Raw genomic sequence first — 144,179 nt, 5'->3', positions numbered from 1 at the left:
CCACCACCACTTGCCCCCTCCACCACCACTTTCCCCCTCCACCACCACTTGACCCCTCCTCCACCACCACTTGCCCCCTCTCCACCACCACTTGCCCCCCTCCATCACCACTTGACCCCCCTCCACCACCACGCAAGGGGGGAGAAAGTGGTGGTGGAGAGGGTGCAAGTGGTGGTGGAGGGGGGCAAGTGGTGGTGGGGGGGCAAGTGGTGGTGGGGGTGGCAAGTGGTGGTGGAAGGGGGCAAGTGGTGGTTGAGGGGGGGCAAGTGGTGGTGGAGGGAGGGGCAAGTGGTGGTGGAGGGGGGCAAGTGGTGGTGGAGGGGGGGCAAATGATGGTGGTGGAGGGGTGGCAAGTGGTGGTGGGGGGGGCAAGGGGTGGTGGAGGGGGCAAGTGGTGGTGGTGGGGGGGCAAGTGGTGGTGGAGGAGGGGGGGCAAGTGGTGGTGGAGGGGGGCAAGTGGTGGTGGGGGCAAGTGGTGGTGGTGGGGGGGCAAGTGGTGGTGGAGGGGGGCAAGTGGTGGTGGAGGGGGCAAGTGGCAGGGGGCAAGTGGTGGTGGGGGGCAAGTGGTGGTGGGGGGGCAAGTGGTGGTGGAGGGGGGGGCAAGTGGTGGTGGAGGGGGCAAGTGGCAGGGGGCAAGTGGTGGTGGGGGGCAAGTGGTGGTGGGGGGGCAAGTGGTGGTGGAGGGGGGCAAGTGACGGTGGGGGGGCAAGTGGTGGTGGAGGGTGGGACAAGTGATGGTGGTGGGGGGGCAATTGGAGGTGGGGGGCAAGTAGTGGTGGAGGGGGGGCAAGTGGTGGTGGGGGGGAATTGATGGTGGGGGGCAAGTGGTGGTGTGGGGGGGGCAAGTGGTGGTGGAGGGGGGGCAAATGGTGGTGGGGGCAGGGTGGTGGAGGGGAGCAAGTGGTGGTGGGGGGGCGTGGTGGTGGAGGGGGGCAAGTGGTGGTGGAGGAGGGGGGCAAGTGGCGGTGGAGGGGGCAAGTGGTGTAGGAGGAGGTAAGTGGTGGTGGAGGGGGGGCAAGTGGTGGCGGAGGGGGGCAAGTGGTGGTGGAGGGGGGAAAGTGGTGGTGGAGGGGGGGCAAGTGGTGGTGGAGGGGGGGCAAGTGGTGGTGGAGGGGGGGCAAGTGGTGGTGGAGGGGGGGGCAAGTGGTGGTGGAGGGGGCAAGTGGTGGTGGAGGGGTGGCAAGTGGTGGTGGAGGGAGGGGCAAGTGGTGGTGGAGGGGGGCACGTTGTGGTGGAAGGGGGGCAAATGGTGGTAGGGGGCATGCTGGTGGAGGGGGGGCAAGTGGTGGTGGAGGGGGGCAAGTGGTGGTGGGGGGTCGTGGTGGTGGAGGAGGGGGCAAGTGGTGGTGGAGGGGGGCAAGTGGTGGTGGAGGGGGCAAGTGGTGATGGAGGGGGGCAAGTGGTGGTGGAGGGGGCCAAGTGGTGGTGGAGGGGGGGCAAGTGGTGGTGGAGGGGGGCAAGTGGTGGTGGAGGGGGGCAAGTGGTGGTGGAGGGGGGCAAGTGGTGGTGGAGGGGGGGCAAGTGGTGGTGGAGGGGGGGCAAGTGGTGGTGGAGGGGGGCAAGTGGTGGTGGAGGGGGGCAAGTGGTGGTGGAGGGGGGGCAAGTGGTGGTGGAGGGGGGGCAAGTGGTGGTGGAGGGGGGGGCAAGTGGTTGTGGAGGGGGCAAGTGGTGGTGGAGGAGGGGGCAAGTGGTGGTGGAGGGGGGTCAAGTGGTGATGGAGGGGCGGTCAAGTGGTGGTGGAGGGGGGGCCAAGTGGTGGTGGAGGGGGGGCAAGTGGTGGTGGAGGGGGGCAAGTGGTGGTGGAGGGGGGCAAGTGGTGGTGGAGGGGGGCAAGTGGTGGTGGAGGGGGGGCAAGTGGTGGTGGAGGGGTGGGCAAGTGATGGTGGAGGGGGCAAGTGGTGGTGGAGGAGGGGGCAAGTGGTGGTGGAGGGGGGTCAAGTGGTGATGGAGGGGCGGTCAAGTGGTGGTGGAGGGGGGGAAACTTTTGATTAGAGATGCTTATGTGGCTGGGATGCAGACTGCCGCTATCCGCCAGCGGATGCTGGAAAAAGACGACCTCAGCCAACTGAGGCACGGACTCTCTCCACCTCCCTGGATGTCGCCGACTTAAACGCCCGCGCCTATGTCCCCAGCCGCGCTGCAGCACCCTGGGCCTCCTGGCACGCTTCCCCACCGCCATCCGCCGCTCCTGACCCCCCTCAGGCCTGCGCCGCGGGACACCCTGACAAGTCTACGGGGCCCCGCTGCTATTTCTGTGGGTTCGCAAAACACCCTCGCCCGCGCTGCCCGGCCCGCTCCGCCCTCTGTAAGAGCTGCGGGAAGAAGGGCCATTTTTCGTCGGTCTGCCAGGCCAAATCGGTCGCTGCTGTGCCGCGCAGCGACCGGGGATTCCCCCCTCCGGGCCTTTCCGGGCCCTTCCAGCGCACCGCGCCAATCTCTTCCCCCCCCCCCCGCCCCTGCGCCCGGCCTGCGCGCCTCTCTGCCCCCGCTCTCAGCCGCTCCAATCGGCCCGCAGGCACCGCTAACCCCGTCCCCAGCAGCCACGAGGGTCCCACGGGCGCCGCCATCTTGGGCCCTGGACGCCATGTGCGGGTCCTGGGCTCCGCCATCTTGGGGCGCCGACTCCACGTGCGGGTCCTGGGCTCCGCCGTCTTGGGGCCCCAACTCCACGTGCGGGTCCTGAGCGCTGCCATCTTGGCGCCCCGACTCCACGTGCGGATCCTGGGCACCGACATCCTGGCCCTATACCCCCCTCACTGTCTGCAGCCTCGCGTCCCTCAAAGTGGACCCCCCCTCCTTGTGTGCTAATCTCACCCCCGATTGCAAACCCGTCGCGACCCGGAGCAGACGGTACAGCGCCCAGGACCGGACCTGCATCAGGTCCGAGGTCCAGAGGTTGCTGAAGGAAGGGGTCATCGAGGCCAGCAACAGTCCCTGGCGAGCCCAAGTGCTGGTGGACCGGACTGGGGAGAAAAACCGGATGGTCATCGACTATAGCCAGACCATCAACCGGTTTACGCAACTGGACGCGTATCCTCTCCCCTGTATTTCCGCCATGGTAAACGAGATAGCGAAATACAAAGTCTTTTCCACTGTGGACCTCAAGTCCGCCTATCACCAGCTCCCCATCCGCGCGAGTGACCGCAAGTACACCGCGTTCGAGGCTGATGGGCGCCTCTACCACTTCCTCAGGGTTCCATTCAGTGTCACAAATGGGGTCTCGGTCTTCCAACGGGAGATGGACCAAATGGTCGACAAGTACGGATTACGGGCTACCTTCCCGTATCTCGATAATGTCACCATCTGCGGCCACGACCAGCAGGACCATGACACCAACCTCCGAAAATTTCTCCAAACCGCAAAACTCCTTAACTTCACTTACAATAAGGATAAGTGCGTGTTTAGCACCGACCGTCTAGCCATCCTCGGCTACGTAGTGCGTAACAGAGTGATAGGCCCCGACCCCCAACGCATGTGCCCCCTGATGGAACTCCCTCTCCCCAATACCCCCAAATCCCTTAAACGCTGCCTGGGTTTCTTCGCTTACTACGCCCAATGGGTTCCCAATTACGCCGACAAGGCCCGTCCCCTCATTCAATCCACGACCTTCCCGCCGTAGTCGGAGGCCTGCCAGGCCTTTAGCCGCATCAAAACGGACATCGCAAAGGCCACGATGCGCGCCATCGACGAGTCCCCTTCCAGGTCGAGAGCGACGCATCAGAAGTAGCTCTGGCGGCCACCCTGAACCAAGCGGGCAGACCCGTGGCCTTCTTCTCCAGAACCCTCCAGGCTTCCGAACTCCGCCACTCCTCAGTGGAAAAGGAAGCTCAGGCCAGAGTCGAAGCTGTGCGACATTGGAGGCACTATTTGGCCGGCAGGACGTTTACCCTCCTCACAGACCAACGGTCAGTGGCCTTCATGTTCGATAATGCACAGAGGGGCAAGATTAAGAATGACAAGATCTTACGGTGGCGGATCGAGTTGTCCACGTACAACTATGAGATCTTGTATCGTCCTGGGAAGCTCAATGAGCCTCCTGATGCCCTGTCCCTTGTTAAGCAAAGCATTCTGAAAGCTTTCAAACACCACATTTAATCTGCCAGCGCGCAGATAGACCGCCTCCGCTCACTCCACCATCCAGTGGTGACCCGTTTCTACCATTTCATAAAGGCCCGCAACCTGCCCTTCTCCATCGAGGAAGTCAGGACAGTAACCCGTGACAGCCACATCTGCGCAGAGTGCAAACCGCACTTCTACCGCCCCGAGCGCGCGCATCTGATCAAAGCATCCCGCCCCTTCGAACGTCTCAGCATTGACTTCAAGGGGCCCCTTCCCTCTAGCAACCGCAACATTTACTTCCTGACGGTAATCGACGAATACTCCCGTTTCCCCTTCGCCATTCCCTGCCTCGACATGACCACATCGACCATCATTAAGGCCCTCTTCTCCATCTTCTCCCTGTTCGGCTACCCCGCATACATACATAGCGATCGGGGGTCCTCATTTATGAGTCCTCATCAATTCCTGCTCAACAGGGGCATTGCCTCTAGCAGGACGACCAGCTATAACCCTTGGGGTAACGGACAGGTCGAGCGGGAGAATGGCACTACCTGGAAGACCATACTACTGGCCCTTCGGTCCAGAGATCTCCCTATTTCCCGATGGCAATAGGTTATCCCCGATTACCTACATTCTATCCGCTCACTCCTCTGTACCACAACAAATCAGACACCTCATGAACGTCTTCTTGTTTTCCCCAGGAAGTCGTCCTCCGGATCCCCTCTCCCGACGTGGCTGGCCGCCCCCGGACCCATCTTGATCCGGAAGCATGTGCGGGTGCACAAGTCCGACCCGTTGGTGGAACAAGTCCAGTTACTCCACGCTAACCCTCAGTATGCGTACGTGGAGTACCCCGACGGTCGGCAGGACACGGTCTCCCTCCGGGACCTGCCACCCGCCGGCGTGCGGCCCTCCCCCCCTTCACCACAGACCCCCCCTGTTCTTTTTCCCCCAGCGCCCCACCCAGGCCACCCCTCCCCCATCCATGGCGTCTCCACCACCAACCCGGGTTACGGAGACAGTTCAAGTACCATCACTCCAGGACATCTGCGGAACCACCACCATCGGCTGAACCAGCGTCACCAACTCCACTGCGGCGGTCTGCCAGGACGTCACGGGCAACGAAAAGGCTGATCAAGTCAATTTAACTTTCAACAACACCATGGACCTTGTATGGACAGTATGTACTGTTGTTAAATGTCTGGGCCAGTGGGAAGCCAAGGATACATTTTTTTTCCTTCTCTCGCTACTACTCATACCACCAGTTCTTCTCTCTCCCCCCCCCCCCCCCCCCCCCCCGGCTTCTTTCTCCGCAAGGGGTGAATGTGGTGGTATGATTAACATAGCTGCCTGCCATTAGTGCAGAACACCGGCTTACCATTGGCCCTGGTCGGTCATGTGCCTCTCGACCGATTGGTTGAGACCAGTCATGTGACGGCTCCCCGATTGGTTGAGAGGCTAAGTTAACCCCGCCTCCAGGGCGGGGTATAAATACCCAGTACTCTCGGCGGTCGTCCATTTACTGTAGTCGACCACAGGGCTAACATCTAGCTGATTAAAGCCATACTTTTGTATAGCAACTCATCTCACGTTCAATTGATGGTACATCACGGAGTTTGCACTTTCTCCCTGTGTCTGCGTGGGTTTCCTCCGGGTGCTCCGGTTTCCTTCCACAGTCCAAAGATGTGCAGGTTAGGTGGATTGGCCATGCTAAATTGCCCTTAGAGTCTAAAAAGATTGGGTGGGGTTGCTGGATTACGGGGATGGGGTGGAAGAGTGTGCTCAGGTAGGGTGCTCTTTCCAAGGGCTGTTGCAGACTCGATGGGCCGAATGGCCTCCCTCTGCACTGTAAATTCTACGATGATAGTTTATTTTGGTTTGGACAAATGGATGTGTTTTTGGATGAATATGTTATGGTCAGGCGGTTTTTCATACAAGCTGTTGGCCAAGGAGACCCTATGATGTGACATACCAGCGAGATGGTAATGTGACAAAGAAGTTCATGCATTACTCATACATTATTGGAGGAGAGGGTGGAAGAGAGGGTAGAGTCATTTAATGAAGGGAAGTTCGCCTATGTGAAATGGAGTCTGAGTAGCCAGCGAAGGACAGCCCATCCAGAGTGAAGTGATGCCTGCCTCATCATCCTGTCTTTCATCCCCTTCTCCCCTTCTCCTGAGATGGCCTTTGTATGTCTGGTACTACTGGCTGCACCCATGCATGTTGTGTGTACTGGGAAATCCACCAGAATGCTCCACGTTCAGAAGGATTGCTTTACCATGTCAGTGATCTGCTTCATAATCCTGGTGATGCCATAGTTTTCATCATACGCCCGTTATTCTTGCATGATTGGTTGTCGAGATGGTGCCATCTGCCAGGTGTAAGGGAATATCCATTGTCCCCAACTACCAACCCCTGGTTATTCTTGGAGGCCGAATATGGTGGGAATGGCAGACTGTCATAGAATTAAGGCATCGTGGCTGTTGCTATGATAGTGGGTAGACAGTCACAAATATTATGGCGTGCCAACATTTTGACACACTTATGTACATTAAACTGTTACCCCTTCAGTTCCCATACCCCTCCCTGTTAACATGGGTGGCCCCACAATGCCCAGTGTATGCAATCGAAGGATCCCTGCACTTTTCGCACCACTGGGAATCCTGCTGTTCTGGCAAAGTCAAAAGGCCTTTTATCCTGCTTTCCCCGGCTTAGAGAGAACACCGTGTAACTGCCATTCTTCACCCCACACAGTCACCTCTCAGATGCAGCAATGGATGTTGCAATGAAAGATGTTGGTTATGACACCCACACCCAACTGGAATAATTTGGAAGTTGAAGGCTATTCGCATGTGGTGCCCTAACTGTGTTGTGAAAGATCCGGCACAGATCACTGACTACCTCCTGGTTGAATCTGAACCACCTCAGGCATTGCTCCTGTGTGAGGTAGAGTTATGGGAAATGCACTTGGGAAACCTGATGGTATTCGGGTCTTAAGTGTAGAGCCCTCCTCCTCACTCTACTTTGTCCCAGAGCTTTCTCTCTGCAATCTCTGCTCTATCTCTCTATTCTGTTGCAGATCCAGAGGCACTGCAAGTACAGCCCCCATGCTTCTTGCAGACTAGGCTACAAAATTATCTGCATCCGTGCCCACCAACAGATCTTCAAAATCAAGCTGCTGTACTTCCATAATTTCAACACAGTCAAAGGCACCTCACCTGCAAGTACCCTTTAAATAGCACTAATGAGAGCTTCTATGTGTGGGCTGAATCTATGCTCAGCTAAGAGTGATTAGATTAGACGTTCTGTGGACCTGAAGGTTTGAAAGACAGGCATCAAAGCAGCTGGAAAGGCTCATTATAGCCTTTTTGTGTCCTACTCACTGTTTACATTCTCACCTAATTTTGTATCACAGCACACGTAGAGCGAAGGGACCTAGAATAATGTATCCAAGTCATTCACATAGATTGTAAATCGCTGAAAGCCCAGCACTGATCCTTGTGGCACTCCACATGTTGTAGCCTGCCATCTTGAAGATAGCCCATTTATTCATACTGTCTGCTTTTTGTCCATTGAGCAATCCTCCATGCCAATATCACTCCCAACTCCATGAGCCCTTATCTTCTGTGTTGACCTTTTGTGTGGCACCTTATTGAAAGCCTTTTGGAAATACAAGTATATAGACTGGCTTTCCTTTATCTACCCTACCAATTGGCAGTACAGCCATGCCATTTTATGCCTTCAGGGCTTCTGTTACATGACCCTGGAACACACCTACTAACTTTGTGCCTGTCATTTTATTGTAGGTATCATTGATGAATGAGATGACGTAGCTGCCAAATCATTATCAACATTTTTTTTTTTTTTTTACAAGTTTCGTGTCAGCAGGACTAAAGTTGGATTACGGAAATGAAGTATCAAATAAAGCTAAATCCATCTCTGATCACAGCAGTGGTTAATTGTGTTCTGATATTCTGCTTTATTTTCTATATTATAATAAATATTATAATTACAAACATAAAAGTAGCCATTGCACTTGGGAACTGTAAGATATTGGGATCACAAAATGCTGGCCGTCATCAAACTTGTAAGTGCTGAGGTGATGGCTAATTTACCTGCAGTTAATAAAGCAGTATTAATGGAAACATAATTGGCCAGCATTCAAGAATTACTCCTGGCTCAAGGGTACAAAATTCAAACTGTGAAAGATTGATGAAGAGGACTTGAATACATCAGAATGTGTTAGGCAGGCTGTCCATACTGTGCCCAGAGTTATTCCCCAAAAGGTGCACTGGGAAAACTGGGGAATACTTCTGAGCTCAAAGAAGAAAGTAGTGTTCGAGTGTGAAACCAGGAAACACAGATTAGCTTGTTTTTCAAAAGGAAATAAACTCGAACCAAGACCATTGTCCAATTTCAGAAGAAGGATTAAAGTTTGTTTTCTTCCAGCGTTACCATTGTCAGATCTCCCAAGAATAAATTTAAGAGAATGTTGAACTGCTGTAAGTAAACTGTATGTATTGGAATTCATATGTATATTAACATTAGTGTAATGACTCATTTAAATATGCATATCAGGATCTCGCCCGACGAGAGCAAGATCCAGATTGCAAAGTCTGGCGACACTCTGTTAAATCTAGTGAGACATTTCGAGCATCGTGAATCTCATGAGAGGACACCAAGTTGGGCGCGACGAGGTCATTGAATCACGCCCCTTGTGTCACAGAAATACTATCTTTATTAGTTGCTAAACCCAAGGAAAATAATAAAGGACACAGCATACACACATATTTCAAAAGTAAGAAAAGTTAGAGTCCAAATAAAAGTTAAAAGAATATACAATTAAGTCCTTTGTTTGTCTCTGAGATGTAGATTGTTGACTATTGCAATCATTTGAAATTAACAGGTTTCTTTTAAAATCTTGGAGTTGAATTGAAGTTCAGTGGGCAGCATGGTGGCGCAGTGGGATAGCCCTGCTGCCTCACAGCACTGAGGTCCCAGGTTCGATCCTGGCTCTGGGTTACTGTCTGTGTGGAGTTTGCACATTCTCCCGTGCTTGCGTGGGTTTCACCCCACAACCCAAAGATGTGCAAGCTAGGTGAATTGGCCACGCTAAATTGCCCCTTAATTGGAAAAAATGAATTGGGCACTCTAAATTTATTTTTTAAAAAGAATTGAAGTTCAGGTAACTGCACCATGCTAGACGTCAACGTGAATTATGCCAGGTCCCCCACTATGTGCACCTGGCAAGCAGAACCCACGGGAGGGGGTCTAAAAATGTATAGGTTGCAGGTTAGGTGGATTGGCCAAGATAAAATTGCCCTTTAGTGTCTGGGGATTAGTGGGGTTAGGTGGCATTATGGGGATAGGATGGCGGAGTGGGCCTCGGTGGGGTGCTCTTTCAGATGATCGGTGCAGATCTGATGGGCCGAATGGCCCCCTTCTACACTGTAGGGATTCTATGATCCTTCAGGGGGAGAATACCCCGGCACTGCCCCTTAGCATTTCCAAGACACTGCCCCATGACACTGAACCCTGGCACTGCATTGCTGGGAGGGTGTTGCATGGATGGGTATTTTGTGACGGGGGGGATGGGGAGTGCGAGAGAGGTTTCGTGAGGAGGTTCTTTTTAAAAATGTTTTGTATCAGCTCATCCTTTAAAAACAGCGCTCCATTAATACAGCACATAGGCTTTCTCATGATTTTTGCCACCCACTGTGCTACTCTGCCTATTTCTGAGAAAATTATACCCATTGTCTTTTTTTAAAGCAAAACAGCTCCTTTTTAAATAGTTAAATATGTCTTTGGTTAGCTTGTGACTATGATAAGTAGAGTTCACTCAATTATATCTTCATCATTATCATTTATTTATCATTGTCATGACACAATCTATAGCCATTCCCTATCATAAGGTTTTTGCAGTTGAGCAGATTTGGGAGGGCAGTAGCAGGAATAGACTGGTTGTTAGGTGGTTATCCTTTTTCCATTCAATACTGATTCACTGAAATGCATTGCTGGTTGGTGTGGTGGATGCTGATTTGTTGCATGCTTTCAGGATGAAGCTGGAACCGTGATCAAATAGAATGCCAGTAACTTTACAGATAACACAGGTCCATGCGATCTCCTGGACGTCTTTCAACAACGACAGCAACAATTTATAATCCCTGGCTGATAACTTTTTTTTGTTAAGAAATTTGGAGTACCCAATTAATTTTTTCCAGTTAAGGGGCAATTTTGCATGGCCAATTCACCTACCCTGCACTTCTTTTGGGTAGTGGGGGCGGAACACACGCAAACACGGGGAATCCGCAAACCCCACACAGACAGTGACCCAGAGCCGGGATCGAACCTGGGACCTCGGGGCCGTGAGGCAGCAGTGCTACAATCGCGTCCACCAGCTCTTGACGCTCCTTCCTGACCTCTCTGTCTATGTGTGCCTTGTACAAGATGGTCCCCCCCCCACCCCCAAATCACTGCCTTTAATGCCTCCACAAAGTAGAGGACAAGACCATCCCCTTCTCATTCAATTCAACGTACTCCTTTATGGGCCTAGAAATCATCCCACAAAATCAGACAACAGTCCCACATCCAGCCTCTATCCCATGCGTTGGCTCCAACATCAAGTCCGCCAAATGCGATGTGATCCAAAATAACTATCACCAAATACGCTACGCTTTTTCACTCCAGGTAGCAGGGTCCTACCCATGACAAAAAGCCAATCCTCGAGTACACCTTGTGTACTGGAGGAAAAATGAAAACTCCTTACCCCTCAGGTGCGTAAACCGCCATGGTTCCAACTCTTCTGCCTCCTCCATGAATGCAGCTAACACCTTCGCCATCCTCGAATGTGCCAGCGACCTCGGCCTGGAGCGATCCAACTTCGGATCCAATACTTAGTTAAAATCCACCATAAAGTCAATTGGTGTGTATCTAATTCCAGAATTGCAACCAATAACCGTGCTATAAACTTATCATCTCCCAATTCTGGGTGTACACATTTACCAACACCACGGCCTTCCCCTTCAATGTGCCTGTAACCATCATGTAATAACCCCCCCCGATCGGCCAAAACCGTCCCGCCTGGAAACTAACCCTCTCCCCATGGGCCCGACTGTCAAACCCTGTGTGGAAAACCTGGCTCACCCAGGCCTTCCGCAACCTGGTCAGGTCCCGTGCTGCAGGTGAATTTCTTGTAGGAACACCTCATCGGCTTCCCAACAAAACAATTAGACATATTGTGCCCCACCCAACCTGGCCCAACGAGCCGCAGCCTCTCCCACCCCCCCTTTCCGCTACTCTTGGCAGGTTAAATAATAAATGGTGTAACTATGAGGTGTCTGTGCTTACATAACCCAGGAGGATTCTTGAATCACCAATTATCCAATTATTACAGATTTATAGTTTTATTGCAGTTTTATAATTTTATTGCAAGTGATTGCATATGATGCAAAAAATATCTTTTAGCTCTTTGCTGTTAAGAATAAAAACTTTCACAAACTGCTACTCAACCAGAGGCCTTTATCCAGCTGATGTAATTTAGGGTTAACGTCACTCGCCTATCCTTTAGAAAGAAAGCCCAGTGCATGCCCCAGGCTAATGTAACATTGCATGGCACATGCACTGAATTTAAGCAGTCATGAGGAGAAGTTGCAGGTCATCACATTCAATAGAAATCATTCTGATTTGGACAGAAAATGACCTCCATGGAAAATGCTATGTTAACTAAAAGCCCCGGGCGAAATTCTCCCCTACCTGGCGGGGGCGGGGGTTCCTGGCGTAGCGGAGTGGCGCCAACCACTCCGGCGTCGGGCCTCCCCATAGGTGCGGAGAATTCCGCACCTTTAGGGGCTTGGCCCGCGCCGGAGTGGCTCCCGCTCCGCCGACTGGCGCCAACGTCCTTTGGCGCTACGCCGGCCGGCGTCGGGGCTGGCCAAAAGGCCTTCGCCAGCCGGCATGAGTCCGTGCATGGGCCAGAGCGTCAGCGGCTGCTGACCTTACCACCGGCGCATGCGCGGTAGGGGGGTCTCTTCCGCCTCCGCCATGGTGGAGGCCGTGGCGGCGGCGGAAGAAAAAGAGTGCCCCCATGGCACAGGCCCACCCGCCGATTGGTGGCCCCGATCACGGGCCAGGCCACTGTGGGGGCACCCCCTGGGGTCCGATTGCCCTGCGCTCCCCCCCCTCCCCCCCCCCCAGGATCCCAGGGGCCCACTCGCACCGCCAACCCAGCCGACAAAGAGGTAGTTTAAACCACGTCGGCGGGATTGGCCTATCAGCAGCGTGACTTCGGCCCATCGCAAGCCGGAGAATCGCCGTGGGGGGCCCGCCGATCGGCCCGGGGGGGCACGTCGACCGGCGGGGCGTGAGTCCCGCTCCCGCCGATTCCCGGGTGGCGGAGAATTCCAGCCACGCCGGGGGCGGGATTTACGCCGGTCCCGGGCGATTCCCCGACCCTGCGGGGGGCAGAGAATTCCGACCCCCAGATCCCAGAAACTAAATGCACACATAATTCACATTTGCACATAAATAATGAGAGACAATTGTAAAACTTAACTAAGCTTTGTAATTGCAGCCTTTAATTCCATTTCCTGAAAGAATCTAATCAAAATTTCACTTTACTTCAACTCATGTTACTTTAGCAAATTTTTCTATGAAATGTTTGTTGAGTCACAACAGCACTCATTGGCCTCTGCTACCTTTTTTCCCTGTAATTCGAATGCCAGATTTATATAGCAGAATTTCCACCAGCTAGCAAAGTGAAATGAACTGACTGACTCTGAAATTGTCAAACTATGTTGTGGAGTCAATGCATATTTATCGCGTACTGGGCATGAATTTTGTGCCTTTGACTTGTATAGTCCCTCATGCTAGAAAGAGGAAAGCAACAAAACTTTTACAATCACATTATGGATAAACACTCTCTGTGGTTCGGGGCAATGCAAACCTTGATCTGCGTTAGATTAATTGAATTAAATTGGAGTTAATAGCAGTTGAAACATAGAAGAGAAAGAATAAGCACAGTTGATGGAATGGGCAGATAAGTGGCAGATAAAGTTCAATGCAGAGAAATGTGACCCTGGTGTACATGTACTTAAATAATTCTGAAGGGCAACTAGGGATGGGCAATAAATGCTGGCCTAACCAGCATTGCCCACATCCCATAAATGAATGAATAAATAAATAAATAATTGATGTTGGCAGGCATAGATTGAGAGAGCAGTTAATAAAGGAAGTGGCATCCAAGCATAGAGCACAAGATCAAGGATGTTACATTGAACTTGTAAGAGAAACTAGTTCTGGCTCAGCTGGAGTATTGCATCCAGTTCTGGATGCTGCACTTTAGGAAGGATGCGAAGGCATTGGAGAGAGAGCAGAAAAGATTTATGAGAGTGGTCCCAAGAATGAGGAACTTCAGTCATGCAATAGACTGGAAAAATTGAGATTGCTTTCCTCGGAGAAGAATAGGCTGAGAGGTGATTTGATAGAATCATAGAATTTACAGTGCAGAAGGAGGCCATTCGGCTCATTGGCTCTTTCAAAGAGCACCTACCCAAGCCCACACCTCCACCCTATCCCCATAACCCATTAACCCCACCCAACACTAAGGGCAATTTTGGACACTAAGGGCAATTTAGCATGGCCAATCCACCTAACCTGCACATCTTTGGACTGTGGGAGGAATCCGGAGCACCCGGAGGAAACCCACATACACACAGGGAGAACGTGCAGACTCCGCACAGACAGTGACCCAAGCCGGAAATTGAACCTGGGACCCTGGAGCTGTGAAGCAATTGTGCTAACCACTATGCTACTGTCCTGCCCAGGGTGATTTACCAGGGTTTGTCAAAGTGCGGTTCGTGACCCGCGGGAGGATGTCGGGAGGGTCGCGGATTGATCAGCCAAGGCAATCCTGAGGTAGTCCCGATCGCAGGAAAAGCATCCAATGGCTGCTACCAGCAATTAAATTGAGAATGGCGTCTGCTACCAGCTTTTAAATGAGTCTGTGTGCAGTCTTCTAACTATAAGCGGCAGCAGTGAGCAGCCCACCGCATTCTGCACGTACACGTGATGTCAAGTGCCCTGTATGTATGCGCCTTTGGTGGCAAATCATAGAGGATTCCATTTTCTAGCTGGTTAAAAGCACATCAAGAGGACTGTGAAGATGGATCAAGGAAGAGACGGCCAGAGACATTCTGAGAAGGCAGGAGAATGGGGATGAGAAAATATCAGCCATGATTGAATGGCGGAGCAGACTCGATGGGCCAAGTGGCCTAATTCTGCTCCTATGTCTTATGGTCTTATGTACACAAAGAGGCAGAGAACCTACAGGCCAGGATCTCACATCTGAATCTGGTGGAGAGAGCTGCACAGGAGAATCAATGGCAGGACAGAGTAGTGCTAGTGTTAACTCGATACAGAGCTCCAGGGCCTCTAGTGAACAGCCTGCAAAGAAGAAAGTTAACTCGGGAACAAAGTGGTATAAAAATGATTTCTTGGTGCATGGTTTTATCAATTGTGCCAATGCAATAAGGGGTGAAAAACCCCATGTGTGTTATATGCATGGACGTATTGACAGATGAGAGAAGTTTCAGATTTTAAAAAGAGAAATGGTGGGTGAAAAATTCCTATTGAGGTTGAGATCTGAGAGTCAGTTATTAACTTACAGCTGACTCCAAATGAAAAGACTAAGTTGCTGTACCTGACCTGTGACGGCAAAAGTACATGAGGCTCTCAGCATTCCTGAGTATCATCTCCCAGGAGTATCCAGCACTGAGTACAACAAACATTTTGTTGCTATTGCCCTTCGTGGATGACCTGCATGTGTGAGGTTGAATTTTCCATTCTCATAAAGATGAAGACAGCACAAAGGAACTGGCTGAACTTTGACCCTAACATGTGCATTGTCCTCTCCTCCTGTAAACCTGTTGGAGTGAGATTGTGAGGACGAAGCAGGCTCCCCTTTCGCATTAAGGGTAAGCGAACGTGAAGTGTGTCGCAAAGGTCAGCTTGTGTGGGTCCTGAAAGACAACCGGTTGGCAAAAGTGGGTTGGGGGGAAAAAAAAGTTTGAAAACCACTGTGATAGAGGCATTCAAAATCATGAGGGATCTAAACAGAGTGGATAAGGAGGGAGAAACCTCCCACTCTTAAAAGGAATGAGAATGAGAGGGCATGGATTTAAAGCAATTGGTAAAAGAAGCAAAAGTAAAATTAGGAAAAACATCTTTGTGGTTGGTTGGTGTATGGAATACACTGCCTGAGAATGTGGTGGAGGCAGGTTCAATCAAAGCGTTCAAAAGGGAATTAGATCTTTATCTGAAATGGAAGAATATGCAGAGCTAGGAGAGGAAGGTGTGAAAATGGCACTCAGTAAATTGTTCATTTCGAGAGCCGGGGCAGTCACAGTGGACTGAATGACCTCCTTCTGTGCCAAAACATTTCTGCGATTCACATCCCTTTCACAATCCCTATCTATCGATTCTTGTTGGATAGTATTTATCAGTGGATGTTGATCAAGCACATTTGTGACCAGCCCCTGGCGGACCCTATTAGACTTTGAGCATTGGTGTATAAGCTGAAACATATAAATTGGTTATTTTGGTGCGTTACCAGGGGGTAATTGGCATTAAAAGAACTGGATCCACCAGTTTGCACCTTCCAAAAATAACTGAATTTACGGAATTATGTCATTTAGATATCTGAAGTGAGCTCGTTGCATGTTTTACAAATCAGATTTTGCAACAAGAGGTTATTCAAAGCAAATCAATTCATGCTGAGCTAAAATTCACACCAAAAGCATGGAAAGGGCATTCTTCAGTGGTCAAGCGAGGAGCGTAACAATTTTGTTTTGTCTGAGCATGCAACATTTGTGAAAAGAGGTTTTAACAGACTACCTTCCCACTACATTTGTTTTAAAAAGAAGCTGCCAGAACCTTCTTTGGGAAATTTGGAACTTCCAATCCGGTTTTTCCAAGTTACTGCCATAATGGCCAATCAGTAAAATGTCAGACGATGCAAATTACAAAGGTAAGCTTTATATGAAGTCCCCATTACAAACATAACTCTCTCTCTTCCAACGATAAGCTCCTCAACTTCACTCCCTTGACTCTCTCTCTTCCAACGGTAACCTCCTCAACTTCACACCTTTAACACTCTCTCATCTTCCAGCGGTAAGCTCCTCAACTTCACTTTGTTAACTCCAAGGCAAACAGACTTGAAAGTATATGGCAGATAATTTGTGTAATAATCCACTGCCAGATCTGGCTGGACCACTATTGGGTCCTGCTCTCGTCGACTGTAACTTCTCACTATTCTGCAGAGATAACCCTCAGTTTCTCTTACCTACTTCAAATCATCTTCTTAAACTACTTTTCCCTGTTTCTTCCAACAGTAAGTGGCAATAGCTCAGGGGCTTATTTGTCACTTAGATATAGACAAACCATTAAGCTGCCTCAGTTACATCCATTCCTTTCACTCGTCATCAGGCCAAACTTCCTCAAAAGAGCCCCCTCTCCTAGCTTGTATCTACATTCTTTCTCTAGTTTCTCTCATCTCTCCCCTTGTCTGTCGATCATATTCCCACTAAACTGCTGACCACACAGATTATCCGACCACTTCCCCCACTCTTTAGGGATGTAAATGGTTCTCTATCTACACCTGGTATTGGCCTCTCTTTTAAATCTACCACCATCGTTGCTCTCCTGTCAAAAAAACAACCCTTGACCTTTTGCAAACTGCTGTTCCGTTTCCAATTTGCCTTCAAAGTTCTTGAATGTGCTGTCAAATCTGTTCCCATCTTTTGTGGAACTCCATGAATTCCGCCGATCCAATTTTCACCTTTTCCACAGTACTGGAATAGTTCAAAGTCACAAATGACATCCTATGTGACTATGACACAGATAAACTATCCTTTTTAATCCTTCTCAACCACTCTTCAGCCATTGGCTTAGTGGACCACACCATTCCTCTCCAATACCACTCTACTAGCATCCAGTTGGATAGGACCACTCTTACCTAGTTCCATTCTGATCTATCTAAGCATAGCCAGAGAATCAGCTGCAATGTCTTCTCTTCATGCTCCTGGTATCACTTGAGGATCTGCCTGTGCCTTATTTCTCATTTCCACACTGTTACTTGTTATTTTAAATTGCTGTAAATCACGACCACCTTGACAGAATTTGATGTATTAGTTCAGTAAATTGCACTTAGTCTACAAACAGGAGCAGGAGTCAGACATGTATTCTTAGCCTCCTAGTTAACATTAACTGTACATAGTCTACCTTCAAATAAAGATCCCACATTTCTGCTTCACCAATCCTTGTTGTATGATTGGTATGTTTGTTACACAACACTCTTAGGCAACATCACCTGAAAGCACACTATTTGTTTTGACATGTACAGTGCCAACACCCAGCTCTATCTCACAATGTTACAAAATTATACTCCACTGTTGCTAAATTATCAGACTTCTTAACTGACATCCAGTACTGGATGAGCAGAAATGTCTTCCAATTGGTAATACTGAAACCATTGTTTTTGGTTTCAAATTATGGCCCCTAGTTACTGACTCCAGTTCCATCTCTTACATCAATCTAGTCTGTTTGCAACCTTGGAGTCATATTTGGCCCCACGTTGAGCTTCCAGCCACATATGCATGCTATCACAAAGGTAACCTATTTCCACCCCCACAACCACATATCTATATTTTGAATGTATTTTATTCCAAACTTATTCAAACATAAATATTCCGGGAACATGCTCTATCAACTCACAGTTTTACAGTCCGTACAAGTTTTTTCCCCGTTTTCAGGCCGGGCCCCGCCCCTCCCCTCCTTTCCCACCACCCCCACCCGTGACAAACAACTCCTCAAACGTGGCCACGAACAGTCCCCATCGTGTATCAAAGACCTCCGCCAAACCCCTCAGTTCATTCTTGATTTTCTCCAACCGGAGGAAATCATACAGATCCCCTAACCAGGTGCCACCCGTAGCGGTGTTGTCGACCGCCATTCCAGTAAAATTCTTCACCGGGAAATCAGAGACGCTGAGGCCATGACATCGGCGTTCCTCCCTTCCATCAGCTCCGACTTCTTCGATATCCAGAAGATTGCCACCATAGGGTCTCCCCCACAATCTTTGTTAGCGTCCCGAACACTCCAGCTCAGTACCTCTCCAGCTCCTCACAGCTCCAGAACATATGCGTGTGGTTCGCTGGTCCCCGCCCACACTACTCGCACTCGTCTGCCACCCCCTGTAAGAACCCACTCATCCTCGCCTGAGTCATATGTACCTTGTGTACCACCTTAAATTGTATCAAGCTCATCTGCGCACACAAGGAGGTCGAGTTCACCCTACGTAATGCCTTGTGCCACACTCCCTAACCAATCTTCCCCCCCACCCCTCGCAACTCCTCCTCACATTTCTCCTTGATCCTCACCACCTGCAGACCTCCATGTTCTCCCAGCCACCCATACATGTCCCCGATCTTACCTGTTCCTTCCATGTCCGGAAGTAACAACCTTTCCAAGAGGTCATACTTCAGCAGCCTGGGAAACCCTATTCACACCTTCCGTGCAAAGTCCCTTACTTGCAGATACCTAAATTTGCTTCCCCTTGGAAGCTCTAGCCTCTCCCTCAGCTCCTCTTTGCTTGCAAACCTCTCTTCCAGACACAAATCCCACACCCTCACCAGCTCCACCTCTTTCCACTTCCTATTAATATCCCCAGCTGAAACCCATGGTTCTCACATAACGGCGTTAGCACCGACATCCTTTCAATCCTAAAATGCCACCTCAGCTAGTTCCAAACCTTAATTATGCACAATCAGTGTCTCCGTATATTTCCTTGGTGCCAGCGGTAGCGCCGTCAACACCATGGCCCTCTGGCTGGGCCCGCTACAGGTCTCTTCCTCCATCCTAACCCATTCTATCCCCTCTGCTTCCCACCACCACCTCACCTTCTCCACATTCGCCACCCAAAAATAATGCAGCAAGTTCGGTAGCGCCAAACCCCCCCCCCCCCCCCCACCTTCTGCCTCTGCAGCAGGGCCCTCTTCACCCTTGGAGCTCCCTCGTACATCATCACTGGCTTCGATATCTTTAATTTTGAGGAAGGATAAGGACTCTTAGCCGTATTCAATTCAAAGTGGATATTTGGGGGCATATGACGGTGGCCAGAATGAGCAGGTTCTTTGAGGGGGTGGAGGATAAGTGTGGGTGATGCACGGGGAGGCCCCGAGAACAATGTTCACATGTTTTGGGCTTGTCCGAAATTGGAAGGATCCTGGCAGGGGTTCGCTGATGTTATGTCCGAGATACTGAAGGTGAAGGGTCCAGAAGTGGCAATTTGCAGAGTGTTGGAAGACCCAGGAGTCCAGGAGGCGAGAGAGGCCGACATCTTGGCCTTTGCCTCCCTGGTAACCCAGAGATGGATTTTGCTGGAGTTGAGGGACTCGGGGGCGGCGAAGCCAGGGGTGTGGGTGAGCAACCTTGCTGAATTCCTTAAGCTGGAAAAAATCAAGTTCACCTTGAGAGGGTCTGGGTATGGGTTGCCCAAGGATAGTTAAAACGTCAGGGGGGGAGCAAGGGGATTATAGGGGATAGAAACAGGAGAGGCAGGGTGGGTGGAGGGGTGCAGCAGTGAGGGTAGGGCAATAGGGTATTATTTAATTGTTATGAGACTTCCTGTTTGTTCCCTTTTTTGGTTTTGGTTGTGTTTCATGTATATATATATATAATGCCTTAATAAAAATATATATATTTTTAAATATGTGCGAGAAGAAGGAATACTCCCTCCCCCGTCACCATGGGTCATACACTCCATAAACCCTCCTAGCTTTTTCACCACCCGCAGCCTTCCCATTAACCTGGGGCTCGACCTGTCCACCTTTGGCTCCAGCACACAGTGAAAGTCTCCTCCCCTAATCAACTGGTACGTGGCCAAGTCTGGAATCGCTTCCAACAACCCCCTCACAAACCCCATATTACCCCAATTCAGTGCGTTTACATTCACCAACTCCACCGGAGTCCCCTCCAACACCCTGCTCACCATCACATATCTCCCACCCGGTTTCCTCACTTCCTGTGTACGAAGGCCGGGAGTATTACTTTGAAACCCCAGAGGTGGCCAATGACAAACTGAGGAAGAACTGAACTTTAATGGGAGATGGAGGAGCCGGTACTACGGTGTTCGGAGGAGACGGGTAGTGTGGGGGTTGGAGGTTTTTTTTTCTTTTCTTCCTAGGTGGAGGGTTTTTGTTGGGTCGACTATTTGTTGCAGGGGTACTTCCCCCACCACAACCACCAACACCCCCTATAATATTATCGACAGATATTTCTGTGACAGATAACCTGGTAAGGGTGAGGTCGAATAGGGTTTTCCCTTGAGTTGGATCTCTCACAATCTGCCACCCTTGGTGTTTTATGGACATTGAAGCCACCACCCCCTACCCCCCCCCCCCCCCCCACCCCTATCCAACCCCCCCAGAATGCATTATGTGCCCTTACTAGCCTCAATGCTTCTTCAAAGCAGTTTTCAACATGGAGATGTGTTCATTCAGCTGAGGAAGGGGAAGGGAAGTAGGTGTTAATCAACAGGAGATTTCCTGACCCATGTTTGACCTGATGCCATGAGACTTCATGGGGTCTGAAGTTAATGTTGAGCACTCCAAGGCAACTTCCTCCCAACTATAAACTACTGTGCTGCCACCTCTGCTGGGCCTGTTCTGCTGTTGGGCAGACCATACCCAGCCTGATGATGGTGGTGTCTGGGACTGGCTGTAAGCTATGATTCAATGAGTATGATCATTTCAGGCTGGTGCTTGATTAGTCTGTGGGACAACACTCCCAATTTTGGCACAAGCGTGCAGATGTTAGTGAGAAGAACTCTTCAGCTTCAACTGGGTAGGCTGTACTTTTTGTTGTATCCAGCATCTAGGCTGATGCTGGGTAGTCTTTCTGGTTGTATTCTTATTCAACTTTTCCATAATATTTGACACAACTGAATGGCATGCTAGGTTATTTCAGTTAAATATCCACTACTTTACTTTGACTCTCTGGTCACATGTGGGGCAGACCAGTTAATGATGACAGGTTTCCCTTCCTAAACAATATTAGTGATTTATGTGATCACACACCAACTGCACATCGATAGACGGGTAATATTTTCAGTTGTGCTAATCAATCCCCAGTGAGGTTGAGGGACCTGGGGCTGGATTCTCCCCTGGTCTGGCCAGGGCCAGGAATCCTCCGCACCTTTAGGGGCCAAGCCCTCCTCACCTTTAGGGGCTAGGCCCGCGCCGGACAGCGGGAAAGGCCTTTGGCGCCACGCCAGCCGGGGCCGAAGGGACTCCGCCGGCTGGCGGAAATCCGTGCATGTGCGGGAGCGTCAGCAGCTGCTGATGTCATCCCCCCGCATGCGCGGAGGGGGGGGTCACATCCGTGTCGGCCATCGTGGAGGCTGATGCCCGCTCAGAAGGAAAAGAGTGACCCCACGCCACAGGCCCGCCCGCAGACCGGTGGGCCCCGATCGCGGGCCAGGCCACCGTGGGGGCACCCCCCGGGGCCAGAACGCACTGCCCCCCCCCCCCCCCCAGGATCCTGGAGCCCGCCCGTGCCGCCAGGTCCAGCCGGTAAATACCTTGTTTAATTCACGCCGGCGGGACCGGCATAACAGCAGCGGAACTTCGGCCCATCGCGGGCAGGAGAATCGCCGGGGGAGCCCGCCGACAGACGTGCCGCGATTCCCGCCCCCATCGAATATACGGTGCCGGAGAATTCGGCCGCCAGCGGGGGCGGGTTTCACACCGGTCCCAGGCGATTCTCCGACCCGGCCCGGGGGGGGGGGGGGGGGGGGGGGGTCGGAGAATCCAGCCCCTGAAGAGACAATGGGTGCGATTTATAGAAAAGTGTATAAATGTGATTTTGGGCATGAAGGTGAGGTGTTTCTTGATGGCCACTTTGGCGAGAGGGCGGCCTGTATTAATGGCACTCAGTGCCGGAAATGAGCCCCCACGAACTATTCGCCATCACTGGCTGTCTCGCCATCTGATTCGTCACACTTGCGCCTCAATGTCTCGCCACTAACAAGACAGAGCTGCTTTGAAATGCTCCCTCACCACTCACTCCCAGTCAACACACAAGCATGGCAGGGCCGGCGTAACGGAGGATGCCGACCTGGCCAGACTTGTTAATGCTGTTGGTGCAAGACAGCACATCATGTTCCCCCGAGGGGGACCAGCCAGGGTCACCAATACCACCTCTGAGGCAAATGCAGCGGCTGTCAGTGCAGGAAGTGTCAGAAGAAGACCAACGACCTCCACCAGGATGCAAGGGTAAATTACTACCTCCTGGCATCAGTTCCGCCTGCCACTCCTTAAATTCCAAACACGCACCCTACAAATCACTGCCTGCACTCGCACCCTCCTACATCCGGGGCTGGATTCTCCGCCCCGCCGCGCCACATTTCTGCCCCAACCTGCCAGCGGCATCCTCCGTTACGCCGGCCGGTCAATGGGGTTTCCCATTGTGGGGCAGCCCCACGCTGTTGGGGAACCCCCCAGGCTGCTGGCAAAACGGAGAACCCTGCCGGCGGAGAAACCCGCCCCCGATCTTTGTGCTTGTTCCTCAGCAACCCCTGGCACCAACCAGAACAGCCCTTTCATGTCCAGGTGCGGTGCACACACAAGCCGCCTGCCATTTTCCCCCTGACTCATCAAGCGTGCGGTCACAATGCCCTCTCTTTAGCCCGCAGGAAACGGTAGCCCATAATAGGCAGGGAAGGGCGAAGATGGGTGGGCGGGCGGGGGATGCGGTAAAAAAGTAAAGTTCCCATTGTCCCCCCTGACCATTGGCTGCTTTCCCCTTTGAAGGGGAGAGCTGACTGGTGGTGACTTTTATTTAAATATTTTTATTCAAGGCTTTTACATTTTTCGCAAAAGATCAGAAGAACATCAACCTAAACAAACAACTACAGATCCCCAGCAGCCCCTGATACCAACACTGCACCACACCCTGCCTTCCCCATTTTACCCCCATGCTGCACCCCCCCCCCCCCCCCCCCCCCCCCTCCCGCTGATCCCTCAATCCTCTTTGAAGAAACCAATGGACAGTTTCCACCTCTGGGTGAACCCCTCTTCTTACTCCTGCAAAGCCAGTAGACTGGTTCTGGTTGCTGAGAAGGTACGTGCGATCAAAATGGACCCCGCTCCACAATATGCCATGGAACTTCGCTCTTTTCTTGGATTAGTTGATTATTCTGGGAGTTTTATTCCAAATTTGGCTACCACCCTAGCCCTCCTCCAATTGTTTTTGAAAGATCGTCAGCCTTGGAATTGGGGAAAGGCCGAGGATACGGCATTGAACAACATGAAACGGTGGTTACCCTCTTCAGGGGTGTTGACACATTTTGACGCCTCAAAGCCATTGTACATCACATACAATGCTTTGCCGTATGGCATTGGGGCAGTTTTGTCCCATCAAATGGGTGACGGCTGTGGTTGTCTGATTGAGTTTGCTTCCCGGACGCTGGTTGTGGTCGAAGGAAAATATGACGAGGTTGAAAATGACAATCTGGTGGTCATATTTGGTGTAAAGCGATTTCACCAGCATGTCTATAGCCGCCATTTTTTAAATCGTCACCAATCACAAGCCATTGCTAGTCCTCTTTCGTGAGCACGAGGCAGTCCCACCCATAGTGTCTGCAAAGATTTTGTGATGTTCTTCGTTGGGTCTATCTGGATACTTTGAGAACGTAGTGTTAACAAAGAACATCAAGCTGCGTTATTGAACAAAGCTGATTTATACTGCTAAATTAAAGATTCCAACCAGTCAACAAGGAATAAGTTATTAAATAAAACAATACGATATCTCTAACAACAGAACTCTATGCTATGCACCTAGTCTCTCTAATGCCTTACAACCTTCTCCCAGAATCCCAGAAGTCATATGATATGTATATCACTATTCCTTATCTCCATCTCTGGTGAAAAGTATTATTACCTTATTGTTAATCCCTTGTATTCCTTCCAAAACATATATTGTTACAGATTCAACCTGGGCTCTGTTATTGGTGGCTTACGAATGCTCAAGCAATGCTCAGGGACCTGGATTGCACATGCTGATGCGATGAGCCACCTTCCCCTACAGGTCGAACCCGTGAACCCTCCTACAGCAGAGAAAGTGATTGCTGTCCCGAACTACATGGACACCTTGGGCGGAATTCTCCGACTCCCGCAGGGTCGGGGAATCGCCCGGGGCCGGCGTAAATCCCACCCGCGCGTGGCCAGAATCCTCCGCCACCCGGGAATCGGCGGGAGTGGGGATCACACCCCGCTGATCGGTGTGCCCCCTGCGCCGATCGGCGTGCCCCCATGGCGATTCTCCGGCTCGCGATGGCCCAAAGTCCCGCCGCTGACAGGCCAATCCCGCCGACGTGATTTAAACCATCTCTGTGCCAGCGGGATTGGTGGCACGAGCGGGTCCTGGGGGGGGGGGGCGTGGGTCGATCAGACTCCAGGGAGTGTTCCCACAGTGGCCTGGCCCGCAATCGGGACCCATCGGAGGCGGAAGAGACCCCCTCCACTGCGCACGCGCCGGTGGTGACATCAGCGGCCGCTGACGCACCGGCGCATGTGTGGACCGGCGAAAGCCTTTCGGCCAGCCCCGACGCCGGGTGGCATAGCACCAAAGGCCGTTGGCGCCAGTTTTGGCACTGGCCGGCGGAGCGGAAACCACTCTGGTGCGGGCCTAGCCCCTAAAGTTGCAGAGAATTCTGCACCTTTGGGGAGGGCCGATGCCGGAGTGGTTGGCGCCACTCCGCCAGGCCGGGACCCCCCGCCCCGCCGGGTAGGGGAGAATCCCGGCCCTTGTTCGTCACTGCCTCATGTACTCTTGACTGGAAGCAAACCAACACTGTACTTGCTAAGATGCATCTGGTGAACAGTATCAGCCGCTACCACAGGAGTTGAAGGCTCTCTCCTCAAAATTGTCGAAGTTGACGGCATCCTCCTGTAGGGCACCAGGGTTCTTGGTCCGGCGAAGGGACAAGCTGCCGTACTGAAGGACCTTCACAACAGACAACCTGGATACTGGTGAGAAGCTATGTCTGGTGGCTGGGATTGGACACGGATATTCAGACATTGGTCCAGCAGTGCTCCATCTGCCAGGAACACCAGAGGCTCCCTGCGGCAGGACGCCTGAATCTGGACACCCTTTGGCCCACATGCATGTCTTTTGCCTGTCCCTTCTTGGGTTTGATATTTCTCGTCCTGGTAGATGCCTACTCAAATAGCTGGAGGCCCACAAGATGTCAACGATCACCCTCCGGGTGACGATCGAGCGATTGCGCGCTTTCCTTTCCACCAACAGGATCCCGGGAGTACTTGTGACCAATAACAGGGCTTCCTTCACAAGTGAAGAATTTGCCGCTTTTGTGAAGGGTAACAGGATTCGCCACGTCTGCACCACCTCATACCATCTGGCATCGATTGGTTTAGCAGAGAAGGCCGAGCAGACAGTTAAGCAGAGGCTCAAGAAACAGATGTTCAGCTCGCTGGGCATAGATTGGCAAGATTTTAATTTTGTACATGTGACACGCAGTAACTGGGGGCGGCCCCTGCTGAGATGTTAATGGGCTGTAGACTTTGCACACGCCTGTGTTTGATTCTGCCAGATATCAGCACGAAGGTGCGCCATAACCAAGATTCACACGGACATTATCCAGATCAACATTGACTTCTTCCCGTTTCACACCTGATGATGCAGTTCAGAATTATTTCAACAAAGGTGCTCGTTGTCTCTCTGGGATTATCGAACGTCAAACAGGACCAGTCTCATAGCAAGTTCGGGTTCGGGGTCAACTAATGAAGTGATACCTAGATCTCATTCACTCACAGAGGTTACTCCTTCATGATGTGCTTTGGAAGAAGCCTTCCCCGGATCCTCCGGCTCCATTGCTAAACCAATCAGCTGTGATGCCTCCAGTCTCTCTCAATGCCGACATGCCCGACATTGTCTCATCAGACTCCAAGTGGGGACGCAGATCATGGAAGTCTCAGACACCAACTCCATAGTTCAGCCACCTTCTGACGATCATCCGCTACATTGTTCACCAGCACGACATAAGCCGACTGATCCAGCGCATCAGCTCCATGAGGACATTCCAGAGCCGAAGAGACTCCATCGTTCTGCCTGCTCCTCCTTCTCCATCTCATTGTTTGTCGAAAGGGGTCTTCGGACTTTGGAGTGAGGAATGTAATATCATGCAAGGGGACTTCTTGTCTTTCCCATGCTCCTTGCAGAGTAGGTTTAACTGTCTGCACGTTCCTCTCTGCTAAACCATTCGATGCCGGATGGTATGGGGTGGTATGTATGTGGCGAATCCTGTTGTCCTTCTGTGGTGAATCATAGTCCGTGTAATTCACACTGTTATTATATATGATGTACTGTGTCCATGTAAGCTCGGTATACGAGCAGTTGCGCGGCTCTGCCCATAGGGGGAGATGAGGAGTTTGTACTGGTCTCCACCCTTGGCTCTGCCCATGGCTCCGCCCATGGCTTCTCCCACTAACCGGAAGTATAAAGCTTGCAGTCGTGAGCCTGCCTGCCAGTTCATCTTGTCGCAGGCAGGCTCTGTTGAAAGACTATTAAAACCACTGTTCACTTCCAACTACGTGTCGTGTGAATCGATGGTCACATCAATTTAATAGTCTTTGGAAACAAGAAGAAATCGAAGAAACAACTATGGAATCAGCCCTCAAACCTGACCGACTCAAACTCGACCTGCAGGCTGCAAAGGCAAGAGAAATCTTTCAGCACTGGCTCAGATGTTTCAAGGCCTACCTGGCTGAATCAAGTACTACTGAAACTACAGAGGAGCAGAAACTCAGTCTACTGCATGCAAGGGTGAGCCACCGTATATCTTCTCAACTCAATAGTACGAACTCGCATACGGGGGCCCTAGCCATGCTAGATCAAATGTACGTGAGGCCCATCAATGAGGTATACGCGCGCCATATTTTTACGACCCGCCGCCAGCGCCCCGCTGAGCCGTTGGAAGAATTCCTGCGGGAGTTAAAGACTTTAGCTCGGGACTGTAATTACCAGGCTGTATCAGCCAAACAGCACATGGAACTTGCCGTTAGAGATGTGTACGTGGCAGGCCTCAGATCGCATTATGTGCGCCAGCGGTTGCTAGAAAAAGGGGCCCAGAACTTAGAGGACACAGTTGAACTAGCTACCACTATGGAGGTCTCATTCCGCAGCCTCACCTCATTCCCTGCGGACCAAGAGACCCCATCCTGGGCCCCGACCAGCGACTGCCCCAGGCCTGCGCCGCGCGGCCACCCACCCACTACGCAGCCCCAGTGTGCCGTTTTTGCGGACAGCCTAAGCACCCACGACAGTACTGCCCGGCCCATAACGCGACCTGCAGCAGCTGCGGTCGCAAGGGACACTACGCTCGGGTCTGCCTGGCGAAACAGGCTTCCTCTTCTAACTCCCCCGCAGCCCAGAGCACTCATTTCCAGAATCCACAGGCCCGCAGGCCCCGAAATGCTACAGCCTGTACTCCGACTCCGCCCCCAAACGCGTGCGACTCATGGGGGCCGCCATCTTGGCAACCCCCCTCCACGCAGCCAGCCACGTGCGACTCATGGGGGCCGCCATCTTAGGTGCCATCTTCCTCACCGCCTGCCACGTGCGATCCACGGGAGCGGCCATCTTCTTCCAACTCAGAAATTTGTCTAGAAGAATACGAACTCAGAGGGCAGTCAGCACGGGGCCACTCCAGCACAGCTGATCGAGCTGACGACTACCCGCAACTCAGCGCAGTGACACTGGACCAGTCATGTCCAAAACACCTCCGAAATTCAATGATGACCGTTCAAATCAACGGGTACAGGACGCCATGCCTCTTCGACTCCGGGAGCACCGAGAGCTTCGTACACCCAGAACTGGTAAGACGCTGTTCGCTCCCTGTTTTCCTGCACGGCAAACTATCTCCCTCGCTTCGGGCTCCCACTCTGTTCACCTCCAAGGGCGCACGGTCGCGACCCTATCGATCCAGCTGTACGTGCTCCCTGAACTCTGCGCCCCACTCCTACTGGGACTCGATTTCCAGTGCAACCTGAAAAGACTCACACTCAGCTTCGGCGGGCCCTTGCCCCCACTCACTATTTGCAGCCTCGCCACACTAAAAATCTCCCCCCCTCCACTCTTTGCCAATCTCACGCCGGACTGCAAACCCATAGCCACTCGCAGCAGGCGGTACAGCCTGCAGGACAGGGTATTTATCAGAACCGAGGTCCATAGGCTTCTACGTGAGGGGATCATAGAGGCCAGTAACAGTCCCTGGAGAGCTCAGGTGGTGGTCGTCAAGACCGGGGAAAAACTCCGAATGGTAGTGGACTATAGCCAGACCATTAATCGGTTCACGATCCTTGACGTGTATCCCCTCCCCAGAATTGCAGACATGGTGAATCAGATCGCCCATTATAAAGTCTTCTCCACGGTGGATCTGAAGTCTGCATACCACCAGCTCCCAATCCGCCCGGAGGACCGCCACTTCACGGCGTTTGAGGCCGACGGCTGCCTCTTCCACTTCCTTCGGGTTCCCTTTGGCGTTACTAATGGGGTCTCGGTGTTCCAACGAGCAATGGACCGAATGGTGGACCATTACGGGCTGCGGGCCACGTTTCCGTACCTGGATAACGTCACCATCTGCGGCCACGACCAGCAGGACCACAACGCTAACCTCGATCGATTTCTCCAGACGGCCCAGAAGCTCAACCTCACGTATAACACGGAGAAATACGTTTTCCGCACGACCAGGCTAGCCATCCTCGGCTATGTTGTGGAGAACGGAGACCTGGGCCCCGACCCGGACCGTATGCGCCCCCTCTTAGAACTCCCTCTCCCTCATTGTCCCAGGGCCCTCAAAAGGTGCCTGGGATTCTTCTCGATCGCACCGATCGCGGGCCAGACATCTGCTGAGCACGCCCGTGGTGCTTGATCCTCCCTCCGCCCCCACAGGCCCCACACTCACTGGTCATGCGCTGTTCACGCCGGCAGCGACCAGGTGTGGTTGGCGCCGGCGTGAACCAGTCGGGGTCGGCTGGCTGCTCGGCCCATTCAGGCCGGAGAATCACCGGTCGTCGTGAGAAACGGGGCGGGTGGGAGAATCACGGGGGCTGCCAGGGCGACGTGGCGTGATTCGCCCGGCCCTCCCGCAATTCTCCCACCTGGCGTGGGGTGCGGAGAATCGCGCCCGTCATGTCAGAGGTCCTGGAAGGGATGGTGACTCCGAGTCCAGAGGTAGCAATATTTGGAGTGTCGGAAGATCCGGGAGCCCAGGGGACGGGTGGCGAGGCCAACGTTTTGGCCTTTTCCTCCTTGATGGCCCGGAGACAGATTCTGCTGGGGTGGAGGCACTAGGAGCCTCCAAAGTCGGGGGTTTGGGTCAGTGATATGGCAGGGTTTCTTAGGCTAGGGAAAATTAAGTTCTCCTTAAGGGGTTCACTACAGGGATTCGCTCGGAGGTGGCAGCCGTTTATCGACTTCTAGGAGAATTGAAGGGGGGGGGGGGGGGGGGGGGGTGGGGTCGGGGGGAAAGCATTGAAGTGACGAATAAGGCAGGGAATCTAATGTATGGGTAGTTAGGGTTAGGGCTGGGGGGGAATTGGGTATATTATTGTGGGTTTTTTTCCTGTGTTGGATCTCTGTTGTTTAAAATGTTAAAACGTTAAAATTATAAATGCCTCAATAAAATATTTTCTCATAAAAAACAGCGCTACCCCACCACATTTTCCTTACCTCTGGCCCTTGGAAAGGTCAGAAACCCCAGAATATTAAACTCCCAGTTTTGATCTCCTTGCAACCATGTTTCCGTAATGGCTATGAGAATCATATGCACTTACCTTGATTTGCGCCATCAGTTCGTCTATCTTATTCTAAATGCTTCATACATTGAGATAAAAGGTCTTAGGCTTGCCTTTTTGCCATTTTTAATCATCCTAATTTTGCCTTGTACTGTGGCCCTATTTGCCTCTCACCCTCGATTCCCCTGTCTACCGTTTTTGCATTTTACTGTTCTTTCTTTTATTATTGTCCTTGTTTCTCTTTCCCTTTCCACCCTGCTTCGGTTCCCATCCCCCTACCATTCTAGTTTAAACCCAACCATACAAGCAAATACTCACCCGAGGACATCAATCCTGGCTCTGCCCAGGTGTTAACCAGTCCAGTTTGTACTGGTCCCCAAAACTGGTCTCAACGTCCGAGGAATCTGAAACCCTCCGCCTTGCACCATCTTTTCAGCCACATATTCATCTGGTATATACTGCTGTTTCTGCTCTGACCACGTGGCACTGGTAATAATCCTGAGATCACTACCTTTTAAGTTTTTAGGTTTTACTTTTCAACTTACTACCCAACTGACTATATTCAGCTTTTAGGACCTCATCCCTATTTTTTACCTATGTCATTGATACTGATGTCTATCACAACCACTGTCTGTTCCCCCTCCAGAATGTCTTATAGCCGCTCTGAGACATCCGTGATCCGAACACCAGGGAGGCAACATACCATCCTGAAGGCTCATTTGCAGCCACAGAAATGTCTATCTATTCCCCTTACAATTGAATACCCTATAACTATTGCATTCCCATACTTTTTACCCCTCCTCTGTGCAGCAGAGCTAACGGTGGTGCAATGAAATTGGCTGCCACTGCTTTCCCCTGAGAGGTCATTCCCCCCGTTCATATTCACAGCAGTATATCTATTTTGCAGGGGAATCTCCACAGGAGATTCCTGCACGACCTGCCTAGTCCTCTTGCTCTGCCTGGTGGTCACCCATTCCCTCCCTGCCTGTGGACTCTCAGCCTGCAGTGTAACCCCCAGGCGCCTGCCCCATCCTACATTCACTCCCCAGGTTCAGCAACACCCAGTACATTCACCACCGGCAATCTTCACTTCTCCTCCAATCAGAAACTGCTTCTCTCCTTCTTTGATGCAGATACACCCTAAAGATTGACCTGTGATTGGAGGAGCAGCCAACTTCCAAATTCTTGAATTTTACTTACCTGTGCTATTGGCATTTTGAACATTGGCTCCAGGGGCCACATAAAGGGGCTTCACAGGCCACATAAAGGGGCCTACTTCTTCCATCGATTTATTAAGAGCTGCTACCAAGATGTCCTTTGCTTTGTGGTTTCTTCAATAACATCAATATGCTTTTTTACATCAATGTTTTCACTGCTACCACCATGTTCTGAGGTGGTCCTTGTACTTTGGACTCTAGGCTAGTAGACAGATTGGAGACATACTATGGTATTCACTTTAGATTGTTTTTATTAGTGCTACTCCTAAACAGGTTATAAAGTAGGCATACTACTCCTAGGCATGGTGTTCAACTGCTCATCAGAGAGTCTAACACATGACTAACTGACGTCATTGGTACATCATCATCTACACAGGATTGATTCCGATCCCACCTCTCACCCCAGTTGAAAGCAGTCATAGGCCTGATTTTTACAGGGCAGCCTGTTAATTGGCTGGATGGTAGGTTGGATGGCCTGTTATCCAACTCCTTCTTTCTTCTTTCACTTCTCTTCTCAGTGCTCAGGTCTTCAAGAATCCTTCAGGATAGTTTGACTGGAGTCTTCCTCAGAATCCTTTTCTAATGTGGACTGCACACAGCTCTCTTAAAGTCTCCTACTTTATACCTTTTTTCAGGTGTGGGTGACTGGATTATTGACAAGGCCTTATGATCCAATAAAGGTTGACCTTATTTCAAAAAATATGCTACCAAACGTGGAGTTCTTTTTAGAAACATCCTGCCTTTGAAATCAATTACTTGCTATTAGCTTCTTGGGCCTTCATACCTACTTTCGGGTCATATTTTGTACTCTTATATCATCCTTTCCTTATCACCTCTCAAGCTTTCCCAGATTAGTCCTAAGGGCTGGTGCAGACTCGATGGGCTAATTGGCCTACTCCTGCATTGTCGGGATTCTATGTTAGTAATGAGTTCATCACAGGGTCAACAGGGCTTGGTCTGCCATTGTCGTTTGTGGTGAATACATCAATGCCAGGTAGTTCATCCAGTTTTATTCCTTTTGGACTTTGTAGCAGCTATTGATTCAAATGAATGGCTTGACAGGCTATTTCAGAGGGCATTTAAGAGTCATCCACGTTGTTGTGGGTCTGGAGTCACATGTCGAGCAAATCAGATAAGGACGGCAGATTTCCTTCTCAAAAGGACATTAGTGAACCAGATGGGTTTTTATGACAATCAACAATGGTTCCTCACTTCCGGTGGTGGCCGTGAAGGAGTAGGTCGCACATTTGGTGGCTCACGCTCGGGTCAGACCTTTGGACCTCTTCCCCGATTTTTTCTCGGATTGTTCTTGGAAAATTGATAGTGGACGTGACCGTAAGGAGGAGTCCCACACCAGTGCATGGATAGGCGGACCAGGAGTGCTCGCAAAGGAAGAAATATCCGAACAGAGAAGGCCTGGGCTGAAGCTGCAGTGGGAGAAAGCATGGCGGATGACCGGAGTCCTGGGTCGACGACGGAGCAGTTGATGAAGTTTATCCAAGAGGGCTTCTCCTAGCAGAAACAGGAATCCTTGGACCCGATTAGGGAATCGATTGCTCGGCTGGAACAGAGATTGGATGCTCAAGATCGGGCGATCCAGAAAGTGGGGAAGGCACCGACTGAGTATGAGGAACACCAAACAGCAATGGAGGTGGAGGTGGGGATGTTGAGAGACCAGCAGAAAAGGCTCCAGAAGAAGGTGGAGGATCTAGAGAATAGGTCCCACCAGCAGAACCTGAGGATCGTTGGTCTCCCGGAGGGGTCTGAAGCAGCGGATATATAGCGGGTATGTTCGAGAAGCTAATGGGGGATAGGACATTTGCTCGACCCTTGGAGGTGGACAGGGTGCACAGAGCACTAGCGAAGAAGCCGCATGTAGGTGACTCCCGAGGGCGATGGTGGTGAGATTGCACAGGTACCTGGACAAGGAGCGTATTTTATGGTGGGCCAGGCAGACATGGAACTGTAAGTGGGAGAACAGCATCCTGCGCATTTACCAAGACCTGAGCGCGGACGTAGCCAGGAGAAGAGCGGGATTCAACCAAGTAAAGTCGACCCTTCTCAAGAAGAAGGTGAAGTTTGGACTGCTGTATCCGGCCCATCTTTGGGTCACCTATGAGGAGCAACACTTTCATTTTGAGTCGCCTGAGGAACCAATGGACTTCACCAGAAGGAAAGGGTTGGCAGGGGACTGATGGGTTTGAACTTTGCTGCAGTGTTCTCATTAAAAATGTTTTTATTTTTGCACTATATCTGTAATGCCTTCTATATCGATCCTGGAGCTGCCGCGTATTTTATTTTTGTAAGTTAAAGTTTATATTTGTACTGGTGGGGGATGGAGGTGTGAAGTTTCAATGTGGGGTTTTTCTTTTCTTTTTGTTTCTTTCGGTTAACTGGGCTGGGAATGTTTTCTCTTGAATATGTGTGTCCGTGTGGGGGAGGGGGGAAACAATAGGCGGGAAACAATAGCCATGGGCGGGGGCTACCAAGCTAGCTGGGTGGGCTGGCTCACGGAAGCGCAGTGGGGGGTGAGCAGATATTATGCTTGTTGAAGGGGGCTGTTTTTACTGTGCTGTTATTCGGGGGGAGGGGGAATTGCTGTGCTGACAGGGGAGGGACTGTTGCTGGGGAGGTCGGGGCTGAAGGCTGCCTGGGGGCGGGCCTGTGGGTGCACGGGGCGCGAGCTGGAGACTGGCCTAAGAAAGGTGATGGCTGATTGGCGGAGGAAGGGGGCGAGAAGCCCCCCGACCAGGCTGATCACGTGGAACGTTAGAGGGCTAAATGGGCCGGTTAAGAGGGCACGCGTGTTCGCGCATTTGAGGGGAATGAAGGCAGACGTGGCAATATTACAGGAGCCACATATAGGGTAATCAATCAGACTGGACTAAGGAAAGGATGGGTTGGACAGGTATTTCATTCGGGGCTGGACTCTAAGACTAGAGGTGTCGCGATCCTGATTAATAAGTGAGTGTGATTCGAGGCGGGAAGGATAGTTGCGGATGTGGGAGGTCGGCACATTATGGTTAGTGGGAGGCTGGAAGGGCTGCCGATGGTACTCGTGAATGTATACGCGCCAAACTGGGATGATGTGGAGTTTATAAGAAGGATGTTGGGGAAGATCCTGGACCAGGACTCGCATAAGCTGATCGCGGGGAGGGGGGGCGGGGGGGGGGGGGGGGGGGGGGGGGGACACTTTGACACAGTCATTGTCCCAAGGCTAAACCGGTTGAGCCCAAGTACAGGCAGGGCCCCAGCAATGGCAAAGGAGCAAAAGGGGTTTATGGAGCAGGTGGGGGGAGTGGACCAATGGAGGTTTGGGCGGCCGAGAGTGAAGGAATTCTCTTTCTACTCACACATACATAAAGTGTACTCCCGGATCGACTTTTTCATCTTGAACAGGGCTTTACTGACACGGGTTTGTGGACACTGAGTACTCAGCGGTCACGTTCTTGGATCATGCCCCGCACTAGGTGGACTTACAGGTGAGCAAGGAGGGTGGCCGCATTGGAGATTGGATGTCGGACTGTTAGCGGATGAGGAGGTGTGCAGGTGGGTCCAGAACTATCTGGAAGTTAATGGCACGGGGGAAGTCTCGGCAGCAATGGTCTGTGAGGCGCTAAAGGAGGTGGTCAGAGGGGAGATGATTTTGATACGGGCCCACAGGGAGAAGGTAGATAGAGCAGAGACAGATCGACTGATAGGGGAAGTACTTCAGGTCGACAGGAGATATGCGGAGACCCCAGAGGCAGGGCTTTTAAAGGAATGACAGAGGCTACAGGTGGAGTTTGGCTTGCTAACTACAAGGAAGGCGGTGGAGCAGCTGAGGAAGGCGAGGGGGGGGGGGGGGGGGGGGGGGGGGGGTAAGATATGAGTATGAAGAGAAGGCCAGCAGAATGCTTGCGCAGTAGCTCAGAAAGAGGGAGGCAGCCAGGTAGATCGGGAAAGTGAAGAACAGAGACAGGAACTTGGTCGGAGATTCAGCAGGGGTTAACAGGGCTTTCAAGGAGTTTTATAGCAGGCTATATGAGTCGGAACCCCCAGCTGGGCCGGAAGGGATGAAGCAGGTTTTAGGGGGGCTGAGGTTCCCGAAGGTGGAGGAAGGGTTGGTAGAAGGGCTGGGGGCCCCGATTGGGATTGAGGAAATAGTAGAAGGGCTGAAGGCCATGCAGTCCGGTAAAGCCCCGCGACCGGATTGATACCCAGTGGAGTTTTACAAAAAGTTCTCTGGGATACTGGGGTTGCTGCTGATGGGGACATTTAACGAGGCAAGGGAGAGAGGGGTGCTTCCCCCGATGATGTCACAGGCCACGATCTCATTGATCCTGAAGCGGGAGAAGGACCTGGAGCTATGTGGGTCCTACAGACCAATCTCCTTACTAAATGTTGACACCAAACTGTTGGCCAAAATTCTGTCCTCTAGGATCAAAGACTGATTCCGAATGTGATTGGGGATGAGCAGACAGGATTTGTTAAGGGCAGGCAGTTGGCGATCAACGTTAGAAGGTTGCTGAATGTGATGGTGATGCCCCCAGAGGGTCGGGACCTAGAGCTAGTGGTCGCAATGGACGCAGAGAAGGCATTTGATTGGGTGGAATGGTCCTATCTGTGGGAGGCGCTGGGATGATTTGGGTTTGGACGGGGCTTCACCGACTGGGTCAGGCTGCTGAATCAGGCGCCTGTGGCGAGTGTACGGACGAACAGGTTGACATCGGGCTATTTTAGGATGCACCGAGTAACGAGGCAGGGATGCCCCCTCTCCCCACTGCTGTTTGCACTAGCCATAGAGCCGCTGGCAATTGCGTTGAGAGCTTCAAGGGGCTGGTAGGGGCTAGTTCGGGGAGGGGTGGAACACAGAGTCTCGCTATACGCAGATGACCTGCTCCTATAAGTTTCTGACCCACTAGAGGGGATGGGAGAAATTATGGGGATTCTGGGGGAATTTGGCCGGTTTTCGGGTTATAAATTGAACATGGGGAAAAGTGAGATGTTCGCGATTCAGGCAAAGGGGCAGGAGAGGCGACTCGAGTTGCCGTTTAGAGTGGTAGGGGGAAGCTTTCGGTATCTAGGCACCCAGGTGGCACGGGAATGGGAACAGCTACATAAGGTAAATTGGACCCGACTAGTGGACGATGCCAGATCCAGGTGACATGCCTCTCAACATTCAACCTCAAACAGACATAGCAGCTGAAGAGTCTGAGGGCACACGCTGCTTTTGAACATGGGAGGAGCATGTGCTCGGGTACTAACTGACCCCTCAGCAAAGCCCAGAGCTCTTGTACTGTGGAAGAGTTGCCCATATCGGTACATGAAGCTTCCTATCCTAGTGAGCTAATACCATTGGCCATAGAAGCCAGCAGTGTCTTACCTCTCTCTTTCTATCTCTCTCTCCTTTGTCCTTGCAGTTGAAACAAACAAACATCATTCCTGCAATAGGGTATAGACCAGAGACAGCATCCAGATCCTGCATCATGGGGTGTGATAGAGATTGCCAGGGTGGGTAACCTTGAGCAAATTAAGAAGTCTTACAACACCAGGTTAAAGTCAGGTGAGTGAAGAGGTAGGTTCCACAAACACATATATAGACAAAGTCAATGATGCAAGATGATACTTTGAATGCGAGTCTTTGCAGGTAATTAAGTCTTTACAGGACCTTAAAGACTTAATTACCTGCAGAGACTTGCATTCAAAGTATCATCTTGCATCAATTACTTTGTCTATATGTGTTTGTGGAACCCACATCTTCACTCACTTGATGAAGGAGCTGTGCTCCAAAAGTTAGTGATTTCAAATAAACCTGTTGGACTTTAACCTGGTGTTGTAAGACTTCTAACTATGCCCACCCAAGTCCAACACCGGCATCTCCACCTTTTGAGCAATTTGGGGAAGGTGAGATGGACATTCCTGGTGCAGAGTATTAAATAGAAACAATGCTTGTGTTAAAGGGGTGCAGTGCACTCCAACTGTGTGACAGCATGCCAAAAATTTCAAAACCTCCAATCAAAGTAAAAGCAGGAAAATCAGACAGTCGGATAATGCTCATGGAAACTTAGCGGCGTGGAATGATTTTATGTTCATATATCAACATAGTACTGATATATAGGAGAAATCATTGAACAAAAAATCTGAACAGCACTCAGTTCATCGTATCCTTCATTCTTCAAATTAAGTGATTTTTAATGAAATGATTTGAGACGTTTCATAAGATAAGCCATCATGAAGGCAGTTGTAACTCATCTTTTTCACTTTAAATCTATGAATTGGTCCTCATCAATCTGTGTTGCAAACAGCAAAGACTTCATGGTATTTCCTCAAGCTTTATTGAAAAGCAATGCTCTTCAATAACTCAATCTCTCTTGAAGTATTCAAAAGGATCATTTCGCACTGATGGCACTGTCATTTGAGCTTGATTGTGGCATCACTGAGCGATTTGTTTGGCTTGTTCCTTCAGCAATAATTTGAATGGTGCTTCAAAACTAATATGGCTAAGTTACCCTCTGTAAACATTACCGGCCGACAGATATTTTAAGGGTGAATGAATGCAGTGATGTTCTTTGATATTTTACTGTGAGCAAGATATCTGATTGAATCAAAGTTGACAGATAATCTACCACTACATTGTGCGCCTTGGGTACTCACCCACCCCATGCTATGAGAATTTCGGTTGCAATCCAGGGCAGTTCCCTTCTGGAACAACCTTTTTTTTCTATTCATTTGCAGGATATGGGCATCGCTGGCTAAGCCAGCATTTATTGCCCATCCCTAGTTGCCCTTGGGAAGGTAGTAGTGAGCTGTCTTCTTGAACTACTGCAGTCTGATGTAGGTACGCCCACAGTGCTGTTCGGGAGGGAGTTCCAGGATTTGACTCAACAACAGTGAAGGAACGGCAATATATTTCCAACCCAGGATGTGAGTGACTTGGAAAGGAATCTCCAGGTGGTGGTGCTCCCCAGGTATCCTATGAGGAGGTTGACATAAATTATTTACAAAACATTGATCCCAATTTTGAGGGTCCTGCCACTTCATATCTCTGGATAACACATCTGGTTGGGACTCAATTATTATCCTTCTCTGGAGGTCAGTGTACCTCATCTCACTGGATGTACTGGCTTCCTAACATATGTAAGTCTCATATGCACTAGGGTAGTGGAAACTCAGTGTAGAGATTTCCTGCCTGGTCTCACTCACTTCACACCAATGCCCTGGTTTGGAGTGGGACCTGGCGTATCTGGGTCACACAACCTCTATCTGATCTGACAACACCCAACTCTACCTTTCTCAATCCCACCACTATCCATTCTGTGTCAGGCTGCATATATTTTTAAAATTTTAATTCATTTTACGGGATGGTGGGCGTCGCTGGTTAGGCCAGCATTCATTGCCCATCCCTAGTTGCCCTTCAAAAGGTGGTGGCGAGTTGCCTTCTTGAACTGCTGCAGGTGTAGGTACATCCACTGTGCTGTTAGGGAGGGAGTTCCAGGATGTTGCCCCAGCGACAGCAAAGGAACAGCGATATATTTCCAAGTCAGGGTGGTGAGTGACTTGGTGGTGGGGTTCCCAGTTATCTGCTGCTTTTGTCATTCTAGATGGTAGTGGTCATGGGTTTACATAGCACATACAGTGCAGAAGGAGGCCATTCGGCCCATCGAGTCTGCACCGACTCACTTAAGACCTCACTTCCACCCTATGCCCGTAATCCAGTAACTCCTCCTAACCTCTTTTGGTCACTAAGGGCAATTTATCATGGCCAATCCACTTAACCCGCACGTCTTTGGACTGTGGGAGGAAACTGGAGCACCTGGCGGAAACCCACGCAGACACGGGGAGAACGTGCAGACTCCGCACAGGCAGTGACCCAGCAGGGAATCGAACCTGGGACCCTGGTGCTATGAAGCCATAGTGCTGATCACTTGTGCTACCCTGCTGCTCACAGTAGCAGAAGTTTGGAAGGTGCTGACTGAGGAACGTTGGTGAGTTACTCCAGTGCATCTTGTAGATGGTACACACAGCTGGCACTGTTCATCGGGGGTGAGGAATTGAATGTTTGTGGAAGGGGAAGCAATCAAGCGGGCTGCTTTGTCCTGGATGGTGCCGAGCCTCTTGAGTGTTGTTGGAGCGGCACACATCCAGGTAAGTGGAGAGTATTCCATCACATTCCTGACTTGTTACTTGTAGATGGTGGACAGGCTTTGGGGGGGGGGGTCAGGAGGTGAATTACCCGCCATGTGATTCCTCGCCTTTGACCTGCCTTGGCAGCCACAGTATTAATATGGCTAGTCCAGTTCAGTTTCTGATCAATGGTAATCCCCAGGATGTTCAGTCGTATTTCAGACATTCATTCCTGGATTAGAAGAAGTTTCCTCCAACTAGATATAGGGAATACCAAAGCCATTGACCTTGGTCCTTGCACAGACTCTGTTCTCTAGCCACTGGCTCCCTGGTCATTGTATGAGGCTGAATCAGACCCTTCGTTACTTTGGCAACTTTCGCTACTTTGGAGAATATGCAAACTCCACATGGACACTGACCCGGGTCCTCAGCACCGTGAGGCAGCAGTGCTAACCACTGCACCACCGTGCCGCCCTGCTACTTTGGTACCCTCATTGAACTGAGATGACTTTCCTATCACATGCCTGCTCCATCACCAAAAACTCATACTTCCACTTTTGTTACAACGCCTGTGCCTACCCTTGCCTCATCTGATCTGCTGCTAAAGCCCTAAAAGCCTTTATTACCTTTAGGCGTGACTATCCCAATTTTCTCCTGGCTGGTCTCCCATTTTCCACTCTCCATGAACCTGAACAGTCCCAAAACTCTGTTTTCTTAATCCCAACTTGCACCAAGTACCATCCACCTATCACCTATCATCCACCTATCACCTATCATCCACCTATCACCTATCATCCACCTATCACCTATCATCCACCTATCACCAATGAGCTCACGTTGTTCCTGATCCGGCAAGGCTGCAGTTTTAAGTTCCTCCCCAAGTTTTCAAATCCTTCCATGGCCACACCCTTCCCTGTTGATTTAGTATCTCAGACATATCAACTCTTCCAAAGTTATTGTGATAGATACGCGATTGTCGGTAAAATTAAGCTTTTCTCATTATCTTGTGAGCAAGCTCCAAAATCTCAAGGTTTTCCAGAAATCCATCCATCTTGGGGTAAGAGGCCTGTTAGGGTCTGGCGCTAGGCCAACACGGTCAAACTCTGAGCTGCAAGTGCAGCTTTTCTTGCTGCAGACAGAGGATTAGCCCCTGGCAGCACACACTGAAACATATCAGACTTTTTAAACTATTGAATGCTGAATCTATCTTTCAATACATGTGGGATTTGAAGCTGTAATTTCATGCTTTGCTTCAGTTATTGTCTGTGACCAAAAAGAGTTTAATATTTGAATGATTTCTGTGGGATAACAATAAGAAAGACCTTGGGCGGAATTCTCCGCTCCCCACACCTGGGGCGGGATTCTCCCCTACCCGGCGTGACGGAGGGTGCCGGCGTAGGGGAGTGGCGCCAACCACTCAGGGGTCGCGCCTCCTCCAAAGGTGGGGAATTCTCCCCACCTTTGGGGGCCAGCCCCGCGCCGGAGCAGTTTGCACCGGTAGACTGGCGCAAACACCCGGCGCAGTCGGAAGCGGGGCTGGCCGAAAGGCTTTCGGCGGTCGGCGCATGCGCCGGCAGTGACGTCAGCGGCAGCTGGCCGCTGACCTCACTGCCGGCGCATGCGCGATGCGGGGTTCTCCTCCGCGTCCGCCATGGCGGAGGCCGTGGCGGCGCGGAAGGAGAAAGAGTGCCCCCACGGCACTGCCCCGCGGAGTGAGCGGGGGGCCCCGATCGCGGGCCAGGCCTCCGTGGGGGCACCCCCCCGGGTCCGATCGCCCCCCGCCCCCCCCAGGACCCCGGGGGCCCGCTCGCGCCGCTGAGTCCGCCGTTTCCGAGGTGGTGTACACCTCGGCGGCGGGAGAAGGCCTCCCAGCGGCGGGACTTCGGCCCATCCGGGCCGGAGATTTAAGGTTAGTTGTTAAAAAAAGAAATCCCGCCGGCGCCAGCTGTTTTCACAGGCTGCCGGCGGGATTTGCACAACGCCGGTTTTTTACCGGCGGGAGAATTAGGAGACCTGCGGGAGCGGAAATCACGCCGCTTCCCGCCAATTCTCCGACCCTGCGTGGGGTCGGAGAATCCCGCCCCGGGTGAGAGAATCGCGGGAGGGCCGGGCGACTCACGACACGCCCCCCTGGGGCCCCCCTCCCAGCGATTCTCCCACCCCTCGCTCGGAAGAATCGGCGCTCGCCGTTTTTCACGCCGACCGGCAATTCTCCAGCTCGGATGGGCCGAGCGGCCTGCCATTCCCGACCGGTTCACGACGGCGGCAACCACACCTGGTCACTGCCGTCGTGAACATGGGCGCCAAAGTGCCGTTTGAAGCTTGTGGGGGGCGTAGAGGGGAGTGAGCACCACGGCCGTGCTTGGGAGGAGACTGGCCCGCGATCGGTGCCCACCGGGCTGGCGTCTCAAAGCGACGCACTCTCTCCCCTCCGCCGCCCCGCAAGATCAAGCCGCCACGTCTTGCGGGGCAGCGGAGGGGAAGACGGCAACCGCGCATGCGCGGGTTGGAGCCGTCAGCCGTCGTGACGTCAGCTGCGCATGCGCGGGTTGGAGCCGGCCAACCTGCGCATGCGCGGCTGACGTCACATAGGCACCGCTGTCGCGTCATTCTCGGCGTGCCGCCTTGACGCAAGCGTCAAGGCCCGGCGGCCGAGAGTTATGGAGCGCTGCTCCTAGCCCCCCGGGGTGAATAAGGAGAGAGGAGTGGCCTCCGAGGCCGTCGTGAAACTCGGCTGGGTTCACGACAACCTTCCCGATTTATCGCGGGAGCGGAGAATTCCGCCCCTTCTTGGGGATTGCCCGGATCCCCTGATCAAGTTGTTGAGTATTTGGAATCCCTAATAGGCTGCCTTGCGAGATCCTGCTGTGCAGGAGAATGCCACCTTTAGAAAATCCATGTGACAGTTTCATCACCTGATTGTTGCCATGGTGCCAAGCTAGGCACAAAAGTACCAATGTTTTGCCATGCATTTATTTCTAATTTATAACAGGAAAACAAGTCACAGCATAAGAAATCAAAATAGATCTGCACAAAATTCATCGATCACAGGAATAAGACCAAAGATTTGTGATACTGGAGGAAAGAGCACAATTCAATTAGCAGCAGCTACCCAGTTGAACGTGAACATTTAATCTAAAAATACTCCTGTAATCTTTTGTAATTCGACCACTTTATTGTACAGTTGATTGCTTCAGTTTTTAACTTTTTATGGTTCCATGAATTTAGTTAAGAAAATACAATTGTTAGAAAAATAAAACTTTTTAAAGTCTGATCTCGTGGAGAAGAAAAGCCCAATGGGTACAATCGATTTTATGCAAGATAATAGTTATTATGTCCTCTTCTATATTTCTGATATCTGTACCACTGAACAGTTTCTGACTTAAGGCATGAGATTTGAAACTGATAAAAGGCACATCGACTCAAAGGAATAAACTACTGCCCACATTTGTGGATCTCATCAATTTGACTTGGTAGAGTTTGTGGGCACGATCCAGCCAAATGGAACGGAGTCCCGTAACGAGCGTGTTCAGTCAGGTGTTTCAGGCACTCAGAGCACCAAGAAAACCAATGCTCTTGAACGGGATTCTGTTCTCATTTGGAGCCTCAGCGGGGAACTCCTCGGCCAGGCCGCGCTTAGTCCTGATTCCTGCACTGAGATGCTCCGCTCGGCGGAACTCCTCAGAGCAGGAGGAGCTCGGGATGCCATTTTTAAATGGCTCCCCAATCTCCCAACAAGACTCCTGACCAACTCTAAAGCCCCAGCTCACCTATAAGAGGGTCCTCAGCACCCCCCCCCCCACCCCCTCCCCCCCCCCACCCCCCCCCCCCCCGCCCACCTACACCCGCACAAGAGCACCCCTGGGTCTGATGCCTGTCGCGGGAAAAATGCCTATATATTTTTATTTTTTTTAAACTTTGGTTTGTCATGAGGCTGTTAATTTCATTAAAAGGATACTTTACTGTATAAAGTGAGTTTGGAATCACAGAAGGTGAAAGAATTCGTTTTTTTAAAATTTGGTTTATCATGAGGACGTTAATTCCATTCAAGGAACTATAATAGACAGAATGCAGTGATCACTCGCTAACAGAGTCCACTGTAGATACTCAGTGTTACTGCTCACGGGTTCTGTGGGTCCTTGCGTGGCTGATGAGCCCGATCCTAGGACCATGTCTTCAATCACTCACTTGGCAAGAGTTTCCAAAAGGTGGGATCAGTCCTTGGACGCCAAGTCGCGGGTGTTCCTTTCTCAGCCTCCTTTTCCGGATCTCCTCTTGTTCTCGGATGTTCTCGAAGAATTGTGACCCTTCAATCAGGAGGTTCCTCCAAGTAAGTATCTTCCAAGCAAAGATCTCTCAGGCATCTGGATCGAAGCACTGCACAGGGTAGGCTGAGCCTAACGTAGCTAAAAGTGGTGCACAGGGGGCACAGAAGAAGAATGAGCCAGTTCTTCCTGGAGCGGGGAGAACAAATGTGAACGGTGCCAGGGAGGCACCCACATGTTCTGGTCTTGTCCCAGGCTTGTCAGGTTCTGGAAGACCTTCTTTGAGGCCATGCCCAAGGTGGAGCCGTGCCAACTAATGGTGGTCTTTGGGGCAGCGGAGCAGCCAGAGTACTTTATGGTAAGAGGTAGACGTCCTAGCCTTTGCCTCGCTGATCGCCCCCCGAATACTCCTGCTCGGCTGGCAATCAGCAGTGCCACCCAATGCCGCAGACTGGCTGTCCGATCTGGCAGAGTTTCTCAAACTGGAGATTATAAGATACACTATCCAGGGGTCAGAGAAGGCTTCCACAACACAGTGGAGGCTGTGCACCAGCCTGTTTCAAGACCTGTTTCATGGCCAGGAACCAATGCATTAAATTGGGGGTGGGGAGGAAACAAACAGACAATGGAAGAAAGAGAGGAAGGGAGAGGGGGGGATGGACAGGTGGTGGAAGACACCAAGGGAAACACAGGGCAAGCAGGAAAGGGGAACTGAAAGGGACATAGGGCGAGAGCACAAGTAAAAGTGACCACAATGGCGAGACTAAACCACGCCCAGTGGCTGCCGAACAAGACCCCCCTCAGTACCATTCAATCCCGGAGGACAAGGAAGATGCTGGGGTGAGGGGGGAGGCAAAGCTACACAGCGGTGGCGGCTGAACACCGGGAGCTCCACAAACATCTGTACACAGGCTCTATTTCAAGGGGACATGACTAGATATTTGCCCCACAGGGATTTGTGGGTCATCCTTTCATCGCTGCTTTTTCTTCTTCTCTAATAGTGCACTTTGTAACATCCTTTTCATGTTGATATTGTGCACTTAAATGAAATTCTCTTTGATAAAAATACTTTTAAAAATTATCTCCCAGGTATTGTTGTCTATGTTCCATTTCTTGAGGCAAGCCTACAAGATGTCTTTGAAGAGCTTCCTTTGTTCTCCTCTTGTTTGGGATCCTTCCTTGAGCTGGGTGAAGAAGCTTTGGCTTTGGCAGTCAGGACTCTGACATCCTCAGCATATGGGCCCAGCGGAGTTGGTTTTGGATGATCATGGCCTCGATTCTGGTGCTATTAATTCCTTCAAGCACACTAATGTTAGCACGCCTGTCCTTCCAGCTGATTCAGAGTTGAAGTACGTTTGGATTTTGCAATGCATTTTAAGCTGAGTTGTTTCAGAAAAATGTCATGTATATAAGTAACAACTATTTATAAATATGAAAAAAGTCAATAAAAAGATTTTTAAAAAAGTCTCCCTGATGTAATGTTCATCCCTACAAGCTTCAGTGATTACTTAAAATGCTTTAACAAAGTTTAATGCCTTTGTTGATATATGCAAGCCTCCTGTAAGCTAATGTGAACTATCTCTCTGACAGGTATTGCAGTGAATCAATCACCCACCCCTAAGCGTACCTCCAAAGGATATCCCGAAATGATATCAGAGGAGATATATGCCAGGACACTGCCCTTCAGCAGCAGTTGCTTTCAAACGTTGAGCTTGTCAATTAACAATTAATATATCAAAACCTTATCTTCCCTCACTCCCCTTTACAAATAGACAGAACCGTTGTGTTTATGTGGAAAAATATATTTTATTGACCATGTGTTTAAGTGAGAAATATATTTTATTGCAAGAAATTTGTAAAGTTGAGATAGTTTAATGTCATTGTTCAGCTAATAAAGTTAACCATTAAGTTTTATGTTAACTATTTTCAAAGTTTTGTATTTATAAAATTATTTTTGGTAACAAATGTTTTACATTAAACTTCTACAAATGTTTTACTGAAACATCAAAACACAACATTTAATTATGAGTTAATTATAAACCAAGGCATACACATAGCAATACAGGGAACACAGTGTCACACTGGTTAGCACTGCTGCCTCACAACACCAGAGGCCCATGCTCAATTCTGACTTTGGGTGACTGTTGATCTGTATGGGTTTCCTAGAACCATGGAATAGAACCATAGAATTCCTACAGAGCAGAAAGAAACTATTAGGCCCATCAAGTCTGTCCCGACCTTCTGACAGAGTACCCTATCTAGACCCACAACCCCCACCCTATCCCTGGAACCTAACCTGTACATCTCTGGACACCAAGGGGAAACTTGGTGCATTGAATCGCCAATGCACCTAACCTGCACATCTTTGGACTGTGGGAGGAACCAAGAGCACCCAGAGGAAACCCAAGCAGACACGGGGAGAAGTCCACATAGAGAGTCACTCATTGCAGGAATTGATCCCAGATCTTTGACGCTAACGAGCAGCAGTGCTAACCACTGTGCCGCCGCTGTTTTCTCCGGGTGCTTCGGTTTCTTCCCATAGTCCAACAATGTGCAGGTTAGGTGGATTGACCTTGCTAAATTGCCCCTTAGTATCCAAAGGTTAGGCGCGTTATTGGGATAGGGTGGGGGCGTGGGCCTCGGTAAGGGCTTTACCCCTCCTGCGCCACGTTGGAGCTTCTGCAGACTAGGGCGCTGGAGACCTGAGGCTGCCACAGGTAAAGGAAGGTTGGCCGCATCCTCCAAATGCAGAGAAGTGTGCAGTTTTCCCTATTAAAATCGACGGTGCATGGATTCCCCCTGCTAGCCAGACGTTAAGGGGATATGCCAAAATGCTACATAAATGCAAGTTGTTGTGGTCCACCAGTTTCCAAATGAAGTTACTGAGGGTTTGTGAAAAAATAACTCCGGGAATTTGGCTTGAAAGCGTGATTATCTTTTCTTTCTTGGAGACAAAACTGACTTCTAACCAAAATACCATTTTCTGTCTAACAGAAAACAGTTATACCTGAACAACACTCCAGAATATTGACTGGAAATACTATAGTTCGAGTACTATAGATGGGTCAGTTTTTGTGCAGTGTGTGCAGGAGGGTTTTCTGACACAGTATGTAGACTGGCCAACAAGGGGCGAGGCCACATTGGATTTGGTACTGGGTAATGAACCCGGCCAGGTGTTAGATTTAGATGTAGGTGAGCACTTTGGTGATAGTGATCACAACTCGGTTATGTTTACTTTAGCAATGGGCAGGGATAGGTATATACCGCAAGGCAAGAATTATAGCTGGGGGAAAGGCAATTATGATGCTATTCGGCAAGATTTAGGATGTATAGGATGGGGAAGGAAACTGCAGGGGATGGGTACAATCGAAATGTGGAGCTTTTTCAAGGAACAGCTACTGCGTGTCCTTGATAAGTATGTACCTGTCAGGCAGGGAGGAAGTTGTCGAGCAAGGGAACCGTGGTTTACTAAGGAAGTTGAAGCACTTGTCAAGAGGAAGAAGAAGGCTTATGTTAGGATGAGACATGAAGGCTCAGTTAGGGCACTTGAGAGTTACAAGTTAGCCAGGAAGGACCTAAAGGGAGAGTTAAGAAGAGCGAGGAGAGGACACGAAAAGTCGTTGGCGGATAGGATCAAGGAAAACCCTAAGGCTTTCTATAGGTATATCAGGAACAAAAGAATGACTAGAGTAAGATTAGGGCCAATCAAGGATAGTAGTGGAAAGTTGTGTGTGGAATCAGAGGAGATAGGGGAAGCATTAAATGGATATTTTTCAGTCAGTGTTTACATTGGAGAAAGACAATGTTGTCGAGGAGAACACTCAGGTTCAGTCGACCAGGCTAGATGGAATTGAGGTTCAAAAGGAGGAGGTGTTAGCAATTTTAGAAAATGTCAAAATAGATAAGTCCCCTGGCCAGATGGGATTTATCCTAGGATTCTCTGGGAAGCCAGGGAGGAGATTGCAGAGTCTTTGTCCTTGATCTTTATGTCGTCTTTGTCGACAGGAATAGTGCCGGAAGACTGGAGGATAGCAAATGTTGTCCCCTTGTTCAAGAAGGGGAGTAGAGACAACACTGGTAATTATAGACCTGTGAACCTTACTTCGGTTGTGGGTAAAATGTTGGAAAAGGTTATAAGAGATAGGGTTTATAATCATCTTGAAAAGAACAAGTTGATTAGCGATACTCAACACGGTTTTGTGAAGGGTAGGTCATGTCTCACAAACCTTATTGAGTTTTTTGAGAAGGTGACCAAACAGGTGGATCAGGGTAAAGCTGTTGATGTGGTGTATATGGATTTCAGTAAGGCGTTTGATAAGGTTCCCCACGGTAGGCTATTGCAGAAAATAAGGAAGTATGGAATTGAAGGTGATTTAGCGGTTTGGATCAGTAATTGGCTAGCTGAAAGAAGACAGACGGTGGTGGTTGATGGCAAATGTTCATCCTGGAGTTCAGTTACTAGTGGTGTACCGCAAGGATCTGTTTTGGGGCCACTGCTGTTTGTCATTTTTATAAATCAGCTGAAGAAGGAGCCGTGCTCCGAAAGCTCGTGTTTGAAACAAACCTGTTGGACTTTAACCTGAGACCTGGAAGAGGGTGTAGAAGGATGGGTTAGTAAATTTGCAGATGACACGAAGGTCGGTGGAGTTGTGGATAGTGCTGAAGGATGTTATAGGATACAGAGGGACATAGATAAGCTGCAGAGCTGGGCTGAGAGGTGGCAGATGGAGTTTAATGCGGAAAAGTGTGAGGTGGTTCACTTTGGAAGGAGTAACAGGAATGCAGAGTACTGGGCTAATGGCAAGATTCTTGGTAGTGTAGATGAACAGAGAGATCTCGGCATCCAGGTACATAAATCCCTGAAAGTTGCCACCCAGATTAATAGGGCTGTTAAGAAGGCATATGGTGTGCTAGCCTTTATAAGCAGGGGGATTGAGTTTCGGAACCACAAGGTCATGCTGCAGCTGTACATAACTCTGGTGCGGCCACACCTGGAGTACTGCGTGCAGTTCTGGTCACCACATTATAGGAAGGATGTGGAAGCTTTGGAAAGGGTTCAGAGGAGATTTACTAGGATGTTGCCTGGTATGGAGGGAAGGTCTTACGAGGAAAGGCTCAGGGAATTGAGGTTGTTTTCGTTAGAGAGGAGAAGGCTGAGAGGTGACTTAATAGAGACATATAAGATAGTCAGAGGGTTAGATAGGGTGGACAGTGAGAGTCTTTTTCCTCGGATGGTGATGACCAACACGAGGGGACATAGCTTTAAATTGAGGGGTGATAGATATAGGACAGATGTCAGAGGCAGTTTCTTTACTCAGAGAGTAGTAGGGGTGTGGAACGCCCTGCCTGCAATAGTAGTCGACTCACCAACTTTAAGGGCATTTAAGTGGTCACTGGACAGACATATGGATGAAAATGGAATAGTGTAGGTCAGATAGGCTTCAGATGGTTTCACAGGTCGGCGCAACATCGAGGGCCGAAGGGCCCGTACTGCGCTGTAGTGTTCTATGTTCTATGTTCTATAATCTATAAAATGAAGGAGTATTTCTTATCTTTGCCAATATCCAGTGCCAAATGGAGTGTTAGTAATAGATAATCATCATTAATCATACAACACTTGGTTTTATTTAAATGTAGACAGTAACATACTTATTCATATAATTATAATTATCATTATACTGTATTAAAAGTCTTGAGTATATCAAGTATCACCCTTTAAATGTGCCCATAGTACAAAACATCTGTCACTTTTATGGATCCCGAAACATTGAAAGCAGTCAAAAGCATTCATTGTTTCACACTTAGAATCATTTTCCTTCCACATGCTTCTCTTGTTACAAGCCAAGAGTTCACACAAGTAATTGCACAGGAAATGCGCTAATATCATAAAGGAAATAAAAGGGTTACAAGCTACTTAGTCCTCTTAATGTGATACTGAATGAAACAAGAGGTCTTGTGCTGGTTCTTGAGGCATAGATGTATGAATGGAAACCTGTGTTGCCCTGAAGATTCTTCATAGAATTTTAACATTTGTTGGATTACTCAAATCAACATGATTAGGATGAACCAGGTTTCCATTTGGTAAACATTTTCCAGTTTGTTTATGACATTTTGAACATATTGCTTCTTGTTTTCGTCCATGACTATTTAAAACCTTTTGTTTAAAAGCCTTCATGTTAAATGGATGACTGCTCTACGCAAATAATTTGAAAATTGGATTTATTTCTGCACTTGCAAATATTTCATGTAACGGAGGCACATTGCTTTTGTTTAATACTATTTTTAACGTGCTGCCTTAAGCTTTAATGAAATACATTAGTACAATCACATGATTAACAGTTTATTTTGGTACAGAAGGTTACTGGGTTTGTTTCTATATTTAACATAATAGTATATTATTATACTATTCATAACTTTGCAACAAAGTTTAAAATTTCTTCACATTGGCCATGCTATGAAAGGCTGTATTTTGTAAACAAGGTATGATATAAAATGTAGAATTTTGTTTGGTTACAAACAACTGCCTACCTTAGAAAATTAGCACAAATCAACTGACTGCCTTGAATAGCTGACACAGGATAGAAAAGCCTGCAACTCAAAAATAGCAACAATTATAAACCTTATGATACCTAAAGATGAGGAAATACGTACGTGGCAATTACAACTTCAACTTTAGGCATACCCAAGATTCCAGAGAATAAATAAAAATGTAGTTGGCAGTCTTGGTGACTTGGAAGTTACTGAAGTGGATTTGAGAGGCATGCGATTTATTTTCCACCACTTCTCGAAATTTGGCACACAAAATGTTTTTTTTTTACACTTTGGTTCACTTTCCATCAGTCTTAAGTCTACTGTAATCCCACCTTTCAAAGGGTTAGTTTTTTAAAAATAAGTTGTCACATTGCATTCTATAAAACATCAAAACATCCTTTATTAAAATAGCAGATGGAAGAATGTCTAGCAAACATGTGCAGCACTCACCCACTATTACTGCTATCAGTCATGTTGATTTATATTGCTGTTTTGAAACTGCCAAAATTATTTATTTCATTGTCCTAGGACTAAACTTGCAGTTTGAAAAAATACATGAAATTGTGATTTGCCTAAACAGGGATAGCCAGCTGTATATCATGTGCCTTGCTGCCTCAAGCCCTGAAGTTAGCAATCTGCTGTCCTCTTTTTTTTGTTATTAATGTTGCATTTACAGTTTTCAGCGCATGCTGACTGCTCTGATATGGATGTTACTGGCTTTCTTCCGGTGATTCCATAGTAACAAAGAGACCTTCAAATGCCTATGTAAATAAACTCAAAACATTTTATGGTTATAAAATTGGGCAGTGTGACTAAACAACAACAACTTGCATTTACATAGTGCATTTAATGTAACAAAACGTCCCGAAGTCCTCAAGCAGACAATGCCAAAAAAGACTTTGAACATTGGCTAGCCTGGTTTGAAGCTCACATTGGGTCTGCGCCAGTCCCAATCCCAGAAGCACAGTAGCTCCAGATTCTGTACACGCGGCTGAGCTCCAACATTTTTCCCCTCGTCCAGGACGCGCCGACCTACGCAGAAACTACTGAAGGAAAATTACGCTCAGCAGACCAACAAAATCTATGCCAGGCATCTCCTATCCACGTTGCACCATATTCCCGGTGAGTCTGTGGAAGGTTTCTGGTGTGCCCTGCTCGCCCTAGTGAGAGACTGTGACTGCCAGGCCGTTTCGGCCACTGAACATTCGAACCTGCTGATGAGAGACGCGTTCGTTCCGGGCATAGGGTCTGACTACATTCGCCAGCGCTCCTTAGAAGGGGACACGCTTGACCTCGCGGCGACCAAAAAACTAGCGCTCTCACTTACGGTCGCCTCGTGCAACGTTCAGGCCTATGCCCCCGACCGCGCGGCCCACCACCGCCGTGCATTGTGGACCCTGCCGACGGCCACCCCATCATGGACCCCTTCAGCGACCGTCCCCAGCCCCGGGGGTCACAAATGCTACTTCTGCAGTGAGTCAAAACACCCCCGGCAGCGCTGCCCGGCACGGAGCGCGCTCTGCAAGGCCTGTGGCAAGAACGGACATTTCACTGCAGTGTGCCAGGCCCGCTCAATCGCCGCTATTGTCCCGGCAACTGCCACGTGCAGCCAGTGGGCGCCGCCACCTTGCCTGCCTCAGAACCAATCGGTGCCGCCATCTTGCCTGCCCCAAGGCATGTGTGGCCCGAGGGTGCCGCCATCTTGCCTGCCCCAGGGCACGTGCGGCTCAAGGGTGCCGCCATCTTGCCTACCCCAGGACACGTGCGACCCATGGGCGCAGCCACCTTACCCGCCTCAGAACCCCTGCCCGTCGGACACCTCATCAGGCTGCTCATCGTCTGCAACCGCCGACGACCAGCCGCATCTCCCCTCGGTCACGATTTACCAGTCTTCACCGCACAAACTCGCAACCGCTTCGACAAAGGTGAATGTCGACGGGCACGAGATCTCCTGCCTTTTGAACTCTGGGAGCACTGAGAGCTTCATCCACCCCAATACGGTAAGGCGTTACTCCCTCGCGGTACACCCCGCTAACCAGAGAATCTCCCTGGCCTCCGGATCCCGCTCCATGGCAATCCGGGGGTACTGCATCGCCACCCTCACCGTCCAGGGCGTAGAGTTCAGCGGCTTCTGCCTCTATGTCCTCCCCAACCTCTGCGCTGCCTTGCTACTCAGCCTGGACTTCCAGTGCAACCTCCAGAGCCTAACACTGAAATTTGGCAGGCCTTTACCACCCCTTACTGTCTGCGGCCTCGCAACCCTTAAGGTCGACCCGCCTTCCCTTTTTGCAAACCTAACCCCGGATTGCAAACCCGTCGCCACCAGGAGCAGACGGTACAGCACCCAGGACAGGACCTTCACCAGGTCTGAGGTCCAGCGGCTGCTGCAGGAAGGTATCATCGAGGTCACCAACAGCCCCTGGAGAGCCCAAGTGGTAGTGGTGAAAACTGGGGAGAAAAACATTCGTTGACTAGTCAGACCATCAACCGGTACACGCTGCTCGACGCATACCCCCTCCCATGCATATCTGATATGGTCAATCAGATTGCACAATGCCGGGTCTTCTCGACAGTGAACCTGAAATCTGCCTACCACCAGCTCCCCAACCGTAAGGCGGACTGCCCATACACTGCGTTCGAAGCAGACGGCCGCCTTTACCACTTAGGGTTCCCTTCGGCGTCACCAACGGGGTCTCGGTCTTCCAACGGGAGATGGATCGAATACTTGACCGGTACGGACTGCGGCCCACTTTCCCGTAACTGGACAACGTCACCATCTGTGGCCACGACCAGCAGGACCACGACGTTAACCTTTCCAAATTTCTCCACACCGCCACTCTCCTCAACCTCACTTACAACAAGGAGAAGTGTGTGTTCAGCACAAACCGATTAGCCATCCTCGGCTATGTGGTCCAGAACGGAGTTCTGGGGCCTGACCCCGATCACATGCGCCCCCTCATGGACCTCCATGAGGGCCCTCAAACGATGCCTGGGGTTCTTTTCGTATTACGTCCAGTGGGTCCCAAACTATGCGGACAAGGTCCGCCCACTCATTCAATCCACCATTTTCCCACTGACAGCCGAGGCTCACCAGGCCTTCAACCATATCAAGTCCGACATCGCCCAAGCCACGACGCATGCCGTCGATGAGAGCGATGCATCAGACGTTGCTCTGGCCGCCACCCTCAACCAAGCAGGCAGGCCCGTAGTATTCTTTTCCCGCACCCTCCATGCCTCCAAAATTGGGCACTCCTCCATCGAAAAGGAGGCCCAAGCCATCGTTGAAGCTGTGTGGCATTGGAGGCATTACCTGGCCAGCAGGAGATTCACTCTCCTCACTGACCAACGGTCGGTTGTTTCATGTTCAATAACACACAGCGGGGCAAGATCAAAAATGATAAAATCTTGAGGTGGAGGATCGAGCTCTCCACCTACAACTACGAGATTTTGTATCGCCCCAGTAATCTCAACGAGCCCCCCGATGCCCTTTCCCGAGGTACATGTGCCAGCGCACAAGTGAACTGACTCCGGACCCTGCACGACAATCTCTGTCACCTAGGAGTCACCCGTTTTTGCCACTTCATTAAGGCCCGCAATCTGCCCTACTCCATCGAGGAAGTCAGGACTATCACCAGAGACTGCCAGATCTGTGCGGAGTGTAAACCGCACTTCTACCGGCCAGACCGTGCGCGCCTGGTGAAGGCCTCCCGCCCCTTTGAACGTCTCAGCGTGGACTTCAAAAGGCCCCCCCTTCCACCAACCGAAACACGTACTTCCTCAGTGTGGTCGACGAATATTCCCGATTCCCCTTTGCCGTCCCATGCCCTGATATGACGTCTGCCACCGTCATCAAAGCCCTCAACACCATCTTCGCTCTGTTCAGTTTCCCCGCCTACGTCCACAGCGACCGGGGATCCTCATTCATGATCGATGAGCTGCGTCAGTTATTGCTCAACAGGGGCATTGCCTCGAGCACGACGACCAGCTACAAACCCCGGGGCAACGGGCAGGTGGAGCGGGAGAATGGGACAGTCTGGAGGGCCGTCCAGCTGGCCCTATGGTCCAGAAACATCCCGGCCTCCCGCTGGCAGGAGGTCCTCCCTAACGCACTTCACTCTATTTGGTCGCTCCTGTGCACCGCGACTAACGAACCCCCCCCCCCCCCATAAACGTCTCTTTGCCTTCCCCAGGAAGTCCACCTCCGGGGTTTCGCTCCCAATGTCGCTGGCAGCTCCAGGACCAGTTCTCCTCCGTAGACACGTGCGACTCCACAAGGTGGACCCATTGGTTGAGAGGGTACAGCTACTTCACGCCAACCTGTAGTACCCTTACGTAGCGTACCCCTCTGCCCCAGCGCCACCTTCCCTTCCCCCGGCGCACCCCACCGCAGCCCCCGCTCCAGGACAATCCGTCCTCCCCTTGCTCCCACCCGGGGATGAAGAGGATTTCGACATGCTCCCGGAGTCACTGAAGACCAAGCCGACGCCTGAGTCGCCACCAGCACTGCGGCGCTCTCGACGACAGATCAAGGCACCGGACCGCCTAAATTTGTAATATTCTCTGTGATTTTAGAAGAAGCTTGTCTGTATATAGTTCTCCACCACCCCCGCTGGACTCATTTTTAACAGGGGGTGAATGTGGTAGTCACCACTGATGTATTATACTGTATATATATTGGTTTTATGGTAAGGCCCCTGTACTACAGGTACGGGGGTAGATCCTTGCCTGCCTGCTGGCTCCGTCCAGTAGGCGGAGTATAAATATGTGTGCTCTCCACACAGCAGCCATTTCATCAGCCACACATCTCTGTGTAATAAAGCCTCGATTACATTCTACTCTTGTCTCGTCGTAATTGATAGTGCATCAAGAGCCAGTGAAGATATGAGCTGAAGATTCTTGGATGAGTACAACTTTGTCATGTAGAAGGTGGGAGAACATGCATAAGAGCATTGGAAAGTCAAGTCTAGAGTTAACAATGAAATGGATGGGAGTTTCAAAAACAGATGCATTGAAGCAGAGCTGAATAATGTTAACAAGTGGTGGAGGGCACTTCCGGTTGCGGCTATGCGGAGCTAAGCCGCACGTTCGGCAGCTCCCGCTAGAAACGGAATTTGGGGCTCTTTTCAGGGCCCCCAACGGAGGTTTTTTGACGATTCCCGACGTGGGAAGGGGTCTGCAGTAGATCCCCAGGGTTCTAGGGTCCAGACCAGGAGTGGGGTGAGCAGAAAAGCGGTGGCAGCGCCCTGGAAAAGTGGGGGAAGGGAAACAAAATGGCGGCTGGCGGAGCCCTCGAGGAGTGGAGGCAGTGGGCGCAGGAGCAGCAGGAGACTCTTCTGCGCTGCTTGCAGGAGCTTAAGGTGGAGCTGCTGGAGTCACTGAAGGCTACCACCAGAGAGCTGATGGAGACCCAGACAGCCCAGGGGGCCGCAATCCGGGAGCTGCAGCAGCAGGCCTCCGAAAGGGAGAATGAGGTCGTGGCCATGGCGGGGAAGGTGGAGATGCACGAGGCGCTCCATAAAAAGTGGCAGGAGCGGTTCGAGGAGCTGGACAACCGGTCGAGGAGGAAGAATTTACGGATCCTGGGCCTCACAGAGGGGCTGGAGGGGTCGGACCTGGCGGCCTATGTGGTCGTTTTGCTGAACTCGTTGATGGGAACTGGGTCCTTGCAGGGGCCCCTGGAGCTGGGGGGGGGGCCACAGAATACTGGCTAGGAGGCCCAAGCCGAATGAGCCGCTGCGGGCGGTGTTGGTGCGGTTCCACCGGTTCGTTGACCGGGAGTGCGTGCTCCGGTGGGCCAAGAGGGAGCGGAGCAGCAAGTGGGAGAACACGGAGGTGCAGATCTTCCAGGACTGGAGTGCGGAGGTGGCTAAGCGGAGGGACGGGTTCATAGACGGAGTGTGAAGTTTGACATGTTGCAGCCAGTGTGTCTGTGGGTCACCTACAAGGACCGTCACCATTACTTTGAGTCCCTGGAGGAGACGTGGGCCTTTGTGCAGGCCGAGAAACTGGACTCAAACTGAGGGTCAGGGATAGGGGTTCTGTATGAAAATGTAACTGTGTTTAGTTTTTTCTCTGGAGGCGGGGGGTTCTCTGTTTAATGCAGGATGTGTGTTGGCTTTAGGGTGGGTGGGGCGATGTCTCTATGTCTTTTTGTATGGGTCTGGTGGACAGGTTCGGGCAGGGAGGTAAACTGAGAGTGCGGGGAGCTGGTGGTGGGGACTGGCAATGGGAGTTGCCCTAGAGGAGGTGGGTTGGGCAGGGCGAAAGCACGGGCTTTTCTCTGGTTTACCACGCTGCGGGATGATGGGGCGGTGTCGGGGCTGAGAAGCGCGGGCCTTTGCTGGTTGTTATTTTCCCGCACACGGGAGGGGGGGGGGGGGAGGGGGGCAGTTGATGGGCACGAAGGAGGAGGAGTAGTCCCACGTGGGGAGGGGTCGGAGGTGTGCCGGGAGTCGCCGGGGTCAGCAGAAGTTAGCTGGCTCACGGGAGTGCTACGGAGGGAGGGGCGCGGCTAGGAGGGGTCCTAGCCAGAGGGGGGGGGTACCAGGTTGTTGCTGAAATGGCCAGGAGTATGCAGAGGGTGCTGGGGGGGGGGGGGGGGGGGGGGGGGAGTTGCCGCCGTGGGGAACATGCCGAGCGGGGGACGCTGGCCAGTGGCGGGCAGGGGATGGGTTATGGATAGTCGGCAGGGGAGGGGGCAGGGAGCCCTCTGATCCGGCTGATAACCTGGAATGTGAGGGGGCTGAACGGGCCGATCAAGCGGGCCCGGGTGTTTGCGCACTTGAAGGGGCTGAAGGCGGATGTGGCCATGCTCCAAGAGGCGCACCTGAAGGTGGCGGACCAGGTTCGACTGAGGAAGGGGTGCGTGGGCCAAGTATTTCATTCAGGGCTGGATGAGAAGAATCGGGGGGTGGCGATCCTGGTGGGAAAGAGGGTGTTGTTTGAGGCGTTAAATGTGGTGGCTGACAGTGGCGGGAGGTATGTGATGGTGAGTGGTAAGCTGCAGGGGGAGCGGGTGGTGTTGGTGAATGTTTACGCCCCAAACTGGGACGATGCTGGGTTTATGCGGCGTATGTTGGGCCGCATTCCGGACCTGGAAGCGGGGGGCCTGATCATGGGGGGGGGGACTTCAACACGGTGCTGGATCCCCCATTGGATCGATCCAGGTCCCGGACGGGTAGGAGGCTGGCGGCGGCTAAGGTGTTGAGGGGGTTTATGGATCAGATGGGAGGGTTGGATCCCTGGAGGTTTGCGAGGCCAAGGGCCAGGGAGTACTCGTTTGTTTCCCAGATGCATAAGGCCTATTCGAGGATTGATTTTTTTGTCCTGAGCAGGGGGCTGGTTTCGAGGGTGAAGGATGTTGAATACTCTGCCATTGCCATTTCAGATCATGCCCTGCACTGGGTGGACCTCGGGCTGGAGGAGGAGAGGGACCAGCGTCCGCTCTGGCGCTTGGAGGTGGGGCTGCTGGCAGACGAGGAGGTGGCCGGGAGGGTTCGGGGGTGTATCAAGAGGTACCTTGAGGCCAACGATAACGGGGAGGTCCGAGTGGGGACGGTCTGGGAGGCATTGAAGGCGGTGGTTAGAGGGGAGTTGATTTCCACCCGAACCCATAGGGAGAGGGGGGAGCAGAGGGAGAGGGAGAGATCGGTAGGGGAGATGGTGAGGGTGGATAGGAGATATGCGGAGGCTCCGGAGGAGGGATTGCTGGGGGAGCGGAGTAGCCTTCAGGCCAGATTCGATCTACTGACCACCAGAAAGGCGGAAGCTCAGTGGAGGAAAGCACAGGGGGCGGTGTATGAATATGGGGAGAAGGGGAGCAGGATGCTGGCACACCAGCTCCGAAAGCGGGACGCGGCCAGGGAGATTGGGGGAGTGAAGGATAGAGATGGGAAGGTGGTGCGGAGGGGGGTAAACGTTAATGGGGTCTTTAGGGACTTTTCTGGGGAACTGTACCAGTCTGAACCCCCGGTGGATTGGGGGGGGGGGGGGGGGGGGGGGGGAATGGGGCGCTTCTTGGACAAGCTGCGATTTCCGAAAGTGGAGGAGGGGCAGGTGGAGGGACTGGGGGCGCCGATTGAGCTGGAGGAGGTGGTCAAAGGAATTGGCAGCATGCAGTCGGGGAAGGCGCCGGGTGCCGGATGGGTTTCCGGCCGAATTTTATAAAATGTATGCGGACCTATTGGGCCCCCTGTTGGTCCGGACCTTTGACGAGGCAAGGGAAGTGGGGGGCTTTGCCCCCAATGATGTCACGCGCGCTGATTTCCTTGATCCTTAAGCGGGACAAGGACCCTCTGCAGTGTGGGTCATATAGGCCGATCTCACTGCTAAATGTAGACGCCAAACTGCTGGCAAAGATCTTAGCCACAAGAATAGAGGATTGTGTGCCAGGGGGTCATTCACGAGGACCAGACGGGGTTTATGAAGGGAAGGCAATTGAATACCAACATACGAAGGCTCCTCAATGTCATTATGATGCCGGCTGTGGAAGGGGAGGCGGAGATAGTGGTGGCATTAGATGCGGAGAAGGCCTTTGATAGGGTTGAGTGGGGGTATCTGTGGGAGGTGTTGGAAAGGTTTGGGTTTGGGGAGGGGTTTGTCCGTTGGGTGAGGTTCCTTTATGAGGCCCCGATGGCGAGTGTAGCCACAAATAGGCGGAGGTCGGAGTACTTTCGGCTGTACCGGGGGACGAGACAGGGGTGTCCCCTGTCCCCCTTGCTCTTTGCGTTGGCAATTGAGCTCCTGGCCATGGCGTTGAGGGAGTCAGGGAACTGGAGGGGCCTGGTGCGGGGTGGGGAGGAGCATAGAGTGTCGCTTTATGCGGACGACCTGTTGCTGTATGTGGCGGACCTGGTGGGGGGGATGCCCGAAGTGATGACGATTCTCAGCTAATTTGGGGGCTTCTCTGGGTATAAGCTCAACCTGGGCAAGAGCAATTTGTTCGTGGTGCACCCGGGGGATCAGGAGGAGGGGATTGGTAGGCTCCCACTGAAGCAGGCAGGGAGGAGCTTCAGGTACCTAGGAGTCCAGGTGGCTAGGAGCTGGCGGGGGCCCTTCACAAGCTTAACCTCACAAGGTTGGTGGAGCAAATGGAGGAGGAGTTCAAAAGGTGGGATATATTACCGCTGTCACTGGCGGGTAGGGTGCAGTCCGTTAAGATGACGGTGCTCCCAAGGTTTTTGTTCCTGTTCCAGTGCCTTCCAATCCTTATCCCGAAGGTCTTTTTTAGGAGAGTTAACAGGAGTATTACGGAATTTGTGTGGGCGCATGGGACTCCGAGGCTGAGAAGGGTGTTCTTGGAATGGGGCAGGGATAGGGGGGGGCTGGCACTGCCCAACCTCTGTGGGTACTATTGGGCTGCCAACGCAGCGATGGTGCGTAAGTGGGTAATGGACGGGGAAAGGGCAGCATGGAAGAGGATGGAGATGGCGTCCTGTGTGGACACGAGCCTGGAGGTGCTGGTAACGGCGCTGTTGCCGCTCCCTCCAACGAGGTATACCACGAGCCCGGTGGTGGCGGCTACCCTCAAAATTTGGGGGCAATGGAGACGGCATAGGGGGGAGGTGGGGGGCTCGATAGAGTCCCCGATACGGGGGAACCAGTGGTTTGTTCCAAGGAGCATCGATGGCGGATTGCTGGGCTGGCACAGGGTAGGTATTAGGAGGTTGAGGGTCCTGTTTGTGGATGGGAGGTTCGCGAGCCTGGGGGAGTTAGAGGGGAAGTTTGGGCTCCCCCCGGGGAACATGTTTAGGTACATGCAGGTTAGGGCGTTTGCCAGGTGGCAGGTGGAGGGGTTCCCTCTGTTGCCCCCATGTGGGGTATGGGACAGGGTGCTCTCGGGGGTGTGGGTTGGAGGAGGGAGGATTTTGGACGTATACCGCGTAATGCAGGAGGTAGATGAGGCCTTGGTGGAGGAGCTGAAGAGTAAATGGGAAGAGGAGCTGGGTGAGGAGATTGAGGAGGGGATGTGGGCGGATGCCCTGGAAAGGGTGAATTCCTCCTCTTCCTGTGCGAGGCTTAGTCTCATACAGTTCAATGTGCTGCACAGGGCCCACATGACTGGGACGAAAATTAGTAGGTTTTTCGGGGGCGAAGACAGGTGTGCTAGGTGCTCGGGGATCCCAGTGAACCACGCCCATACGTTTTGGGCATGCCCTGCGCTGGGGGAGTTTTGGAAGGGGGTAGCAAGGACGGTGTCGAGGGTGGTGGGATCCAGGGTCAAGCCAGGCTGGGGACTCGCAATTTTTGGGGTTACAGTGGAGCCGGGAGTGCAGGAGGCGAAAGAGGCCGGTGTTCTGGCCTTTGCGTCCCTAGTAGCCCGGCGGAGGATCTTGCTTCAATGGAAGGATGCGAGGCCCCCAAGCGTGGAGGCCTGCAGGGGGGAGGGGGAGGGGGAGGGGGAGGGGAGGGGGAGGGGGAGGGGGAGGGGGAGGGGGAGGGGAGGGGGAGGGGGAGGGGGAGGGGGAGGGGAGGGGAGGGGAGGGGAGGGGAGGGGATTGTGTTTGGTGGGAGGGAGAAGTGTGTACATGGGTTTGTTGGATGTGGCGGGTGTTATCTCTTTCCTTTTTGTTGTTTGCTTTTTTTGTTTTTGTTTTAGTAGTTGCTTTTGTAGTTGGGTGGGTGTTGTTCTTGGGTTTTTACCATGGTTGTGCTGTTAATATTGTTTTGTTGTTTATATTTTGTGAAAACCTTAATAAAAATTATTATTTTTTAAAAACACAAGTGGTGGCAAGCAATCTTAGTGATGATAGGCATGTGGTCAAAATATCTTCTGGAAACCAAACACAACAGCAAAGTTGTGAACAGTTTTGTTAAGTTTACTAAAGCACAGGGAACAAAGTTTGTGGTGACAATGGCTTCATTCTTCCCAATATTTAGTTGAAGCAAATTCCAGCCTATCAAATATTGGATGTTGGACAAACAGTGTGACAAATCAGAGACAGTGGAATGACGAAGCAGGTGGTGGTGAGATGGAGCAGAGTGTTGTCGGCATACGTGGTTAACCTGCTCCCTTTCTGGTTGATATCACCAAGGAGTAGCATGCAGAACAGAACTACAAGGGATCAAGGTTAGGACCTTGGGGCACTCCAAAGTTATCGAAGTAAGAGTGGAAAGGGAAGCCATTTTTCAGCTATCGTTAGGTAAGGAAAACAAGCCAGAACAGTTCCATCCAACTAGGAGAGATGTCGAAGGAGTTTGGTGAGGTAAGCAAAATATTACAGATATATCAAGGAAGATGAGAAAGGATAGTTCAACATGGCCTAGGTGCAGACTTGATGGGCTGAATGGCCTCCTACTGCACTGCAAATTCTAAAATTTCTGACTGACACAATCAGTAGCTGATGTTGCAGTGCTATCCCCAACTGGCTGGTTGTTCGCATTAGTAAACTCCCAGCATGAGTCAAAATATAACTTAGAAAATACTGCCAGTTTCGGCTTTAAAAGCTAATGGCTCACAGACACATATACATTTTGTTAAATATCCACAATATTTTAAATAAGCACCACTTCTACTTTGAGCAATAATTGTCACAAATTAACAATTACTTTTACAAATAATCATTTTTCTAACAGGTTAAAATAATTTGCATAAAGGGGCTAGTTTAGCACAGTGGGATGAACAGCTGGCTTGTAATGCAAAACAAGGCCAGCAGGGCGGTTCAATTCCCATACCCCCGAACAGGCGGCGGAATGTGGCGACTAGGGGATTTTCACAGCAGCTTCATTGAAGCCTACTTGTGACAATAAGTGATTATTATTATAGATTTGAGATCTGCAAATGCAATAACCGTGCACGATTTCAATGAGGGAAAGGTCAAGTGACTGCACATGACAACAAAGTTGAAACGTGAGGCGGCCACAGCGCTGGCCCTTTGCTTTCTGGGGGATTGAGTCCTTCTGCTTCCGTCCCGGGAGCCGATTGAAAGCAGAGCAGTTGTAAACCGAACTACAACGCCCGAAAGGCTCTGCGGGCCGACGGGGCTGACGTTTCGACTGCAAGTGATGCAGCGTGACGTAAACCCCCCGCCGCAAGCCACTCAGCCACTGTTGTTCTGCCAGACCGGTTGTGATTGGTTGTAGTAATGGAGGGGGCAAAGCCACGCCCCCTCCCCTTGGTTTCGGTTGCACGGCCGGTCGTTGCCGCCATGTTGACGCACGGTTGGGCGTTGCCGCCATGTTGACGCACGGCGAGCTCTGCCGCCATGTTGACGCACGGCCCCGTGCGACGGGACGCTACCTTCAGAAATAATAATAATAATGGCGTTGATAAGAGGGAAAGGACGAGGCCGTGCGATCCGAGGCGCAGTTTAAGTGGGGATTTTTTTGTGTGTGTCTCTTGCCGTCTTTTCCAGCCCCATCCCGAGAGTGGCTCGAGTCCGCCGTTGTTTTGAATGCGTTGTCGGCTGGAGCGCTCTTCGCCATGAGCCGACCGTCGTCAGCCGGCGGCGGGGAAAACGGGCAAGCACACGGCGACGGCAGCGGCCGTGGCGGCGGCGGCAGCAGCAGCAGCAGCGGGCGGAGGAGGGAGCGGCAACCCGGCCATAGCAGCAGCAGCAGCGGTGGCTGCAGCGGCGGCCGCGGCAGCCGGAGGAGGATCCACCCCGCCTCAGTCCGAACTCACTTCTCTCTTCGAGTGCCCGGTCTGTTTTGATTATGTGCTGCCCCCCATCCTGCAGTGCCAGGCCGGGCACCTGGTGTGTAACCAATGCCGCCAGAAACTTTCCTGCTGTCCGACCTGCAGGGGCCCTCTCACCCCCAGCATCAGGAACTTGGCCATGGAGAAGGTGGCTTCCACCATCCCTTTCCCTTGCAAGGTGAGTCCATGCAAGCGTCCGGCAGTTTTCCGGGGCAATGTGTTAAACGTGAGCAGTTCAAGCTGCCCTGCATCAGGTGTGTTTTTTCTGGTCTCCTAGTGTTTGCAAACACATAATACCCCTGGACGATTTAATGCTGCAGTTCTCTTTCTCGCCAGTTATGAATACTTATTGTAGGTTCACATACGGTACAGGTTTTGTAGTTTAATAACCGATTTGAGTTATTTCTATTCCATAGTATTATAGTTTTGGTGATTTTAAAAGAAAACCTCAGTTGTCAAAGACGATCTGCGGAAGAGAGTAATATAACATTTCTGACCTTCTCCAGTTGACATTTCTCCTGTTATGCTCTTTTGGAGACTTGTGCCTGTGAACATGCACTACCTGGCATTGATATGGCATTAGTTATTATCTCATAATGGTTGCCTGTTCTGAAATTGTTTAAAGTTAGTTATACTTACAAAGTGAAACCATTGTTTTCTCTCCTTATCTACATTCCTTGCGATTTGACAGTTTGAGATTTTGATGCTGCAATATTTGTTAATTAGTAAACCTTTGTCACAGCTTTTGTAATGTATTTCAGTTCTTTTATCCTTTCTATGCTTCCACTGTTCCTTTCTGATTGTTGCTCTCTTTCACTGATGTGAATTGTGTCTTGTTGATCTAAGTTTCTTAGTGTTGCTATCCCACTCTCCTGTGTTTTCTTTGCATGTTGACCTCATTTGAACAATTGATGTCTTTGCTGAACCACTTGGTGCAAGTTGCCTCATTCTCTTCCTAACTTTCCTGTCCTTCAACCCACCCTCCCCTTATCACAGTGGAAAATATGCAGGCATACCACTCTCTGTACAAAAGCTAATTAATTGTCTGTGAATTGAATACTGCTTACTATAACAATATTAGAGTTTGGGAGGTGGGAATAAAGCTTGGAGTTGCGATATTATCGAAGAATTCTTAAGTGCTACACCGTAATGAAAGCATGGTAGATTTAAGAAATAAGAGGGGAACGGTACGGTTGTTGATATGCATTAGAGACCACCAAACAATGAAGATGAGAGAGACCTGCAGACAGTCCATAGAATCATCACAGAATTTATCGTGCAGAAGGAGGCCATTCAGCCCATCGAGTCTGTACCGGCTCCTGGAAGAGCACCCTACCTAAGCCCACACCTCCACCCTATCCACATAACCCAGCAACCCCACCTAACTTATGGATGCTACAGGGCAATTTAGCATGACCAATGCACCTAACCCGTACATCTTTGGACTGTGGGAGGAAACAAGAGCAGCCAGAGGAAATCCACGCAGATGCGGGGAGAACGTGCAGACTCCGCACAGACTGTGACCCAAGCCGAGAATCGAATCTGGAACCCTGGAGCTGTGAAGCAACTGTGCTACCGTGCTGCCCAGTTCTGGGAGACCTGAACGGCTGGACAATAATGAATGATAGCAATTCTAACAGAAACTGGAATAAAAATAATACAATTGGTGAATGAATTCCTAAAAAGTTGTTACTCCTTGGCTTAGTATCTCTCAATTTCAACAAGTACAGGATATCAATATCTAGTAAACAAAAGGAAAGTAACAGATTGTAGGAGAACAATTTCAATTTTTTAAAATAAAGTTACTGAGTAAAAAAACTAAAGACGCTGGACCGGAAAAGGTATTTGACCCAAATCAACTGGATAATAAAGTTAGAAACAAATGGCAAATTAACAGTGGAAGGATTGAGTATAAAATGATATTCCACTAAGATGAAAGAGGAAATATCGGCTAGTTAAGTTTTATGGATCAATGGTGATTAAAAGCAATAAAATTAGGGCTAATATGAAAATGGTGAGGAATATGTAAAGTGTAGTGTGGGTTGAAAAAGGGAGATATAAAATGTACTGACTATTAAAGACTTTCAGGTGACGTAAATCTAATGAAGGCTTCAATAAGCATGTCAATTGGAGGACAAAACAACTGAAAAGTGGAAGAGATTTACTTGAGAATGAGTGTAGTTAAATATAGTGTGTTTGTTTTTACAAATAACATTAAGTGCTTGAGAGGGATATCGAACAATTGTTATAACTTGTTGAAAAATTCTAATGGAATCAGCAGAAATAGAGGTGGAAAAGCCACAACCCCGGTAGGCATTAAGTTTGTTGAAAGGAATTAACATATACATTAAAAGGCAATTTTTAAATTCGATATGCAAATTGAGCTGTGGGACTGGGTGTAGCTGATGCAACATGTTTGTTAATTCCGAAAGAGTTAGTTTAAGGTCAGTTGTGAGCCAACTCTTTGAATCCATATTCAAGATAAAACTGGTGAGCATTTAGAAATGTGTGGTTGAACCTGGCAACTAATGTGGATTTGCTAATGTCATGTTTGACATTTTAAAATTGAAAATGTAATTTGGTAAAAAAAGGAATTGTGCTGGATGCGGTGTATAAGGATTTTTAGAATATATTAGTTATGGTGTCTTAAGGCTTGTTGGAAAAACTAAGGCCTATTGTACATGAGGAAATGTTAGCAGTATAGTTGCCAGTAATTGGATGTTGCTTGGGTATAAGAAGTGTTGGGAGTGGTGTACACCGTCAGTCTGTGCTGGATCCACATTTGTACTTCCTTGATCTATTTATGGATGATTTGGGATTGGTGCGCACAGCCTTAAAAGTTTGCCAAAGTGGATTTTGGTGAACAATAAGGAAAGCTTTAACAGACTTTAGGAAGATAGATGGGGTCAGCAGGATGGCAGATGCAATTTAATTTAAATAAGTGTATGTATGGTAATGCATTTTATGAGGACCAAGAAACAAAAGTACATACTGAATAGAGAGACTGAAGGATGTGGTTGATATAGATATCTGAAAGTGTAAGTACAAAGAGATAAAACCATTAAAAGGGCCAAACAAATTGGAGATTCCAGAAGGTGGAAATTATAAAATAACATTGGTTGGACTAATATTAGAGTACTAATGTACAATTCTGGATATTTTTTGTTACAGAAAGGAAATCAAAGCCATGGAGTGGAGGGGGGAGAGGGGGGAGAGGGAGGGGGGGGGGGGAGGGGGGGGGAGGCAGGCAGGCAGTGATCAATTTTAAACCCTCACTGAGATACAGAAGAGAGATGCTTCTTTGTGCAGAGGGTTGTTGGAGGATAGATTGTTTTGTCATAGAAAGTGCCTAAGGCAGAGTCCATTACATCTTTTTTAAGGGGAAAGTGAATATGCTTTTTATGAAACTGTGAACCATACAGAGCAGTAGGGAGAGAGCAGGGCAGCGGGATTCGTTTTCAATTGTAGGACAGTGGTTAGCACTGTTGCTTCACAGCGTCAGGGTTCCGGGTTCCGGGTTCGATTCCCGCTTGAGTCACTGCGTGGAGTCTGTATGTTCTCCGTGGGTTTCCCCCGGGTTCTCCGGTTTCCTCCCACAAGTTCTGAAAGATGTGCTTGTTCGGTGAATTGACATTCTGAATTCTCCCTGTGTACCCGAACAGGTGCCAACTAGGGGATTTTCACAGTAACTTCATTGCAGTGTTAATGTAAGCCTACTTGTGACAATAATAATAAAGATTATAATTAATTGTTCCTGCCACTAACTGGAGCATATGCATGGAATGAAATGGCCCCTTCCTGTTCCGTAAATGTCAACACCTAGCTGCCTCAACATAAACCTACATCTTCTCAAGTACGCAGTGTTCCCTCTAGATTCCCTCTTCCATCATCTGTTTATACAGCTTTACTTTAAATGCATCTATACTGTTTGCCTCAAGCACTCCCCATAATGGCAAGTTCCACATTTCCACCACTGTCTGGGTCAAGAAGTAGCTTCAAAGTTCGTATTTGATTTAGAAGTGACTGAAAGAAAGCTGGTACAGCCCATGGCTCGGCCCCATTGCAGCCCAAAGGAGAATTTCAATCTTTGAGATAAAGAAAGATGATGGAGCACAGGATAGGAAGATGTCGGCTTTATCCTAGAATAAAATGTTAGTGAAATTATATTGGCTGGTAAGGAGAGCAAGAAATGATCGGACAAGCTCCAATCTATGTTATGTCTTTATTCCTGGATTTGGATTTTTTGATTATTGTCATGTGTACCGAGGTACAGTGAAAGTATTTTTCTGTGAGCAGCTCAACAGATCATTAAGTACATGAAAATAAAATAAATACATAATAGGGCAACACAAGCTACACAATGTAACTACATAAACACCGGCATCAGGTGAAGCATATAGGGGTGCAGAGTTAATCAGGTGAGTCCATAAGAGGGATGTTTAGGAGTCTGGTAACAGTGGGGAGGAAGCTGTTTTTGAATACGCACTGTTTTTGTGCGTATTCTCAGACTTTTGTACCTCCTGCCCAATGGAAGAGGTTGGAGGAGTGAGTAAGGCAGGTGAGAGGGGTCTTTGATTATGCTGCCCGCTTTCCCCAGGCAGCGGGGGGGTGTAGATGGAGTCAATGGATGGGAGACAGGTTTGTGTGATGGACTGGGCTGTGTTCATGACTCTGAGGTTTCTTGCGGTCTTGGGCTGAGCAGTTGCCATATCAGACTGTGATCAGCCCGATAGGTCCACGTGGGTGGAGCAGGCCAGATTTTTGGAGATGTGTATCCCATGGAATTTGAAGTGGCTAACCATCTCCACCTCGGGCCTGTTGATGCTGACAGGGGTGTGTACAGAACTTTGTTTTCTGAAGTCAATGACCAGCTCTTTAGTTTTGCTGGCATTGAAAGATAGATTGTTGTCGCTGCACCACTCCACTCCACTAAGTTCTCAATCTCCCTCCTGTATTCTGACTCGGTGTTTTTTTCGAGATCCAGCCCACTATGGTTGTTTCGTCAGCAAACTTGTAGATGGAGTTGGAACCAAATTTTGCCACGCAGTCGTGTGTGTACAGGGAGTATAATAGAGGGCTAAGTACGCAGCCTTGCGGGGCCCCGGTATTGAGGACTATAGTGGAGGAGATGTTTTTTCTTACGGATTGTGGTCTGTGGCTCGCAGTTACCAGACTCCTAAACGACCCTCTTATGGACTGACCTCATTAACACTACACCCCTGTATGCTTCGCCTGATGCCGGTGTTTATGTAGTTACATTGTGTACCTTGTGTTGCCCTATTATGTATTTTCTTTTCACGTACTTAATTTGTTGAGCTGCTTGCAGAAAAATACTTTTCACTGTACCTCACATGACAAGAAAGAAAATCGAGAAAGTCGAGGATCTAGATTCAGAGTGAGGAGCCAAGTCCCAGGTTTTGGAGCTTTGATATGAGCTTGGCTGGGATTATGATGTTGAAGGTGGAGCAGTTGTCAATAAATAGGAGTCTGATGTTGGAGTCCTTGTTGTCGAGATGCTCTAGGGATGAGTGTAGATGGCGTTTGCTGCGGACCGGTTGTGGCTGTATGCGAATTGCAGTGGATAAAGGCGTTCTGGGAGTATGGCGGTGATGCGCTTCATGACCAACCTCTCAAAGCACTTCACTACAACTGAAGTCAGGGCAACTGGACAGTAGTCATTGAGACACGTTACCTGGTTCTTCTTTGGCACTGGTATGATGGTAGTCCTCTTGAAGCAGGTGGGAACCTCGGAGTGAAGTAGGGACAGATTAAAGATGTGCACGAACACATCTGCCAGCTGGTCCGCGCAGGCTGTTGAGTGCACTACCAGGTATCCTGTCCGGACCTGTAATCTTCTGAGAGTTTACTTTCATGAAGGCCAATCTGACTTTGGAAGCTGTGATGGTGGGTATGGGTGTGTTATGGGCTGCTGGGGCACTCGACTGCCGGCGGGCGGACCATTGGTTTCTTGCCTGGACCGAGCATAGAATGCATTGAGTTCATCGGGGAGGGGTGTGGTGCTGCTGGCGATGCTGCTCGGCTTCGCTTTGTAGCTCGTTATGTTGTTTAGGCCTTGCCACAACCAACAAGAGTCTATAACCTTGCCTCCCCATTATAATCGCCATCCAACAAAATAACTCGCATTTTATCTTGCTCATTGGCCAACCTGTTGCTGCTCCCTTGCTGAACCCCATTCCTTCTGCTATCCCAGACTTTCTCCTCAGTTTGATGAGGATCTTATTGAAGGGTGGCTGAAGCAGTGCCTAACTAGCTGTTTTCTCCTCATCTCAACATCTCCCATACTTCTCTGGAGCCAGTCTCTTGAATTTTCTGTTGGTTCTGGTGATGCTAATTCAGTTAGTCTGGACAGCACAGTGACGCAGTGGTTAGTGTTGCTGCCTCACTGCGCCGAGGTCCCATGTTAAACCCCGGCTCTGGGTCACTGTTCTTGTGCAATTTGCACATTCTCCCCATGTTTGTGTGGGTTTCTCCCCCACAACCCAAAGATGTGCAGGGTAGGTGGATTGGCCATGCTAAATTGCCCCTTAATTTGGAGGAAAAAAATAATTGGGTACTCTAAATTTATATTTTTTAAAATTCAGTTAGTAGCAGACTGGCCTCTTGAAGTGGAAGATTCTGGGTTCCAGCTGACAACTCAGTTGAGTAATCAGAGTAATACATTGTTGGAGATGTTGTCTTTTGAATGAAATATCAAACCAAATAAGGGGCTGGTTTAGCACAGTGGTCTAAACAGCTGGCTTGTAATGCAGAACAATGCCAGCAGGGTGGGCTCAATTCCCATACCAGCCTCCCCGAACAGACGCCAGAATGTAACTTAATTGAAGCCTACTTGTGACAATAAGTGATTATTATTATTAATGTCCCATATGGCTTTCCAGATGTCATATCCTATGGAATATCTGGAGAGTGGGGTATTTCCCATAGTATGGTAACTAAATTTCTTCCCTCAACCAACAAGTCCAAAAATGGCTGTCTGGTCACTTATTTGCTGTATGCAAATTGGTTTCCACTTTTGCCAACTGAACAATATTGACTTCACTTGTAAAGAAAACATTTTGTGATATGTGTTGTGATGTAATTTTCACCTCTTCCCCCAAATAATTTGTTTTTGCCCATGGGTTCACCTTGGGAGGGATGCTGTAACATCCTGAGCTAAGGAGGAACCCAGATCACACATGGCGGCTGATTCCTCTAAACAGCACTGCTCAGTCTGACTTCATGCTCATCGTATTCCTATCCCAACAATTCTTGCAGTGTAACATTCCTCTCTAAATACCATATTTTTCCCTGCCATCTTAATCAACATTCAATATTTAATCTGCTATTCATCATGTTAACTCTCCCCCCCCCCCCCCCCCCCAAACACGCGCACGCACCTATGACTATGTATGCATGGTATCAAGATCCCTGAGGCCCTTCTTTGTTTGCTTTTTCCCTGATCACTTCATCTCTTTACCTGCACCATCACCTTTTGTGCTGAGAAAGACTACTTTTTCTGACATGTGCTCCACTATCATTTCAAAGATTAAAACTGTTCCCAGAGCTGTGATGGAGCTAGCCCATGGATTTAACTCCTGGACATTGATATCTCTAGCTGCATAGTGCAACAAGTGAATGTGGAGATGGGAGATGCCTGAGGCATTTCAGCACCACTGCTGGTCTGAGGGTGTAATTACAGTTTATATTGTGTGTTTTCATTGCAAGGGTAGACATAGGAATTTATTGTGCAAAGAGTTGCTACTGTCTAGAAGAATAACAGGAAGTAGTGTTTAATAGGACATTTCTATAGACATTAAACTTTTAATGAGATACAGATCTATGTTGAAATCATCAATCTTGCATTATCTAAAGTTGGCAAAAAGCAAGCATTGTTTTCCATTTATAAGAGTGCTTTTCGTGCTCTCTGTCCCAATGTACTTCAAAGTCAATGATTTCTATTTGTACAGACAAATATGGCAGCAATTTTATGCACAACGCAGTTCCACAAACTCCAGAGATAGATAATGCTAATCTAATTTTGGTACTGATTGATGGCTAAATATTGTTTAGGATGGTAGGGGAGAATCTGTAGAATCCCTACAGTGCAGAAGAAGGAGGCCGTTCGGCCCACCCGAGTCTACACCAACCCTCTGAAAGAGCACTCTACCTAGGTCCAGTTACCTACCATTGGACTGGGCTTGAATTCAACCAATTGTCTCATGGATGTGGGAACCAGTCCATAGAAACCATGTGTCTACCCAATCTCACTGGTTATCAGGAATCATTAGAATAGCAAAGCACAAAGGGAGGCCATTCAACCTGTCAGGATTGTGCTGGCCCTCTAAGAACAATTCAGCAACTCAGTCCCCCATCATTTTCCTGCAACCCCGCCCAAAACCTTCCCTTCAGGTGCAAAACCAATTTCTTTTTGAAAGTCACAATGGAACTCCCTCCATAACCCTCTAAGGCTCTAAATTCAATATCCTAACTGCTCACTATGTAAAAGAAGTTTTCCCATGTCACCCTCAGTCTTTTTTACCAATGACCTTAAATCTTCATGCTCTGCTTCTCGACTCTTCTGCCAATGGGAGCAGTTTCTTGCTGTTTTATCTAGATCTCATGATTTTGAGCCCCTCTATAAAATTTCTTCTCGTCCTCCTCTGCCTGATGGATATTATTGACACAATGCTTGTGGAATCAGTCTTTTTGGTCTCGCGCTTGGCCTGCCTAAACCAACTCTATGCCCAGCCCCTTGCTCTCAGCCTAACCTCGCTCCTTTGGGGAATTATCGAGCTTGACATAACAGCTCAGCTAATATCATGGTAAAGTGTAATATAGTGTTATCCTTTTGAAATGTTTCCACAGTCTTAGAATCAAAGCTTTCCACCCCAGTCAGAAGAGAACTTATCAAGATTAAAATTAATTTTTTTTCTTTGAGCCGTGGTGTTTGAAAGATGGAATGGAGATTTTATGAAACAAACCTGAATTGAAGGGGTTTGGATAATATATGGAAGCTCAGGAATTTGTATTAATAAAGCAGAAGTTCTGCTTATGGTGCTCAAAAGATTGAACAATCGTGTTCATGATTTTTTTTAAAAGAACCATTGAATTATGTACTGTGACAACACATAGAAATAAAATTCACATTCTGTGTAATGTGTAACATCTCTTAGTATGGGCGGCACGGTAGCACAGTGGTTAGCATTGTTGCTTCACAGCTCAGAGTCCCAGGTTCGATTCCTGGCTTGGGTCGCTGTCTGTGCGGAGTCTGCACGTTCTCCCTGTGTCTGCGTGGGTTTCCTCCAGGTGCTCCGGTTTCCTCCCACAAGTCCTGAAAGACGTGCTGTTAGGTAATTTGGATATTCTGAATTCTCTGTGTCCCCGTACAGGCGCCGGAATGTGGCAGCTAGGGGGCTTTTCACAGTAACTTCATTGCCGTATTAATGTAAGCCTACTTGAGGCAATAAAGATTATTATATTTACTTAATTCTATTCATGCAAAACATCGTGCTGGAATGGCTTTGCTGTTTTAACAACTTGTTGTCAAAGTGCACTGAATGTTCGGACACCTGTGTATGAAGATTGGGATACTTGTAACTTCGAAGTATTTTTGAGTTCTCAATCATTTAAAAGTGCCTCAGTAACTTGAAAACAAACCTTCAAATTAATTTGTACTTGTTATTAAGGATCTTGATGTTGGAACTGACATTGTAATGCTGTGAGCACAAACTGGGAATGCATGTTGTCTTCCTATGCACTGCTTGCACTCTGTCTGCTGCATAGTTTCCAGTTCACTGGAACTTGGGTGCACCCCAGTAAGTTCAGGATTTCATAGCATTGCTCAAAGCATTTTCAAAATGAAATTCTTTCAAGCTCATTTCCAGACCTTTTTTAAGTTATGCATACTAAAAGTGCACTGAACTTTTGAGTTAATTTTTAAACTGAACAGATTCAAGACCTTCTAAAATATGATTGAGGACAGTTTTTTAAAAACTTGAACCAATTAAGGAAAGCTATGTGCGTTTAATTGAGTCAGAAGGTAACCACTTGTTTGATTTGGAGAAACTGTCACTGCATTTGTCTCTAAACCAAATTGTACATTCATTCATACAAGTCATGCTTTAGTTCTCTGTGGTTTACATGTGAGCTCCCATGTGAGGGACATGAGTGCTGAGACACAGGTTGACACAGTAGGATCTTTGGTGACACTTGCAATTTTGCACTTGACTGAAATAAGTGGAGAGAATAGAAACGAGTCACATTCAGCAGGAAGATGCTTGCCAGTAAACAAGCAGAGCAAAAATAAATTAATCTTCGTAGTTTGTGTTTGTAAAGGGAATGAGAGATTCATGTTAATAGCATAGTAATAAATTGTTACATGGCCTGATGCTCTTCTCATTCCAACATGTGATAAGTAATGCCATGAGTGTGCCATGAGCAAATTGCAATAACATTTATTTCTGCTTTTTGTTCATTATAATAATCAAGCCAGTTTAGAAGCTGTTATTGTGAAACTGAGCCTTGCAAGCCAAGAAAATTTCAAATTTGATGCAACTAACTTCAACATTCCTGAGCTTGTAAAAAAGAAAAAGGCCAGATTCTTTTTCATGATTGATGTACTATGATATCTGCTTGAATGTGCATGGATGAGACAGGAATTGGATTTAATTATGCTGTATAATGGCCGAAAAGCCAGTTGGCATTGACTGTTGAGGTCGATGTGACGAATATTTCCCTCTTTGTGGGACCAGAGGCTGGATTTTACAGAAACATACCCTGGAACACTTGTAATAAATTGGAGGATCAAAAGTACAATTGCGAAGTTATTGTGGAGCAAGACTACATTAGCAAACAAAGTATATTAATCTCAAAGTGTTTTGAGAGTTGGTTGGTTAGAGGTTTTTTTATTTTGATTAAATTGGTGTCAGCTTTGAAATTCCTTGTGAAACAATTTTAAAATTTCTATCGTATGAAAATTATTCTAAATACATTTGGAACAGGTTTTTTGGCGGAGTCCAAATTCACCATAATGGGTGGAAGAAGCAGGCAAAAAAGGCTTGTAAGGCATCCATCCAATAAAGAAGGTACTATGCCAATCTTTTTGTAACTCCTTTTTTCCTCTCCTCTTCTTAGATGATTTATTTTCTCAAATACTTGTTATTAAACCAAACCAGACAGTTTTACAGGATGGATTGGTCCCTTGACTTTGAGTTGAAGGACTGGGAGTTGATGGTGACATTTTGAACAGATTTGAGATGGGTAGTTCGTGTTTGACAGCAATTCAGTATAGGACTGATGAAAGTGTCTTAAATTAACTAGTCCATTTGATTTAAATAGTGTGAACAGTATTAAGTCTCCGGATGTGTGGTTCATAGGATAATGTGGCAATGTCTCTAATTTTACAGTTATATTTATATTTTGATTCAAATTGTCTTGTTTCGTGCTCTGCAGCAAATGTGCTTGCGTCTGTGGCATTTGGTACAAAAGAATGTGTATGGTTTCTTGGCAGTATAAAAGGCATATTACATAACCCGGTTTGTTTGTCAAATTTATTGTGCTCGTATTTCAGTGAAATTCAGCCCTTTACAAAATCCACATTTCTGACTTTACAGGTTCGAGCTCTCTTTTTCCTTGGTGGAATCAAAACAGCATGCATTTATGGAAAATAGGAAAACTTAACCCATGTACCACTGCCAACATTTTATACTTGAGGTGGTTCAAATAACCTGTTCATAATTCATGGGCCTTATAATATAACTATTTTAAAATTTAAAGTTTTGAATGCAGATAAAATTGCGACCTCTGATTGAGAAATTGATGAGCAACCCTGAAGTAATGGAACCTACGAGGGAACAAGCGGTCCTAGATCTTGTCCTGTGTAATGAGACAGGATTGATTCATGATCTCATAGTTAGGGATCCTCTCGGAAGGAGCGATCACAATATGGTGGAATTTAAAATACAGATGGAGGGTGAGAAAGTAAAATCAAATACTAGTGTTTTGTGTTTAAACAAAGGAGATTACAAGGGGATGAGAGAAGAACTAGCTAAGGTAGACTGGGAGCTAAGACTTTATGGTGGAACAGTTGAGGAACAGTGGAGAACCTTCCAAGTGATTTTTCACAGTGCTCAGCAAAGGTTTATACCAACAAAAAGGAAGGACGGAAGAAAGAGGGAAAATCGACCGTGGATATCTAAGGAAATAAGGGAGAGTATCAAATTGAAGGAAAAAGCATATAAAGTGGCAAAGATTGCTGGGAGATTAGAGGACTGGGAAATCTTTAGGGGGCAACAGAAAGCTACTAAAAAAGCTATAAAGAAGAGTAAAATAGAGTATGAGAGTAAACTTGCTCAGAATATAAAAACAGACAGTAAAAGTTTTTACAAATATATAAGACAAAAAAGAGTGGCAAAGGTAAATATTGGTCCTTTAGAGGATGAGAAGGGAGTTTTAATAATGGGAAATGAGGAAATGGCTGAGGAACTGAACAGGTTTTTTGGGTCGGTCTTCACAGTGGAAGACACAAATAACATGCCAGTGACTGATAGAAATGAGGCTATGACAGGTGAGGACCTTGAGACGATTGTTATCACTAAGGAGGGAGTGATGGGCAAGCAAATGGGGCTAAAGGTAGACAAGTCTCCTGGCCCTGATGGAATGCATCCCAGAGTGCTAAAAGAGATGGCTAGGGAAATTGCAGATGCACTGGTGATAATTTACCAAAATTCACTAGACTCTGGGGGGGTCCCGGTGGATTGGAAATTAGCAAACGTGACGCCACTGTTTAAAAAAGGAGGTAGGCAGAAAGCAGGAAATTATAGGCCAGTGAGTTTAACTTTGGTAATAGGGAAGATGCTGGAATCTATCATCAAGGAAGAAATTGCGAGGCATCTGGATAGAAATTGTCCCATTGGGCAGACGCAGCATGGGTTCGTAAAAGGCAGGTCGTGCCTAACTAATTTAGTGGAATTTTTTGAGGACATTACCAGTGCAGTAGATAACGGGGAGCCGATGGATGTGGTATATCTGGATTTCCAGAAAGCCTTTGACAAGGTGCCACACAAAAGGTTGCTGCATAAGATAAAGATGCATGGCATTAAGGGTAAAGTAGTAGCATGGATAGAGGATTGGTTAATTAATAGAAAGCAAAGAGTTGGGATAAATGGGTGTTTCTCTGGTTGGCAATCAGTAGCTAGTGGTGTCCCTCAGGGATCCGTGTTGGGCCCACAATTGTTCACAATTTACATTGATGATTTGGAGTTGGGGACCAAGGGCAATGTGTCCAAGTTTGCAGATGACACTAAGATGAGTGGTAAAGCGAAAAGTGCAGAGGATACTGGAAGTCTGCAGAGGGATTTGGATAGGTTAAGTGAATGGGCTCGGGTCTGGCAGATGGAATACAATGTTGACAAATGTGAGGTTATCCATTTTGGTAGGAATAACAGCAAACGGGATTATTATTTAAACGATAAAATATTAAAGCATGCCGCTGTTCAGAGAGACTTGGGTGTGCTAGTGCATGAGTCACAGAAGGTTGGTTTACAAGTGCAACAGGTGATTAAGAAGGCAAATGGAATTTTGTCCTTCATTGCTAGAGGGATGGAGTTTAAGACTAGGGAGGTTATGTTGCAATTGTATAAGGTGTTAGTGCGGCCACACCTGGAGTATTGTGTTCAGTTTTGGTCTCCTTACTTGAGAAAGGACGTACTGGCGCTGGAGGGTGTGCAGAGGAGATTCACTAGGTTAATCCCAGAGCTGAAGGGGTTGGATTATGAGGAGAGTTTGAGTAGACTGGGACTGTACTCGTTGGAATTTAGAAGGATGAGGGGGGATCTTATAGAAACATTTAAAATTATGAAGGGAATAGATAGGATAGATGCGGGCAGGTTGTTTCCACTGGCGGGTGAAAGCAGAACTAGGGGGCATAGCCTCAAAATAAGGGGAAGTAGATTTAGAACTGAGTTTAGGAGGAACTTCTTCACCCAAAGGGTTGTGAATCTATGGAATTCCTTGCCCAGTGAAGCAGTTGAGGCTCCTTCATTACATGTTTTTAAGGTAAAGATAGATAGTTTTTTGAAGAATAAAGGGATTAAGGGTTATGGTGTTCGGGCCGGAAAGTGGAGCTGAGTCCACAAAAGATCAGCCATGATCTCATTGAATGGCGGAGCAGGCTCGAGGGGCCAGATGGCCTACTCCTGCTCCTAGTTCTTATGTTCTTATGTTAATGAAAAATGAAATGAAAATCGCTTATTGTCACAAGTAGGCTTCAATGAAGTTACTGTGAAAAGCCCCTAGTCGCCACATTCCGGGGAGGCTGGTACGGGAATCGAACCGTGCTGCTGGCCTGCTTGGTCTGCTTTAAAAGCCAGCAATTTAGCCGAGTGAGCTAAACCAGCCCCTTAATGTATTCAGATAAGCTTTGAGTTAAATACAGTGAAAAGCTAACCTATGATTATCTTGTTAAGTAACAGATGATCCATTTCTGGGCCTGGGTCGAGTCAGGGGCATCTCAACAAAATAACTAAATACTAGCAATTCTGGGAAAGTCGTAAACTTCAGTAATCAATAAATTATTAATATAAGTTGCATAATCAAAGAATTATGTTGAAGGTAAAATAATTTGTTTGTATCTTTGGTTGAATCATTCCATGCATGTCTTGTTGCCATGGCGATATTCGGATGGACCATTGAATAGAAGATTCTTTTATTTATTTTTGTGTGACAGAAGCACGCCGTTCTGTTGGGTTTCACGTGGAAATGGCAACTGGAAGGTTTTCTAAGTCTTGAAGCCAGTGGAATAAATCTACTCTGATCCGAAAGCAGTCGGCAGAGGAGGCAGGGTATTGTCACTGGACTAATAATTCAGAGACCCAGGGCACGATCAAGGGATCCGGGTTTAAATCCCACCATAGCAAATGGTGAAATTTGAATTAAATAAAAATCTGGAATGAACGGTCTAATGGTGACCACAAAACCATTGTCAATTTTATAAAAACCTGGCACACTAATGTCTTTTAGGGAATGAAATCTTCCATCCTTACCTGGTCTGACCTATGATCCATAGCAATGTGGTTGACTCTCAAATGCCCTCTGAAATGAAGGCCAGTTCGGGATGAGCAATAAATGCAGGCCCAGCCAGCAGTGCGTACCTCTCCCAAAATAAATTTCAAATTACATAACTTGGGAAGCTGTGGGAGGCCGCAGGATATCTGCTGGCAACCTGAAGAGAGTTGTGGCACCTCCCAGTTGTGAGGTTGGTAAAGAATAGGTGGAGGAGCATTTAGCCAAAAGCTAATAAAAGGTCCCCGATAGAATCTTTCTTTGGAGGAATAGCTACTTAGGCGATTAAAGTAAATTCCATAGCTTTTGGGTTGGTCCTGGGAAGTGTGAATAAATCAGGAGATAGAAAGGGCATGTAGAAATGGTAGCATAGTGGTTAGCACAATTGCTTCACAGCTCCAGGGTCCCAGGCTCGATACCCGGCTTGGGTCACTGTCTGTGCGGAGTCTGCATGTTCTCCCCGTGTGTGCATGGGTTTCCTCCGGGTGCTCCGGTTTCCTCCCACAGTCCAAAGATGTGCAGGTTAAGCGGATTGGCCATACTAAATTGCCCTTAGTGTCCAAAATTGACCTTAATGTTGGGTGGGGTTACTGAGTTATGGGGATAGGGTGGAGGTGTGGGCTTGGGTAGGGGACGCTCTTTCCAAGAGCCGGTACAGACTCGATGGGCCAAATGGCCTCCTTCTGCACTGTAAATTCTCTGTTTAAAAAAAAAGGCAATATTACAATAATCATGGGGGACTTCAATATGCAGGTGGACTGGGAAAATCAGGTTGGCAGTGGATCCCCAGAAAAGGAATTTATGGAATGTATTTTTGGACCAGCTTGTGACAGAGCCTACTAGGGAACAGGCAATTCTGGATTTGGTGATGTGTAATGAGGCAGACTTGATTAGGGAACTTAAGGTGAAGGAACCTTTAGGGTGCAGTGACCACAATATGATAGAATTTACCCTGCAGTTTTTGAGAGAGAAGCTGTAATCAGATGTAAATGTATTACAATTAAAGAAGGGTAACTACAAAGACATGAGGGAGGAGCTGGCCAGAGTTGATTGGAAAAGGAGCCCAGCAGGGAAGACAGTGGAACAGCAATGGCAGGAGATTTTGGGGGTTATTTGGGAGGCACAACAGAAATTCATCCCAAGGAGGAAGAAACATGCTAAGGGGAGGACGAGGCATCCATGGTTCACGAGGGAAATCAAGGACAGCATAAAATCAAAAGAAGAAGCAGACAACTAAAAAAGCAATAAGGGGCCGAAGATGAAATATGAGTGTAAGCTCGCTGCTAATATAAAGGAAGACAGGAAGAGTTTTTTTTTTTCAATACATAAAAGATAAGAGAGGGCCAAAAACAGACATTGGACCACTGGAAAATGTGGTTGGAGATGTAATAATAAGAAACAAAGAAATGGCAGACAAACTGAATGGTTACTTTGCATCAGTCTTCACAGTGGAAGACACCAGTGGGATGCCAGAGCTCCAGGAGAATTCGGAGACAGAGGTGAGTGCAGTGACCATCACTAAGGAGAAGGTTCTGGGGAAACTGAACGGTCTGCAGGTGAATACCTGGACTGGATGGACTACACACCAGGGTTCGAAAAACGATAGCTGAGGAGATTGTGGAGGCATTGCTGGTGATTGTTCAGGAATCACTGGAGGCAGGAAGGGTCCTAGAAGACTGGAAAGTGGCTAATGCAACACCACTGTTTTAAGAAGGGATGAAGGCAGAAGGCGGGAAATTATAGGCCGGTTAGCCTGACGTCGGTCATTGGTAAGATTTTAGAGTCCATTATTAAAGATGAGATCGCGGAGTACTTGGAAGTGTATGATAAAATAGGACTGAGTCAACATGGCTTCGTCAAGGGGAGGACCTGTCTGACAAATCTGGAAGTAACAAGGAAGTTAGACAAAGGAGAACCAGTGGACGTGATTTATTTAGATTTCCAGAAGGCCTTTGACAAGGTGCTGCATAGGAGACTGTTAAATAGCTCATGGTGTTCAGGGTAAGATCCTGGCATAGATAGAGTATTGGCTAATTGGCAGAAGGCAGAGAATGGGGAAAGAGGAGTCTTTTTCAGGATAATACAATATACATTAATGATCTGGAAGAAGGAACTGAAGGCACAGTTGCTACGTTTGCAGATGATACTAAGATCTGTAGAGGGACAGATAGTATTGAGGAAGCGGGTGGACTGCAGAAGGACGTGGACAGGCTAGGAGAGTGGGCAAGGAAGTGGCAAATGGAACACAATGTGGAAAAGTGTGAGGTTATGCACTTTGGAAGGAGAAATGGAGGCATAGACTATTTTCTAAATGGGGAGATGGTTTGGAAATCAGAAGGAGCTGGTTTAGCACACAGGTCTAAATTGCTGGCTTTGAAAGCAGACCAAGGCAGGCTAGCAGTACGGTTCAATTCCCGTACCAGCCTCCCCGAACAGGTGCCGGAATGTGGCGACTAGGGGCGTTTCACAGTAACTTCATTGAAGCCTACTCATGACAATAAGCAATTTTCATTTCATTTCATTTTCAAATACAAAGGGACTTGGGAGTCCTTGTTCATGATTCTCTTAACGTTAACATGCAGGTATTCCCCAATCGGAAACCCTAGCTCAACCAAAGGGTTCATTCCCTGCTGAAGTCCCGGACTGAGGCGTTCCAGTCTGGCAAACCTGACCTATATAAGAAAACCAGGTACGACGTACGGAAAGCTATCGGGCATGCAAAAAGACAATACCGCATCAAACTAGAGTCCCAGGCCAACGACACTAACCCACGACGACTATGGCAGGGCCTACACAAGATCACAGTCTATAAAGCAAGGCCAGGCGGAATATCTGGGGCTGGAACTTCCCTACCTGATGATCTAAACAAGTTCTATGCCCGCTTTGAGCAGTCAGCCAATGCATCAGTGCCACCCTCCCCAACAGCCTGGACACACCCATACCATCTATTACAGCCTCCGAGGGAAGAGCTGCCTTTTTGAAAGTGAATCCATGGAAAGCGACGGACCCTAATGAAGTCCCTGGGCGAGCACTCAGAGCCTGTGCGAGCACTCAGAGCCTGCGCAGACCAGCTGGCGAGTGCATTTGCAGATATCTTCAACACCTCACTCCTCCGTTCTGAGGTCCCCACCTCCTTCAAGAAAACCACCATAATACCAGTACCAAAGAAGAACAATGCAGCCTGCCTCAACAACTACCGACTGGTGGACCTGACGTCAGTTATCATGAAATGCTTCGAGCGGCTAGTCATGATGTGGATCACCGTCAGCCTCCCAGACGGTCTTGATCCACTGCAGTTTGTCTATCACCCCAACCGGCCCACGGCAGATGCTATCTCCTTGGCTCTATAATCAACACCTCAACATCAAGGACACACCAACACCATTTATCCCGACAAGACTAATAACTAAACTCTGCAATCTTGGACTTGACCCCTCCCTGTGCAGCTGAATCCTTGACTTCTTCACCACCAGACTCTAGTCTGTCAGGATAGGTAACAGCACCTCCTCCACATTAGTCCTCAACACCGGGGCCCAACAAGGATGTGCTCAGTCCTCCACTGTATTCCCTATACACACATGACTGTGTGGCAAGATTGAATTCCAACTCTGTCCTATAAGTTTGCGGATGATACGACTGTGGTGGGCCGTACCTCAAACAACGACGAATCAGACTACAGGAGAGAGATAAATCACTTGGTTGCATGGTGTACTGAAAACAACCTCTCTAAATGTCGGAAAGACCAAGGAACTGATCATCGACTTCAGGAAGCGTAGCACGGCACATTCTCCCGTCTGCATCAATGGCTCCGAAGTGGAGATGGTCGAAAGCTTTAAGTTCCTGGGGGTCACCATCACCAACATTCTGTCCTGGTCCACTCATGTTGATGCAACAGTCAAGAAAGCCCAACGATGTCTCTACTTCTACGGAAGCTAAAGAAATTTGGCATGTCTGCATCGACTCTCTCGAACTTCTACAGATATGCAATAGAGAGCATCCTATCCAGCTGCATCACAACCTTGTACGGCAACTGCTCGGTCCAAGATCACAAGAAATTGCAGAATGTGGTGAACCCAGCCCAACTCATCACACAAGCTTGCCACCCCCACATTGATTCTGTATACACCTCCTGCTGCCTCAGGAATGCAGGGAGCATTATCAGAGACCACTCCCACACAGGCATTGCCTTCTTCTTCCAGACCCTTCCATCAGGTAGACGGTACAGAAGTCTGAAGACCTGCACATCCAGACATAGGAACAGCTTCTTCTCCGCAGCTACAAGACTCCTCAACGACGCGGACTGATCTGTTCCCTGTAAGAACACTATTCACAAAGCCCTATGTTGCTCTTGCTCATGTGTTTGCTTTGTTTGACCCCTTGTTCCGCACTGTAACCAATCACTTTGTCGATGTACCATTTGTCAATGTTCTCTGTTGATTATTCTCTTTGTCTACTATGTATGTACTGTGTACGTTCCCTTGGCCGCAGAATAATACTTTTCACTGTACTTCGGTGCATGTGACAATAAATCTGATCAAATCGGGTTCAGTCGGCAGTTAGGAAGGCAAATGCCATGTTAGCATTCTTGTCAAGAGTGCTAGAATACAAAACAAAGGATGTACTTCTGTGGCTATAAGGCTTTGGTCAGACCCCATCTGGAGTATTGTGAGCAGTTTTGGGCCCTGTATCTAAGGAAGGATGTGCTGGCCTTGGAAAGGGTCCAAAGGAGGTTCACAAGAATGATCCCTGGAATGAAGAGCTTGTTGTATGAGGCACGGTTCAGGACTCTGGGTCTGTATTCGTTGGAGTTTAGAAAGATAAGGGAAGATCTTGTTGAAACTTACAGGATGCAGTGGACGTGGAGAGGATGTTTCTACTTCTAGGAGAAACTAGAAGCAGAGGACACAATCTCAGACTAAATGGATGATCCTTTAAAACAGAGATGAGGAGGAATTTGAATCTCTGGAACTCTTTGCCGCAGAAGGATGTGGAGGCCAAATCAAGTGTATTTAAGACAGAGGTAGATAGGTTCTTGATCAATAAGGGGATCAGGGTTATGGGAGAAGGCAGAAGAATGGGGATGAGAAAAATGTCCGCCATGATTGAATGGTTGAACAGACTCGATGGGCCGAGTGGCCTAATTCTGCTCCTATGTCTTATGGACTTAAAGATCTTGTAAAATAATGGAATTCTTAGGGTGTGGGTGGGAAATATAATGTATAACTGAGTTTATATTGGAAATCCTAATTAACCTAAAGTATTAAGTTAGTGGTGCTTGCTTTGTTTAATTTTGTTTTGAAAATGTTTTTATTAGGCTTTTTCTTTTTGCACATAACTAGGATGAAAGTAAACATGCGCAAAAACTATACACCAATTTCAATTTAAATTTTACAAGTGCCTAGATTTAGACATGGCCTCTTAACGGGTAGCATAGTGGTTAGCGCTATGGCTTCACAGCGCCAGGGCACCAGGTTCGATTCCCAGCTTGGGTCAATGTCTGTGCAGAGTCTGCATGTTCTCCCTATGTCTGTGTGGGTTTCCTCCAGGTGCTCCGGTTTCCCCTCTCAAGTCCCAAAAGATGTGTTGTTAGGTAATTTGGACATTCTGAATTCTCCCTGTGTACCCCAATAGGTGCCAGAATGTGGAGACAAGGGGATTTTCACAGTAACTTCATTGCAGTGTTAATGTAAGCCTACTTCTGACAATAAAGATTATTATCATTAAGAACCCCAACTCCACGAGTCCCCCTCCACTTCTTGCTATCAGACCTGTTTTCTTTGTTCGTTGGTTCATCCGTCCTGAACCTATTTGGGTAAGGTAGTGTTACATATGTTGCCTCGTGCTAATTGTTCCTATCTACAAGCATTCAGTCTGAGGGGTGGCTGAGTTTTGTGTCTCCTTGTTTCCCTCCCTTTCCCCTGGCTTTCTGGCTTCAAACAGGTCTTGGAACAGGTTGGTGAATGACCTCCACATCTTGTAGAAGCCCTCTCCTGAACCCTGGATGGTGAATTTGATTTTCTCCATTTGGAGAAATTCTAACCGGTCGGCAAGCCAGCCCGAGCAGGATTCTTCAGCGGGCGATTAGGGAGGCAAAGGCTCGGATGCCTGCCCTCCTCCCCATAAGAGTTCTGATACCCTGAAGACTGCCACCCTCCGGCACGGCTCCACCCTCATCTCCACAACCTTGGGCATCGCCTTGAAGAAAGCTGTCCAGAACCCGACAAGTCTGGGCATGTCCAGAACATTTGGGCATGGTTAGATAGATAGATAGAGAAATACAGCACAGAACAGGCCCTTCGGCCCACGATGTTGCGCCGAACTTTGGTCCTAGGTTAATCATAGAATTTCAAAGATCTATGAACATAGACCCCAAGATCTCTCTGCTCCTCCACATTGCCAAGAACCCTACCGTTAACCCTGTATTCCGCATTCAGATTTGTCCTTCCAAAATGGTCAACCTCACACTTGTCAGGGTTAAACTCCATCTGCCACTTCTCAGCCCAGCTCTGCATTCTATCTATGTCTCTTTGAAGCCGACAACAGCCCTCCTCACTATCCACAACTCCACCAATCTTCGTATCATTTGCAAATTTACTGACCCACTCTTCAACTCCCTCATCCAAGTCGTTAATGAAAATCACAAACAGCAGAGGACCCAGAACTGATCCCTGCGGTACGCCACTGATAACTGGGCTCCAGGCTGAATATTTGCCATCCACCACAACTCTCTGTCTTCTATCGGTTAGCCAGTTGGTTATCCAACTGGCCAAATTTCCCACTATCCCATGCCTCCTTACTTTCTGCACAAGCCTACAATGGGGAACCTTATCAAATGCCTTACTAAAATCCATGTACACTACGTCCACTGCTTTACCTTCAAAATGGTTGGCCATGTCTCCCTGGCACCATTCACATTTGTCCTCCACCTCTCAGAAGAACCTGCTCATTCGATTTCTGGTTAGGTAAACCCTGTGTACCACGTTCAGTTGCATTAGACTAAGCCATGCTCCAGAGTTCAAACCCTAGACTCTGGCCGGGAGAGAGCGCTCCTTTCCTGGGGAGGCGGTTCACATTCACTCCCTTAGCCGGGAGAGAGCGCTGTACTGGGTATGTCACTTAAATGTGCAGGAAAACAGTTTTAAAGAGCAATATTGAGGAAATTACCTTGAACTTATAGCATGCAAATAGACTAGAACCTGGTGACATGTTAATAGAGCCTGCAATCTTAAATAGGAGCTTGTGAAACAACTTAATCATCATTTTTGGTACATTATCTCTTCCCACGGAGCTTCCACCACCACATTAATTTTGTTTCAATGGCAGGGGAGGAGAAGCAGCAGTCAGGAAAACCTACTACTTGGCTTATGTGCTTCATGACCAGCCTCTAAATACACATCCACTAGCTCACATGGGCAGTTGCATGATCTGACCACTGTGTGGCACTGTCACCCACATCACTCAAAATGCTTTTTGAAAATGACTCGGTTGAAAATGTTTGACTTGCAATTTTCCAAAATAGTTCAAATTTCATATTTCACAATAACTGCAGCTCTGTTTCTGCCATCGACCTCCTCTTACCCAATGAGGAGCATTCATTAACCTTAAGACCTCCTTTTGAATATTGTATGTAATATTAAGCTCTACACTAGGGAAATATAGAGGCTTCAGAGATGGTATAAAGCAGGTTTACTAGAATGCTGTCTGGCAAATACAAATATGAAGAAAGCCTTAAAACCTGGATCTTTTTTCAAGGTAATTCAAATTGAAGCAATATGATAGAAATGCAAAAAATTTTCAGATGGGTGGATCCTACTTGATAATGTAGTGTTTTCAGGCATTGTAAGGGAGGTCAAAAATGTGGGACTATGGATATAAGATGGAGAGTAAACAAGGATGTTGTGAGGATGCAAATTAACTTCCTGGGTTAATGTTGAGGCAAGGGTTGAAGAGGAAGGTCCCACCAGCATCACAGGGCAACTATAGATGGTCAAAAATTTGATCTAGCAGGAAACGGTATTTTAAAAGGCCATATTCACAAACCAGTGGGCATCATCTGAAATTGTAGATGCTAAATTACCACTGTTTTTCCATCATCTGAATAAGCCTGTTTCAAGCAAACAGCAAATTCCCTCCACTATCTTTTCTGCAATGGTGTGTGCAGATTACACACACTAACTGAATTTGACCTGTTTTTGTAAATTTAAGCATTACACTTTTGTCATGAGATTGTCACTTTAAGAAATGGTAGTCTGCTAAAGTTACTGCAGTGATGTCGGGAGTGTGGGTGGAGCTGAGCTTTGCCCCTGCTTTTTAGTTTCACATTGAGAAAAGCTTGGGTGTGTCTTTTTTTTGTTTCAGTGTTGGAGCTGCAGTCAGCCAGAGAAGGTGTAATGTTGTTCTCTCTGCCATGTAAAGACTATCTCTTGATCATTTGGTGAATTCAGAGTGATAACTGTTCTTGGTAGTGAATTTAAACCTGGTGTGCTTCTGTTAAAAGGTTTTTTTAAAGTCTTATGGATGTTAAAAGGAAAGTAGGGATTATTTAGTGTTGTATTCTTTGGGGGTTGTATTTGAATTGATGGTTGCTAAGATGTTCACTATGTTTTAAAAAGGTTAACTTGAGTTCATAGAATAAGCATTGTTTTGCTTTAAACAATACGTTTCCATTTCTGCTGTACCATTCCTGTTGAGTGGGCCGTGTGCTCCCCATACCACAATCTATTAAAAGTTGTGGGTCAGGTGAACTCCATGATACACTTTGGGGTTCTCTATACCCTGGCCCATAACACTTTTTAAAAAAAATTCTGTCCTCGATACAAAACTAAGGATTCCACATGGTTCATACATATGTTTGTACACAGCTGCCCCTCACTTCATTTGAAATGTATTTCTTTTTCCTGCTCCCCTGCTCATGCTTCTGGAATGCATTTCATATTTTTAAAACTTTGAACTTCACCTACAATTAGTCACAGTCCTCATCATGGTTCCTAAAGTGGTGCCTTTGGCTAATTTGGAGATTATTCCTACGATTCCTAATCCCAGAACAACTATGAATATATGAGCAGCAGTTTGACTCGGTGGGTGTACTCATCTGCGCCCGAGGTTAAAGGTTCACGGAGACCATGGGAACGAGAACATAATCTAGTTTGACACATATGGAGTTGAAAAAGTGCAACTTTTTATATAAAATGTTAAACTGAGGCCCTGTTTGCAAAACAAGGTAAGTGTCAATTGTCTAATAGTTTGTTCAACATGCTTCCCTTGGCCAGCACCACCACAAAAACCACCCAGTCATTAATTTATTTGCTGTTTATTACATACTGCTCTTTGGACAATGGTTGCTTTGATGGAGCAGAATTAAAAATGTGCAGTTTGTTGTAAACCACTTGTGACATTCTGAGGACCCCCCCCCCAATGTTTTCAGTTTCATTCATGCTTTCATTTGGGATCCATAGAATTGTCTTCCCACCGACTGATCTTTTCTACATGTTCTGGTCAATCTGATTTACAACTGTCTAATTTTACTGTAATATATATTTATTTTTTTTAAAAATTTTGTATCTTGGAAGACTGGTGTTTCCAGTGGAGCAAAAGCCAGTAATAGCCTTCTATCATGGCCTGGGTTGCAAGTATATATTCATGGGTAGATTATTATTCAAAGCAACTGATTATATAAAATTTTAAAACAAAATTGGGCTGCATGGTGGCACAGTTGTTAGCATTGCTCTTTCAACTGGTTCAATTCCAACCTTGGGTCACTATCTGTATATGTCTTTGTGGGTTTCCTCCGGGTGCTCTGGAAACAGGTTTAGTACACTTGGGTAGTCGGAGGAAAAATCAAATAATCAAATTGTAAATATGCTGTTGGGTATTTGCCACATTTACATAACATCTAGAATGAATGTTGAACAGCTTTAGATCTATTAAAATGTTGCCATTCGTCAACCTGTACTGTGCCAATGCTTACAGGTTGAGATTAAATTCTCTTACTGGGATCAATATAGTATTCTTGTATACTCCGCCCCAAGGTGTTGCTGGGGTTACAGAGCTGGAATTGTCCAGGAGCTAATTAACTGACTTTAGGAAATTAAAATGGGTTGGCTTTCTACAGTGCATCACTCAAACCCTTCAGTCCATGATCACTTTTTATCTTAGTGTAGATTTGTATTGATTTATAGCTGTAAAACATTTAAAAACTCTGAGCTTAATGTTAATGTATCACATTTTTCAAAGAATGTGTCTACGTGAAAGACAGACTTTCATATAAGGAGCAGAAGCCATGCAGGATTGTTGTAAAACATTTTGAAACATACCAGGGTGTGCTGAATAAATGCTTTTTCTTATTTTTCTTTGTTTGCTATCAGTTCATGTCTCTACATCTGCTCACCGATACCAAATAACAACATAATCCACAGTAAGAATTCTCACAACACCAGGTTAAAAGTCCAACAGGTTTGTTTCGAACCACTAGCTTTCGGAGCACCGCTCCTTCCTCAGGTGAAGTAGCAGTGCTCTGAAAGCTAGTGATTCGAAACAAACCTGTTGGTCTTTAACCTGGTGTTGTGAGACTTCTTACTGTGCTCACCGCAGTCCAACGCTGGCATCTCCACAACATAATCCGCTTAATAGTATTTCCAATAATCTGATCAATTAGTCACAATCTTCATGGCAGCTCATTTCTGATTATCTCCCTTCACAAAATATTTTTATCTGGAAGTGAATTTTCTATCAATTGGCAAATGCTTATGATTCAGCAATTAAGTACAATTTGTCACTGAAACTACTGCATGTTTAGCTATTAATCTGAAATACGCTGAAGCATTTGTTTTCCGTCAGCTTGACAGTATGTGGTATTCGCCGGTACTAATATAATAGTTTGATTCCGCTTTTAGTTTCTTAATTCTCACATGGATTGTGATGTGGGCCAGGGCTAATATCTTTGGCTAATTGTTGATTTTGAGCAATCTCTCAACATGTGAACTTTACTGGGGATGGTAACTAAGCAGCTATATTATGGAATGAGTAATCCTGAAGTCTGGGCCAGCAATTTGCATGGCACAGTGGTTAGCATTGCTGCCTCACAGCACCAGAGACCCGTGTTTAATTTCAGCCTTGGGTGACTGACTGTGTGGAGTTTGTACATTCTCTCTGTGTCTGTGGGTTTCCTCCAGGTGCTCCGTTTCTTCCCACAGTCCAAAGATGTGCAGGGTAGGTGGGTTGGTTATGCTAAATTTCTCCTCAGTGTCCAGGTCTGTGCAGGTTAGGTTATGGAGATGGGACGGGGTGGACTGGGGAGTTGGTCTAGGTAGAGTGTTCTTTCAGAGGGTTGTGCAGACTCAATGGGCCTCCTGCATGGGAGTAATTCTATGAATCTAAAAATGAGTTCAAATCCCATTAATGTAGCGGGGGAATTTGAATTCAGTTAATTAAATAAATGTGGATTTTAAAAATCCGTAGCAGTGACCATATGGTTCACTAATGTCCTTTTTGAAGGGAGAAAATCGGGTTTACTTACCCAATCTGGTGTATGTGTGACTCCAGCCCCACAGCAATGTGGCTGACCCTGAACTGCCCTTTTAAAATGGCCTAGCAAGCCATTTGGTCGTCAAGGAGGTGTCTTCCCACCATTATCTAAAAAGGGGAAGTTAAAAATGGACAAAATTAGCGATACCACATTCTGTGAATGCATAATTTTTTAAAATGCTAATGCAAAAGACAGGCCCTTGAAGCCCTGTTGTGAATGGGATGCAGCACGTATCTCTTTTATAGCTGGGATGTTACTAAGAAGTAGCCCGGGTTGCTTGATATCGTGTCCTCTGTAATAGGCAGGGAAACATGATACTAACAAATCATGTGATATGGTTATGGGTAGAATAGAACTGTGGCATGTTGTACTTTTTACATAGCCTGAGGAAGAGGTGACCTGGTCAAATATAACATGCTCGTCTTCCAGGTGCAAGCTTTTGAAAAGCTGAATAACTGTCTTAAAACTGAGTTTAAGCATAGAGGAAAAATAGGTCATGAAATGTTCCCATTAATTTTATATATTTCATATTTCTGATACCAACAGTTAGTATTTATTCACAAATGAGGTAACTACTTAAAGGTACTTTTTCTAAACCTCGCAAGCCACAGAATTCAAATGAGGCAAAATTTAAATATGGCTCTAAACCTTGGCTTCCATTAAAAAGTAATGGTTTAACAGTGGGTTTGTTTTTATTGTACAGATTATAAATTGAACACAACTTTATAAAATAACATGTACAGTGTTAACAAACAGTTGAGGATCTCTGAGCACTGATTTTTATGATGTCTTGTCATCTTGAAACTCCTTAACTACCAGCATGGAACACTATGCCAGGCAGCAGGCAACTTGGACAGCAATTCATGATTTCATGCATTTGCAGATTCTGAAGGTTGTTATGCTATTTATTCTATGATAGGTACCATTGTGAGATGATAGCCTCACCATATTTCGACTGCAAAATCCAAGCCATTGTTATCTATGCTATATGCAATTCATTAAAAGCGTAGTCATAAACAAGCCAAGTGTCATTGTCAGGTCCACTGTGACTTATTAAACTCAATTTCTGACCAAAGCTGTGGTATGATATGTGAATTACATCACAGAAGACTGATCTTTGTATTAAATTTAACTACATAGCATCCCTTTTTGCATGCAGAGCAGAGGTTACATTTTTTGAATTTACTGCTTGATTGACAAGGGTAAGAAAGGTCACTTTGTAATATCTCTTTCCTAGTTCTCCTGAGGGTATGTATGATTGCTACAGTTCTTTTGTGTGCACCAGTATTTGAACAAGCTTACCTATCTTATATTTATCTTACAGATGCATTTGGAAAGAGAAATGTTATTATAATCTTGTTTACAAATGAGATGACAAAGGTTCTCCGTTTTAGTGATGTCATATACACATTGGTGGAATTGTATTTGTGAACATTTAATTGAAGACTGAAGCCTGATTTTCTTGTGGGAGTGCTACTTGATTCTGTTTCTGTGCTGTCAACTTCATTATTTCTACTACCTTGCAGCAGACAGATTGAATTTAGTTTTACGCGCAGGTTTTAAATTTTAGTTCTTTTGGCAGATTTCAATATGGGATGTAGCTCAGTCTGACAATTTGCGAAAGGAAAATACAATTGAACATCTTCAAAATGTCCAACAGCAAAATGAGTACTGAAGTAGCTTCTGACAGACTTGCATCTCACTGTAAACCAAAAATATCTGATTCGAGTTGATGCAAGATGGGGCGATATAGCATGATTGCATTTGAACAATCTAAACTGCAAAGTAGTTGTGAAGAGGATATAAGAATCCTGCAAACGGTTATGGGTAGGTTCAAGGGCACAAAAAAATTGGCGGTTGGAGTATAAAATGTAAACCTGGCAGGAAGAATAAAAATGCAACATATTATTGAAATGGGGAGAGATTTGCAGAACTGAGGTACAAAGAAATCTGGATGTCCCATAACATGGTTCATAAAGTTAGTATGCAGGTACAGTAAGTGATTAAGAAGGCAAATGGAATATTGTGATTTATTGAAAGGGGCATGAGAAGTTTTACTGCAGCTGTACGTTAGTGAGACCTCATCAAGAGGACAGTTTTGGTCTCATTTAAAGAAGTATATAAATGCAATAGAAGCCATTCAGAGAAGGTTCATGCGACTGATTCTGGGATGAAGGTTGTCCCATAAAGGAAAGTTGGACACGTTGGGCCTGTATCCATTGTTTAGAAGAATGAGAAATAATCTTATTGAAACATAAGATTCTGAGGGTACTTGACAGCGTGGATGCTGAGAGGATGCATTTCCCTTGGGGAAGAGGCTCGACATAAGGGACACAGTTTTTAAAAAAAAAAAGAGATTTTCCATTTAAGATGGAGATGAGAATTTTTACCTGTCATGGATCTGTTGAACACTTCCCTGGAATGATGGAGGCAACGTCATTCAATATTTTTAAGGCTGAGTTATAAATTCTTGACTGAGGGTACAGGGGATAGGAAGGAAAGTGGAGTTGAGGCAACATTTAGATTAGCCATGATCTTCATGAATGGGGGAACCGGCTCGAAGCATTGAATGGTCTACTCCTTCTAATTCATATGTTCGTATTTTGTCAATTGCAAAAGTGAAGAAACAAAAACGCATCTGTAACATTTTATTTCCACCCCATTCCCAACCACTTTGATTTATTTATTTTGGCTGCAGAGAGGGAGAGAACTGAATTTGCAATGTTTTTCTTGTATTTAAAATGAGTTTTATCATATTGTGCTGCAGTCGAAAATTTTAAAAATGATCACTTGGCCACGTGGATAAATATTTTTCCTTTTTGCCAATTTTCTCATTTCCTACTCTAGCTGCTGGGGCTTCCCTTACTTGTACTGTATGAGTGGCCTGAAGTTACAGCTTCAATGGCAAATAGTTAATTTTACATTGAGACCTAAGAAGGGGAGAGTGAAACTTCGGGATCAGAAGGCTGACCAGATCTAAGACATTATTAACTAAATTCAGGAACATAGGATTAGGCCAATTATTACCCCATGAGAGGTTCTGCCACTGTTCAATCAGACCATGGCTGATCAGTAGTCCGTTAAGTTTAATTTAGACAAATTTATCCAACATATATTAGCTGGGATCATTGGAAAAGATAAACTCGTAGAGGCTGAATTATGAAAGACTTGGTGCAGTAGATGAATCTTAGCTCAGCATGTTGACCTAGTGTAACCTGATGACAAATAAAGCAAATAGAATGCTGCACCCAGATGGTAGGTAAGGGATGTACATTAAAGTTGTCAAGGGAAAATCTAGGACACATGTCAGAATGTATATATTAACTAGAGTGGTGGATTGTGAGGACACTGGACTTGCTTCAGAAACCATTAGATTCCGGCCATAAATGTATCAAAACAATAATAACTTGCAATATTGCATTGGAATAAAATGAAACATCCCAAAGTGGTTAACAGAATCAATTCAAAACAAAGACTGACCGAGCAAGCCACATAAGTAGACATTTGGTTAGTTGACCAAAAACTTGATCAAATATATAAGTTATAAATTATATATTTTAACTTATCTCAAGTCCACAAACTTGGGAGATGCAAAAAGTGCAAAATATGTTTGGAAACTATGGTTTCTTCCAAGAGAAATAATAAGCTTTATGCTAAGATGAAAGTGTACAAAACATAATGTCCTCAGTGGAACCTTGACTTATTTAGTACCAACATAATGCTGCCCGATCCTTAAACTAAAGAAGGGAAACCAGATGGGGAGGTGTAGGGAGAGAATGCCAGAGCTTGGCTTCTGACAACTCAAGGCACAGCCATCAGTGGTGGAGTAGTTACAATTGGGAATGCATTGGAGTCCAGAATTAGAGGAAAGCAGACATCAGCCAGAGATGAGAGGTTGGAGGGGGGTGTAGAGATAGAGAGAGGCAAGGCCGCGGAGGAATTTGAAAACCAGTATGAGAATTTAAAAATCGAGACATTGCCAGACAATGTAGGTCAGTGAACACAATGGGGTAATAGGGGAACGGGTATTCCAGTTTGTTAAGACACTGAACAGCAGATGGCCTCGAGCTTATGGAGGGTGGAATGTGAGGGAAGGGCCAGGTCTGTATTAGAATAGTCAAGTCAAATGTGACAAAGGCTGAACGAAGGCTATAGCAACAAATGAGCTGAGATGGATGAAATCAAGTGCTGTTACAGAGGTGGTGACGGGCGGTCTTAGCAATGGCACAAATACGAGAAGCTGCTCTTTGGAACAACTGTGACACCAAGGTTGCGAACAGAGTGACTTAATCTCAGTTTGTTGCCAATAGCTTCAGTTTTCCCAATGTTCAATTGGAAATTTCTGCTGAACCAGCACAGGATTTTGAATAAGTAGTCAGATCGTGAGGTAACAGTTATGGAGCTGTACGTTAGAACATCAGTATACATGTGAAAGCTAATGTCATGCTGTTGGATGATGGTCACTGAGATTGTCACGTGTAGATGAGGAAAGCTTTGATCCTAACCTGGATCTTTCATAATGGCATTTCCTCATACTGGGTTATATTTGTCTTTCCTTAGTATGTTTCCCAAGCCACTTGCTTTATGGTGGTGGAGTTTCAACTATGCTACAGGAAGAGAATGGCCTGGCATACAGATTTCTGCTTCTGCCTCCCAGTTTGATGGTGTTGCTTTCGAATTTGAAAGTTTATTTAAACATGTACAGTTGCTGACCGGATGAAACATGCCCAATGGACGGCTAAAATGTAGGCCAATCTACTTAATGAGATGGGAATTCATTGAAACTCCTGGCTCATTGGCTGACCTGCTTTAAGGAATGAGTTATATATAATTCAAACCAGTCCGATATATCAATAGATTTTGTGTTGTGGAATATAAGCACCCATTTTCTGAGTGGGCCATACGCAATGAGCATTGCTTGAAATAGATGGTGCATGAAGATACTTGCCAATTGCAAAGCTCTGCTCTTTAATTGCTAAATAGGCATTTGCTTTGGACAACAAGGAGCAGCTGCTTTAAATAAATTTTTATGTCAATCATGCAAATGTCACCATTTAGTTTGAAAGCGATCAACAAAATCCTTGATAGTAAGAGCTAAATATATTCTGGCATTAATGAAGTGCTTCATTTATTGTCTGATTTTTTTTTTGTGGATGTCCCAGTGGGCGAACCTAGGACAATCTTTGCACTGCATCTTGGCTCTCTTGAAGCGGGGTGCTTTGCCTTGGAGTAAAGATTGAACATATAGTTGGAGCTTAAAGATTGAAAACCAATACCTCTGGCATTTGTTGTAAACTGTTCAGTAAATCCTGAGGTGTTGTGTTATATGATATTGATCTTCATCTCTCTGGGATATCAAAGTAGTTTCTTTTAGATGTTTAGTAGCAGACCTTTAGGGACAGCAATTGTGCTTTTATATAAGGTTTAGAGATATGTTGGAGGAGACCAAAGGCCAATATTACAATTATGAGTTAATCTGTATTATGGAAGTTTAAACTCTGTGCTATGTTGCGCATAGGGCCAAGCATTTTGGATTTTGGGGGATTTTAGGATGACCTTAAATTGCTAAACCGCAAGTATATGAACAGGAAAACTCTGGCTTTACATATTTACCTGAAACATAAAACATTATAAAACAGAAGTAAAACATTTTTTTTGCTGATCCAAATACTGTTTCTTTCATGTTTCCACTTTGTGAACCAGAATAAGAGAGAGAGAGATATGGAGAAATAGACCAGGTGTAGGGAGACCTGTGGGTAAAGGGAGACCAGCAGGCACAGGAAGTTAAATGGCACAGAGCGGGAGAGAGAGACATTAATTGGTTTGGTCACCTCGCGGTGCATTTTTCCATGCTACATAGTCACCGCCTCCCTCCATTATCTGTCATTTTATACCATCAGTCCAAAGATCAGGTGAGCCCATGTCTTCTTGATTTAGTTGCAGTGGCCAAACAGTTGTGTGGCAAGTCTGTGAGTTGCTTGAGTCTGTTGAAACAGACTTTGGATTTCCGGACTGGAGAGATTATAGCATGCTAAAAGAAAACAAGTGCATCGATCTTGCATTATGTCCAATGCAGAAAATTCAACCAACTATTCTTGCATCATGAAGATAGAATCTATGGAAAATGTATTTTGTATTTTAGTTTATTTGGGGAAAAATTAAGCCCTGAGCTTGGAGAAAAACTTGTACCTAATGTGAGTGTGGATAAAATAGGTATAGCTTCAGAATCATAGAATGTACAGTGCAGAAGGATAGCATTCGGCCCATCGAGTCTGCATCGGCCCTTGGAAAGAGCACCCTACTTAAGCCTACACCTCCACCCTATCCCAGTAACCCCATCTAACCTTTTGGACACTAAGGGCAATCTAGCATGGCCAATCTACCTAACCTGCACTTCTTTGGACTGTGGGTGGAAACCGAAGCACCCGGAGGAAACCCACACGGGCATGGGGAGAAAGTGCAAACTCCACGTAGACAATAACCCAAGGCTGGATTTGAACCTGGGACCCTGGAGCTGTGAGGCAGCAGTGCCACCGTCGACGAAAGAAAATGCTGGAAAATCTCAGCAAGTCTGGCAGCACCTGTAGGGAGAGAAAAGAGCTAACTTTTCGAGTCCGATGACTCTTTGTCAAAGCCACTGTGCCACCGTGCTGCCCTGGGCAGCTGTAACTTTGGTTGCTCAAAGGGGTGAGAGAAACTTGTTATGACTACCTCTGTTGGCTTTTGAATCACCCTCCTTCATCGGTTTCAGTTGTATTTTGCTTGGATTTTCTTAAAGGATGAATAATCAAGCATGGAACTGATATAGTTACTTGGTAATTGGGTGGCATTAATGATCTGAACATCTTTCTTTTAATTAATATTTACTACATACACTATGTTTGTGATATGGGTGCTACTTTCACATGACTCGCATGAATACTTCTTCAATCTCAGGCTTGCACTTGTCCAACAGGTTTGAGGTTATTGCAGCCAATGTGGACAAGAGTAGGAATTAGCATGGAGGATAAGCATACTTACCACAGCATCATAATGCAACAGGGGAACATACAAGTGGGGAGAATAAAAGGAATCTAGTACTACGGGACAGTATAGTTAGGGGGGTAGATTTTGTTCCTTGCAGCCAAGAGTGTGGGTCCTGAAGGCTGTGTTGCCTGCTTGCCCAGTGCCAGGGTTGAGGGCATCTCTTTGAGACTGGGGAGGAACTTGGAGTGGGGGAAGGATTGAGTTGTTGTGATCCACATGAGTACCAACAACATAGAAAGGATTAAGAAAGAGGTGAGGTGAAGAGAGTACGAGCATCTAGGGCTAAATTAATCAGAACCACGGAGGTGAACCAGGCAGTAGTTCTCTGGACTACTACCTTTGCGGTGAGCTAATTGGCATAGGATAAATAAAATCAGGCAATTGAATGCGTAGTTCACTGACTGTTTGAAGTGGGAGAAATAGGTATCATTTCATGGAGCACTAGCACCAGTACAAGGGAAGGAGGGAGTTAAACTGTTGGAGAACCAGTGGCTTGGTAATTTGAATACCAGGGTTGCAGAGAACTCGCATGAGGGAAGTTGTAGAAAGAGAGGACAAGACAGGGTAGTGATACAAGTGTAACAGGAAGAGGCCGAGTGTACAAACATGGATCAGAGGAGGGGGAGGAAATTGTAGTAAAACTGAATTAAAGGCTTTAAATTAATTAAATAGCATTTGTAACAAGATGGATGAATTGATAGCACAAATAGAAATAAGTAAGTATGATTTGTTAGCCATTGCAGAGCCATAGTTGCAAAGTGACTAGAGGTGTGTTGTTGAAAACTCACCACTATTCTTAGAATTCCCCCTAGACCAAAAATAGCCGACATTCTAAATGGTGAACAGGGATTCTCACTCCCTGACTCCGTCCGATGCAGGCTTCGGTGGGTGCTATTCAGGTCAAACTATATTTTCAAGTTATCCCCCGGTATAACCCATACCTTCACCGAAGATTTCATCTACTTACCACTTAGTAGCATCGATCCTGGGTCCCGCATTGCTAAGTAAGTAAAGTAGACTTAGGAATAACCACTGTTTCAGGTTAAATTAAGTTATTTTATTATTATATTTTTTCTTTTAAAAGCTGCAATCACATTCTTTACAGAAAGGTAAAAATATCTTGCTTCTGGATCCTTCTGGTTGGTTGAAGGGACCTCCAGGCCCACCTTGACAATCATATCTGCTTTAAAGTCTGGTCGTCTTGAGATGTATTTGCTGGTTAGCTCGGTTGCTATGTCTGGTCAATCCCATGTACTGAGCTATGAGAGCTGGCTCTGCTGGCTATCTCTGAGCTGACTTTGCCTCCTCTTTAAATTCTTTTTTTTTTTTAATATAATTTTTATTGGAATTTTTTACAGAAAATATAAAACATAACGACAAACAATGAAATGCAACAAAATAACCCATAATAACTGTAACACCCCCAGACCATATGTATCCCATCCCCCCACCCCCCAACCCCAATGAACAACAAAAGAACTTAAAAATAAATTAAAATTAAATAAACAAACATAGTCATTGTCCTCCCCCCCCGGGTTGCTGCTGCTACTGTCCCTGTACCCTATCGTTGAGCCAGAAAGTCGAGAAAAGATTGCCACCGCCTAAAGGACCCTTGTACCGACCCTCTCAGGGCGAATTTGACCTTCTCGAGCTTAATGAAACCCGCCATGTCTTTTAGCCAGGTCTCCACGCTTGGGGGCCTCGCATCCTTCCATTGTAGCAAGATCCTTCGCCGGGCTACTAGGGACGCAAAGGCCAGCACACCGGCCTCTTTCGCCTCCTGCACTCCCGGCTCCACCCCAACCCCAAAAATCGCGAGTCCCCATCCTGGCTTGACCCTGGATCCCACCACCCTCGACACCGTCCTCGCCACCCCCTTCCAGAACTCCTCCAGTGCCGGGCATGCCCAGAACATATGGGCATAGTTCGCTGGACTCCCCGAGCACCTGACACACCTGTCTTCACCCCCAAAGAACCTACTCATCCTCGTCCCAGTCATGTGGGCCCGGTGCAGCACCATGAATTGGATGAGGCTAAGCCGCGGCACACGAGGAGGAAGAATTAACCCTCTCCAGAGCATCAGCCCATGTCCCGTCTTCGATCTGTTCCCCCAGTTCCCCCTCCCACTTAGCTTTCAGCTCCTCTACTGATGCCTCCTCCGCCTCCTGCATAACCTTGTAGATATCAGATATCTTCCCGACCCAGACCTCCGAAAGCACCCTGTCGCTCACCCCCCTCGCAGGAAGCGAAGGGAATCCCTCCACCTGCCGCCTAGCAAATGCCTTTACCTGCAGATACCTGAACATGTTCCCCGGGGGAGCCCAAATTTCTCCTCCAACTCCCCCAGGCTCGCAAACCTCCCATCAATAAACAGGTCCCTCAGCTGTCTGATGCCCGCTCTGTGCCAACTCTGAAATCCCCCATCAATGTTCCCCGGGACGAACCTATGGTTCCCCCTTAACGGAGCCTCCATCGAGCCCCCCACTTCTCCCCTATGTCGCCTCCACTGCCCCCAAATCTTGAGGGTAGCCGCCACCACCGGACTCGTGGTATACCTCGTAGGAGGGAGCGGCCACGGCGCCGTTACCAGGGCCCCCAGGCTTGTATCTCCACATGACGCCCTCTCCATCCGTTTCCATGCTGCCCCCTCCCCCTCCATTATCCACTTGCGCACCATCGACACATTGGCCGCCCAATAATACCCCGAGAGATTGGGTAATGCCAGCCCCCCCCCCCCCATTTCTACCCCGCTCCAAGAAGACCCTCTTCACCCTCGGGGTCCCATGCGCCCAAACAAAGCTCATGATGCTGCTAGTCACCCTTCTAAAAAAGGCCCTAGGGATAAAGATGGGCAAACACTGAAAAAGGAACAAGAACCTCGGGAGAACCGTCATTTTGACGGACTGCACTCTACCCGCCAACGATAGCGGTACCATGTCCCACCTTTTAAATTCCTCCTCCATCTGCTCCACCAGCCTGGTAAAATTAAGCTTATGGAGAGTCCCCCAACTCCTGGCCACCTGCACCCCCAGGTATCTGAAACTCTTCACTGCCCTCTTAAATGGGAGTCTCCCAATTCCCTCCTCCTGATAACCCGGGTGTACTACAAATACCTCACTCTTGCCTAAATTTAACTTATAGCCCGAGAAGCCCCCAAATTCCGCTAACAGCTCCATCACCCCCGGCATTCCCCCTTCTGGATCCGCCACATACAACAGCAGGTCGTCCGCATACAGCGATACACGATGTTCCTCCCTACCCCGCACCAGACCCCTTCATCTCCCTGACTCCCTCAACGCCATAGCCAAAGGTTCAATCGCCAGTGCAAAGAGCAAGGGGGACAGGGGGCACCCCTGCCTGGTCCCACGGTAGAGCCTAAAGTACTCCGATCTCCTTCCATTGGTAACTACACTTGCCATCGGAGCCGCGTAGAGCAGCCTCACCCATTTGATGAATCCCTCCCCGAATCCAAACCGCTCCAGCACCTCCCACAGGTACCCCCACTCAACTCTATCAAACGCTTTCTCCGCATCCAGCGCCACCTCCTCTTTAAATTCTAGTCTTCCTCAGATGTATTAGCTGTTTTAGCTTGGCTGCTATGTCTTATCTTTCCCAGGACCGAGCTGGCTGTAAGCTGACTCTGCTTGTCTTGTTCCTTCTCTCTGAGATCTGGTACTGGTTCTGCTCTGGTCTCTGGGTTTATATTCTCTTTCTGACAGTCATTATGTTTTTATGACCTTATTGTAAAGTAACTTCATTTAGATTGTAAAAAGTATCTTTTTTTATTAAACAATTTTATTGAGGTAGTTTTTGGCTTTGTAAACAGTTACAGACATCAACAGAAAGAAAGTAAAAAAGGCAAAAATGTGCAAACATCCACGTACTTTCAATACTTCAATCGTAACATACTGCACAAGCCCGCTCCTCTCCCACCGGTACTACCCGCCATTTTATCCCCCCGACTCGACTCTAGTGTTCTTTACTTCCCCTACACAATCCCTGCTTAGTATGAAGAAATCTATCCCAGAATATACTTTATGGACATGCGAGTAAAACGAGTAGCCCCTTCCTGTCGGCTGTCTAGCTCTCCAGGGGTCCACTGCCCTCATTTGCTCCATAAACCCTTTCAGCTCCCTTGCCATTGCTGGGAGTCTACCCGTTCTGGGACACGACCGATCCAAAGCCGGGTCAAGGACCATGATAAAGTCCCCCCCCCATTATTAGCCTGCGAGAGTCCAGGTCTGGGATCTTCCCCAGCACTCTTTTAATGAAGTCCACGTCATCCCAGTTCGGGGCATATATATTCACCAGCACCACTCTTCTCCCCTCCAGTCTGCCCCGTACCATCAAGTATCTGCCCCCCTTGTCTGCGGCTATGCCCTCCGCCTCAAATTGCACCCGCTTGTTGATCATGATTGCCACCCCCCTGGACTTCAAGTCCAAGTCCGAGTGGAAGACCTGGCTAATCCAGCCCTTCCTTAGCCTGGTCTGGTCAGACACTTTCAGATGTGTCTCCTGCAACATAATTACGTCCGCCCTCCGAGCCTGCAAGTGCGCGAGCACCCGCGCCCTCTTAACCGGCCCATTCAGTCCCCTGACGTTCCGGGTGATCAGGGGGGCACAACCCACCCCCCCCCCCCTCCTCCTCCTCACTCCCCGGCGCCCCATCCCCCTCTCCAACCCACTGGAGCAAACTCACTGGCACAGGAAGGCATGGACATCAACAAAACAAAAACAAAAAACCCCAACCCACGTCCTTGGCCCCCCTTGCTGACCGGCCCCCCTTTGTTACCGTGCCGGCTCCAGTGTCCTCCGCGAGCTGCACAAAAAGTACAAATCCGCCCAAAAAGGAAAAAACAGAAAAAAGAGGAAAAAACAAAAACATAAGAGAAAAAACAAACAATAAGACAAAAGAAGAAAAAAACCCCCAAACCAATGTCCATGAACAAAGGAAAGAGTCCCAAATGTTCCGCTTGGCACCTTAGACCCAGCAAACCGTTGAACAGCAGTCCAGGCCCATTCGGCGTTCCTTCCCACGGTAGTCCTCGGGGCCCTAATTTGCATCCGTGGGGCCTCTTTTTGGGACCAGCCCCTGATCCCTCGCAAAGTCCATCGCTTCTTCAGGCTCTGAGAAGTAGTGGTGTTGATCCTGGTGCGTGACCCATAGACGAGCCGGGAACAGCAGACCAAACTTCACGTGCTTCTTGAACAGCACCTCCTTGACATTCTTTTTTTAAAAATTATTTTTATTGAAATTTTTACAAAATATAAACATCTCAACTCTATTAACAAAAAACCACGGTAACACCCCAAGAACAATACCCACCCAACTTCGAAAGCAACTACAAATAAAAGAAAAAAAAAAACCAAAAGAACACCCAAACAACGAAAGGGAAAGAGATAACACCCGTCACATCCCACAAACCCATGTACACAGTTCTCCCTCCCACCTAATCCAAACCCCCCCCCCCCGGGTTGCTGCTGCTGCCGGCCTATTTCCCTACCGTTCCGCCAGGAAGTCCAGGAAAGGCTGCCACCGCCTAAAGAACCCTTGTACTGATCCCCTCAGGGCAAATTTCACCTTCTCCAATTTAATGAACCCCGCCATATCATTGATCCAGGCCTCCACGCTTGGGGGGCCTCGCATTCTTCCATTGGAGCAAGATAATCCGCCGGGCTACTAGGGACGCAAAGGCCAGAACACCGGCCTCTTTCGCCTCCTGCACTCCCGGCTCCACTGCAACCCCAAAAATTGTGAGTCCCCAGCCTGGCTTGACCCTGGATCCCACCACCCTCGACACCGTCCTTGCTACCCCCTTCCAAAACTCCCCCAGCGCTGGGCACGCCCAAAACATATGGGTGTGGTTCGCTGGGGTCCCCGAGCACCTAGCACACCTGTCCTCGCCCCCGAAAAACCTACTCATCCTCGTCCCAGTCACGTGGGCCCTATGCAGCACCTTGAACTGTATGAGGCTAAGCCTCGCACAGGAAGAGGAGGAATTCACTCTCTCCAGGGCATCTGCCCACGTCCCCCCCTCAATCTCCTCACCCAGCTCCTCTTCCCATTTACCCTTCAGTTCCTCCACCGAGGCCTCGTCTACCTCCTGCATTACCCTATATATGTCCGAAATCCTCCCTCCTCCAACCCACAACCCACACTTGGAGGGAGCGGCAGCGGCGCCGTCACCAGCGCCTCCAGGCTCGTACCCACACAGGACGCCACCTCCATCCTCTTCCATGCTGCCCCTTCCCCGTCCATTACCCACTTACGCACCATCGCTACATTGGTGGCCAATAGTACCCACAAAGGTTCGGCAATGCCAGCCCCCCCTATCCCTGCCCCGTTCCAGGAACACCCTTCTCACCCTTGGAGTCCCATGCCCCCACACAAATCCCTTAATACTCCTGTTGACCCTCCTAAAAAAAGGTCTTCGGTATAAGGATGGGGAGGCACTGGAACAGGAACAAAAACCTCGGGAGCACCGTCATCTTAACGGACTGCACCCTCCCCGCCAGTGACAGCGGTAACATATCCCACCTCTTAAACTCCTCCTCCATCTGCTCCACCAACCTTGTGAGGTTGAGCTTGTGCAGGGGCCCCCAGCTCCCAGCCACCTGGACCCCTAGGTACCTGAAGCTCATCCCTGCCTGCTTCAGTGGGAGCCTACCGATCCCCTCCTCTTGATCCCCCGGATGCACCACAAACAACTCACTCTTGCCCAGGTTCAACTTATACCCAGAGAAACCCCCGAATTCACTAAGAATCCTCATCACCTCCGGCATCCCCCCCACCAGGTCTGCCACATACAGCAACAGGTCGTCTGCATACAGCGACACTCGATGCTCCTCCCCACCCCGCACCAGGCCCCTCCAGTTCCCTGACTCCTTCAATGCCATGGCCAGGGGCTCACTCGCCAACGCGAAGAGCAAGGGGGACAGGGGGCACCCCTGTCTCGTCCCCCGGGACAGCCGAAAGTACTCTGACCTCCTCCTATTTGTGGCTGCACTCGCCATCGGGGCCTCGTAGAGCAGCCTCACCCACCGGATAAACCCCTCCCCAAACCCAAACCTCTCCAGCACCTCCCACAAATACTCCCACTCAACCCTAACAAAGGCCTTCTCCGCATCCAATGCCACCACTATCTCCGCCTCCCCTTCCATGGCCGGCATCATAATGACATTGAGGAGCCTTCGCACGTTCGCATTCAACTGCCTTCCCATCACAAACCCCGTCTAGTCCTCATGAATGACCTCGGGCACGCAATCCTGTATTCTAGTGGCCAGGATCTTTGCCAGCAGCTTAGCGTCGGCGTTTAGCAGCAAAATCGGCCTATATAACCTGCACTGCAGAGGGTTCTTGTCCCGCTTCAGGATCAAGGAAATCGGCGCCCGTGACATAGTTGGGGGCAAAGACCCCCCTCCCTTGCCTCGTTAAAGGTCCGGCCCAACAGGTCCAAATACCTTTTTATAAAATTCCGCCGGAAACCCGTCGGGCCCCGGCGCCTTCCCCGACTGCATGCTCCCTATCCCTTTGACCACCTCCTCCAGTTCGATCGGTGCCCCCAGTCCCTCCACCTGCTCCTCCTCCACCCTCTGGAATCGCAGCTTGTCCAAGAAGCGCCCCATTCCACCTCCCTCCACCGGGGGTTTCGACCGGTACAGTTCCCCATAGAAGTCTCTGAAGACCCCATTAACATCTACTCCCCTCCGCACCACCTTCCCAGCCTTATCCGGCACTCCCCCAATCTCCCTGGCCGCGTCCCGCTTTCGGAGCATCCTGCTCGCCTTCTCCCCATACTCATACACCGCCCCCTGTGCTTTCCTCCACTGAGCTTCCGCCTTTCTGGTAGTCAATAGGTCGAATCTGGCCTGAAGGCTACGCCTCTCCCCCAGCAATCCCCCCTCTGGAGCCTCCGCATATCTCCTATCCACCCGCACCATCTCCCCTATCGGTCTCTCCCTCTCACTCTGCTCTCCCCTCTCCCTATGGGTTCGGATGGAGATCAATTCCCCCCTCATCACCGCCTTCAATGCCTCCCAGACCGTCCCCACTCGGACCTCCCCGTTGTCATTGGCCTCAAGGTACCTCTCGATACACCCCCGAACCCCCTCGGCCACCTCCTCATCTGCCAGCAGACCCACCTCCAAGCGCCAGAGCGGACGTTGGTCCCTCTTTTTCCCCCCCCCATGATCAGGCCCCCAGGTCCGGAATGCGGCCCAACATATGCCGCATAAACCCCGCATCGTCCCAATTTGGGGCGTGAACATTCACCAACACCACCCGCTCCCCCTACAGCTTACCACTCACCATCACATATCTCCCGCCACTGTCAGCCACCACATTTAACGCCTCAAACGACACCTTCTTCCCCACCAGGATCGCCACCCCCCTACTCTTCTCATCCAGCCCTGAGTGAAATACTTGGCCCACCCATCCCTTCCTCAGCCAAACCTGGTCCTCCACCACTCAGGTGTGTCTCCTGGAGCATGGCCACATCCGTCTTCAGCCCCTTCAGGTGCGCAAATACCCGGGCCCGTTTGACCGGTCCATTCAGCCCCCTCACATTCCAGGTTATCAGCGGGCTCCCTGCCCCCCTCCCCTGCCGATTAGCCATACCCCATCCCTTGCCCACCACCGGCCAGCGTCCCCCACTCTGCCAGTTTCCCACGGCGGCAACTCTTCTCCTCCCCCCCCCCCCCCCCAAAAGCACCCCCTGCGTCCTCCAGCTTCTTCCTGACCGTTTCAGCAGCAACCCGGTAGCCGCGCCCTTCCCTCCATAGCACACCGCACGCGGTGGCTCGTTTGGCTTGGGCCTCCTAGCCAGAATTCTGTGGGCCCCCTCTAACTCCAAGGGCCCCTGGAAGGACCCAGCCCCCATCAGCGAGTTTAACATAACTGCCACATAGGCCGCCAGGTCTGACCTCTCCAGCCCCTCCGTGAGGCCCAGGATCCGCAAATTCTTCCTCCTCGACCTGTTGTCCAGCTCCTCGAACCGCTCCTGCCATCTTTTATGGAGCGCCTCCTGCATCTCCACCTTCCCCGCCACGGCCTCATCCTCCCTTTTGGAGGCCTGCTGCTGCAGCTCCCGGATCGCAGCCCCCTGGGTTGTCTGGGTCTCCATCAGCTCCCTGTTCGTTACCTTCAGCGACTCCAGCAGCTCCAACTTAACCTCCTGGAAGCAGCGCAGCAGAGTCGCCTGCTGCTCCTGAGCCCACTGCCTCCGCTCCTCTAGGCCTCCGCCAGCCGCCATTTTGTCTTCCTTCCCCCCGCTTTTTCAGGGGTGCTTTCTCCGCTTTTCTCCTTGCCCCATTCCTGGTCCGGACCATAGGACCGTAGGGGTCGACTCCTGCCCTCTTCCCACGTCGGGATTTGCCGACACAGCTCCGTTGGGGGCCCTGAAAAGAGTCCGAAAGTCCGTTTTCAGCCAGAGCTGCCGAATATGCGGCTTAGCTCCGCATTGTCGCCACCGGAAGTCCCTCCTTGACATTCTTAAAGGCTGCTCGCCGCCGAGCCACCTCCTGGCTTAGGTCCTGGTAAATGCGGAGGACGCTGTTGTTCCACGTGCTGCTCCTGGCGTTCTTTGCCCACCGCAGCACCCGCTCCTTGTCCACGAACCTGTGGAACCTAATCACCATCGGGCGGGGGGGGGGGGGGGTCCGCCCGACTGCCTCGCCTGCACTCTGTATGCCCCCTCCAGCTCCGGCCGTCGCGGAAAGGCTTCGGCCCCCATCAGCCGCATCAATAGGTCTGCTACAAACGCTGCGGCATCAGCGCTCCGGGAGGCCGCCATCCTCGGGTTGTTCCTGCGGGCTCTATTCTCCAGCTCTTCCACTCTGTCCAGCAGTCTTCTCTGCCGCTCCTTCAGCCCGTCAACCTCTAGCGCCGCAACCGTCTGCGCATCCGCCTGCTCCTCCACCGCCTCTCCCAGCTCCTTAACTTTAACATCTTGCGCATCCAGCCTCTGGTTCAGCTGATCCACTGCTTTCTGGATTGGGTCCAAGCTGTCTTGCTTCAGCGCTTCAAAACTGGACTTCATTACCTGGAGCATGTTATCCAGCGCCTGCTGGATTGCTGAGTCCGGGTCCGTGTGTCCGCCATCTTAGGTTCCAGGTAAGTTTCTTCAGGTCCTTTCCTCTGTCCCTTTTTCTCTCTTTTCTTCTGCCTCCTGGACTCCCGCTGTTCCATGTGCCGCAGCCCGCTCCTCCGCACTTTCCTTGACGCCTTCCTTCAGCTCCGTGGTCCCGCTATCGCGGGGAATCAGCCCCTAAACGCCCGCCGGAGTGAGAACCCGCCGAATGTGCGGCTCACTCGAGCATCACCGCCACCGGAAGTCTGTAAAAAGTATCTTTGATCTAAACATTCTAATACAACTAAGTATTCATTTTGGGCATGGCCTCAGCCCTCAGATCTGATTACATTGTTTCCTTTGTGATGTTCAAAGTTCCTTTGTGATATTCAAAAATGCTTTGCTTTCAATAGAGGTGTGAATTTTGGTCTGGTTCCTGTCATTTCTATAGTTTTATTTTCTAATTGTGTCCCCAGCTCATAATTTTGACTTTGATTTTCACTTTAAATTATGTTTCTCGTAGACTGATAAGTCTCCAGTTTTCTTTAATTTACTTGATATCAGCAGAACTTCACACTTAGAATTGTCAGCAAATTCAACTGAACCTCATCCTTTCCTTTCCAGATGTTTACTAAGATAGTTAATTTAAATGAAGGTGTGAAACATTGCTTTTAGCTGTATGCTAAAAATCCACTTGGTTATAACTTGAAAGGTTTACATTTATCACCTAGCTCAAATGAAACCTTCATCCATGCTTTTCCAGATGCTTACTAAGATGGTTACTTTCAATGAAGGTGTGAACCATTGTTTTTAGCTTCATACAAGAATCCTGTGTGTTTGCTAAGCCTGCTTGACTAAGGCTATCTGCATTTTACAATCCTGCTCTTTGCGGCTGCTGTTAATCCTTCGTGGGATCTTTCCCTGTTTCCTCTGATGTTTCTCTCAGACCTGACATTGCCAGACTTCCATGTTTCAAATGACACATCTTTGCTTATTTTCAATAACAGGTGGGAACTGAGTAATCAAGAATATTAATAATAATCTTTATTGTCAAAAGTAGGCTCACATCAACACTGCAATGAAGTTACTGTGAAAGGCCCCGAGTCGCCACATTCCGGCGTCTGCTCGGGTACACCGAGGGACATTTCACAATGTCCAAATTACCTAACAACATGTCTTTCGGGACTTGTGGGATGAAACCGGAGCACCCGGAGAAAACCCATGCACACACCCGGAGAACATGCAGACTCCACATGAACAGTAACCCAAGCCGGGAATCGAACCTGCGATCCTTGAGCTGTGAAGTAATAATGCTAACCACTACTGTGCTTGATATAATTGAAGGATAGGAAGGAAGGAAAGGCAGGTGGGGTCGGTCTGTTGATAAAGGATGAGATCAGTCCAATAATGAGCAAAGACCCTGACTCAAAAGACCAGGATGTAGAATCAATTTGGGTAGCGATTATTTTATTTCTTTTAAAAGCAAGGGAAAGAACATGTATCAAATAGTGCTTGTAAGAAAGGCACTGCCATAATTATGGGTGATTTTAATCTTCATATGGATTGGATAAATTAAATTGGCAAAGGTAGCCTGTAAAACGTGTTTGTATAAGGTATTCAGGACAGTTTCTTAGAACAATATGTTCTGAAACCTTCCAGGGAAGAGGTTTATTATAGATCTGGTACTTGTAATGAAACAGGATTAATTAATGATCTAGGAAAAGATTCTTTAGATGAGTGATAAAACATGATGAAATTTCACTTTCAGTTCGATGTTGAGAAACGTGGATCCGAAACTAGTGTTTTAAACTTGAAGGCAATTACAGCGATAAGAAGACGGTTGGTTAGCATGAACTGGGAAAGTAGGTTAAAAGATAAGGCAGTAGAATCAATGGCAGACATTTAAGGGGGTACATATTTGAGAGTTATGAAATATTACATTGAGAAAGAAACTCTACAAGAAGGATACACCATCTGTGGCTGTCAAGTTACGAATTATGTCAAATTGAAAGAGGTGTACAATACTGTGAAAGTGGCCAGAAAATTTGGAAAATTGAAAAAAAAACATTGAAAAAGTTAATTGGGGAGAAATTAGAATATGAGAGTAAGCTAGCAAAGAATGTTAAAAACCAAACTTAAGAGCTTCCACGAGTATATAAGAAGGAAGAGATAGCTAAAGAAATATTGGTCCCTTTCCAGGAGAGATGGGGATTATTGGGAAACAAAGAAATGGCAGAGAGTTTGAACAAGTATTTTCTGCCTTTCTTCATGGTAGAAGACAAAAAACATCCCTAGAATAGTAGAAAATCATGGGGTACAAAGGAGAAAGGAATTTAAATCTATCCGTACAGAAAAGGAGAACTACCCGTAATGTCACTAGAGGTTGATGTCCCATGGATGTGATGGCCTGCATCCTCGGACGTTAAAGAAGTAGCGTCAAAGATGACCGATGTGTTGCTTGTAATCTTCCAAAATTCCCTGGATTCTGAAAAGGTTGCAGTGGATTGGGAAAGTCAATAGGTAAGACCTCTTTCAAGAAAGTAGGGAGTCAGAAAATGGGAAACTGTTTTATGATCCTTGACTAGACCTTCAACCTTATGGTACAATCTGACTCAGGACAAATAATGTTTTGTTTAGAGTAGGCAAAGTTTTGAGATTCAAGACACTTACTGAGAGAGTAAAACCCAAGATTCAATGGGTTTTGGAAAAAAATATTCCCAACAAAGTCAGTTACTTTTAACATTACAAAATAACTTGGTAAAAACGATTTAACAAGCAAACTGTGGGTGAACACACCACACTGTACAATAAGTAGCAAATGCGACCAAGATAAGTCCGATAGATTTCTCAGCAACCCACCCAGCCATCAGTAAATACTGAGTCAAATAATCTTGTTAAAAATGTCTCCCTTACAAGGAACCTCAAAACCTTTCACTTCTGAAGATCAAGCCTCTGACTTTCCTCAAAGTCGCTCTGTCTCCTTCGATCACTGCACACCTCCCAGGGTTTTATCACCTCTCCTGAGGCTCCATTCATCTGAATTTCTGAGTCTGCAGTCTCTACTTGCGCACTTTCAGCTTCACTAGGCTGGCTCCTAGATGTTCCCAGTCAAGCCAAACTATAAATTGTACCTAGGACTGCTTCTGAGCCCAACTCTTTCCAGCATGGAGTCGGTGACCTGCCACATTCTCAATCCCAGGCTATTTTCTGATTACGCACAGCTGTCAATGTCTCCTGTGACTTTTCCTGAGCCCTAACTTCACAGAGCCAGCTAACAGCAACATTTTTTTGTTGTCTGGACCTTGCTAACAGTAGCACATTTTTTGCTTTGTCTCCTGCTGCAGAACATTCACTCAATGTCATCAACTTCAAGTGGTAAGAACAAAATAAATATTTAGACTTGATTGGATGCAGAGGACGCGCACAGCTTTCGCAGTCCATGTTGTGTGCAATCAGCACACTCTCCTCACTTCAATCAGCACACACCTCATTTTACGTGCCCTTGCTGTATGCGCACATTACTTCAGTTATACTGGTAGAAAAAAAAATAGATGGATGGAAACCAGTGAAATGTGGCAATCTTGCACAGGGGCAACAGTCAACAAAATGTCTCGTTGGCTGCACTAGAAACCCTGATGGGCCACAGGTTGCCCACCATTTCCTTACATCAGCAAGATCCCAGACCCATGTGTGATCTTCAAGCTGCTTTCGTTGCATGTATCCCATTTCCTACAGTTAAACCTTGATCTTTCCCAAACCAAAATTACCCCAAAAATATTGCTGTGACGTATAACAACTGTAAGCCAGTCAGCCTAACATATGTCTTTGGGAAAATGCTAGTACCCATTATTAGGGAAGTAGTAGCAGGACATTTTGGCAGACAGAATAGAAAAACAGGATATTATTAAGGGGGGAGAGAGAGAGAGAGACTGCTGTTATATTGAGGAATCTTGGTATCCTTGTACATAGCTTGCAAATACAACAAGTAATTAGGAAGGCAAAAAGCATGTTGGTCTTTATTGTATGATTACTGTGCAAGAATAAATAAGTTACTGCAATTGTGTAAGGCTTTAGTGAGAGCGCACTGGGATACTGTACAAGGTTTTGGTCTTCATATTAAAGAAGGATTTTATTGTGTTACGAGTCCATACAGTGCAGGCTCAGTAGATTAATCTTTGGGATGAGAGGGTTATGATGAGAGGCTGAGTAAATATGGTCTGTATTTTCTGGAGTTTAAAATAATTGGCAGGCGATCGGAATGAAACATAAAATTCTGAAGGGATGAAGTGAGTTACACACAGATTATTTCCTCTGGCTAGGCAATCTAGAACATGGGGGTGCCGTTTTAGGATAAATGGCTAATCATTTAGGATTGAGACGAGGAGAAATTTCTGAGGGTTGTGAGTCTTTGGAATGTCATCACTGAATGTATTGATTTCTGGTCTCTGGGAATCCATGATATGGAGAGTGGGTGGGAAAGTAAGTTGAGGTTCAGCCATGATAATGGTGAATGGTGGAACAGGCTCTCTGCCATATGGTCAGCTCTCACAATGTGTTTTGATATTAATTGCTAACAGGGTAGTTGTATAGAACAGTAGATATGATTGGATTCATTTAATTCATTAGCACAACTCAACTGCATAATGATTCAAAATCATCCATCTCTCGTATTTAGGAAGACTCAAATCATAGAATCATAGAATTTACAGTGCAGAAGGAGGCCATTCGGCCCATCGAGTCTACACCAACCCCTGGAAGAGCACCCTATCTAAACCTACACCTCCACCCTATCCTCATAACCCAGCAACCCCATCTAACCTTTGAACACTAGGATAGCACGGTAGCCTTGTGGATAGCACAATTGCTTCACAGCTCCAGGGTCCCAGGTTCGATTCCGGCTTGGGTCACGGTCTGTGTGGAGTCTGCACATCCTCCCCGTGTGTGCGTGGGTTTCCTCCGGGTGCTCCAGTTTCCTCCCACAGTCCAAAGATGTGCAGGTTAGGTGGATTGGCCATGATAAATTGCCCTTGGTGTCCAAAATTGCCCTTAGTGTTGGGTGGGGTTACTGGGTTATGGGGATACGGTGGAGGTGTTGACCTTGGGTAGGGTGCTCTTTCCAAGAGCCGGTGCAGACTCGATGGGCCGAATGGCTTCCTTCTGCATTGTAAATTCTATGATAACACTATGGACAATTTATCATGGCCAATCCACTTAACCCGCACATCTTTGGACTGTGGGTGGAAACCGGAGCACCAGAAGGAAACCCACGCAGACACTGGGAGAACGTGCAGACTCCGCACAGACTGTGACCCAAGCCGGGAATCGAACCTGGGACCCTGGAGCTGTGAAGCAACCGTACTAACCACTGTGCTACCGTGCCGCTGGAGGAACGCTTCGTAGTTATCCTGATTTAAATGGATTGACTTCTAACTGTTCTGTAAGCATTTTGATAAGTCCTGATAGACGTCCTTTTCTTTTTGGGCTACAAAACCTGACTCCCTACACGACCATCCCATTTGCTAAAAGCCTCTGCCAGCCTGTATCCAAGCCTTGATCTTGTGTCTGTTCATAACTGTAAAGGAATCAAAGAATTTCCAATGTAAAAGCTGATGTTTGTATTGTCAATACTGGGCAATTAATTAGTTACAGTTCAAAGCAAGCTATATCAAAGCATGTTTTTTATTGCTCGTGTCTTGATTTCCAATGACAAAGTATTTGTTTGAATACATTATGTATTTAATAATGCCATACTAGCAGTAACATTTTTCCAAAATGCTTTTTGTGGAAAATTATCCAAAAAGTCCTGCTTGACAATGGAAAAATTCGATGTTCCTGGTTGTTAAATCCTCTGGCGCTGTTGCTGCTGTCAGTTGTGAATCAACTACTAGCTTGTGGGGAGTAGAAGAGAGGGAAGGTCATGGCACAATCTACAGCTAATTCAATTCTGGTAGACTGTTCTAGCATTCCGTATAAGTTTCTTGGAACATTGGAACAGGCACCTCAAGCTTATTCCATCATTTAGTTGGATCATGACTGTTACTCCATTTATCTGCTTAGAAGATTACAAACAGTTTTTGAGGGATACACCCATGCATTGCAGTTTTTGGTTCAGATAGATGAAGTAAAAACTATAACTAAAGAAATAAAATTAGGTTCACTTAAAATTTTCGAACACGTTAATCAGATTTTGATGGTCTCTCAGAAATAACATGCCTAATTTTTGTTTTACAGCTTGATGTAAAAACAAAAGGCCCATGATGTAAAATATTAATTCTTTTTACTCCACAGATGCTGTATGGCCTGCTAAGTATCTCCAGCATTTTCTGTTTACATTATGCTTGTACTGTATCTGGTTTCTTTGGTCCCACTGTGCAAGTTAAATTGTCATAATTAATTTCCTAATATTGCTAGGTTTGCAACATTGTGAATTTGCTACTACATAAGGAAATACTTGAATTGGTTTGAAAGCCCCATGAGTTACTTGAATTTGAAACATCTGTGTTCTCATCTGCTTTGTATGATACTTGCACATTTTTTACTTTTAGTGTTGATTTAGTTCACTCGACACAAAAAAATTGATATTGCTACTACCCTTGAGTGTAGAAATAAAGAGGGGGAGGGGATCAGAAAACTTCAATTAAAGGAGTCAACTCTTAGTTCTAAATTTAAGGATTTCTTGTCTGTTTTCTTAATTTATTTTGCTTTCAATAGCTCCCTCCCATCAGTGATCTGAATGGAGACTAAGGATTTCCTTTAGTTTAGCCTAACAATTCCACTCTACCCATTTGTCCTTTTTCAAGAACAGGGGGAAATTGGATGTTTCTCTAAATGTATCAGTTTAAGTAGAAGCCCAAGTTTGAATTTTTCCAGGAATATAATCCAGATTTGGGGGATTGAAATCTGCTATTCTGGATCTTTGTCCACAAGCAATCACTCAATTTTCTATTGTCAATTCTGGCGGATGTTTTAAGTGCTTGCCCTAAAATGGCTAGGTAGATTTACGAGGCAGGAATTACATAATGTCATGCGTCCTGTTTTCCATGGTTATGACCTCAACTACCTAACTACTTAATGATTTGGGAAAACTGGTTTGACTTTGATTTTTCTGCTAACAAAAACTTCACCATTGTATCTTTGCTGACCTTCAGCTCACTTCCATTAAAGACACTAGCTCAGTTTTTTTAACATTTCTATAGCCCAGTTCTTTTTTAAACAATTCTGTATAGCTTAGATACTTGTTTTCTGTGGATATTACATGAGCTTTAATCCCCACACTATATCATCCTTGCAAAACCTAGTCCCAGGTTATGCCTTTACCAGTAACCACGTATAAATCCTTAAAATAATTTTGCACCTTCAGTCAATTTTTAAATCGTGGCATCAATGTTTTTTGAATGTCACATTTTGGCCAAGACTAACATTCAAAAAATGTCTAATTTCAGCGCATCAACTTGGAGATGGTGCTACGAACAGAGTCCAGTCTGGTGAAGTACTTCTAATTTCCAAAGTTGAATAAATTATGCAAATGACAACACTGAGTAATAAATTTATTTAATAGTCTATACTCTTATGAGTGGTATAAAAGCATAGTGGTAAGCTTCAGTAAAACAGCTTAACAGCTAGTCCTTCTTTCCACTTAGCAGGAGAGTAATGCATATGACCTGCTGTTGATAAATTAAAACTAAAAGGCTTTTAGAAGATGGGCAATGCAAAATTCATAAGATGGAATTTATAATCTATCACACTTGCCATAGGGAAAGGTGATATTAATGTTCAAAATCATTTCAGAACTGTCTGTCTTTCTTACTACAGTTTATTGTGAAATTAACTCTTTAGAATGCCTTTAGTACAGACAGCAGCAGAGGTCACTTCTGTGCATTGCTAACTGAATTTATGCCATACCTGAGAAATCTACAGGGATGTGTAGCTGGTATAATTCACACAATTCTACAAAGTAATATAATCCACATCTTAAAAATTATTTAGTGGCGGTACTGCAGTGTTTGTGTAATTTATGTAGTGGGTTGACCATTGTCACTGACGCATAAAAATGTTATCATGCAATAAAATGGAGAAGGGAAAACATCAGAGTTGCACTTTGAACTGTCTCGGGGCCACACATTACAATTAACAGTGCTTACTAAGCTTGTTTTAAAAGCTGCTAGTCAATGTTGCTAAGTTGAAGAGCTTTTTGAAATAAAAGTTTTTGTTCTGACAATGGTACCCTGAGCGTTGGAAGTTTAGTCCATAATGGATGGAAGATGTGATTACGATAAAGCACCATGAGCAGAGTGGCTGTTATTTTGACGTAACATTTCCCTTCAACCTGTTATTTCTTGAGATCGATCCTTCTCGAGAAATCCATCCCTGGCCTCTTTTCCAAATATAATTTTTTTTTTTCTTTTTACGCTAGTTAATATTTCTAAAATACTTCCCTTAATCTTGACTTAAGTTTAACTATTGTCTTTGTTATTTGAACTCGTCACTATAAATAACTTTTATATATAATACATGTCAATGTAGTCTAAAAAAGCTTCAGTTACATCCCAGAATCTTCTTTTTTTTTACTAAATAAGCTAAATCAAACAACTGAACTAAATAACTTTGCCTGTAACTTGAGTTCTTGCTAGTTAAGATGAAATCGTGAAATCTTTCAATGGTAATATTCCTTCTGTGATTACTTTTGATCCCATAATTATTTTGCATGTTGCATAGTTGCACTTAGACTCTTCTGTATGTGGTTGGATTATTACCATTTCCAGTTCCACCCTGCTGCATTTGTAGACTTGTAGTATTCTTGTACTATTTATACACCTTAGGTTAACAGAGGTCCAAGCAGCTTCTTTCCCACTTGGAAAGTCTCATTCTGCCCTCTTGCCTGTGCCAAGACTAATCTATTGAGCACCGTAGTTGACCACTTCTTTGACTCCGAGCTACAGCTGGTAGGGAGGAGCAAGCTTTCCAAAATCCTTTTTAAAATCTTACATTGTACTACATTTCTATTGGCTATTTATTCTCAAATCCATGCTAGGTATTCTTTAACAGATTTCATGGCACAAGTGTTCAGATGTATGTCATCCATCATTCAGCTTTGCAAGCTCTAATGCGTTTTCTTGTGTGTGTATAGCATGTATTGACCAAATTCTGTAATAATTCACGTCCTGACGACGCAAAGCTGTTCACCATCCAACTTCTTCAATCGGGCAGGAGATACAAAAGTCTGGGAACACGCACAAACTGACTCAAAACGGCTTCTTCCCCGCTGTTACCAGACTCCTAAACGAGCCTCTCATGGGCTGACCTCATTAACACTACACTCCTATATGCTTCACCCCATGCCGGTGCTTATGTAGTTACATTGTATACCTTGTGTTGCCCTATTATGTATTTTCTTTTCATGTACTTGATGATCTGTTGAACTCCTCGCAGAAAAATACTTTTCACTGTATCTCAGTACACGTCACAATAAACAAAACAAAAAAAAACATCCAAAAGGAACGAGTCAAGATTAGTGCAGCTCCAACACACTCAAGAAACTGGACACCATCCAGGGCACAGCAACCTGCTTGATTGGCATCCTATCTTCCACCTTAAGAATTCACTCCTTCCACCACAGACACACGATGGCAACAGTGTGTTCCATTGCAGGAACTCACCAAAGCTGCTATGACAGAACCTTCCAAATCCGTGACCATACTGCTTTGAAGGAAAAGATACAATACTCCGCCTTAGCTTAAATTGCACACAGATTTTAAGATTAATACAGAATTTAATGATGGTTATGCCATTGAATGTCAATGAGTGATGGATCGATCCTGTCTGGTAATTGCCTTGCACTTATGTGACATGTATGTTACTTGTCAGCTCCAGCCTAGATATTGCACAGGTCTTGCGACAGTGAACTGCTTCAGTATCTGAGGAGTCGCGAATGGTCCTGAACATTGTGCAATCATCAGTGAACATCCCCACTTCTGACCTTATCTTGGAAGGAAAGTCATTGATAAAGCAGTTAACAATGGTTGGGCATAGGACACTACCCTGATAAACTCCTGCAGTGATATCCTGGAACTGAGGTGATTGACTTCCAACCACCACAGCCATCTTCCTTTGTGCCAGATGTGACTCCAACCCATTGGAGGGTCTCTTTCTCTCCTCCTCCCCCCCCCCCCCCCCCCCCCCCCCCCCCCCCCCCCCCCCGGACTACCATTCATGCTAGTTTAGCTAGGGCTCCTTGATGCCATACTCTATCAAATGCTGCCTTGATATCAAGGGAAGTCACACTCTCCTCCCCTCTGGGGTTCAGCTCTTTTTTTCCATGTTCGAACCATGGCTACAATAGGTCAGGAAATGAGTCACTCTGGCGGATTCCAAATGAGAATCCGTGAGCAGGTTATTGCTGAGTAAGTGCGCCTTGATAGCACTGTTGGTGACCCCTTTCCTACAACTTGCTGATGATCGAGAATAGACTGATGGGAGGTTAATTGGCTGGATTGGATTTGCCCTGTTCCTTGTGTACAGGACATAGCTGGGCAATTTTCCACTTTGCTGGGTTGATGCCAATGTTGTAGCTGTACTGGAGCAGTTTGGTTAGGGGCAAGTCCTGGAGTGCAAGTCTTCAGTACTATTTCTGGAATACTGTTGGAACCTGTAGCCTTTTCAGTATCCAGTGCCTCCAGCCATTTCTTAATATCATATGGCGTGAGTAGAGCTGGCCGAAGACTGACATTGGTGCTGCTGGGGACCTACAGAGGAGGCTGCGACGGATCTCTCGCATGCACTTCTGGCTAAAGATTTCTGCAAATGCTTCAGTTTTTTACACTGATGTTGAGAGCATCTTCACCATGTGGGTTGCAGTTGTTCGAGGATCCAACACCACCTTCTTGAGGGCAAATACAAACTTGTATTCTACTACCAGCTGTAATCCCATGGCCCAGCATATCTCTCGTGCTGTCAGGAGGAACTTCTTCACCCAAAGTGTTGTGAATCTATGGAATTCCTTGCCCAGTGAAGCAGTTGAAACTCCTTCATTAAATGTTTTTAAGATAGAGATAGATAGTTTTTTGAAGAATAAAGGGATTAAGGGTTATGGTGTTCGGGCCGGAAAGTGGAGCTGAGTCCCCAAAAGATCAGCCATGATCTCATTGAATGGTGTAGCAGGCTCGATGGGCCAGATGGCCTACTCCTGCTCCTCGTTCTTATGTTCTTATTATGTTAATTCACTCTGTGATATCATTAAATGACTGAGCACAGGTGTGTTGGGCTCCAACAACATCTTGGCTGTAGTGCTTGTCCTCCAGAACTATCCTTGCCTCTAGCCAATCATACGACTGCATAATTTATATTTATCCAACAAAGTGGATAGGTATGCCTTGTCCACAAAAAGCAGGGCACATCCAATCTTCCACAGTATGGTGGAATAGGTTGTTGATGACCCTATTGAGTAACATTCAGCAGTTAACTGCTCCCCAATGCTCTGGGTTATGCATGGACTACTTTGCTCTAAACTTCATTGCAGTATGAATTCCAGAAGAGATGAGAGTGATCACCCTGAACAGCAAGGCAGTATTTGAGACTTGGTAAAACTGACATCAGTGAGAATCAGCAGGCGGGAAAACACTCCACTGGTTGGAGTCCTGCGTACCACAAAGGCAGATGGTTGTGGTTGTTAGAGGTCAATCATCTCGGTGCCAACACATCAGGATCCTCAGGATAGTGTCCTCAACCCGACCATCTTCAACTGCTTCAATGACCTGTCCTCCTGCATTAGACCAGAAGTGAAGATGAATACGGACAATTGCAGTGTTTAATTCAATTTTCAACGATTGAGATAATGAAGCTGAGCTGACTTGCACACACTTAAGACCTCAAATATTCAGGCTTGAGCTGATACATGCCAAGTAACAATCATGTCACACAAATACCAGCCTAAGATCATTATCCAGAAAGAATCTAACCACCTAAGTTGTGTTTTTGATACGATTCTAGACATTACCCACTGTAGATTATTGGATAGTTCTAACCCTCTCTCTTAATTCTGTTTAAGCCACCTTTTTAACCACAGGACTTTGATTAGGCAGCCAAATTCTATGAAGATGTAACTAGTAGAGTTGACCAGGGAGTTGCGGTGGATGTTGATTATTTAGACTTTCAAAAGGCTTTCAACGAGGTCTCTCATGGCAGAGTACTATGTAAAGTTAAAGCACATGGGATTGCGGGTAATGCCTTGAGATGGATAGAAAGCTGGTTAGCAGACAGGAAGCAAAAATTTGGAATAAATGGGTCTTTTTCCGATTGGCAGGCAGTGACTAAGGGATACTGCAGGGATCTGTGCTAGGACCCCAACTGTTCACATTATATATTAAAGATTTTGACGAGGGAACTAAATCTCCAAATCTCCAGATGATACAAATTTGGGTGGGAGGATGCAGACATGTTTAGGAATTGGGCAGGCTAAGTGAGTAGGCATATGCATGGCAGGTGCATTATAATGTGGATAAATGTGAGGTTATCTGCTTCGGTAGCAAAAATGGGAAGGCGTATTATTTGAATGGGTGTAAATTGAGAGAGGACGAAACTCAGCAAGACCATTTGCTGCCTTTACTGCTGCTGTAACTGCATGCTTACTTTCAGCAACTGATGCACGGGGGACACTAAGGTCTGCTGAGTATCCGCCTCCAAAGAATTTTGGAAAATGACCAATGGATTTGCTATTTCTAGAGCCACTTAAATACTCTGGGATGAAGATTCAGGCCCTGGAGATGTATTCCTCTTCAATCAAGTTAGTTTCCACCAAACCATTTCTTCAATAATTTCCTTCAGCTCCTCAGTGAAACTTGTGTAATGTTTTGAACTTCCGGTTCATTATTCATTTCTTCCTTTGTGAAGCCAGAAGCAAAGTAAGAATTTAGTTCCTCAGCCATTTTGTTGTTCCCTGTTGTGAATTCCCCTGTGTCTGACTAAGGGCCTGCGTTAGTTTTTACTTCTCATTACATACCTATAAAAACATGGGACTGAGGTGAAGAGAAATTTCTTTGCCCAGAGTGTGGTGAATCTGTAGAATTCACTACCACAGAAAGTAGTTGAGGCCAGCACGGTAGCATACTGGTTAGCACAATTGCTTCACCGATCCTGGGTCCCAGGTTCGATACCCGGCTTGGGTCACTGTCTGTGCGGAGTCTGCACGTTCTCCCCGTGTGTGCATGGATTTCCTCTGGATGCTTCGGTTTCCTCCCACAGTCCAAAGATGTGCAGGTTAGGTGGATTGGCCATGCTAAATTGTCCTTCGTGTTCAAAATTGCCCTTAGTGTTGGGTGGGGTAGTTGGATTATGGGGATAGGGTGGAGTTATGAGTTTGGGTAGGGTGCTCTTTCCAAGAGCCAGCGCAGACTCGATGGGCCGAATGGTCTCCTTCTGCACTGTAAATTCTATGAAAACGTGTAATTTCAAGAGGCGTTGGATAAAGCTCTTCAGGCTAAAGGGATATGGGGAGAAAAGCTGAATCAGGGTACTGAACCTGATCCTAAGGAATAGCCACCTCCTGCTTCTATTTTCCATGCATGTTTCTATGTACCGTTGTGTTCAAACAGATACCTCGACTGTCTTAATAAAAGCAACATCTTCTATGGAAACAAATTTTTTCCTTGAATTCTGGGGTGCTACTGGCCCATCTTCATTTAGATGGGGGACCTCAAAAACCTTGGCTACGTTTTGAACATTGATTGCTGACGGTGTGATACAAACACTTGTGGATACATTTTTATTGCATTTGTTTTCTGCACCATGCAAGGATTGCTCCATCCTGAGAATTTCACCCACCGTTTCATCAAAATGAGTCATTTATCTGAATCTCTTTAGCAGAAACATATGCGCTTGATATATCAGTAAAAAAGCATTGCTACCTCAGATCAAGTAATCTTGATCCAAATCCCTCCGGGCCGATTATGTTTCAGATATTACGGTTTACAAATATCGCATGTAGACCGAGACCCAGTAGTATTAAAGTGGCAAGATCCTTGGCTAGCTTTGGTCTAAAAAAATAAAATGGCTAGGAAATTAAAATGTCCCCCTAAATAATTAAGACAGGGTAGCTGCATTTTCCCACTTGTGACACCTTCAGCTTGTAGGAGTGGGTTCACAAGGTAAACCATACAAACAGATATTTCCCACATTGAAGGTCGGGTACAGTTAGCAAGATTTGTGTTGGTTCCGGAGTCACAGACTTCATCCAAAGGTTCGTGGGGTTAAAAAGAAAAGTGAAGTTTCCAGATGTGCTGATTTTCAGATTTGTGATTAGCAGATACGTGACTTGTATATAAATTGAAGCCATGACCACCTTTTTGTAACTTCAGTAATCTACCTTTGTTCTGGCCGTAATATCCTCTGTATGATTTGCATTCCTAATGGCACATAGTGCAATAGTGAATTGCTAACTTATTTCTGTCTCATGATTTACTAATTCCCTTGAGCAGTGACAAAGGGAACAGTGATTATGCAAAAATTGAACGTTGGGCTGCATAACTTAGAATCAGAAGAACAAGCAAGGTGATAATTTCTTAGTGTACCATTTTCATGCATTCTCTCTCTGCTTCGATAAAAGTTGTAATAGCCTTGATCTGGTGGATTTCTGGTGGATAAGAATAATTCTGGAGAATGAAAACATTTTTAAACTTTGGGAGCTTGGTCGTTTTGCTTGTTTTGAATGTGGCAACTTGGCCATTACTTTCAGTTAAGGAAGCAGCTTTTTTTTCTTCAAGGTAAGTCTAAAATCCAAACTGCACCATGTTTAGAAGTAATGTTGTGCCTTGGTTTTGATGCATTTGTATATACCTGGATGCAGTTGATTGCCAGTTGCTGAAGCAAAAATAAGTGTTTTGTTGTAGTTTTCTCATTGCCCTCCCTCCCCATCAAATGTGCACATGCTGGAGAATAATGTAAAACTTTGTGCTCCAACCTAAGCATTTTGAAATGGCTTGAAGGTAGTTGTGTGATATCTTGCTAACTTGTTGTATAAGTTGTACATGATTGTTGTATTTAAATTTGAAATGCTGAATGTCTTGAATGCGCATTCATTGAAACACAGAATATAATCAAAGGAATATTACTCATTTGGACATTGTGCGGTTGAAATGCTTGTTAAAATGTAGCGTTTATTATGCTGCAACGTTCCACTGATTAGCACACATCTGTATTCCTAAAATGTTTTTTTTCAAACCCTTAAGGAGTTCAGATTCAGTAGGGCTTTTAATTGACTTTATTATAGTAGTAAATACGTTTTGCATTCAGGTTAACTCTCTAGTCAACAAAAAGACAGTGCTTTAAACCAAGGCAATATTATATCTGCTTTATCTCTTTTTTTTATTTTCTTCCATATGCGCCACACTATCACAGATGGAAGGTAATTCATTCAGTACTTCCAGCCATTGAAAGTTGTCCTTGGTATCAGTCCTTTTATACCGGTATCCGTCCTTTTATACCAGTGATAGCTTGTCAGTAGAAATCCACCTGAATTGTAACAAATTCACTGGTGTGCTTGATCCCGGGAGCCAGGATTCAACAGCAAATTCTCCAGGGCACTCTGAACATTGCGTTTAAGATGGGAGGTCTAATTAGATGGTTTTTCTCTTGAAGGAATGATCACATGACTGCATCATATTGTACTCACGATTGATTGCTTTGCTGCTGCAGATATCTTTCTACCTCCACTCTAAGTATAGGGAGAGAAAGCAAAAGTATGAGGATGCTATCAGAGAAAGAAGTGTGAATCTTTTATTGAAGAAGTAGTGCATTGAAATAGTCACTTTCTTTTAAGCTTTGATAATTAGATGGTTGTGATGTTTTGCTTTGCTCAGTGTTTCAATCTTGTGCTGGATCTTATGCATTTGCAATGTCAGTTCAACAAAACAAGACGATCACTATCGTCCTCGACACGACGAGTATGTCGAGTGCATCCAGAGCACAGGCATATGGTAAGTCCTTGGACAAGCCAGCAATTGAATTTTTTTTTTTTAATTGTTCTGCTACAATATTGAGCTCTCGTGTTAAATTGGTGACAGTAATTTAGTCAATGAAATGCTTTTGCGTCTTTAGCTCTTGTCATATGCTGGAATTACTGTTGAAGTGGTATTAACTGAATAGTCTTAACTAATACACATTGCCATGCTAACCTTTTGGCACATCTGAGCTGATTTGAGGGAGGCACCAGGTTAACCTGCCATTCAGGTTATTGGCAATTTTTTAAACCAGGAAATTAATTTTTTAACAAATATTACAAATCAGTAATGTTTAGAGTCCAGTTGAAGCAGTAGCTGAATAGAGCTAATGTAGTCAGCTCATTGAAAAGAGCTGTCAGGTAAACTGGGAGTAAACATAATTTTTAAAAGCATTGCTTTTCCTCCGAGACCTGTTCATCTTGCAGAATCACTGAGGTGTATGTTTCCAGGGAATTTTTCCGTAATCCAGTACACCAGATAGTAAGCAAACAAGAAAAATAGGCGGTGTCTGTCTCCCTGTATTCAAATGTGATATAACATGTTATGTTAAGCTCAGTTTTTATTAAAGGTGAAAATTCCAGGTAAAAGTTACATTTACAAATACTAGGTGTATTTTTGTAGAATTTTAGTAACATGTATTTTTATAGTTCCATTTTATTTTCAAAACATGACTGTAGTACAAGAAACACCTTGTTAGTATTTTTCCTTCTAAGCTTGCTCCTTGCAGTCTGGGCAAGACAGCTTTGGTGGATACAATCCGTCTGGTTTTCTTCAGTTCTTTGGGGCAGGATATTGCATGGGAGTATATGTTGCATCAGCCCTCTTGCCAGCATGAACAGTAGAGAACCTTTTGTGTAAAGCTGGTTTTACAAGAAAATAAGAAAATTAAATCTTAACCTTGGTAGGTAACATAGCATTGTCTTGCAATGCTGCACCTCATATGGGCATCATAGTTGCTTTGCTCGAACGGTAAGAGTATTTAACATTTCTTGGATGCATTATTATCTGGTTAAAGCACTTTATTAGCACAATAATTGATCAAAATAATTTGTCCTTTCGGTACAATTTTACAGTCTTCAATTTAGAAAGTTATTGAAACAAGTGCTGCTTCTGTTTTGACACTCTTCCTTGGATATATTTTAAAAACCGGATCTGTAACAATGCCCTGGTTAATTTTAGTGAAAATTTCTTGCACCTCAGGTTGAACTTTTTAAAATATATTGACAAAGGTATTGTGACAAATTTCCAGTCTCTACAGGAAGAGGATTAGTTTACTCTAATCCACTTTGTCTGGACGTTTGCATTTTCTACATGCCCCGGAGTCTTGAGATGGTCTCACTAGCCAATGATCCCCCTAAAGATATAATGGGTTGTGTTTAAAGATTAGCATATACAAAAGTGGTAAATTGATTGGTAACTGTACCTACTCGTAGTTGAGCCCTTTTGGTTTTGTTTGGCTCCATAATTTAATTCCTGTAAGCAATACATTCATCAGTCAAATCTTATCAGGCATGTGACGGAAATTGTTATGTGAAAAATTGCACTGTTAACTTCCAAATGGATTGTATAAAATGGCACATCAACATATAGGACTGATCTAGTAGGCTGTTATTGCATTTGCAGGATATTCCTGAGGATAGCCTTAAACTGGGGTTTTAATTTGCTTGTTGCCCTATTTAATTCCGATCCCAAAATTGTTGTCATATGATTTTAACTGCCTCCACATAATTTCTAATGTGATTCATGTAAAATCTTGGGTTATTTTGACTTTGATATAAAGCAATTTTTGATTCAATTTATAATTATTCTATGGTTTAAAGATCCGTGGTGGGATTGTTAAGCAGTGAGTTGCCAAATAGCTGGCTGAGTGCACTGTTGCAACCTTGCAGGGCAGAAGGTGTTGTTGCCACCATACAGGGCTCAAGGTGTTGTGTAATTAATTCTCAACACAACTCAAGCACATTCCAATTGATGATGTATGCAAGGCTAACACATTAAGTAGAATTCTGTCCAGACGTAGCTGCAGCACAGGGCAACAGTTTTTGATAGCTTGGCCATGATGGCTAACATTACTGTACCCAAATATAGGGTGGCAAGGTCATACAGTGGTCAACACTGCAGCCTCACATCTCCAAAGACCCCGGTTCAATTCTGACTTCTGGTGACTGTCTGTGGGGAGTCTGCACATTCTCCCCGTGTCTGCGTGGGTTTCTTCCGGGTGCTCCGGTTTCCTCCCACAGTCCGAAGATGTGCAGGTTAGGTAGATTGGCCATGGTAAGTTGCCCCTAAGTGTCCTAAGGTTAGGTGGGGTTACAGGGATAGGGCGGAGATTAGGTTTGTGTAGGGTGGTCTTTTGAATGGTCAGTGCAGACTCGATGGCCCGAATGGCCTCTTTCTACACTGTAGGGAGTCTATCAGAAATCTTTCCTTCCCTAACTTGTAAGTGTTATGCTTCTGTGGAGTGTGTCATATGAAGAATGATATTCAATTGATCTACGATGAAGGTGAATAAATATGATAGAGGAATGAGATGATGCACAAAGATGAGATTTTCATGTTATGTGTAGACTGTAGCTTCACGGTAGTCAAGTTAGGTTTACTGGTAAAGTGTGCAGAGGATGCAAATTCCTGGACAGAGGAATACCCTACCAAATACTAGTCGGTAATTTTTAATTACTAAAATATTTTCCTGTCTACCAAGAAAAACCTTTCAGATTTTTGACCTGACCATAGGATATACTTACTGATGTTTTGATTTATGGTGTCCTCCTTGTTGATAAAATAGTTAAAGAAAGTGGTTGTCAAAAGCCTTGTTTTTTATATTTATTTAGCTACTTGGATTTGGGACCACAGACATACAAAATACGTAGTCGACTATTCGTAAATAATTATAAGATCTGCAGCAGTTTTGATAATGATGCATTAATTAGATCGAAAAAATATACGACCTGTGACCGTTGAGAACAGTTTGCCAATCCCAGAAGATGAATGGACAGTTTGCACAGGTTGTGTTGATCTCAGTGGCTTGTGAGACCAGCATTCTGCTCTCTAATCAAGTCAGAGAACTTGTCGCTCATATCCTTCCCACCCTCCTCCTTTTCTATCTGAAGAAGGTGCTGTATGACTTAGACTGTCCCCTCACCCTCACTGCCCCCTGTCCCTGAACACTTAATATACCTTTTTTTTGGTTGCTGGTAACTAACCCAGTGTCAAACATTTATTCAAACCCTTCTGACCAATGGATACAGAAAAAGTACCCAAAATGTCGTGGTTATCTCCTCTCCTGTTCTTAATCCTACTTGAGGTCAGCTTTTTAGTTTGCATCATACTGAGGATTATATCCTGGCCCTTAATAAACACTTGCATAGATAAGGAATACACCAGATGTCATCCTCCCACCTTAGGAATGTCAACGTGGCACCCTGAACCAAGTGACCTTGCCATTTCCAGGGACTGTTTAGAAGTCAAAGTGTTTAGAAATTGCTTTTCCGGAGAGAGAGAGTGAATCAATGGAGTTTATCATAAAAGTTCTGCACTGTGCAGAAAATACCAGTTTATTAAAGGCAACCATTTCTTACACATTTTATTGAACCTGAAATTATTTTTCTCTCTGCATTCCAACCTTTGTCACTAGATCACCAAAGTAAAATACATCTTTGTGCAGAGTTTTCCTTTGCTTATCTCTGGGAGATTGCATTAGCGCATGCACATGAGAATGCTGTTTGATTTTTCAAAAGTACCAATAAACCAGAACCAAATCCAGGTCTCCCTTACAGGAATTCACTGAATCAGCATCCACCACATGAAATGCTAGCCAGTCCCAGATGTCCATTATTCTCTTTGGGAAATAGCCTTCTAACATCAAACCTAGATTATGCCTTGCATGACTTAATTGTGACCTTGGTTCTCACTAACCTATTTAACTGGAACAATTGACAACTGGCACCGAATTTATTATTTCACTATCTTCTCAAGATCATTCGGATGACTCCTAATTTGCTGCATCTCAATGTAAATATTAAGTTTTGTTTTAACCGATCCTGATAATGATGTTGCTTTATCCTGGGAATTAAACCAGTGGCTCTCTTCTGCATCCTTTCAAAAGCTTCATTCAGTTTGAGGAGATCAAAACTGCATATAGTATCAGTGCGACCTGACCACAATCTTGTACAGGGACAATGTTATGCCTTGTCATAGACTCAATTGACCTATCCTCACTCTTAAGTTATCGTTTCATAGTATTGCTTATGTACCGAGATACATGTATTAGATACCCATAGCTGTCTTTCTCCAAATTTGTTAATGCTTTTTTCCCCCATTCAGGATATATGAATTTTGAGCATTCACGCTGTTCACGTGCATAGCACCACAGTTAAACATTTGCCATTCATTGAGTCCAAATCTTCCAACATATCAAGATTCACCTGAAGCATACAAGCAGATTTATTTAAAAAACCCATCAGTGTAACTAAGTCTTGTAATAAATCTATTTGCTATAAATCATCTGCCGCAATTCTCTGACTCAGCAACTTGACCATACTGAATTGATGCATCAGCAGAGATTTCATTGTGGAACTAATGTTTTTATATAGTCCCAAAAGCTCCTTTTATTTCTAGCTCACCTAAATATACAGGTTTAACTTAAACAGCGAGGAGAAAATTCTTTCTACCTTGATTTTTTTTTTTAAGAATGTGACACCAGTAACTCATGATGTAAATCTTATTAAAAATGCATCTGTTTGGAATAAATCATTTGAGATGAGAATCCAGGCTAATATAAAATTGCTGTACATTGAGGGAGTGGTATCCTATGAGAGGTTGGCTTTTTGAATGGCATGTTAAACTGTGTTAGATGTTTGCCTTCATCGATGGATGTCAAAGGTTCTGTGACACTATTTCAAATAGTGTGGAAAGTTCCCCCTTTCCCCCACTCCTACACTGCCCAGTGTCCTGGTTATTGTTAATCTATCTGAACCAACATCAGTAAACCAGATTATCTGGCCATTATCCTATTACTGTTGTGTGGGACCTTCGTGTACAAAAGCTGATTTCCATGTTTCCTACATTTCAGCAATGACTACATTGCAAGTATTATATTGACTGTAATTAATTTGGAGATGTAGTAAATTTGTGAAATGTGCCATATGAATGCAAGTTCTTCCTTCAGAAATGACTTTAGAAATGATCTCTGGTCTGTACTGAGTAATGTTGGAGAACAGGGACAACATCTGTCACAGTTCCTGCTCCTATTCAATATTATTGACTTCTGTTGCAAGTGCATATTTATACGGGTTGGATTGTGCTTGGCACAAATGGGCTGCTGCATTTGCTATGTTACAAAAGTGACTGTTCTTAAAAGGCTTTTATTTTGTTCTTTGGACTGGAGCGTGACTGGCAAGGCTAGTATTTTTGCCCATTCCTAATGGCCCTTAAAGGTAGTGATGAATGAACGTTCTGAACTGCTGCAGTCTACATTGCTACTGCTGCTAATTCTGGTCATTTAAACCATGGAGGAAAATTACTGAACAAAATCACAGGAATCTACTGATGAACGTTTTATACAGAGAATAAAATATTTATTGAAACAAGTGAATGATATCACACCAGTCAGAAATGTTGGAAAGATCACAATACAAACATATGAAAATGATTCAAATTCCCACTATTCCTTTACCCAGGAAATCTTTACAGAAACACAAACCAGTGACGGGTTACCATTAGCTTGACGTAAAGGCTTCTTGCTTAGGACTGGCACAGTTGCAAATAGTTTTTTTCCAGTATATTCATGAGCATTCACTTGATGCTACTTGACATCTTGTGTATCCCTCCGAAACACCCAAAAAAAGACAAACTCAGTTTCTTCAACTGCAGAGCCAACAAATTAGTTCCCTAAACTCTACTGTCCATTAGCACCTCCACTAAACAGATCACTTTACTGAGTCCTTTAACTGATTATTCAGTTAACTACAGTCTCTCTAGCCTTATCATTTTTTTCTCAGTGAAAATTCCTGTTTTCTGTATCTCATCCACACTAAACATAGCTTCTCTCAACTGCTGTGTTTTCTGTGTCTGTTACTGGATCACTGTTGTTAGGTGACAACGCATTTCTACTTGATTTTCAGAATCATTGAACTTTTAATGCCTTTGAACCCATCTCTTTAACTTCAGGGGTTGTATGATCTCATTAAAAATGACCAGCAATCCCCAAATGACCAGAAATCTTTTAGTTTCAAGTCTGTCCAGACTCGCAGCCACCAAGGTTCATAAACGTAACCAGCTTAAAAATTTAACACACATCTGTCCAAATTCAACTTGGAATTATACATTGTTCATGAAGTTTTTGACCCAGCAAAATTTAAGGAAAAGTGATATTGTTACAATGCGGGATGGTATGTGGTTCAGAGGAAACTTGTGGGTGATAGTGACGTTCTCGTGCATCTGCTGCCCTTGTCCTTCTGGATGGTAAAGAGGTCGTGGGTTTGGATGGTAGATGGGGCCAAGCTGAACTTCTTGTGTTGATGGACCTGCGCTCACCAGGCAAGTGGAAATTATTTAATCACACTCCTGACTTGCCCCTTGTAGTTGGTGGACAGGTTTTGCAGAGTGGGGAGGTGAAATATTCTCCACAGAATTCCAGCCTCTAACCTACTTTGGTGGTCACGGGATTTGTATGTTTATCTAGTCCAGTTCGGTGTTCAGTCAATGATAAGCCCCCAGAATGTTGATATGGGAGATTCAACAATAATAATGCCATTGAATGTCATGATGTGGAGATGCCGGCGTTGGACTGGGGTGAGCACAGTAAGAAGTCTTACAACACCAGGTTAAAGTCCAACAGGTTTGTTTCAAACACGAGCTTTCGGAGCACGGCTCCTTCTTCAGGTGAAAGAAGAAGGAGCCGTGCTCCGAAAGCTCGTGTTTGAAACAAACCTGTTGGACTTTAACCTGGTGTTGTAAGACTTCTTACCATTGAATGTCATGGGGAGATAGTTGGATTCTCTCTTGTTAGAGATGGTCGTTGCTTGGCACTGTTTGGCGAGGATGTTAATTGCCACTTATCATCCCAAGTCTGAAAGTTTTCCAGGTGTTGCTGCATAGGGGCATGGACTGCTTCAGTATGTAAGAAGTTGGGAGTGGTATTGAACATTATGCACTCACCATTGAGCATCCCTACTTCTGACATAATGTTGGAAAGAAGGTTATTGTTGAAACAGTTGAAGGTGATTGAGCCCATGCTACCCTGAGGAACTCCAGCTGGGCCTGAGATGATTAGCCTCCAACAACCACAGTCGTATTCCTTTGTGCCAAATATAACTGCAGCCAATGGTGAGCTTTCCCCTGATTCCCGTTGATTTCAATTTTGCTAGGGCTCCTTGATTTCATCCTCAGTTCAACTGGTACCTTTCTGTTCAATGCAGTGCTTCTCGCCTTGTCTCTGGAATTCACCTCTAGTCCATGATTGAAGTAATGCCTTGATAAAGTCTGGAGCTTGGTAACCTCGGTAGAACCTTTTATTTGGAAATGTTTATTACTGAGTTTTCATATTTTACATCTAATAAATTATACATTATCTGAAAAAACCCATGCAAAAACCAACACTTATATTTACAAGCAAACATGTTCATAACAAACTGTTTCTGTGACTCCCCTTTAACCAGCATACACATTTTGCATTCTCCAATATGGCCAAGACACACTTTTACAGACATTTATATAAAATTTGGTCTTGCCTTAACTTGCCATTGGACCAATCCTTTGAGGCTTTGACCCTCCTGCTTGCACCTTTGTTTGCCTTCACCTCTTCGACCCCCCCCCCCCCCCCCTCCTTTACTCGTAATTTGCTGTGACCAATCTTGAAACAAGTTGGTGAATTGCATCTACATCCCATGGAAGTCTTCTTCCGATCCCCGGATGGTGAATTTTATGAGAAATTCCACCGTATCGGTGACAAGGCGAGTCAGCCAGTCTGCAGCCTTGGGTGGTGTTGCCGGTCACCAGCCAAGCAGGTTTCTCTGGTGGCTGATCAAGAAGGCTAGGGTGGGCAGCACGGTGGCACAGTGGTTAGCATTGCTGCCTACGGCGCTGAGGACCCGGGTTCGAATCCCGGCCCTGGGTCACTGTCTGTGTGGAGTTTGCACATTCTCCCCGTGTTTGCGTGGGTTTCACCCCTACAACCCAAATATGTGCAGGATTGGCCACGCTAAATTGCCCCTTAATTGGAAAAAATAATTGGGTACTCTAAATTTTTTTTTTTTTTAAAAAGAAGGCTAGGGTGTCGGGACCCCTCCCCATGATTTGATCTGACACCCCATGGGCTGATCTGATACCCCAAAGCCTGCCACCTTTGGGCAAGGCTTCACCATCTCTCCCACAACCCTGGACGTGAACGTGAAGAAAGATATCCAATACCCGGCAAGTCCAGAACACGTTAATGTGGTTGGCTGAGCCTCCTTGACAATGTTTGCATTTGTCCCCTACCTCCGGGAAGAACTTGCTCTATCAAGTGCTGGTTAGGTGCATTCCGTGCACCATCTTTTGCTGCGACCCTGTTTTGATCCAGGGTCGTCCTCCTATCTCTCTGCCTAGTTCCTCTTCCCATTTTTTCCTTATCTCGTCCAGGGGGGAGTGTGCCACCTCCAGTAGTCTCCCATCATTCAGAGATGAGGGTACCTCCTCCAGCAGTCACCCATACATGTTCCCACAATTCCCCTCTCCTAGTTCACCCGTGTTCAGCAGTCTTTATACTTGTGAGTGTCCTGGTATCTGGGAGTACATCTTTGTTTCTTTACGGAGGAACATAGAACATACAGTGCAGAAGGAGGCCATTTGGCCCATAGTGTCTGCACCGACCCACTTAAGCCCTCACTTCTATCCTCTCCCCGTAACCCAATAACCCCTCCTAACTTTTTTTTGGACTTTGAAGGAATTTAGCATGGCCAATCCACCTAACGTGCACATCTTTGGACCGTGGGAGGAAACCGGAGCACCCGGAGAAAACCCACGCAGACACTGGGAGAACGTGCAGACTCCGCACAGACAGTGACCCAAGCCGGGAATCAAATCTGGGATCTGGCGCTGCAAAGCCACAGCGCTATCCACTTGTGCTACCGTGCTGCGCTGTTTGCATTTAGAAGTTTTTGACTTGAATGTATCTCAGGTGTCCCTCTTGGTGCTGGAACCTATTCCATCAGTTTCCCAGGGTTTTTACTCTATCGTCGGGGTGCATGTCCCTAACCGAGTCCCCTCGCCCTGTCCCCACCTTTTGACGGTGGCGTTCATTATTGCAAGAGTGAAACTATAGTGGTTGCAGGTGGACATTTCGGCTAGGCCGAAGTGTTGCTTCACTTGGCACCATGTTTGAAGCTTGGCTACCACTACTGGGCTCTCCATATATTTGGGCGGGGGTGAATGTCAGTGTGGTTGTGACTAGAGCGTGGAGGAATATCCCTGTGCAGGATCTCTCCTCCATCCTCACCTACTCTGCTCCTGGTTCCTTGACTCATTCCCGTACTCTTTCTGCAGTGGCTGTCCAGTGGTAGAACTGTAGGTTGTGAAGGGCCAGGCCTCTCGCATTTCTCCTCCTTTGCAGGACCTTCTTTTGGATCCCCTGACACATGCATGCGCCAAGATTAGTTTGTTGATTGTATTGCAAAGGGCCTTGGGAATGTAGTTATGGAGAGGTCTGAACAGAAATAGGAACCTGGGCAGCATGTTCATTTTGATCTCTGTATTCCCCCCCCCCCCCGTGTGTTTCATAAGCTTGTAGCCTGAGAAGGCACCGAACTCCTTTGGGGCGTTTCATTATCCCTTCCATGCTGGTACGGGGGTTCGAGAGATACAGTAGGTCATCCGCATAGAGTGAGACTCTGTGCTCTCTGTCTCTCCTTTGGATACCTCTCCACCTCTTCGTCACTCTTGAGGGTGGTCGCCAGTGGCTCGATTGCTGGAGCAAATAATAGTGGGGACAGTGGACATCACTGCCTCGTGCCTCTGTGTAACTGGAAGAGCTGGTGGTGTTTATCCTTAAGCTTGGTGTGGGAGCATTGTACTGTGGTTTCACCCAGGAGGTGCACTCTGGCCCAAACCCAAAGCGTTCCAGTACATCTACGAGGTACGTCCATTCAATTCTATCGAAGGCCTTTTCTGCGTACAGGGAGGGTATCACCTGGTGTTCCCTCCCCGGATAGGGTCATTATCACGTTCAGCAGATGTCTGATGTTAGCTGCCTGCGCTTGACAAAGCCTGTCTGGTCCTCTGCGACCACCTCTGGCACACAGCTCTCCACCTTCTTTGCGTCTGTGTTAAGAGTGAGATGAGCCTGTGGTTCCCGCACTCAGTTGGGTATCAGCGATATTAAGACTTGGGCTAGTGTTGGTGGCAGGATGTCCCTTACTGGCGAGTCTGCAAATATCTCTCGCAGGTGCGGGGCCAGTGCTGACATGTTGTTTGGAGATGTCCACTGGGAATCCATCTGGTCCTGATGCCTTCCACGCCTGCATAGAGTTGATACTCTCAATGACTTACCCCAGTTCTAGTAGTGCTTCCAGGCCCCATCTCTTGTCTTCTGCCATGACCGACATGTCCAGTCCACCGAGAAACTGCTTCATGAGGATCGAAGTTGTACAGCCCTTGGTAGATGGTTGCAAAGGCTTTGTTATTTTCTGGCACAGTGACTAGCATGCCACTTCTGTCTTTGACCCGAGCTATCTCTTTTGTGGATGCCTGCTGTCTCAACTGGTGAGCTAGCAGGCGGCAGGCTTTGTCTCCATTCTCAGAAAAGGTCCCCCGTGTCACCGGAGGATGGCAGTTTGAAGTCAATTTGCAAATTTTTCCTCTCCTCCAGCAGTGGGGCCGTGGAGTATCGCCAGTACCTCCAGTATGGAGTGGATCCGCTGTTGCCTGTCCGCCCTCTCCTCCTTGTCTTTGTGCGCCTTGAATGCCAGAATCATAGAATTTAGAATTCACAGTGCAGAAGGAGGCCATTTGGCCAATCAAGTCTGCACCGGCACTTGGAAAGAGCACCCTAAGCCCACAACTTAACCCTATCCCCATAACCCAGTAATCCCACCTAACCTTTTTGGACAAGGGCAATCTAGCATGGCCAATCCACCTAACCTACACATCTTTGGACTGTGGGAGGAAACCGGAGCACCCTTGGAAACCCACGCAGACATGGTGGGAAAATGCAGACTCTGCACCATCAGAGACCCAAGCCTGGAATTGAACCTGGAGCTGTGAAGCAACTGTGCTAACCACTGTGCTGCCGTGCCGTCCAAATATGGAGGGTGAGACCTCTGCATTCTGGTTGTTAGTTACATTCCTGTCGATGGCCTGTGATACTCGATGCAAAAGCCTTTTCGGCAAGGAAGGCTGGGACATTTGAGCCCGGCTCATCTCCAGCCTCTCATCCACGTAATGTGCAGCGGAGTATTCTGCTCCCACTATCCCAGGAATCACCGATTTTCCCCACTGCAAAGAAGCTGATCCTCGAGCACAACTTGTGGACCTGGGAGAGAAAGAAAAATTCTTTCTCCTCTGGGTGCATGAACCTCCCATGGGTCCATTGCCCAGCGCATGCTCTCTCTCCTCTCGCTCTCACTCTCTTCTCTCTCCTCTCTCTTCCACACCCCCACTTCCCAACTCCCAATTGGGAGCATACACATTCACAGGACCATTTGGTTTTCCTTTCAGAGCACCAACAACAATACTGTCCTCGAGGTCTGCAAATGTCTCTTTTCAAACCCCCCCCCCCCAGTCCTAGCTCTCGTCCCAGAACATGATTGGTGCGCCTGATCTACCCAGTTCTTCCTTACGTGTAGTCGGTCCTTCTCCCTCAAGTGTGTCTCCTGGAGATGACATCAGCCCTCGGATTTTTCAGATGGCCGAAGAGTCTGGATCTTTTCACCGGGCCATTAAGACCCCTGACGTTTCGGGTGACTATCATGATTTGGGGGGGGGGGGGGTGGAGGTTTCTGTTTTCTTCACCCGCCCTTGCAGGATCAACCATATTTGCCTTTTGGATGGGCCCCTGCACTCTACTCCGGAATTTCCCTTTGCCCAGGGCCACATATATCCTGTGGGGTTTGTGCCCTCTGGTAGGCCCATGATACGGAGATACTGGCAGCATGACCGGTTCTCCTGACTCTTGCCCTTCCCCTTTAGTGCCACCAACCTTGTCTGTATCCAGGGAGTCGATTAGGTCACTCTGGTTGGTCGCGCTTTCTCTAGGTCCCTGATTTTTGCCAACTGTACTTCCATGCAGCACTGTTTTCCCCAACACCATCTTGAAGGGACAGGGTATCTGCGACCGCACCCTTCACTGTTGCTCTAATTTCCAGCTGATGGCATCTCTTTGTTTCTGGTGCTCCTGAGTCAGGAAGTCCATCCACGCGCTAATCGGTGGATAGTCCAGCATGGGTCGCAGTGGCCCAGATCACTTGAATGTGGCTGGTTCTAACTCTCTTCTCATGCTCGCCACTGTTCTGTTCTTCCTTTCCAGACTTTGGCTGACTCTGTCAGCCCTTTGGATCCTGAAGTTCTTGCCGCTCATTTTTCGGTGGTCGCAGTTATTTCTCTGCGGTTGCAGCAGCCTTGTGGGGTTCAACAGGTTTGGTGGGCTATTTTTGCGTTGGAAATGCTGTTAATCCACATTCCCGGTGGAAAGCCACCTTCCCTGAGTCCGCTTAGCACATCCCCCTCACCGGAAGTCCAGCCCTGCTGTTTCTAAGTCACAAATGGTTATCTAATGGTCGGTCTCTCTCTCTCTCTCTTCTCTTCTCTTCTCTCTCTCTCTCTCTCTCTCTTTCCCCCCCCCCAAACTCCCCATCTCTCGCCCTCTATCTTCTCTCTCTTCCCCCGGTCCCTCTTCTCCTTCCCATCTCGGTTTGAGGAGGGATGGATGGCAACACTACAGCAATGTAATGTTTGGGGCTTGACTGTTCTTTGACTCTGGGTTTTCTGCGAATCCTTTCTCAGTTGTGGTGAGCGAGCTGACATTCCCAGAAACCTCCTCAGTCACTTCTCACTGCTGCCCTCTGTATGCCCTTGATAGAACCTAAACAAAGCATCAGTTAGGTTGTTGCTTAGTAAATGCCATTTTATAGCACCACCAACAACATCGTTGCTCACTTTATTGGTGATGTGGAGATGCCGGCGTTGGACTGGGGTGAGCACAGTAAGAAGTCTTACAACACCAGGTTAAAGTCCAACAGGTTTGTTTCAAACACGAGCTTTCGGAGCACGGCTCCTTCTTCAGGTGAAGAAGGAGCCGTGCTCCGAAAGCTCGTGTTTGAAACAAACCTGTTGGACTTTAACCTGGTGTTGTAACACTTTATTGGTGATTGAGATTTGTCCTGTATTTTGTGGATAGGACATACTGGGCAATTATTTTGGGAATCTGGGAATCATATGTCTATGATGGATCCAGATGTCTGTGTCTATCTTTGGCTCAGTAATCCCAGTCAAATTGTCACAACTTCATCTCTCTGTATGCAATGGATGTGAAAAATAACACCATTTGTCTTGAGAATATCGATTCTTTTAAAATTAGGTTTGAACACCTATATCCTATAGCAATTTATCATTTCCATTTCCTTAACCATCATGTGTACCTCTGGTTGCCTTTGGAATGATCTAAACTCCGATTTCTTCAGTCTTTCCTTGAGCTTAAACCCTCAAAGTAGAATCGGCCTTGTGGCTTTTCTGTGTATTGCTTCCAATGTTTGTCTCTTGTTTCCTGTTGACTTGAACTGAACATGTATTTTCAATTATGGGTTTGGATTTTAGCTTGCATTGGTCGTTTGTGTATTGTAGCTTTGAATACTAATTTCATTTTTAAGGCCCTACAGTTAACCGTGTTGCTGTTGTACTTTTTATTTCCATTTGTATATTAACATTGAACAAAAACTTGAAGATTTAGCAGATGAAAATATGAGATTTTACTTTTCCTCCTTTGAATAAAGGAGAATTTCTGGTTACAAGCTTCTCTTCCCTCCATTTCAACCCTTCATGGGCTTTCTTGCCTGATTGAAAACGGGAGTTGTTTTTGTGTTTCTTAAATTTTCCTCTCACTACAGAGTCTCCTCCGTTGCCTATACTAATTACAACCGAGTGGTGGGAGTAGAATGAAGCCCCTGCGTACTTTGGAGTTCATGACCAAGATTGGGGACGGCAGGAGGCAGCTTGGGTGCTTTCTAGTTTCTCCAAATATTTGAATTTAGATTGAGGTTGGACCTGTTTAGATAGCTTGCCTATGTGGTTGTGTAACGTTTCATTCACTCATTTAATGGACCAGGTAAAAGATGTGGGTATAATATATACATTGAATATTGAACTAATAAATAAATGCTTATCCTGTTGATTCATTTTTATCATACAAGACTTGAAATTTGTATAAAGACTGTAGGTTTTACAGTTTTCTACAGTGCATTGTTTTTAATGTATTTGTTATACTAATTGAGATTTTTTTTCTCTCTTCTCTTTCCTCCCCCACCACCACCATCACCAAAATGTAGTACGCTTCAGCTGGCTGTATCTTGTCGTTGCACCACACGGAAAAGCCAGAACATGAAGAGGTGTGTGAATTTCGCCCATACATGTGCCCTTGCCCAGGAGCATCCTGCAAGTGGCAAGGATCATTGGAGGCAGTTATGCCTCATCTCATGCATACGCACAAAAGCATTACAACTCTGCAAGGGGAGGACATAGTATTTCTGGCAACTGACATCAACCTTCCTGGTGCTGTGGATTGGGTTATGATGCAGTCCTGCTTTGGTCACCACTTCATGCTGGTGCTTGAGAAACAAGAGAAGTACGAAGGCCACCAGCAATTCTTTGCTATTGTTCTTCTAATAGGCACACGTAAGCAAGCCGAAAACTTTGCCTACAGATTAGAACTGAATGGAAACCGCAGACGCCTCACATGGGAGGCCACTCCAAGGTCAATCCATGATGGGGTTGCAGCAGCAATCATGAATAGCGATTGCTTAGTTTTTGACACCTCCATAGCTCATCTTTTTGCAGATCATGGGAACCTGGGTATTAATGTTACGATCTCAATGTGCTGAATTGCATTATTATAATACAGCAGTGTACATGTAACAATGGAATGTTTTTTCATTGAGGATACAGTAGGCAGAAGAATGCAGTTCTATATACTTTTCAGCACCTTGCCTGTGTAATTGGTGCTCGCCCATTTGACTGCTCCATGCGTGCATGTGTTGGAATGTAATGAAGGCATGCTCAGCACGTGGTTCCAAGCCTGACTAAAAGAAGATGGAAACAAAAACACCAAATCAAACACAAGTTGCTGCAGCTGTTTTATTAATGAAAAGTGATTCAACCCTGTTTTTTTTTAAAAGAGCTACCTTTTCCTGCTTTGTGAAATGCAAGTTCAAATTATTTGAGGCAAATTATTCAAGATGTATTTATATACGGGTCCAGTGTATAGAACTACATTATGCGCCACATCAGTACTTAAAAATGCAAAGCCAGTAGATGCTTGTGCCTATTTTAAATATGCTTCAGGATAACAGTATCTGAATATTATTTACAAAGATCAGTAATGGTGAAGAGCCATGGCATGGGATATTCTATATTGCCAGATGCCATGACAGATGGGTTTTGTTGCAATTTTCTTTTGGCTAAGGCAGGAACAAAGTTGCAAAGAGTAACAATAAGGGTTCCCTTATACTTCAAGCAGTCACGGATAAATCTAGCATCAACATCGTCCACTGTAGTTTTTTAAATTTATAATTCCTATTATATCTGTATGCAGTTACTTGTATCGGATGAAGTTCTATTCAAATTATTTGTTATTAAATTGCCTAATCAAATGTGTAAATGTTGACTGCAGGCTCAAATTTTGAGTAATCTGTTCATTGTTTGTATACTGAACGAGAGATGTTGCTATGCTCCGTGAAGTGTACGTGAGTACATTGGCTAGTTTTGTGGCTGAACTGCACAGCCAGGTTCACTGATTCAATTGTAACTTTTAATTTAAAAAAGGTTGAAATGCTAGAATAATTATGTAGCGCCAGCCAGTATTTATTAATGAATTACAACTGTTAGCTGTAAGGAGCTTGCTGACTTCTAAATGATATCGAGCAAAGCAATGTTTAAATGAATTTTTTAAGTTAGATTTGAATTTAACCAACATGCTAGCAGAACACTAAAGAACCAAGGATATGATAAAACTCTCAAACGTGTGATTTATCTACTTTAGTCAATTATGCCAAGTAGATGGCCATTTTCAATTATTTTTGTAATGTAAAAAAGGGATGGGGCAGTGGTAACGGTAATTATCTTTATGTTCTCTCTCCCTCTACCCCACCTCTCCAAAGGAGATGAAAATAACTTTTCATAATATGCTGCATCCAATGGGGTGATATATCATCTTGAGATTTTCGAACTGGAACACACATGACCTCAGCTTGTTTTATTAGCTCTCTATCTTCCTTGCTCTCTTCCTCTGTCTCCCTTTCTACCATACATAGTAGAAAGTGTGCTTTTGTAACTCTTACAGATTAATAAAAGGCTTATGTCCAACCTCTTTGAAAATTGCACCCATAGCGATTCGGTGACAGTGGACTCGGTTGCTTTGGTTGCATACATACCTGTTGTTATCCACAGACCATCGCAGATTTCATTAAAATCTTGATTCAGATTTAAGTGCGGATTCATCTTTATGCATTTCAAGGTATAGGGTTGCCTAACCTTCTTGAGCAGCATTTAGATTTTTTTTAAAATAGCAGTTTCCTTGCTGATATGACCAAGTGGATCTGATGATGACCCTAACATCTCCCTTCCAAGGAATTTAGATTAGTCTAGTGTTTGTCTACATCTGGAGAACATTTCTGTAGCACTATCGACCATGATTAGTTTGGAACAGTTGAGCCTTTTTCCTAATTCTTTGGATTTATTCCAGGTCAGAACTCAAACATGGCAAGCCCCTCACATAGAGCATATATACACAAAGGAAAATATTATAAAAATGTGAATTATAGGGCATTTTGATCCCAATAGATCTTGTATTATAATGTATCATTGAAATAAACCACTGAGGCTTGCCATTGCTTGCACTGTGCTAATTTGGAATATTGAAAATACTCCTGTTGGAAACTTAGCAGCATACCTACCTTGTGTGGAAACTAAGCATGGTTGATCTTCAACCTCCACTTTCCTGCCTGATAGTTGTATCCTTTGACTCCCTTAGAGTTTAATTGCTTAATCCAACTCCAGATGAGCGTACAGCATTTTGACAAAGTGTCAAAACATCCGGGTAATGTTTGCATAAATTCCTCACATCTGATGGGGACAAACCTTCAGAATCTTATTAATAACGATGACGCTGCTTCCGTAGGTACAGTTGCGATACAGGTCAGTGCAGCTGCCAGGTATTGACAGACTCGAAGAAGATCCAAAAACGTGATTTATGGTTAGGAAGTTATAAATCCATGGACTCTTAAAAGTACTCCTACAGCAGGATCTGTTTATTACAACCATTCCTTCTACAGGGTTGGGGATTCACTTTTGGGGAAGACCTACGCATGTCGTTTTGCCAACAATCCACAAACAAACTAGCAAAATTCAGAGCAGTGTAGCCTTTTCAGCAGTTGTGGCTGATGTAATATCAGTCTCCTCTTTGAATAATGCTTTAACAATTTATCAGATTAAGATGAGAGTTTGCAAAGAGAAAGATTATGTGCATAAGTGAAGACTGAGGATAATGTGGTGGTGAAGAAGGTGTAATCACAGAACATTCTGCCGTACTTGTTGCCTGGGCTTGTTTAAGGCAGTTGTTACTCTAAGATATCTAGCGCCAACTAGCAATAATTCATATAGTTCAAGTTCTATTTCTTAAATATCATAGAAAAACTGTATTCTTTCAGAGATATTCGGCGCCATACTTGGTTTATTCCTTATCCTAAAATAAAAAATTTTGCGGATGCTTGAAATCTGAAATAAAAATAGCAAATGCTGTAAAAACTCAGATCAGGCAGTATCTGTGGAGAGAAACAAAGAGTCATGCTGCTAGACCTGCGGAGTACCCAGCATTTTCACTGCTAAGATTAATGTGAGAGACTTTTAAAAATTACGCTGTCTGAATTTGTTTTGTCTGAAAATACACTTTTTCAACTTCCCTTGGCACTGCATAATGTGAATTTCTCTCTTTTTTTACTTGCAGGGTATGTTTCTCTGTATGCAGTTTTGCAAAACAGCAACCTGTACAGACATGGTTAGACTTTTTAATGGATATTTTTCAGAGGTTTCAATAAATTGCTTTTAATGCATTTTAGAAAACAACTTGTGAATTTTGACAGTTTTAGGGCTATTTCAATTTTTTTTTTAAATTTAGAGTACCCAATTAATTTTTTCCAATTAAAGGGCAATTTAGCGTGTTCAATCCACCTACCTTGCACATCTTTTGTGTTGTGGGGGCGAAACCCACGCAAACACGTAGAGAATGTGCAAACTCCACACGGGCAGTGACCCAGAGCCGGGATCGAACCTGGGACCTCAGCGCCGTGAGACTGCAGTGCTAACCCACTGTGCTGCCCCAGGACTATTTCAAATTTAATTAAAATGTTAATGCAGTTTCTTTCCTGACCTGTAGATTGCTTTCCACTGTGATCAAAGGGATCCTAATTCCTTCATCTCTCCATCTGTCATATTTCCAAAAAACACATTATGCCTTACTCTAATGATATGTCATCTTTAGTGGTAACCTAACCAAGAAGACGATCTTCTAAGAACAATAAGAGAAGGGCAAGTGTGTTCTGGCTGAAAAGTCTTCTTTCAGACAGAACTCTCTCTGATTAACCCCCCTGCCTCCACCACCGCCAACTCTCCCCTCACCACACCCCCCCAAAAAAAACAAAATACCCCCAACACCAGTTATATGGTTTAACTTGACTCTATACTTGAAATACACCTTCATTTAAAGAATGGTGTCCTTTAAAGTTAAGTAAATCTACCCTTCCAGGCACTGATCAAGCAGAATCCAGCTAAGATATGAGTGGATCTATTATACCTTTTTATTAAACTTCCTCAATAAAGAAGTTTTTATAGTAAATGCAGTCTATTTCTAGATCCATGAGAACAGTTGGTAGATCAATGCTGAATTTTGATGTACTAACATTTGGAGACAGTTCAGCCATTTAAAGCTAAAGTTGAACTTCAGCAGAGTAAAAACATAAAGAGTGAGTGCATATTACAGTCATGTTTTATACTCTGTTGCAGAAGTACATTGAGTAAATTTAATCAAATAAAAACCCAACAGGGTAACTTGCTTTGAATTTTGTCAACATGGTAGTTTATACTGTATGAGTTTTTAAAATTACTTTTGGTAATTATGCTAATGTGCATTTTTGAATTCAAATTTGGATACTGTGGATTTCCTGTTGAGCAGGTGTTAACATTTGTATTGTACAAAAAAATTCTGTTTTGTTTTATATATTTGTGTTTCTGTGCTGTTTTCTTTAATGTACATTTTATTGTACTGAAAGAACAAATAGCTCTCTGTTTAAAAAGTTGTTTAATTCTTATCATGAATGGCTGTTAAAACACAGTAAAACTTTAGTTTTGAAGTGACCACTCTTTTTAATCAGGAAAACTGTTCTGTACTAGTACAAAATAACCTATTTCTTTATTTGCTCTGTATCCAAATTGCAATAAATTAATTAAAACAATTTACAATGATAATACACATGGTGTTTTATTTATCTATAGCTTACCAATAAGTAGTTTTTTTTTAAATCTTGGTTTCTTACTGAAGATATTTACTTGTCCTATATGTATTCAAAGTTATGTAGTTGGTGTGGGAGAGCTCACTGATAGCTTAGCACACTTTCCCATATAGTAGCTGAGTCATATAAACCAAAATGATTTCAACTTTAATCCTTTAATTTTTTTTTAACTCTGGGAGGAGAGCTACGTTTTGCCTTGATGCATCTGAAAACAGCAATAATTTGTCTACTCCTGATTACTGTCCAGAGGCCCCTCCAGCAAGCTGGGTTGCTGACACGACAGAATATAAGGCATGCTCTGATGGTAAAATAACTTGCTATTTGAAATCAAGTGTCTTAGATATATTTCAAAAACATTTTATATATTTGGTCAGCTGCCTAAATTACTGTGGTTATGCTGGAGCAAGTGTTTCCACAGCAAGGAACCCAAAAACCAAGGCTAACAGAATTGCTCTTAAAAGAAAAAATAAGCACAGCAGGATCTGGAAAACTTCAAAAAGGCTGCAAACGCTCAAGTTGTGCAGCATCTGTATCTGGGTAATTGGTTGACCTGATGGAATTTGCCTGAAGTATATTTTTTCTGTTTGTAGATGCTACCCATGGTTGTCAAAAGTCTTAGATTGTCAGTGATTCTTCCAGAAAGGAAGTTTGGTCTTGCATGGCTACTAGCAACCTGGAAGAAACATTAGAATATTGTGCCTGTAAAAAAGCTACCGGTGTTGAAATTTTAATCCCATCCCAGTTGCCTGATCCTTAATACCTGGATCTGCTACTCTGCTGCTCAAAGCTCTGCTTGCCTCCAACCATTCATTGCTTCCAAAGTTTATTAAATAACCTGGAATTTCCTGGAGACAGTGCTCCCTCTGCTGCCGTAACTTCCAGGAAGAATGTTGGCAGGACAGGTACAGTTGCCCATTAGAAAATTCCTATTGTGTTTAAGCTCTGAAGTATGCAAAATTACTATGTAACATCCATGGGCTCATTAATCTCTATGTAAGCTTTGTCATTCATGGCTTGTGTGCTACTCATTTGTCATGAAATCTATTTCAAATATCACCATGTTTTTAACATTTGCCATAATGCTTCATTCATTTTCTGGAGCTTAAATCTGGAGGATCTGACCTCTCGGGAATTGTTTATATCACGCCAACCACTATATTTTCCTACAGAAATACTTCTCTCCATTCCCAACTATGAATATCCCTAGTGTGAACACTTTAAAAAAGCTTTTTCCTTGCAATGGAAATGCACCCTATCCAGACTGCTTGGTGTGACAAAATTTACGCTATCAAAAAGAATTGTTTGAAAGGAAAAAAAAACTTGCATAGGGTGCTTTTCTCCATCTCCAGTATATCCCATGCTTGCCAGCCAGTGACGCAAGTACTTTGTAATTGTAGCCACTATAGTAATGTAGGAAATCTGACACCTAATTTGTGCACAGTAAGCTCTCACAAACAATAATACAATAATGACTAGATAAATACTTCAGATGCCAGGGCATCTGAAATAAAAACAGAAACTTCTGGAAATACTTAGCCAGTTTGGCAACAATCTGAGGAGGTAGAAGTAGAATTGGTATTTCAGGTCGGTCTCTCCATAATTGCTGTCAGACATGCTGACTTTCCAGCATTCTATGTTTTAAATGTTGATTCAGGAATGAATACAGTAAATAAAGGATAATACTTTTATTCCTGCACCTTGTTGCAGCATCAGTGATTTTCAGGATCCTGACCATGCTCGGGTATTTGTTTCTTTCCTCTTCCAAACTCTTGGTTACCAAGTTTTTGGTCTCTTTCGTTCCTTGTTCCCAAATCTAAATGCCGTGTGATCAAATGGCACATGATCAAATTTCCAGGAAATTTTCGGTTTCTGACTGTTTCTAAACATTTTCTGTTTTTAAATCTTGAAAGGTTTTTAAAGCTGGACGTTAGAGCAGGCTGACTTTTAGAATGGTGTGCTACCAAATAGAGGTACAGTATTTGTTTTGTGTTGTACTTTGCACTTTCATCATAATCAGGGATAGAACATAGAACAGTACAGGCACTTCGGCCCATGATGTTGTGCCGACCACTTATTCTAATCTAA

General features: G+C 46.6%; 2 protein-coding genes across 2 annotated transcripts in view; both read left to right on the top strand.

The window, feature by feature from the left end:
* Window positions 1–7,995, top strand: part of LOC119951471 — a 212,420-nt gene extending 204,425 nt beyond the window's left edge. Inside the window, exon 15 of the mRNA XM_038774682.1 lies at window positions 7,866–7,995. The gene's annotated coding sequence lies outside the window, so the exon portion shown is untranslated. The remainder of the gene's footprint in view (window positions 1–7,865) is intronic.
* Window positions 7,996–62,207: 54,212 nt separating this feature from the next.
* Window positions 62,208–142,052, top strand: siah2l (seven in absentia homolog 2 (Drosophila)-like). Its single transcript, XM_038774835.1, is given in 3 exon segments — window positions 62,208–62,494; window positions 62,496–62,861; window positions 136,863–142,052. Coding segments are annotated over 3 exon segments (945 nt in total). The 5' UTR covers window positions 62,208–62,467; the 3' UTR covers window positions 137,415–142,052.
* Window positions 142,053–144,179: the final 2,127 nt, after the last annotated feature.

Source organism: Scyliorhinus canicula, chromosome 17, assembly GCF_902713615.1.
Source record: "Scyliorhinus canicula chromosome 17, sScyCan1.1, whole genome shotgun sequence".
NCBI classification, from domain to species: Eukaryota; Metazoa; Chordata; class Chondrichthyes; order Carcharhiniformes; family Scyliorhinidae; genus Scyliorhinus; species Scyliorhinus canicula.
This window is presented reverse-complemented; position numbering and strand designations above follow the sequence as displayed.